Source organism: Passer montanus, unplaced genomic scaffold (assembly GCF_014805655.1).
Source record: "Passer montanus isolate IOZ18808 unplaced genomic scaffold, ASM1480565v1 scaffold18, whole genome shotgun sequence".
Taxonomy (NCBI): Eukaryota; Metazoa; Chordata; class Aves; order Passeriformes; family Passeridae; genus Passer; species Passer montanus.
The window spans coordinates 7,950,950-8,095,128 of NW_024365381.1; the positions used below are offsets into that span (position 1 = coordinate 7,950,950).

Here is a 144,179-nt window from a genome sequence, read left to right on the forward strand (position 1 = left end):
GATTATTTTTATCCTGTCATTTTCAGTGGGCTTAAATTGCTGAGATTTAAATCTATCTGAAGTATCCTTAGAGGATCCCTCCCTGTACGAGATGCAATCATCCAACTTCATCCTTTGCAATGACTGACTTCTCTACTGACTGCAGCACTTAGCACATTTTCTCAGTGTCTGCTGGCCAGTGTTCTGATTACCTGTTTGCATCAGGATATGCCCTAGACTTTGTTAATCCATGTTTACTATGCTAAGACTTTCCCAGCAGCTTAGTGCTAATGCAGCAGATTTTAAGGGTTTGCACAGTAGCAACTCTTTCAGTAGCCAGAGCCACCTCAAGGGTTTAATTAATTCAACAGGATTAAGTTTTTTCGTAATCTGTCCTGCCTCAATATCTGTAGTGTGAGTAATGTTGTGCAAATAATCTTCAAGTAATGTTGTACAAATAATCTTCATGTTGTGGTATGAAAATTATATTTGCATTCTGTTTTCTTAACAAAGACATTTTAGTTCAAGCTGTTCCTTTTCACAGCCATTACAACCCCCCACCCACTGCTTTATTTCCCTGATAAGACCAGTCAGTCTGATTCGTCTGGATGGAATCTCCATGGATATAGGAACACTTCTTTGAAACCAAGTTCATTCAAGGTTGCAGACTAGTTTCCTTTCATTGTCTTCTGAGACTCCTGGCTCTGCTCCTGCACTCTGCTCCAAACCAGATGCTGGCAGCTCTGATGACATGCAACGGTCACAAGATTTGAGAAGCTTTGGGAAATGTGGTTGATGTTCTGGCAGGCAAGACAAGACCTGTGTTGTTTGAGCACTGAAGTGTTTTGTGCCCCTGTACTGTCAGAAGTCAGGCTGAATAAGGCAGGTCATTGAGATCTCAGCAGCCAAAGATATCAACAGTCATGAAAGGACTTTCTTGGTTAATTTCTTCAAAAACTACTATTTCAATTTCCACACCTGAAGTAGTGAGGAAGGGAAACTGACAGAAATGGTTTACCCCTGAATGGAAGGAGTGAGCTTGAAGTGGATTGTCCACTTTTTCTGTTCCTGGCAGACAAAGGGGCAGTCAGTCACTGACCTGCAAACAGCTGCTTCCAGAGAGGAATTTCTTCAAGGCTGATGCCAGGCCTTGGCTGAAGAATGGCATGTTAGCTGCAAAACCACGAGCTTAATACCAAAAGCTGCTTTCACATTTCAGCATACTAAGTGCCACAGACTGTTAGGCCACACAATTGCAAGATAAATATTGTGCTGCAAATGAGGACGGTGAATGTCTTGCAGCAGGTCATGTAAGCTCTAGCCAGTTTGTCAGAGACTGTGCCATCTGAGAAGAAACATGCCAGTATATTTTAGGCACACCTATTGCCAGTATTTTTAACCCTATTCAAGTGTTCAAGTACTCAGAAGCACAGGCCAGACCCTTCTGTTGCTGTTGACATCTCAGTTTCACCAAAGCAGTGCTGGGGTGCCAGCTTTCACAAGGCTGGAGCCCACACACTGCCACCAATCTGTAGTGTCAGCACGGATGAGCCACCTGCTTTCTGTCATAAAACTAGGAATACTTACACCTAGCTGGTGTAATGTGTGAAACCTGGTCACACATTGCAACATGCCACAGCTCAGAAAAAGATTTTTATGAAAACTTCTGGAATCTCCAAGTACAGACTTGCAGAGCGCTTGTTGCCAGGATCATTCAACATAATTTGGCTTCATTCTCAGAGTGGTACTAGACCTGGGCCCAAAGTGATGGCCCAAGGGGAAGCTATGCTCTTTTCTACCCCTTTTTCAAAATAACATGGATCTTTTCTCCAGACAGTGGTCATTTAATAGCCCAACAGATTTTCCCATTCTCCTCCATCCCAGTTTTATTGTTTAAATAAATAAATAAATATTTATTCAAATATCATTGCATCTTTTGGAAGCAATTTTTTTTTTAAATAAATTTTTTTGACAGTGCAAATGTCCTTTTTTAGGTGCAGGAAACTAAGGACAGGGCAGCTACTGTAAAAGAGGAAAGAGGGTTACCAAAGCAAGGGCAATGGATATTCAGACACAAACTTCAATATAAATTATCTGTTCAGGCCTCTAGTCATCCTCTCTGCTGTTTCAGCTTTCAAACAGATGAGTACTATGCTATATACTTCAAAACATGGCAGTGGGAATCAGTATACCATACCTTTGAAGAGGACAGTCCCATTTGCAGCAACACTAGTGACACAGCTGAAAATCCAGAGGATTAAATACTGCTGTGGCTCCAAGTCCTACATTACTGACAATTCACATCAACCCCTCCAGGCTTCTCAGTGTCATGGCTTTCAACACAGGAGGCTTCAGCTCAATTCCAGCCCTCATTAACAACACAATTAAAGCTAAGTTGCACCAAGTGTCTCCTTTGAAGACAAACTCTGTCTAAGTATGAAGATAAATGGCATTAATTTACATGTCCCCTGTAAACTCCTTATTCAGCCTGCAGGAGAATGTAGATCTTGGTGTATGCTGGAAAGAAGTGTGGTAGCAGACATTAGCATCCCCTCTCCACATACAACGTGCTGCTATAATTTTTGTGTCCTACTGAACGTCAGGAATAAACCAGAAAGCTGTGCTGAACCCCAACCACCACATACAATACCTTCCTCAGGTAGGTTTGCTGGACCCAACCATCTACAATACCTTCCTCAGGACCCAGCTCTGCCCTGGGGAACAGGGGACAATGTTCCCTAGGAGCTCTTGGTGAATCTGCCCACAAATCCACCATTCCTGCAGTCGTTACTTCAACATAAAATCTGCCTTTGGGACTAGAGTCAGAGGTATGTGCTTATATCTATAAAACACTTACTTGAAACATGTCATGAAGCAGTAATGTTATTTTAATGTTGTTGCCTCTAACCCTGTGTTTCCTAAGAAAGCTGTGGGATGGCAGGAAATGCACCTGTAATATGAGATGGCTGGAAGGGAGTAGCTGCTTCTCTTTGCTGATTTCTGGACACATGTGTGTGTGTGTTACTTTATGACTCAATAAAAGTCCCACAGGAGCTGTCCTGAAGGCTGCTTTCTCTTGTATGTCCAATAGAAAGATGACCCCTGGAGGAATGTATGATGTCAGAAGATGGGGTATCAAAATCAGTCAGATGCTCAATATTGAGCATGGAACAGTAGATGAATTTTTCATGGATGGTTTAAGATACGGTGGTTGTTTGTACAGCTCTAGTTACTAATTCTGTGCTGGTTTTTAAGGAGTATTTTTAATAATATTGCTTCTAAAGATAGGGATGCCTGGGGATTTAAAGTGGTGATTAAGCTGTGAAAATTTCAACACTATTCAGCAAGAATGAAAAGGTTATGGGTCTGAGAATATACCTTTAAATGTAGCGTAACTTTCAATTAAATCCAATAATTTTGGATTCTCCTTATCATGTTTAACTAAATAGGATTAAACTATTTTACTATACAAATGAATAAAGTCTAGAGTTGTTATCACAAGAAGTTTTTAATATGATTTGTGACAAGCAATATCAAAGTTATCAACTCTCAAGCTTCATGTTCTGAAACCAGACAACTCTCAGCAACAAAAAAAAGTTGTGCACTGATAAACATAGGAGGCGTATTGTATTTTTTAATTAAATATGAAAACATGAGCTGTGTACATTATTTTTTTCCCTAGAAAACACAGCAATTTCAAAAGTTTATCATAAAATATTTTCATGAAATGAGTGAACCAGCAAACACATGCACTTGTGTGCCTTCCCCCCTCCCAAGATAAAAGTGATGAGAGAGACATACGTAAATGTAATAGTTAACAGAACAAGTGGAATTTTGTCATAGTTTGGTTCTTTTTGGAAAGGATGGAATGTAACATTGTGCTTGACTTCCTATGTCACAACAAAAAATATTTGGTGCAATATTTTAACATTTTCTTTTTAAGTTTCAATCTGGTGGAGAAAAATACCTTTTTCTATAATAAAATATGTCTGTTCTTCTTAAAACGTAACTTTTTTGCACAAAATAATTTTGTAAACTGTTATTTCAAGGGCAAGGTAGGCGGTCCCGTGTCAATGTCCTCCCCCCCACTTAAAAATGTGATCTGTTATCTGAAGCAAAACAGGAAAACACAAAAAAGAGCGGAGCAGAGGTTGCTTTGCAAAGAGAAGATAGGGTGTGTTGGACGGGGGAGAGGGGAGGGAGCGTGTGGTGCGACAGAAAAAAGTTAAAGGTCACTTTCGCCGTAGAGCGCTGTGGAGAAGGACATGTAGTCCAGGGCACCGGGTACAGCATCACGGCCATTGTAGGGTGCCATCCTAGCAATGCAATATTCAGCCTGGTCAGGAGGCAGCTCCCGCCGCAGCTCATCCACAGTGATGTAGTTCTGCAAAGAGGACAAAGGATAAGGCAGCCGTTACCTCTGGAAACTGGCTTTTCCCTGAGGGACAAACACCACCCTGTCACACCGGGGCAGCAGGCAACACTCGGGCTCCCAACAACCAGACCTGTGCTGTACACCCACACAGGGAGCTCTCTGCACTTACACCCTGGCAGGACATGCACTCCTTCCCTACTGTTTGGACAAGCAAATGGTTTTTACAACGAAGATTGGTTTTGTGTGAGAGATGCTGGTGCAGCTAAAGAAAGACCTGGAGCTAAGTCAGGCAAATTTATTAAGACTGTGCCTTCCTGTTGACAAAGGAGGTCCTGCTGAAAGTAAATGGGAGGAACCAGGAATTTAATTTGGATGCTGTTGCTCATCAGCAGGAGGTAACAGCTGCTTGTGCTCCTTGGCAGCTGCCATTCCCTCCCTCCAGAGAAAGGGAAGGGGCCAATCCCCACTAGTTCTTGCTAGTGCACCAATGCAAGCAGCAGACAAGCAAACACTCTGTATTGCTTCCACAGTTCCAGCAACAGTCCTTTCACTGCAGACACTTTCAATAAGCAAGCAAAACTTAGGTAAATTCAGCTTCTGGAGACTGAATGCTCTGAGCTGAGCTAGCTCGGCCTCTCTCCAGGCAGGAGGTAACAGTAGCTGCCTGTTTGCTAATCATAATCAGTATGTTGTCTTCAGCTAACTGACTCGTGGCCATTTGCAGTCTGTCTGAGCAATGGCTCAGGTTTCACACCATCCCTCTCTCTCCTGTGACTTATAATTCCTTTTTCCCTTTCACTTTAATGACTGGAGTATGAGGGACTTTTCTTCATAATGAACTATTAATTCATGTTACAGTCACCAGAATATGTCAAACACTGACAAGTATATGTAATATACTATACAAAGTAAAGAATTTAATAAGTAATACTGCATCTCCAAGTACCTATTTATTCAGTGGTTAGCTTATCTGAATAACATGAAATTTTCAAGCCTCTAAAGACAATAGAACTGGCTTTGGTCAGGGACATGTCTAAAGGACAGGCATCATGGGTTTCTAGATTATGATTAAAAATGTTTCTTAATGAAAAATGGAAACCACTACTGGATTGAAGGATAACTCACTACAATCTGAGAAACAGTACGCAACATTTCATGTGAGATAACTAAAATCATTAGCAAATAAAGAGATACATTAATATTACATGTACATATTACTTGTTCAGTTATGTAAAAGATTAGTGGGCATTGTTATATAAGAAAAATAAGATTACATTTTTTATCAGTTGCTTCCCCGATGATGTAAATTCCAAAAAATTAATACTTTTCATATCACCCTGAATTCACATCACCCTACATTGAAACAATTTCTATGTTTAAAAGATGTCCCCCCACAGATACAGCATACCCTCAATGAAAGTCTATTGATTGAATAGCCTCAATGAAAATCTATTGTGTAATAATTAATAGTGCCATGTAGATCTGAGAAAGATCATCTCAAGTTTACAGCTGTCAGTAATGAACAGTTTTCAAGCCTAATAAAAAAAATCTGTTGAACTTGTTAATTTTAAAATAACAAATTGCGACCAAGCTCTTAATTAAAATTTTGAAGCAAGAGTGGGCTGCAAAGTTCTGACTGACAGCTGAGCAAGACTTTTGAGTACCTTAGCAGGCTGCTCATTAACCCACACTTTAACCTTGCACTCCTCCAGCACTACAGAATGCTCCTGTGTAAACACCCTCCCATGGCAGAGTGCTTCCCTTGACACTTTCAGAGACAAGAGAAAAAAAGCAAGCAGAAGTTAAGCAGATACAGGAAAGCAAGGTGTCCTGACCTTATCTCCAGCCAGGATCTTGAAGGAAGCCATAACCTGGTCAGCAGTATCTGTATCTGCTGTCTCCCGGGACATGAAGTCGATGAAGGCCTGGAAGGTCACTACACCCAAACGGTTCGGGTCCACAATGCTCATGATGCGGGCAAACTCCGCCTCTCCCTGGAGAGCAAGAGAGTCCTGTCAGCCTGGGGACTTAGGCAGCACTGCTACCAAAGTGAGGAGAAACTGTTCAGCAGCTCATCTCACAGGCTAGAAAACAAAGCCAAATAGAAAACACCTCTGGGGGTTTTTTAAATCAGATGTTCTTTTTTTAGCTTGCTGTTGTGTACAAATGCTTCTCGCTCGTTTGTCCTCTGGAATAAAACATTGCCAGCTATGCCTGAGGATAACATCAGCTCTAAAACAACACTCCTACTGGGGAACAATACCAACTGACTTCAGAGGAAGACCCAAATTTCTCTATACATGTGCTAGATGTCTGTAGCAGTATTTGAACATCTACACTCCTCAAATCCTTTTACTTTCATTTACTTGAAAGAGAACTTCTACAGATTTTTTCAGCTAACAGAAGAGATGTCTCTGGGATATTTCATAGTATTGTACTCATCTTTAACAGGCAGGCTTTGCAAAGAAGGACTTGCGTATCTGGAGTGGCCCAGGGAAATGGTCTCTACAGGGAAGATCCTACACAGAAGTTTTACTACAGAAACCAAAACCTTGTAGTGTAGTTTTCTTCATTTCCTTCTGCATTTAAACCAAAGGTCATCTGTTCTCATCTCTGGGATTCCTTCCTCCCCAGGTAAGGAGGGAAGAGCAGAGCAGGGTCTTCTCCTGGGAACAGCTTCTCCTAACACATTTAGAACTGTATACCTTCAAGAGTAATTGATCAAATGTTACAGTCTTGGCACACTACACCAAAGAGTCTGTATTTATACTGGGCTGATGAGTGAGATGATTAAACACTGCTTTGCCTGATATCAGGAGCAAAGACATCCAGAGTGCAGATGAATATGCTTGTACTGTGCTCTTCTCCTGCCCTCTGATGAGCATCAGTCTTTGGTGGAGCTCTTCCTATTAGCAGTCATGCCTCTCAAGGTGCCACACATTACTGCTCTGAATATTCAGGTATTCTGGTGAGGAAAAGCTACGGGGAGAATGGCTGGAACTTGAGCTTACATGTACAGGAACAGGGATGTGAAACAAATGGCAGGAACAAGAGGAGCAACATTCTGAGTGTATTCAGAAGTGAGGTCACGTATACTTGCAAATGATTTCAACTGATATTCAGGGCTGGGGGAGGTTGTGCGTGCTACGCAGAGAGCAGGCACCAGTATGAGGAAGCTTACTGTTTCTTCCACTGGTAGCTACACAGTTTGATAAATACAATTTTTATGTGAAACATACAGGAATTAGACAATTATTTCCATTTTGTACCTTTGGCTAGAGCTGTGAGACAGGAGTTTTACATGTACAACTAAGACTAGATTTACCATTGCTGATACTTCTGGAAAATAAGGTTATATTTACCTTGATTCACTACATATTCTCCCTGTATTTTTGAAGGTGCCTACAGAATCACTTTGAATAGGAGTGACAGAGGGCTCTACATTACCATATTGTAACCCATGGAGATAAGGCAGGCTCGGAAATCTTCACAATCCATCATACCAGTCTTCTTCTACAGAGAATGACGCAAAGATGGAAAAAGCCAAAAGAGAAAAGGGAGACCAGTCCAGGGAGAAATGAACCCACAGGAGACATTACAAAGAATGAGTTTCAAGGAGGAGAGGATAGAAGGAGGATTTACAGGACAATAAAAAGTAACAGAGGAAAGGTAGTTTGTGAAACCATGAAGAAGCAAAGGTGGTTTTGGACACGTAATAGTTTATACACAAGAAACATTGGTGATGAAAAAGGGGCAAGAAGATATTAAGCAAGACAGATTGAGGAATGGACAATGAAAGGAGTTTTAAGTGACACAAAAGTAAAAAGAACAGTTTGGAGACATAAAAGGAATTCTCCCAACACAAAAAATTAAGGAATTAAAAAGAAACAGATAACGAAGTGCATTTAGAGAGGAAGTAGTATAGAAAAGTGATGTATATATAGTCAAACACAAGAACAACAACAACAACAACAGATGGATTAAGACAAACAAGAAAAGAAAGGGAAAAAACTGTTATTTTTTCACAGTTTAATATCTGGCTGCGTTCACCACTAGCTTTCAGTACCTGTGCATCGTTTCCAATATCGTAACCCAAGCTGATGAGACAGGCTTTGAATTCCTCAGGGCCAAGTGTGCCGGAGTGGTCCTGGTTATGCGGTGTGCCAGGCAGCAGGACATGCAGTGCCAGTGCGGTGACGGTGTGCGGCGGAGGGGAGGGACAACACAGGAGATCAAGGGAGTGAGAGGACAACCAACAGGTGCACCATGCAGTGGGTGAGGAGAGAGGAACGAGAAAAATCACATGCAGATACAAAGAGAGGGAAGAAAAATAAAAAGTGCACAACATTAGATATCACAATGACATTTCCGGATGTGCTAAAAATGCTCTTGGAACAGTTCCTTCTCAGAGAGCTCATCCCATGTTTAGAGCATTTGAATGACAAAAACAGCTGATGCTCAGAAGCCTCAAGATCTCAATCTCCCAAGTGAATTACTTGCATTACTGCTTGTTATCCGGTGTCAGAAGCCCTGTGTTTCACTAGTAACCCAGAGTGCAGGTAAGCAGGCAGAGGCAGTGGGAAGCATTGCCTTAATCTTATAGTCAAAAGTTCCACTAAAGGAGTAGGTGAGGGCAGGTATGTTTGGCAACACACCCAGGGAAGCTTAGCTGTCAGGGCATCCCAGGAACAGACAAAGACAACCAGCTGAAGCTCAGGGGAGCAGCATTACGGCTGTATATATGAGACCTGCACACAGGGTGGAGCTTTGACTGGCAAAGCTATTTCAAGTGCTGAGCTCTGCCAGCAGCACAGATGTACAGTGCAGCACAACACAGCTTGGCGGCTGCTCCTCCCTTTGCTCATTGCCCGCTCCCCCAGTGTTTGGATGTACCCCACAAATAACACACAAGCTACTACAGGAACTAAGAATCCCCATCCATCCTGCAGAATTTTAGCTCAAAACAGCCCCAAAGCACTGAAGAGCCCCTGCCTGCTGCCACCACCTCTGACCAGATCAAGGAAGCTACAGACAGGATGATGGGGCCAATTTCAAATGACTTTCTTCAAGAAAACCCAGGTTTTGAAGCCAGTGTTAAGCCTTCATAATCAAATAGTTGAAAGCGGGAAACCCCTGTTCTGTCTGCATTAACATTCAGACTGTTGTGAAGGAAGGGGCAAATGATAGGAAGGTCAAACTATAAAATCTACAGGGCTTCATGTGTCCCTCTCGTAAGAAAAGAACCCATGGTTTATTTTTCTTAGACAGCTAGAGAAGGGCTGAAATAGCCAGTGTTCAGCAATTTAAAAGCATTGCCAATCAATGAGGTCAGGCTGTCCTCAGATATAGCAGAGATGGTATAGAAGCGTGGAGAACAGATGGTCCCAAGAATTTTATAAACCAAATAATGATTTGCTCTCTGGAGAGGAATGGATAAAAGTCTAATTGCCTAAAAAAGCCTTCAAAAAAGCCTTCAAAAACCTCTCCATACTCCTTGCTTTACTGGGAAATTTTGCAGTTTCCTATGAACACATACCTCTCCCTAACAACCAGGCTAACAATCACTTGGCAGTCTTCACAGAAATGAGTGATCCACAGGAGTGGCATTTTTAAGAATGAAACATCTTCTGTGACCCCGCTTTATCACAGTGACTGCTTGTTTTTTATTGCACTGTGCATTCCACATGGAAGCGTGTAGCTGCAGTCAGCACTGACTTACCCTGTCAAAGTGGTTGAAAGAAGCCCGGAACTCATTCATCTGTTCCTGGCTGATTCCTTTGGCATCACGAGTCAGGATCTGGTTTTCCACTTCGTTGATGGTTCTAGCAATTGTTGTTAGTAACTGCTCCCAGCCCACACGGATATGCTAGTTAAAAGAGGTGAGGACAATATTGAAATTAAGAAATTGCTCTTCTGCTTCTGAGGCCAGTGGATCAGATGTGCTACTCATTGCAAATTAAATTATCCCAGTGTGCAAGGCAGTCCCTGGTGTCCATTTTCTCAGAAAAGATTCCTTCTAATCTGCAGGTGTTTAAAATCTGAATTTTGACTGAAAAAAACCCATACTGAAGAGGCCAATTTCTGGTATTTCTTTCTCTTTCTTAAGAAAAACTTGGTCCTATTGGCAAAATTCCTTAGCCTGACCAAAGCAATATATTGGAGGCTTTTAACACGAAGTTTTAACACAAATGAGAGGCAGTGCTTCTACAACTTACTTAAGCAGAAGACTCTCCTGACCAAGAAACTGAATAAAACACAGTGCTTGGAAGACACTGGTGCTCCCCTGCTTCTGCTGTTGCTTAACGGAAATGGCCAGAAACCAAACCAAAACCCAAGTTTCAAAGCCTGTCTGTGTTCAGCTGGACTAATGTTGAACACAGATTGCTCCCAAGAAACCTCACGTTATCAACACAAAGCCAGTCTCTGACTTTAAAAAAAACTTCTGTTGAACTTTTTTCTTCTGCCAGGTAGCGGCAGCTCAAAATCATCAGCATTTCCCTTTCTAATCCCAGCTAACACAATCAGGTGGCAGGAGAAACGAGACTCGTCAATTTTCCAAGCAACACTGTGGGACCTCATTCAGGTTGTTTCTGTTGACTATATTTGGAATGGGTTGGCATTGGAATGGGTTGGCATGAAGTACAGTAGGCAAAAATGAAATTCAGTAACATGTCATTGCATGCTTGGCCATATTATCAAGCTCTCCATTTTCCTGAGAACCACAGCACTTTGCCAGAGCTATATGTGGCTGACACTAACTGGCCACAGCAGATGAGGCTGTCTAGCTGCTGCCAGAACATTTACCTCCATGGTGTAGTTGGTGTGCTTGTTGTCAAAGATAAGGGCTTCCTGGATCAGCTGGTGGTCTCCTTCCAGCTGGTCAATCTTTGGTTTGTAATTCACAATGCTTTTCTCGTACTGCCGCAAGTGGTTCAGCTGGTCCTCCAGGGTCCCGTGCATCTCTATGGAAATGCGGCCAATCTCCTGCGTGTGCAAAGCCAAAGGAGTTAAGACTCCACTGAAAGGACAAGACCCAACATGCCTGACATTTATTGCAGCAGTTTCACTGTCACACAGCACGATGAGTAAAAAAAATAATCTCATGGAGCAGTTACTTCCCAAGAGCTGAGACAGTGTCAGCAAAAAATTTAGCACAGCACTGAACATTTTTCAAGTGAGGTGAATCACATATGATGTGTCTAATACAAGGATACAAAAGAAAAGGAAACTGCAGCCCATAAACCAGTAATCTACCAACCCAGATTTTTTTCTGGTGTACGGTCTGCCACTAAGTCAGTTCTTCATAGAGACATTTCTGTAATTGCTCTCCTCTTTCCAGCTCCTGCCATCAGTAATAGCTTTGTATTTTTATGTTTTATCAACTCCAATACTTTAACTCAAATCTAACCTAAAGAGAGATCTCCCTTAAAAATGTCTCCTCTGCAGAAGTTTGGTGTATTAATTGTATTTATTTAGTCACATGTACCAAGGCCATTGCTGTGCAAGCAACTACACAAACTGTCTCTGAACTAGGATTTTGAATTTGTTACCTATAAACACAAATCTTAAAATACCAGTGTTCCCCATCTTAAGTAATGCTTTTTTTTCTGGTACTAGAGTAAGAGGAAGAAAAGTACAAGTGCCTCAGTAACCAATATCAATCTTGGGATTCTTGATATTTTCTATGATGTTTCTCCTGCTGTAACTTAAAGGAAGAATGGCTGTGACAGTGGTCAGGAGAGATCAGGAATAAGAGTACCAGTCAAGATCACAGATGAAAACAGTGTTTCAAACATTGCAAAGCACTACCTCCATCTTGGTCTGGATCCAGGGTCCAATGACATTGGCCTGTGCACCAAACTGTTTACGAAGTCGTTCATTTTGCTGCTGGCGAGCGTGCTCTTCCATCAGGGCTTGATCCCTCCTGGGAACCAGCTGCCGCACCTACAACAAAGAGTAACTCAGTGAGCAGTTTAGACACACAAAGGCACATGTACAGGAAATGCAGAAGTTGCTACAAGGGAGGGAGGAGTGGGTGTTTGCACTGAATACAAGCTGTCATATGATTTAAGTCACAGTGGGCAAGCTCAAAGAATGTGAATCCTATCTGCTGCAGGATACACACAAACTCATGTCAGGCCATGGAAGACCAGAAGCAGCTTCCATTCATTATCTGGGTTTTTGGTGGCTCATGATAACTGAGTTGCAGGATTCTGTTCAGATCTCACGTGGGTGATTTTGTTCGGTAGTAAGAACCATAAGCACAACGGCTACAGACAGTAGCTGCTCTTTTAGAATTACAGCAGGGAAAGGCTACTTGGTGCAGACACAGAACATCCAAGGGGCTGAATGGTGACAAAGGATACTGATTCACACGCTATACTTACCTGCAGGTCAACTGAAGACTAAAACCCTCAAAGCTTTCAAATCTAGCAACTTTCATTTAAAATTAGCATGTAAAAGGGGGTTTGTGCCTTAGGCAATTGTACCAAGTATCTCTTCCACTTTCCAAGTACACGGCAATTGAGCCAAAACCAAATGACCAAACCCCACTAAACTCAGCAGTAAGCACGGGAGGGTAACTGCAGAGTAAATAACCAATTTCCTGGGCCCACAGTGGTTGAGCAGTGACCCTATCCCCCACTACCCTGCAAGGCTGGAAAGAACTCACTCACATGTTCCCATTTGCCATTGATCTCATGTGGGGTGATTGTAGTGTAAGGATTCGTTCCTGCCATGTTGACATGGTATGTCTGGACAATCTTTGAGACTTCATTGTGGATTCCCAGGATGGCTTGTCGCTCCTTGTCCGCATCTGGCAACGTGGCTTTGAACTGCTCATGAGCTGTGGTCAATCCCTGTGGAAGGAAGGCAGCAGCAAAGGAAAGGTAAGAACATTTCTCATTAAATAGCCTCTTTAGTGAATGTACTCCTGAAGTGACTGCAAAAGCTAACATACTCCCAGGACACAATGCAGGCTACCTTAATACACTTTTCAGGTTCTCTCAGTATCACTAAATGGGATGTTTTAAGTAGGTAAATGATGTGAAGTCTTGTTTTCCCTCTCTTTCTGCCCCATGTTGACCAGTGACAGAGATCACATACCAAAAAAAGGAATAATAGTGGCTATAATTTAGGGGGAACTATTTCTCCAACACTGCTCAGTGACTGCTTGTTAGCCTCTTTGGGGAAGATCTGACTACTAGAATTACTATTTAAAAAAAGTCTCACTAGTTTAAATGCTCTATATGCACTTCTCCCATTAGGTATGCACCATTTCTACACCCAAAGTAACTCCAGGTGAGTACAGATTCAATTTGATCAGACTCAGCTAGAACCAGGTGAAGGTCTTCCAGCCAACTGCAAACTTGCACAGGCATCACATGCTCCTGCTGCCTGAAAACAGCTCCTTCTCCCTGACCACAACAGGCCCTTCCTGCTCCCCGTCTCGCTGTGGTGCCCGGGCTGTGCTCCAAGGACTGATGGCTGGGGTGTGCTTGCTGGTCCTTTGCAGCCAGCTCACAAGCCAGCTGGTCCTGGCTCATCTCCCACTGCTTCTATGAGCCTTTAAGGTACTTCATCCCAGAAACCTAGAAGATCAAGTCTAGGGAAAGAGGCAGGAAAACGCATGGGAAACAGAGGTGTGTGCAGGGATCAGCAAGGGAACAGTGTGGACAGAAGAAGGAATGAAAGTAAACCAGGTGATTGACTGCTCTGTCTCACAACACACACTCTTAACTACTTTCTGTAAAATTCCTTCCTTACAGGGTGACTCATTGCTTTGCAGCTGCTGTAGTGGCCACAGAGATGTAACACAAGTCTGGGGGCTGGGAAAGACATTGCGAATAGTCACAAGGAGACATGGAGATGGTTAAGTGCTGTTTAGATTATTTTGCATTAAGAAAGACTTAATGAACCCCTTTGTTCAGGAGGGAAGGATGGAAGAAACAAGGAACTGTCACTCAGTGACTGTCACTACTGCACTGCAGTCCTGGCTGTGGTGCTCCCTACAGGCCTCCCATTTGCAGCCTCACTGATGGTCACACTCCTATCAGCCACTCTGGCAGACATGACTTGGATTCTTTTCACAAGCCCATCAAGCAGGTGAAATAGAAGTGCCCACTGCAATCTAGGAAAGAGTAATTCCTACTCTCTAAGGTCTGCAGATTACCTTATAAACCTCAAGCTTCTTCCCTAACACCCTTTCAGAATGGGAAAAACTGAGATGCTGTCTTTGTCGCCTTAGAGAAGGCAAGACAACTTTAAAATAGTAATTGAGCACCAAAGTGGACAATTCTGGTTTTTCTTGTGCTCAGCACCAAAAACCAGCTAGTAGCTCAACTGTCCTCATGGTACAACTTATCACATAAGACCAAATTACCTGGACATGACATTCCATGTGAGAACTGACCTGCAGACCCTGTAAGCAGCACTAAGCTTTGCTCATGTGGGTTAAGAAAAATTCCACAAGGTTCTGTCAGTTTTCAGGTTTCCATTAATATGGCTCTGGAGTTACTCTGAAAAATCTGTTGTCAGTTTTTTGTGTCCAGCTAGGATGATGTATGTATGCTTTATACCTATTCAGATCCAAGTTTTTGGAGAAAAATCAAGGAAAAACATACTCATTTTTGTTTCTCTTGATAAGGCTCACTCAGTAGGGCAGAAGCACCAAAATATAACCTATAAAATCACATCACTCTGAATTCATATAACTCAGGAGACTCCAAACCTCTCACTGTCCCCACCTAACTGGTGCAAATGACTGCTCTGTACCTGGATCTCCTCAATGGTGTGAACGATGAATGTGTCCTGCAGATCCTCCATGGCCCCTTCCATCCAGTTATTGAAGGGGGCAGCTCGTTTGGCATACTCCAGGTACAACTGGTCAATTGTTTCCAATAGTTTCTCTGTCCTCTGTGGATGCACAAAAAGAAATAGAAGAAAGAAAACCAGGAGAGATGGTTAGAGCAGAATAATCACATAGATACATGGGTTGTCTGAGCTGCTCCTTCCTTTCAGACCTTGGTGCTCCCAGCATGGCACATCAGTAACAATCTCAGCTGTTAAGAGATTACACACTGGAGAGATTTTTTCCTTCTAAGGGAAATAAAATAAATCCAAGGTCCTTTGAAATAAAACACAACAAGGCAAAATTTCAGGCAGAATGAGATTACAAGACACACTAAAAAGTAAAAATAAATCAATAGCCTGAGGAAACAAATGGCACCATAACTGAGCTGAAGAAAAGCAGCCCAAGTATACTGAAATGCAGCCCATGTTTAGAGTCCAGGATGTTCCAGGAGCTCACAAGTGAGCTGATATTGCTCCAGGTACAGCTGATATTGATCCAGGTACAGCCCACTGCAGCCTGGCCCCCATGAACGCAGTACCCAGAAGGCCCAGCTTGTGATGTGTCTCACCTCCAAGGCTTCTCTGCGCTTCTGGGTTAGGGCACCCAGATTATCCCACTGATCACAGATCTTCTGGCACCTGGCATTGACACTGGGAGAGTCGTAATAGTCCAGCTCACTATAAAGGGTGGGAAAAAAAAATGACAAGAAGTCAAATAATGACCCTCCACAAAAATAAGAGTAACATATTAGAAATCTTCAACAGTCTTGAAAACAGATTGAGGCAAAGAGATCATGGTCACTGCAAATAAAGCAAGTCAGGATGATACCAAGATCTACTTTAGGAGACACTGCATTATGTTGAACCAAACAGGACCACCCAAGGCCCCAACAAATCCTGAGGCTGGATACCTGTCAAGATCTACTTTAGGAGACACTGCATTACCATACCAGGTTGAACCAAACAGGACCACCCAAGGCCCCAACAAATCCTGAGGCTGGATACCTGATGGGAATAACTTGCCAAAGGGGGGAGGGAGCATAGACTTTTGCTCAAACTGGAAATAAGCAGATTATGATGAGAGCAATCTGCTCCTATATTCTGCTTAAGAACATTATGCAGTCTAACAAACTGTGACTTACACATCGGAATGGAAACAGAAGATTTTATTAGGAACACTAAGAAACTGCTTAAGATTGTCCTAAGAATTGCGTAGTACAGGTGGCAAGGAATAGCTAAATTACATAACCCAGTAAATTTATTTAGGACAATCCCAGAATAACTGTGTAGGTTTCTCTCCTATATGCCTGACAAGAAGTGCTTTGCTGACATGTCTATAGGCTGACATTCAAGGAACACAGGCTGGTAAAAGTATAACTGGGGAAAGGAGAACAAAGGGGCACACTAAAGCTTGCAGTCTTGCATTGCTTCATGCGCTGCACGCAGGCAAAGAGGGGGAAATCTGCAGGCAGAGGGAGACCAGCCAATCTGGGAAGTGTCAGCCTTGAAAGAAAAACCCAAAATAAATCACTGGGAATAAATCACTGAGTGACCCTGAGCCATCTGACGAGCAATTCTTTAATCTCTTACACCCCCCAGCCTTGTTTCTTCATGCCATTGTACTGCCCTCCTGGGGTGTGTGGGCACAGCTGTTGGTGGAGTCCTACAGTAAACTAGCCAGGTAACTGATGGGGGCTAAAAATAACTTCTTTGCTAGGCTTTTAATCCAGATCAGTTGCTTGATCTACTTTGCTGCAGAGCCAGCAGTGCAGATGAAAGAATTCCTTCTGAAAGCCTAACCTGTAACACACCTGTGCTGGACCACTGCAGTTAGGGAGGGCAATGTGCAATGTCCCCAAACATTCCTGCCATGGGCAGCTGCAATGGCTTCCTCCACCCGCTGCATCTCTCTCTAAGTGTGTCTCTGGGGGAGAAAAGAGCTCTACCATGGTTTTTCAGGGCATGGCCTCTTTGCTGAAATGGAAGATGACTTATAACAATAGCAGAGCCTGCTTTTCTTACACTTTAGAAGAAATAACCTCTCCCACAGCTTAGGCCTTAAGTCTTCCCTGTTGTTCTTAGGGCTGCAGCTGCTTTGGCTGACATGTAGTGTGTGCTTTCGAAGTGGCAGGTCAGACTGTGTGCTGGTCAGTGGCTGACTAAACAGACTCAGTTTTAATCTCACTGACATGGAGGATTGCCTTGAATCCTCCTCCTGTTCCAAGGTCAATCCTCCAGTGGAAAAGAGAGCAATTCTGTAAATCTCTGTTGTTAAAGAAGATAATGATCTTGATCCAATAATCCTAATTTTTTAGAGAAAAACAGCTCTTCAGCCCAAGAGGACTGATCTTGGCCCAGACATTAACTTCAGATAGGCCAGTGTGATATATAAGTCTTTTAAAAATAGGAAACAGAGTCAAAACCAAGTAGTTCAGACTGTTTGTTGCCAAGAAACATGCAGGGCTTCAAAACCTCCCTGTGCTGCAGCTGCTAGCTCTTTGCCTGCCTGCCATCTCTAGCAATCCTGATGAGCCCCCTATTTCTCCTGGTAACCTGTATTATTCAGGTTAATTTTTCCAGGAAAATGAGTGGAGGTGAAGGTTTCAAAGCTGGAGGGAAGCAGGGAAAGAGCTGATCTGCTGCAAGGATGCCCTGCAGCAAATGCTGAACAGAAATGCAGGGGAAAGAATGAGGCCACAATGGGCTCAAACAGCTTTCTCCTTGCTGGAATAAGGAGGATTTTTGGGTTTTTTTCGTAGAAGAGAGGAAACTGAGACCCTCCTATCCTCTCCCTCTTTCCTTCTGGTCCTGGAGAAGTATGACAGTATTACAAGTCTGAAATACAGCATGTGCCAGCAGCAGGTCAGTCTCTTTAGGAAAGGGCTCATGGCAGCATAATGAACTGGAAGAGGATGGAAACTTGGCTTAGGTGCGTAATTCTGCCTCCTCCTCAACAGCACCCACGGCTCATCCATTTTCTGGCCTGCTTTTCTGTGTGTCCAGATACTGGAGAGCAGTATCCTAGATACTGTTTGGAAACACTGGGAATTCCCAGCATTTTTGTACGGGGATGGATTTTTTGCTCTCCAGAGGGCAAAGCTGACTAAGCCTCCCTGGCCCCAAGGATGGGACGTGCGCTGGGTGCCGTACTTGAGCTCTTGTGCAATAGCAGCAATCTGCTCCACGCGGTCCTGGTGTGCAGCCAGGTCACTCTCAAAGGCCTCGTGTTTCTTCAGCAGGGCCTTGATCTCCGACAGGGTTGCAGTTTCGTAATCCTTCTGCTGCAGCATCGCTTCCTTACCTGGCGAGGGAGCCAAAGGACAGAAGAATGAAGGACAGGACCCAGGGTGGCCAAAGCCAGCTCTCGCCACCCAGGCACCCTGGAGGGCCCTCAAAAGGGCATCGCCTCACTCCAGCTGCCCTGCCCGAGGCTTGTCCCCGTGCCTGCTGGCCTAGAGAAGCACAGTGCTCGCTTTCAAACCACGAAGTGTGAGTTTGCCATTAATAACACAGAAGGGCACATAATGCAGCTTAAGCCAGCACTGTCACAGTTTACACTGGACTGGTCTCAGTACATGCAAAATGGGTTATGCTGATCCTGTAAAAGCCAATAGTAGCATTAACTGTAGAGGAACTTTGCTGTGTGGCTGGTCTCTTCCAGCCAAAGGTCTCACTTTGCCACAGTTAGGAAATGCCAATGTTGACTGCATGATGCAGAACCGAGATCAAGCTGGTTTCCATACACTGCTTTCTAATAAAATAAGAAATAAATCTAGCCTTCTCAAGAGGAAACTCTCATGGAAGGACCCATCTCCTCCTCCCTACATAACAGTCAGCACTGTGTCAGGAATAGGAAGCATGTAGGTTGGCATTACCATCTGTCCAGGACTCATGAATGGATGCCTTCTGCCGGAACTTCTCTGCCAGGTGATCCAGCCTCTCTAGCCTCCGGATCTCATTCAATAACCACTCCTCGTAGCCCTTCTCAGCCTGCTCTAGGCCACCCCAGGCATTGTTTATATCCTAGAGACAGAAACATGAGAAGGGAAGGGCAAGTTAGAAGCTGGAGGGAAGATGTTCACCAGCATTCGTCGCAGTGAGCTACATGGCTCCAGCTGATGGGAGAGAGTGAGCATGGGCTTTTCATCTCACAGGGCTTTGCAGACAAGTCAAGGAGACAAAGCGTCAGACTTAAGGCAAGCAGGACTAGAAGTCCAGGATATAACCATTTGCAGAAACAAGCCTCTCTAAACACTTCTGGAGTTTTACAGTTCCCCTACATCAGACTTTAATAAAACTCAACCATTTATGAACCAGAAAGAACAAAAGCCACCGAGACATCTCCTCATAAAGACATGCAACTTGTGAAGAGTCTCACAGTCTGATTTAGACACAGGGAAGCAACGATCACTTGATCCTCTCCTACCATGGCCTCCCTGATCTGTATTTTTCAGGTTTCCTCTCACGGAGTAGGTCACTATGAAGGTGGGCATTCTCTGCCCACCCATGGGCAGAAAGGGACTCTAGTTTTTTAGGCATGTTTGGGGTATATAGAAGCAGGCACCCCCACTCACCGAGACCATTTTCCCTTCGGAGGGCATGAAGGCTGGCCTATTGCTGAGCCGCAGCTTGGTCTGCAAGGTGTTAAAATTGATCTCAAGTTGGCACTTCTCTTGGACTTTGGGGGGCTTGTGCAGGCGGCGGTAGTCGCGGAAGTCCTCCAGTTTCTGCTGCATGGCTTGCATGGTGTTCTCTGGGGCACGGTTCTCCAGCCAGGGGATGGTGCGACGGATCCACTCCAGCAGCTGGAGAAGCAATGACAACAAGCCCTGAACTGAAAATTGTGCTGAAACTGCAGGTGTTGCTCTCATTTCATAAGGGACCATTTACTTTTATGTTTGCTGTCAGAAAGATTCTGCCACCACCAGCAGGGCTCATAAAGGAAACTTGGCCAGCTTTTTTGGAAGTTCTTTTTTTAAAATGAGCAGCTTATTCCCTACCACACTAAGTAGTATTGCTTGTTGCAGCAGTGCCAATCCAACATGCTTAAGGCACAGCTTTTGCACAAGCAGGACCAAAACTATATCCTTAGATTATGTTAAAGCCTTCAGAATTTTGCTGGACTGTTGCATAACTAAAAGATGCTATAAGTCATATTATCTCCATAAGAATCTGACAGGAGAAATCAAGTTCTTGCCTTCAGTTCAGCCTTACACTTTCCCTTACTCTAGCTTCCTCAAAGTCACTGTTGCTCTTTGAATATACCTCCATAACAAACCTATCTGGACACTTGGCAAAATGCTAATGCGATAGGCAGTCTACAGTGTGAGTGGAGTAGTGTCCTACTTTTCATATCAGGCTGAAACCAGGCTTATGGGTTATGTTTGCCCTTCTATTGTCCATCTTTTCCCTACTTACCTACCACAAACATACTCCAGTCCACATTTGGTCTCTTGTAGTTTCCCTGTTGTCAGTCTGTCAGCCTTCTCAGTTAACAAAAGCAGCCTCCAGCTTGCATCTGACACAGATTCTTTCCATTATCAGCAAATGCATATTTCTTTCCTCAAATATCTCTAACTTTTATTCTCTGTTCCAACTCCTGACTTCTACAGTATATTAACATACAAGCTGTATGGAAGATGTAATGACCTTGTATAGTCCTGACAAATGCAAGTTAAACCAACTTGATTTTTTCTTCCATTTTAGCATTTCTGGGTTGGCTCCCAATAAACTGAGATATTCAAAGCTTCTCTGTGGAAGCTTTCTGTTTTAAAGTAGATTGCTCTTGTCTTTAAGGTGACTTTGGTCTTTAATTTCAAGAGGAAAAACTAATTTTCCAGGGAAAATAGCAGTGGTTCAATAGCACTCCCCAAGATTACTTGTCAGTATTAAATGCACTTCTTTTCTGCATACCACCACTCAGAAAGCAACACCTACATCACTGGCCAGTTTTTCATAGTCTTCCATGAGCTGTTCATTTTCTTGGTTGACTGCCAGCACCTTGCAGATCCGATTTGCTGCTGTCTCCGCCTGACAAAGAGAAGAAAAATGGAAGAAGAGAAAAATGTGAAAAAAAAAACCCCAAATCAAAACTTGCGGCTTAGCTTCCTGCTACATACCTGCAGGTTAAAATCTCCTACCCTTGGCTCTCACAGCCTGTCTGCACTTTGAGACATCTGTCCTGACCTCTCTGCTTTCCATCTGGCCTTCTATAATGATTTGTTTTTTCCCCTTCTTCAGAGATTCTCAGCTGTACTGATTCTACTCTGTATGTTGTGGGACAACAAACGTTTCTATGCTTCTTCTGTAGCTGCTTCTGTAAGAGGGCCTTGTTGTTTGCTTCCTACCAGAGGGACCCTGGCTACCTCTTCACAAAGACAGGGAATTTCTCCTGCCACCTCCACTCCCCACACCAGCATTCTGGAACAGCAGCAACAGAGTGATGTCAAGCTGATGAGACTGTCTCCGTACTTTTAGTCCAAACTGGACTTATGGGAAAACTCCTAATTTTGTTTGGAAGATAAAATGGTAGATACTCCTCTCAAATTCTCCCCAGCAGAACTGTCTTCCAGTTTTCACTGTATTTCTGGCACTGATTACAGGGCCACCTCCTTGGTGAAACATACACCTACCATATATTCAGAGTCTTATGATCCAGCCAGAAGAGGGTTTCTTTTCCCCCCACTTTTCTGGGTGATCTTTCTGCTTCCTCTTCCAAAACAAGTCTCACAATAAAAAAATATCCTACTGTTACTATTTAGGTTTGGAATTTTTTTCTTTCTTTCTCTCCGTTGTGAGACCAAAACCTGGTTCTCTGCAGGGAGCTCAATGTGTCAGAACATGAATTTGGAAAGTAAGGATCAGAAAAATCCCAGCTATGAACTCAAGCAGTGTTTGGCATGGGGGACACACAAGCAGGCTGATTCTTGCACAGAATGTATCTGTGGGTTATCAGCTCCCTTTATCATTACCATGGTGTGTGCCATGCCACAAAGCCTGAGGAGATGCCCCTGTGATACATCAGGGGATTCCTCAGACCCCTCCTAGCACAGTGCAGCTGTGACCCTGGTGCTGAGGGAAACTGTTACAGGTACCCACAGGCCCCCTTGGCAGAGGCTGAGTGCAAATAAGGAGGAGAGGCCAACACCACAACAAACCAACTGTGAACGCTGTGTCCTGCCTCAAAACTACATTTAGAACTGATACCAAAATAAGTTTTGCTGAGTTTATAGCTGGTAAATTTCAACTTTTTTCTATTTTTAAAAGACCTTTTATTATCTGTTTATTCAATCTTCAAGGACATTTGAGAAAAAAACCTCTAATTTTTGCAGCTGATGTAAAGCAGCAAGAATAGCAATAAAGTCATAGGCTGCACAGTGATGTATGGACTGCTAAGGTCCCAGGGAGCACAGCAATCTTATTCATTTGTAGAATGAAATGAAGCTGTTAAAACATCTATTCAGTCATCTGCCCCTTCACTAAAGTGGACCAGCTATGAGATACACAGATTATCAGCTAATTTAAAACACATCAAAGAGACCTGTACAGGAAAAGGAGCAGTTTCACTTAAAAAGAAACCTGCAAAAAGTGCAAACAATGGTTACATTTAAGAAAGCTTGTACTTCGACCTATTTTTAACTAAAGTTTGTACTCTAATGGAGTGTTTTTTGATATTCAGAGAAAACTACAGACATGGGACCAAATATTATGTCAAAAAGACATTGCTAGAGCCCTGCCATGATATGCCTAGTGACTGCAGGGAACTGGCAGTACCTAATGTTTATCTCAATCACTCCAGGAGAGGTGCTCATTTAACTTTCTTATTTTTACACCCCATGTGCTCACTGCAGCAGCAGCCAGCTGTGCAGGCAGGATCCCCTTCCACTGAGGCATATTTACATGTATCTGATGATAGACTTTCTCCAGCTGCCCAAGTTTAAATATGTGTGTGTGTGTATGGGTGTTGAACAACTGTCCAAACAGAAAGACCCTAAGAATGTCAGCAGTTACGACATTATTTGTGTTATCCTAATGGCAGGAGTGTAGAGGCTTTTTTTCCCCTACCAGTACTTGCCTTCCAATGGTCCCTGCCTTGGAACTGCTACTGCTCCATGCAATAATGTGCTGCTGCTGCTGCAGCCACAGGAAAGGGTCTGTGGCCACAATCACCATTAATGTCACAAGGAACACGTTACACTGTGCTCTGAGCAAGGCAGGACAAAAGGATGCCAGAGCTTTCAGGCACCCTTCACAAATACCCTCCACACTACTGCTAATGAGCTGATCCATAGTGATGGCAACCTCAAAACTGAAGTGAAACACTTTTAGGTAAAAGAAGAGTGGTACAGCAAGATGTTTACATGAGGCCAAGGCAGCTCCCCCTACACCTTCATCAGTTCAGTGGAAAAAGCTATTTTGGCTTCCCCACACTGCTAAAGGCAATGATGCATTTAGGATGTTCATGCTAACTCCAAAAAAGCCAAGATGCCCACAAGGCACAGGGCTGCACTGAGAAGATGCAGAATCCTGGGCTCTGGAAGCTGCACACCTGTATTCTCAGAGAACCTGTGTGAGCTCATCAGCTTCAGTGCAGCACCATGCTGACACACTGCACTGCTTGCACTCAGAGTTTTGGGGAGGGCAAGCCCAGGACATTCTCCTTGATACCATGCTGCTGTGTCTATGCACACGCTGTCTGGGGGAATCAAAATGAAAAAAACTGAATGGCAGCAATTTATCTGCCTTTTGTCTTTTCTGTACTTCTCAACCATAACTTGAACTGCTGAGGACAAGTGTAGAGTTTGCAGTCTCTCTAGTTCATGGATCCAAGTGTTTCTGCTGAGGAGGATCATGAAGGAAGGCATTCCCACAGTGCACTATGTAGGGATGCCCGCCTGTTGCTCTCCTCTAGCCTCAGGGGAAGATGCCTGGCTGCTGCTGTCCTCTGCCCTCAGAGGACCACTCCAAAATACTATACACCAAACACAATCTCTTAATAAAACAGTAAAACATTAGTTAGAAATTGCCACAAGTTTACAAAATATTAAGCCAACCAGTAGTTGCATGCATTTAGTGTGAAAGTCAGAAGCGGTTAGAAAACAAGCAAACCAACCAAAGCAGTGTATCTACAAATATATATATATTTAAAAAACAGCATAGAGAAAAAGCAGCCATCTACATACACATGTCAGGCTGGGGACCCTGTACCTTCAAAGGCTCAGGATAAGAGAATGAAAGAAGCAGAAAGCGGCTCATGGGACTCTCCCTTCAGGCCTGGTGGCAGTAATGAAAAATCTGGATGAAAAATTGAGCGATATCACAGTAAGTCACCTAACCCTGCATGAAGTGGCAACACAGTAACATCTGGGCAGGGGCTTGTACTCAGCAAGGGTCTTGTACTTTGCATTTGCCTGCGGGTTTGAATCAGTGTCATTTAGCAGCTGGCTAATGCATGACTTGGGCAGCTCCAAAAAGGAGCTGTGCCCCTCCTGCCAGGGCACAGTTGAGTTGCTGGCCCATCAGGACTGCTAAAAAATGAAAAATGTATTAGATCTTCCTTGTAAGCCAGTTGGACTACATGGGATTGAAACTTTAATACTGAGACACTTAATCTGTAGTTTTTGCCCCAGCTACTTGGTTCAGGTCCTGAGGCAAGCAGAAGACTGTTTTCAATTATCCCAGCAGACTGAGCATCCACCTAAACTGCTGATCAGAGCATGGAACCTGCTGAGCAGGTTTCCAAATAATGGAATGGGTGCAGAGAGAAAAGGAAGAGATTGGCAAGTGGCATGGCTGTTTCTGCAGCAGGCTACAACCCTCCTCATACTGTGGTTTGATGTTTCCTGGAGTTGCTCAGGTTAAGCAGACTGCATGGAGCAGTCCCTCAGGGGCACCTGGCAAACAGCAGGCCTTATCATGAGGCTGGCATGATTTCTGAAACTACAGTCTTCCTGGGCAAGTATCAGCTGGCTGGAGCTTGCAGACTGGGCTTGAGTGTTTTGAACAAAAAAACCACAGGATCCTAGCGGAAAAGTCATGACTACACAAATTATGCCAAATGGGCAAGTCTACTGCACTGCCGTGGGACACATTCCCAGTTCCTTGGAAACAAGACAGTATCACGTAATTCATATGAAACTGGGCAAAGAACAAAAAGCTTGAACTAAAGAGCTGCTGCCTGGAAACTACTGCTTGCATTTGCCCTCTGAAAGGCAGCATCAGCATGGAAACTGAATCAATGCTGGGACCATCAGCACTGCTTTGCACAAGAGATGGAATCTTCCTGGAGTCAGATTAGCCCTCAAGCTGGGCAACACAAGCACTGTGTCTCAAATAGAAAAGGCCTGTCCATAACATGAAGAACATAGTCTTGGATTTTGGATTTTACTGGTCCAAAGCCTCCTACTTGAAATTAGCAGTAATCTTGTGGAAGGGCCACAGCCCAGGCAGGTAATGACATGGGAGAAAAGAATTGACCTTTTTCCTTTATACAAAGGATTGCTGGGAAATTGCTTGCCCACAAGTCATCTGCAACTATTTAGTTCCAAATATCCTGATGTCAGGCAAAGAGACTTTGGAGTAAAGAGGAAGCAGAGGAAGAAGGAAGGCCTGAAGTTATAGAAATGGGCAAGGCAGAGGAAAGCTAAATAAAACACATAGGTGGTTTGGGAAACAGAGGAGAATTACAAGGGAGAAACAAGGAATGGAAAAGCATGTGAGTTTGGGAAAGCTGAAGGCCTGGTATAACTGAACTTCATGGCTGAAGCACAAAAGTGCTATGTAACCAGCTCACGGATGATTCAGCCTAGGAAAAGACCACTGACCTAGTGGAGGCTGAGTGTGGAAGGCAGGATGGCAGCCCAAGAGGCTGTGATTTCCTGGAGTGGGAAGATTTGACTGTGGTACTTCTGGAGGTGCATTGCCTGGCCAGGACAATGCCCACTAGTTACTGAAAGGGTACTGCCTCTGTCAGAGCAGACATCCATTTATCTTCCAACGCCAGCTTTACCAAATGCTTTCTCCTCCGCTGTGCTGTGAGACCGGAGGGAAGGAGCAGCTCAAGTCTGTCCGAAAGGACATTTACATTACTTCTCCAGCAAGATTACAGATGGCATATCCAAATGCATCACTGGATGCATTGGCTTCCCTGCAAAGGCCCTGGGCGGACGGGGTGTGGCGTTCCTCACTGGAGAGGACAGGTGGGCAGGGCGGGGTGAAGGGAGGGGTTGTTAGCAGTAAAGTCTCACCTTCTGCGCCCCTGAGAAGGCGTGGTAGTAACATGAGACATAGGTCATTATGGCCTTCTCATCCGGCCTTAGCGTGCCTATAATATCTGTGCAGAGAAGGAAAAGAGGTTGAAAGGATAAAGTAAGAAGCAGCACATAGGATAAAACAAAACAATCATGGGTGGCGTGAGAGAGGGGGAGAAAACTTCCCATCATGCATTGCAGGACAGGCCAAACAGATTTCCATGCGGAGAGCTGGGAATTCGGATCAGAAAGTGGCTAGCAGTGTTGGCTTGTGGCTCAAAGCGGCACCCCTCCCTACCCCCCAATCCAGGGGGATCCTGAGATGAGGATGTGGGCTCTGCACCTTCACAGCTGCGGTCTGGGGGCCCGGCCCAAGGATGCAAACAAGTTTGGAGATCTGAACGCCCGCGCTCGAGGCCCTTCGTACGCCAAGGAGCTGGAGATCAGAGCCTTCCCACGCAGAGCGCTTCCTACACAGGATCTGCTCTGCTGCAACGTGCACTGCCTGTTCCTAAGGCACTCAAGTACAGGAGGCTGCTTGGTTTTGGCAAGAGATGTGTACAAGGTTTCACCCACAAAATGTTTTCCTGAAGTGACTCCATTACCAACAGGAAAATGGCTAAGCCAGAAGTAGTAAGGACTCAACTGCCTGGTTTCCAACACTGGATGAGAAAAGAGGGGAAAAAAAGGAAACAAACGAACAAAACCAGGCATCTCTGTCATAAGCAATGCTCTGTTTACAAAACCACCATGGATGTACTTGTTAGACATGCTTTGTAAGCCCCAGGTGAACTGGGACTGAATTGGTGGCACAGCTTGAGAAAGCAGCAAGTTCAGACCTTAAAGCAAGGGTGCTGGAACCTGCAGCATACATAAGGCAAAAGATAAAGCTTTGGCCATTCATTAAACCCTACATAAAACCCCAGTCAGCTCTGTTTCTCCATCTGTGGAAAGGACAAAAAAAAGAAAAATAAAAAAAAGGTGAATAGGTGCCTGTGTTATTTCCCATGGGGGCAGGCTGCAGTTTCCAGCTGGGCAGAGCATCTATGTGGTGGTCTTTACTTTTTGTAAGACCAATCATCCTAGCTCAGATTTACCAGGTTCAAGAAGTCCAGGTTCTTGGCCATCAGGACAGCAGTTCATAAGGCAAACGGAGAAGGCAGAGCTCCCCACTCCCTTAAATTTGCATGTGTGCCGAAGTGTGGCATACCTAAGTGCCACTGGAAGTACTGCTGACTAGAGGGAAATGGAATTCCTGGCTCCCTTGCCCCACGTATTATATTTGGGGCACCACTTTGAACCAACAGCCAACTCTACCAAGAACATAATAATAAAGATGCTCGTAGCTAGAGAGGAGAGAGAGAAAGAAAAAAAGGTTTGGACATTAGCAACGGCACCAGGTGTGCTCTGTGGAGGGAGCTTGGGATCCTGTGATACCTTCTGGGCTCCTGAGAAGGCGTGGTAGAAGCTAGAAACATAGGTCATGATGGCCTTCTCGTCAGGACGGGCAGTTCCAACAATGTCTGTCAAAAAAAACCTCACGTTAAGAGCATAATCAACTGATGGGAGGAAAGCAGAGGAGGGGTAGAACCACAAGTGTCCAGGAGCCTGCTGCAGTGTGCGTGTCACAGCGATTCCACAGGGCTCCCCAGCGCTCCCCAGAAGATGTGTGTGTCTCAGAACCCAGCATCACCCTTCTGGTTCCCTCCCTCATCATAAAATTCCCTCCAGAGTCTGGCCAGGCTAAGGCAGCCATATGTCAGCATGTCTTGTGTCACAGCACTTCACTGTCCTGAGAACATTACTGTGATTGGTGGATTGAATCAACCCAAACTGGCATCAGGCTGATGTGACTTTTATAGACATATTATACTGCCATTCCTCCATGCAGTTCTGTTCTTCTGGAAAGATACTTTCTCCCTTCTTTTCCATGTCTCCCTCCTCCATTTCAACACAATGATGGCTTGAATTTCAAAAGGCCCTTTCATTAGTTTCAGTGGAAACTCAACACCTCCAGAGATCAGAATTAATGGTGTGGAGGAATGCACATTAGCTTGACTCCATGAGGGAGGAGAGAGATCAGTAAAGAGCAATGAGAACTCCTGCCAGGGGCCCTCTTCATCACTGCTACTTTTGCCGAGATTTGAAGCTAGATCCGCTTATTTTGGAGGCGTTTGTATTTCCTACAGAATGGCAGGAAACATTTGAATTTACTCTGGAAAGCTCATGAGTTTTTTTTTAACCTTGGCATGATGGATGCAGGGAAAGCAAAACTCCTCTCTGGGGATGGGAAATACCACCTAGGAATATGAACATCCTAGTTACTGTAATACAGGTTCACTGGGTTTGGCTGTCCTATTCCCACCTTTCCTCTGCTCCTCTCACTCCTTTATTTAACAAAAATGTTTAACTGCTTCCCCTGTCCAACCCAAGTCTTTAATACAGCTTCTACCATTGAAGCCTGCTGACTTTAGGCAAAGAGCCAACAACCAGTGAACTATTTCAGGCTGTTGTTTGTACTCCAGAGTTACAGTCTTCAAAATCTGCTGCCAAGCTGGTCCTGACAAGGCTCTGAAAAGTAATCCTTGCTATCCCAGTGGCCCCAGGGATGCAGTCATAATCAGCAGCAAAAGCATCTCTGAACAACATGGAACTCTACCTTGGTCTCCAGACCCAGTCAGTGAAGGATCTTCATGCCAAACACTTCTGAGTAGTCAAGAAAAAGCAGTCTATAATAATAATAATACCATGCCCTCAAAAGGAAGAACACCAGCAATGTCAGAAAGACCACAGCAAAAAAACCCTGGAGCAAAAGGAACACAAGCCTACACCATCCACTAACTGAGTATTTGGCCTGATAATTGAAAGGGAACACTTCAGTCAGCAGATGACAGGTGTTACTCATCTCTGCCTTGTGTGTCGATCCCAAGCTAAAATCTCCACGCTAGACTCAAAAGACTGAAGGACAGAGGAGGAAGAGGGAAGCAGAATATGTGACTCATTATTCCATTTTAACTTCTTCCCTATACATTTACTACACAGTCACGCAGGGAACATTCAGAGGTTACTGGAATCTTGTACAAAAGGACTCCACCTAGAAGTGGAAAATTTCTTGAAAAAAAACCAAGTTAAAAGCTGTTGGAGTCTACTTTACCTTCTGCATCCAGCATCTTCGGAATATCCAGGTATTTCTCAGCCACATCAAAAGCTGTGTTTAGATTAGTGAGAGGATCATCCTGGGAAAGACATAGAGGAAGAGCATCAGCATCAATTTTTAACAAGGTACACAGCATTTCTCTCAGAAAGAGCTTTGGTTCAGGTAACTGTGCTTGCCAGACAAAATTGTGTGTGAAGCCTCATGCAGCAGGATGAAACAATTAGCTTCCTTTTGAAAGAAGAGCCTGGGGACTCTTGGTGTGATAATCAACATACAGTCTATGCACTTGCAACACAAAAAACAAAAAAAAATCAATAATGTGTTTTGTCTTGAACCTAGCTGTAAGTAATATTAGCTTCACATCATACTGATAGTAAACGACGAGACCACATCTCACATTCACATCTCATGCTTATATTAGGTTTGCAAGTTCCATTCTAAAGAACTGCAGAGCTGTGTATCTGTTAGAACATCTAAGCAGTACTAAAATAGTAACAACATCTGCAATGAGTGCTGTCCTTAGCTAGTGTACAGTTTGTTGAACACCAGTTGAGTGGGAGGAAGAGAAATGTTTCAACAAATCTCTACAAAATAAATACTTATAAAAGTACCCATTTTGCCTTGAGTATGGTTTTTCCTTTTTGTAATTTCCCTGGTACATTTCTATTCCTCTCTATATAAACTTTCTGTAGATTTTAAAGTGCCACACAAGAAAACATGAAAAACAAATGTCATTGAAAATGAAAGACTGAAAATTGTGTCCATTATTCAAACATAATAATCAGCAATAAGACACTTGCCAACCTGTGTAAGGTTCTCATACCAGCTTGCTCCAATATTCCTGTATAACCATGACACTTAATTACTCTGAATGATCAATCTACTTCATGGGTGACATTTACTTTATCAGTTTCTACTGTTGAGACATGTGGCTTCTACAGGATGAAAGGTTGTACATAAGCTGCTGGTGTTCAGCCATCTTGTTTGGGAGGGAGGAAAGATGGAGTGGTACTCCTCATATTGTCATTTGTGCCATTCACATTGAGACCCTCACAAAAAAACCAGGGAAAAGGTAGTAAAACTATTTCACCTTCTTTCTAGAGTGGCATCCATGTTCTGTTTATTTTCTATCTGAATCATGTGCCTTTGCTTATTGCACTGACTTAGAAGATGAAGCTGTGCCTCAACTCTAATCAACGGGCAGTTTCCTTTGAACCCACCCAGCAGGAAAGATGAAGCTAGGCAGGCTTGGGCAGACAGGGTAAGGGCATGAATAAAACTTCCTTTATGGCACTGGTCATTATGTACCCTCAGATTACAGCCTTCATGAGCTAGGAAACTAGCTGCTCTGAAAAGCAGTTTCCTGCAGCATTTCCCTAGGAATCAAGCATGTATTAGGCTGGCATCCAATATCAGCAATGTATTCCTCTGGGTGAATGTCTCTCTCAGACAGCAATGTTTCATTTATCAAAGTAAATCACACACAAAGGCCATGAAAACAGACAGTGAACTGTATTAAATCCACTGGAACAAGTCAATATTAAGCAAGGTAATGCTGCACAGGCATGCTGTGATGAAGCCAGCAGCTGTCAGGTACAGTACAACACAGTGTCAAATCCCTTTATTCCTATATAATACACCTTTAATGGTGACTACATCAGATATATCTACATCCACCTCTTCAGAGCTGAACAGGGGAGCAGGCAGTGGACTTTTACTATTCTCCAGCAACAAGGAACAATCCTATGCCATGGAATTAGAGGAACCATTTCAATTTCAACCTACTTATCTTCTGTGCCTGGTGAGGAGAAACCTCTATGAACCCACAGCACAACCAAAAGCCCTATCTGAGGAGGCGAGACTAGGTGGTATATAACCTGCTTTGTTCACTGAGTGTAGACATGGCCCTAGCTTCATTTCGGGAGAAAAAAAATAACAGATTTCCTTTCACTCAAGTGCAGGAGCATGCAGAAATACCAAGTGGCAGCTCCCTTGCCAGTCTTCCTCTAGTCCATGTGCCATTTTCTATTTCTGTAGAAATGTCACCACTGTGTAGCAAATTTGACCCCATGCTGACCGTGACCATCATGGTTATTAACACCCTGACAGAGTGTTTAGTATTAACACAAACTCCTCCTTAGCACAGACCCATCTGAACAAGCTGCATGAAGATCTGCCAGCCTCTCCTGGAGGAAAGGAGGAGCAAATCTCTCCCTGCAGATAGCTTTCCTATCAGTTTGCAAGTAACAACACCAGGAGCCCCGTTGCCAAAGGTTAAAAAGAAATTTTTGGCTGAGAGCTGGGAGAGGTTTCCTGATGGGAAAACTTACTGGGCTTGGGCAGTCCCAAAGGAAGGGCTGGAATTTTTAACATGTGGGAAACTGGAGACTCATCTAGATAAAGCCAGCATATTTCTACTTCAAATGCAAGAAAGATGTGTGATCACAATATCTCTTAGGGAATGAAACTAAAGATAGCACTACTGAAAGCAAGCTACTTAAGTCTAGCTTAGGGATGAGCAGAGAGCTACACTTGAGCAAGACTCAGTCTCCTGTAGGAAAACCTTCACCCCTCAAGAACAGTGGCGCAGCTCATCCCAACTATGATGCTTCTTTGTGCATGAGTTAGGGTTCCCCTGGGGCTTTTCCAAGACTATAATAGGGTCTCAAGCCCTATGAAATTCCTCCCAATTCCATCACTTTCAGTTCCATCCTACTGTACACCAGCTAATCATTATTTCAAATCATCTGTTTCATCTGATGCCTGTGAAAAGGGGCAATGTAACAAAGACTGGCCAAGCAGCTCCAAGCCTCACACAAGCACCATGGCTGCAGGCACACCTTAGGGACCCAAACACAGCAGATCAAACAAAAGACAAGTCACCTGTCCCCTGATTCCTTCCACAGCTGAAACACACATCCAGAAGAGCACTATCCCATATGAGGCTGTGGAGGTGTTTTGGTTGCAATTCCATTTACAGGAACATAACAACGGCAGAGGCATGAAAAGGAACAGTAACTTGCCAGACTCTAGCTGAGCTAGCCACAAGGAAATCTACAGCTTTACCATGGAGGAGGTATTTTGTTTTAGTGGCAGCAGACAGCAAACCTGCCCTGGACAGATGCCAACCTGGCCCATTCTCTGCTTTTGCTGACTAAAGATTATCATGGCTCTTCATCTTTCACCACAACCCTAATTCATGCAGGGACTCCTCTCTTCCTCCAGCTATTTCCAAGTCCTTGCAGCACACAAGGTTGCCAAGGCAATTATTGCAATGTAACATAAAAAACATCATCTATTAACTAGCAATCAGGAAAGGAGATGGAGGGGAAGGAAAATTCAGAGAGAGCAAGCACTTATTATATTTGCCAGAATTGAAGACATTAGGAAAGAAATCCAAAACTCATGTTTTCAGAAATATCTGCGTATAACACAGCAGTACACAGACCACAGCTCCATACATAGTGTGGTATATGAGGGGGTGTCAGAGCCAGCAGTCAATCACTGTCAATACTGACAAAAACATCTTAGATGTAGCTCCCAGCTGAGCTACAGTCAGGGTAAAAGGAGGAAGGGAAACCCCATGCTCTGCATACCTCTCACTTGCACACCACGAGCTGATCCCAAGACCTTATCTACAGTGAGCTGAGTGATAGCAGACACATCTGCACTGAATAGAAACTATCTAACCAATTAGCTGGGGTGTCAGGGAATCACCAACACCAAGCTGGACTTGTACCTGCCATCTGGAGGCCTGGACTATACAAATAACTTTAGCTAGGCAGAAAAGAATTGTGCTTGTCCCTAATACAGCTAGACTAGGAAAAATAGCTAGGAACAAACTCAATACAAAACAGTGCTGACAAAAGAAGTCGCTAAATTTTGGGAACATGTGTCTACTACACACTGGCTACCTTTTCCAAGTATACACTGTCAATACAGGTCTGTAGCCTAGACACAGCCTCTGTGACAGAGCAGAAAACCCAAGCTGCAGAAGAATGCTGCCCAAACAAGAAGTACAGTGCAGAATTCTGGGCAGTTTGGACTGATTTCACCTCTTTATCTCATAGATTTGTGTGTATGTGTATACACAGAAACACACACACAGCATTGCCAAAGGCACACACGACTGAGATGCCACTAATTGCCCCCTAGAGCTGGAAAAGAACTCGAGGTGGATCTCTAATCTACTATCCACTGCAATGACTGCTTCTCAGCAGCCTCCTCTGTGTTTACATATACCACAAATGGTTTCAAATATCTAGCATAAAAGAGGTTAACTTCCCTTCAGCACACATCAACTGCCACAGCTAAGGACTAGGTCCTTAAGTTCCTCCTAGCTATTTGCTCAAGACTTCAGCTGTTGTAGAGTTCTCTACATACATTTAGTTTCATCTCTTTAGAGTAACTGAGGCAGAACAACAATAAAAATGATACAGAGAGTATGAGAAGACTTCAGAAGGACAGAGGGAACCAGATGAAGGATGGGATCAAAAGCAAGCAGAGATCAAAAGATGCTGGTTCCATTTACCCTTACTCCAAATAGGAAAAATCCCCTCTCATGTTCATTGAATTTGGCTAGAACAATCACCCTGTATTTCACCCTAAAAAGTCTGCAGTCAATATCAACAAATAACTCACTTTCCTTCACTCTGTTTTTGCCTGGCTTTGGCCTAGGGCTTTGTTGATAACAGACTGCACTATAGCATTTACCTGCCTGGGTTTGTCAGGCACACATTGCTTAGCTGAGTTATTTTCCCAAGATGAGGCATGGAAAATGTTACTCTAGTAATTCCTTTTCTTCTTGCTGCTGTTTATGTAAACAGGTACAGTCTTCCCTCACTGTTTATTCACCATGTGCTGACTCCAGACACTAAAACTGATCAGAAAAACTGACTGCTCTGGAAGACAGTAAAGATCTAAAAGGTTATTGAAAAGCAGGTCAGACATTGTACAATTCATTGCCTCTGGGATTTGACTGCAGCTAATTTGATTAGGTCATTTGCATTTTGTCCGTTTGCATGGTGATCCAAGAGCCCAGGTCTGCTGGTGATGGGCTTCTATGTTTATTTCCCTGTCAAGAACACATGCACTTAAAACACACAGTCTAGAAGACCTGATGGACAAGCTTTTTGTGCTAGCCCCAGCAATGATACATAAATGGTAACATTTCATTATGCTCTTGGGCACAGACACAGTGAAACTGGATCTCAGCAGACTGCAGGAATGCTGGTAGGGTAAGAGCCCAGTTTGATCTTCTATGGCACTGCTGGGTCAAGACATTGGGAGCAGCACAAACCACTAAGTGGTCATAGTTATCATCCATTCAGCAATCTTGTCTCCAAACCACACAGGGAGTAAGATTTGGAGAAGCTTGGTAGCATGCTACCAAAACAAGTATTCAAGTAAAATTGAGTTTTATGACAAATGCTTTTTTGGCACCTGATACCTACATGCTAGGAGAAGCCCAGAAGCACTGCAGATGACTGAGTGCTAAGCTGGAAGCATGTGACAAGTGTCCAGTGAGGGCACACAAACCCCTCAATGAACATTTTGAACATCAGATAACTGGTTTCCATCCAGCTCTCCACAGAAATGTTAAGCCTGATTTGACTCACTAGTCTGTGACATTAGCACAGAACTATTCTCACATTTGGTGTTACTGAGTTTGCCAGCTTTTGCTCATCAGCTGAGATTGGGGCACGTGTGTCTCACACAAGGCAGTGTGAAAGCAGGGAAAGTCAAGCAGGAAGCTCATTAAGTTCATGCTTCACTAAGAAGCCTGAATGTACTGATTCACCCCTCCTTCCTTCCCCCCCAGTCCTGCAACTGCCAGCTTGTGCTGAAGTTCTTCAATTATGTTTATCAAGCTAATTCTTTTCCCTCTTTACTTCTAAGGTGCCAAGCATCTGGTCTGACAGACAAATGGATTTGTACCTTTCGTAGCTTCCCGTAGTCGATGAGCTCTGGACGGTGTCTATGAATTAAAGCACAGAAACCAAGGCCATCCTTCCAACTATGAGAGAAACACAAGAGAGAACAATGAACATTGTTCAGCCACGGAGACACACAGTGATGAGCATGAGGGGAGGCACCAAGGCAGTGAGACAACTAATTCTGGTTTAGTTCCCAACTAACAGTGCTTCTGTAAGTGCTGGGAATGAGAGGTATCTTGTACATGCACGAGACTGCAATAAAGATTCCTTTCAACCCCTACAAAAATCCACTATAATTAAGACTTGCCCATTGAGTTGGGACCTCGTTTGGCAGTTCTCTGTTGGCAGTTCTCTGTGCATGTCCTGTGCAGCACACGAGCTTGAGGTTGAAAAAAGGTGTAGACACAAGCCATAAAGGAAGAACAAGGACACTCCTTAGGGAAAAGGCAGATGTCCCCAGCTAGCTGCACTGCTGGCAGTTAAGCTTACAAGTGCTTTACATTATGTGGCTCATACAAGACTCCAAGACATGCTGGGAAAAACACTATTATGCAGAGTGGAACATCTGCCAGCTTGGAAATATGAAAAGCAGAGCAAGAGAACCTATTGTTCCTTCCCAGCTCTGCCATACTACAAAAGTTAGAAGGCAGTCCTTTTTTCACGGCTGCTAAAGCATTCTGAGTTTTCACAGAGCAAAAGCTCTCTTGCTTAGCCCATGCCACAAATGCTGCTCTTGGAGGACTTAATGCCCTGAAGAACTTTATGAGAGCAGCAACTGTAACCTGAATGAGGTACTTGCATCCTCTTAGAACCTCTGCCTTCATCTTCCTAGGCATCTCTCTGGACCACACTGTTACTTGTGTAAGGTGCACGTGCATTGCCTTGGAAGGTCTGTCAGGAATAGTGTTGAACATACTGAGAGACATAGGAAAATAACACAGATTGTAAAGCTCAGTTCTTGCCTGTAACTCACCTGATATGGAAGTTCTGGATGTTTACATTTTTGTAGGGGGCTGTCTTCCTCTGACACCATAACAAAAGTCCTTCTTTAGCAGATGTTTCTAGGGAAAGAAAGAAGGAAAATACATCAATTAACTCATTTTCTTAGAAAACAGGAGTCTCTGGAGCATGTGCTAGAAAGCCATCACCAAATCCTCTTTGGTAGAGACTGCACTAAATTATGTTTTATTTAACTTCACACGTCAGAGAATTTCTTGTTTGGAAAAGCCTACTAGCCTAGTTTTGTTACTATTATCTTCTTAATTAGGTTCAGTAATAAGGAGATAGCTTTTTGGAACTAGAGAGTCTTGCAGGACTCTTAAGTGATAAGTTTATTTTCAGGCTTAGTCATCCTTTTGAGCTACCCTTGAAATCTCTTGTAAGAGAAGCATCTGAAAAACTCATCTCAGTGTGCTTGAGCTTGGCCATAAATGCTCATGAGCTGTCAGGGCAACTTGGGAAAGGCAACTTCCAAGGAATCTTCAGTGACTCACTTAAGAGGACATTTTGGGCCATTTAAGTGGCAAAGCCATTTAGTTACTCCAGTTGTCCATTACTGAACAGTGGCAGAAAACAACTAAAATTTACCTTCAACTGAGATATCCTGAATGGCAAAACGAAGGATGATGGTCCAGATCATTCCAAGGGTCATTTTAACATTGCCATCCACGATTTCTATGGGGGGAAAAAAAAATAAAGAGAAGAAATAGACAAAGTTGCAACTGCAAATCCTTGTAAAACAGGAGCATTGGGGAACACTTCCTTTTGCAGATGGGAGAAATGGAACTCCTGCTAAAAACTGTTTTTCCCTGCCTTCCCAGATGCTCTGCTGATAGGTACAGTACCCCATAATCAGACTTTTGTAGTACAGTACTGAGAGCAAAACAGACACAGACGATCCCAAAGATTGGGAATAAGCACTAATTTAGATCAGTGTAATTCCCCACATGGACCTAAAAGCACCTTCCTCAGGTATAATTACTACTACTTAGAAGTCAGAGAAGCCAAAGAGAGAAAAGGGAAAGCCTTCCTTCTCTTATCCCATATCTACTCCCAGCCACCTACAGAACTGCCCCAGCATAAATACACCAGAAGAACCAGAGACAATTCCCAGAGCAGATGAGCTCTGACAGCTGGTTTTGTCCTGTGAACAAGATATCACCAAGAAAACCATACACCATAAACATTTTAATTTCAAACAAGCCTAAATACATCAGACTTCCAATACAGGACTTCTTTCAGTCATGTAAATGCCAAAAGACACAACAGAGTATTTCTCAAAGTCCATGCAGCCTGCTGGAAGAGGAAGCAAGGACTCATGCTGACCAGTCAGCACAGAACATAACATAAACCATGACTGTGAGCAGCCTGTGCTTTACTGCTCATTAGATTCCACAATATAAATCAGCAAGGGTCAACAACTTGGAGGTTTTACAAGGCAACTGCTTGCATATGTGAGGTATGATCTGTTTAGGATGAAGGATCAAGGTCCTAAGAACAACTGGTGCTTGGGGCAACGCTAACCCAGAAAGAAGCTTCCACCACGTATGGACTAGAGCCAAACACTCAGCAGATGGGTCTCAAGTACTGATCCTCATCATCTACAAAAATTCCACAGATATATATATATATATATAGACACACACACACACAGAGTTACAGAATTTACAGCCTTCACATTTTTGGATAGTGAAACCAGCTGAGCTGTTTTCTCCTACTCATTCTCTGACAGGTCTCTGTACGGCAGGATCTTTCACAAATAAATGACAAGTTACAAGAGTATTTTCAGTAAGAAAATGTTTGGAGGTAGAATAATTCCAGTCCCAAGAAGACTGTCAGAAACCATTTTTGTATTACTGTAGACACCTCCATACCACTTCTTTCATAAAGCTGCCCAGCAGGAATTGTGTTCCTGCCCAGCAGGAACTGTGAGGCAAGCACAATTTGCAGTATAGGCAATTGACACCTGTCTGGATAGCACCAGCAAAAGTAACAATATTTAAATCTTTCCTTTTAAGCTGTTAAAAAATGCTTTTCTTCTTATGAAAAAATTTCAAAATGTGAACCTCATTGTATTCAAAACCAACAGACCAGCAGCACACACCCCAAAACCAGATATTCAGAAATCGCGTCCAAATTCCTGAAAACTTGTGATTTTGAGATACATGTCATGCAACTTCCAGTGTAAATCAGAATTATAAGCTCTACTGTCTTTTGACATACATCTGAATTAGTGATTTACAGATGCAAAAGACAGAAAACAAGACATGCTACCTTGTTCTACTGCAGTAAAACTGTGTCTCTGCTCTTTTCTAAACTTCAGAGTACACGAAGATCTCTTACTTAATTCTTTGCCCAGAATTAAACAGTCAACAACTTTTCAGTTCAGTACAAAAAAACTACAGTTACTTTTGCTGGCATGAAAGAACTGTGTTTGTCTGTTGACGATTTTCACACAAATTAATTTTTTACAGACATTTTGAGGTCAGGGGGTTGTCTGCTAGGCTGATGCAAGAAAATGTCATGCAATGGCAAGTGTACTCAGTTCTGTACTTTCTGCATTCTTCATCCCTCCAATAAAGCAGTGCAATCAATTTAAAGGAGAAGCCTCACTATTTTTACAAATACCTGAGATACTGCAGCTAAAATATACAAGAATGAATCTGTATTTTCAGCTTATTTTGTTAACATGATTGATATTCACAGAGATCTCCAGAAATTAAAAAACTCAGTGCTTGTAAAACACCCAACAGTTGGCAGGACTCTTCTAGGATATATTTAAGACTTGAAACTAAATTGAGCTCTTTAATGGCCTTGATTAAAATCAGATGACAATACTTGAATGCTGAAAATGCTTCATGAATAGTAATAAATCAATCAGTGAGCTGAAACAGGTAATTAATATTACTGCTCCGTGGATTTAAATTGGAAATAAAGGTCCAGACACTTATGTAAAACCAACAGTGTAAAGTCGCTAACATCGCACAAGAACTCAGCAGTATGTTCTGGTCACATTCAAAAATTCTGGTTTTATGAAGTCAGCTGGTGGAATTAAGGTGGAAGCATCCCTTCTTTCCCAGTCCTCTTCACAGCACAACCCATTTAAAAAGAAAGATGTGCTCCCTGTTCCCATACCTGACTATTCTTTAGCAGTGACTAACATCGCACAAGAACTCAGCAGTTCTGGTTCTGGTCACATTCTAAAATTCTGGTTTTATGAAGTCAGCTGGTGGAATTAAGGTGGAAGCATCCCTTCTTTCCCAGTCCTCTTCACAGCACAACCCATTTAAAAAGAAAGATGTGCTCCCTGTTCCCATACCTGACTATTCTTTAGCAGTGCACCAAAACAAAGCTGTTGTGGAGGAAATCCAGAATATTTCTACTACTTCATCTCTACATGCCATTTTACTTTATACAGTACCACCATGTACCAAGCAGATACTGATGTCAGTGATTTTAGTGAGTGATCCATCCCAGGATACACATTCAACAAGCTACAGAATCCTCTGTCCTTTTTTTTTTTCGTTGTTGTTGTCGTTGCTCTTTGAAATAGACTTGACAAAATGGTTATTATTTATTAGAAGCAGGTAAGCATTTTTCACTTCTAGTGCTAAAAATCTTCTCCTGGAAACCTGGTTACAAATTGAACCAGCCTGATCAGAAGACTCTATGCTCTTTGGCCCTCACTCACTTGGTTTTCCATCCCATATTCCCTGCTGCCAATCCCCTTTTCCTTCAGAACTGACAACCCTGCATCTGCCAGTCTCCTTCTAGTAAAGTAGAACAGGCCAAGAAACAAAAGCAAAAAACATGCTTGCAAAACAGGTTTGCGTGAAGCTTTCTGCTTTCTGGTGATGAAGAAAAAGAAACTCCACAGGAATTGTTAAAAAGTTGAATGCAACACTACAAAGCCAGAAAAATCTAATGTTTAATTAAAGACAGTATGCTTGGTCCCTGCTGATATAAGGAAGACTCAGTAATGTGAGAGCAGTTCACGTATAAAAAGGCTTGTAATCAGACAGTATTTTCTAAAAGCCTGACTCTGCTTTCCAAGTGCTCTTTCTAGGCAGGGCCTCTGCAAGCACTGTGTGCACTTCACACCAGCAGCTGTTGAAGGAACAGCAGCAGTAAGCACATGTTATCAATGTGATTTACATTCAGCTTGAGGGTTGATCAATTGCTGGCTAAAGCTGGTGAAGCATCTGCATCCACTAGAAGGAAATTTGCACCAGTGAATATGCTTCCACACAGCTCCTATCATTGCACCAAGTAACAAGTAGGCAAGAACTACAGTACTGGTTGGTCACAGAGATGTGCCTTTTGAAATGCCACCACCTCTTTTAAATGCGTGAACTCATTTTGAAAAATGCAAGAATTATTAAGCTTCCTTTCCTGCCATGGATAGTTAGAATCAACAACACAGAAACTGTTATCCCCTCCTAGATACTTCTGAGCTGCCCATGAGACCAGAGCCTTTGGTTACCCCATGGAGAGAAGAAGCTGCAGGGCATGAACAACTGGCAGGACAGCATTATGGTCTGGGAATTGGAGACCTGGAACAACAATGGTGACAACATAAAGGCTGCTCTGCATTCTGTTTGTCAAACAAAAGCCGAATTCAGCACGACAACTACCCACGCCCCTGTCTTCAGAAAGCATCTGCTCCTGATGGTCCTGTCAGATTTAGGACAGATAGATGGCATTGTTAGTGAGGGTGTAACCCTCAAGTCCCTAACACAGGGGACAGGACATAGGGACAAATAAAATGCTATGCTTCACCCACTGACATAGGGAGACCCTATTTTCCCCTTTTTTAAAATAGTGAAATAAATGTATGCTTGCACTGCCTGGTGCTTCAGTAGGTGTTTTACTCAGATGGGACTTCTGCAATCATTGAAATCCCTAAGCTTTATTTCTCCTTTTACTTGTGCAGGTGAGAATAGGGGTCAGTTCATCCAAAGTTATCTGTTTAAGAAAACAGAAACTTTCTATGCAGATTTCAGGTAAAAATAAACCAGTCCCAGGGTGACATACTTGACCTATTGAGCCTGTTAAGTCCCAGGAGCATTTGACATGAATATGGAATCCATTACAGCAAAAGAAGGCTCTTGAGGTGTCAGATGACAGTGAGATTTAAAAGCAGATGAAAACCATTTGGCTAGAGTCTTCCTTGATCCAGATTTACACAGATCTGTTGAATGCCACAACATATTTTGATTTTATGGACTCTGGCTAACAAAATGTTTAGATTAAAACAAAGCAAAACAAAACCCCTCAAGAAACCAGGACATTGATGGCCAATATGTACAGAGAACTACAGCTGGACTGCAGACCCTTCACACAGGACCTTGCTGCCCAGCAGACACCCAGAGATGAAACAAGCCACCGAGGTAAGGAGTGTGCTCCCTCAGCCAGTACCACCACACTGCTGCTGCATGGTGGTTTCTTCTCTGGGAGAAAAGCTCCTTAGAAAACCTTCCATATCAGTCCAACCTGACCAAGGCATCTACAGCTCATTGTCTTGGTGCAGAATTATTACCAGCTCATTGGTTGTGACCTCTACCTTGCCACTGCATGATGCCTTTTAAAAGTCTCAAAGCAAGTCCCTAAAATTCATGCTTCACAAAGGTTCATAATCCCTGTCATAGACAGAACAAACTTCTGTGCTGTCCAAAGTAAATTCCATTTTTATAGCTGATGTGCAGTTTACTGCCCACCAAGCACCTGACAGACAGGCAGAAGTCCCTGCAGCAGGTTATGTTCCTTGGTGACAAGCAGAGTGGCTGGGCTTGGCATGTGTGCGCGGGCAGGCACTGGGGCAGGCACGTCCATGCTGTGACCACACTCACACAGCCTGAGCTGGCATCACAGCACAGGGCCAAAGCACTCTGTACAAAAATCAAAGCAAACCTTAGACTAAACTGCAGTGCTGTGCCACCTTTGGTAGTTTAAAGAAAGCCATATGTATTGTCCATGTAGCTGCACAGCCACCAGGACAAAGGAAACATTTGGCAGGGGAGTTCAAGATCACTATTATATGCATTGTCCATGTAGCTGCACAGGCACTAGGACAAAGGAAAGCCAGGAAACATTTGGCAGGGGAGTTCAAGATCACTATTCAGATTGATATGGATCATACTTCTGTCACAAAATGGCACTTCACAGCCTATTTCTGAACAGGGTAACTGCTTTGAGTCCATACTGAATAAGTGGGTCCTGGTGATCTTTGGTCACAGATCATTTGACTTGCAAATGACTTCTAAGTGCTGTGAGATGCAGTCACAGCTGACTCAGGAAGAGAGATAAAAAAATAAACCCCTCAGAAAAAGAGGAGAAGAAACTAGCACCAGAGAGAACAGAATCAGAAGGGAAAAAAAGGGGGAATTTAGGAAGAAAGATAGAGTTACCTATACTCTGGAAAATAGCAGAGATAAAAAAAAATAAATCCCTCAGAAGAAGAGGAGAAGAAACTAGCCCCAGAGAGAACAGAATCAGAAGAGAAAAAAAGGGGGAATTTAGGAAGAAAGAAAGATAGAGTTACCTATACTCTGGAAAAGAGGAGCTATCTTACGGTAGAACATCTCTAGGTCCAGATCCAGCTTCCAGTTTTCTGCTCAGAAAAGGGTCCTATACAGATATGACTATTGTATCAGACACTGGATGCATCAGTCTTTTTGTAAGGGCACAAAATGACCTTAGATGTGTATTTGTGTTCCATAAACAGTATTCATAGCCAACAATAGCCTCAACCACTGCTGAAAAAGCTGAGAAATTTGAAGGAAAGTTTTGCATGCAAAATATCAGTGTAATTCAGCTACTGACCTCTTGCATTTTGCTCTTCAATACCAAACACAGTGAAGAGGCATCTGCAATGTCCCTGACATAGTTCTAAGTTATTCCGAATTCTCCATGGAGCTAAAGCAGTATGCTGAGGTAAAGGTTTTGGTAAGGCAAATATAAGCACCTGCAGTGGCTGAGGTAATCTGCCTGATCTGACATGGAACAAATGAACCATAGGATGGGTACAGGTCTTGGAGATGCCCCAAGAGAATGCTTGAAAAATGCTTGCATGGGGACATCATGCCAAGGCTGCACTGACCTCATGAGCTGAGAACAGGCAGAGCTCAGCCCTGTAGCCCCAGGACTCTCCCAAAGAAGGAATACACATCCAGAACTGTATCATGGACTCATTTCCTGGCTGTGTCATGAGTTTCCCTAGAGAAACCAAGTATTTCCATCTGCAAGGTGGAGATAACAAACCTCCCTCATTTTCCATGGTCAAAGACAAACCTAGAAATATCTCAGAAGCAGAGTGTCTCCACAGCAACAATGACAACCTGAATCCATAGGAAGGACTTACAAACAGATCCAGAACAGAGAAAAGTGTTGCAAAAACCTGTAAGCCCTTCTGGGACTTGGGACTTTACATATCTGTAAAACACCCACTACGTCTGCTAAAAAGATAAAAATCCTACACACCTGCCTGCTTCCTGCATGATCTGCAAACTCTCGAGGGCATCCAGGTGCTGCCCACACTGGTCTCTACACAGTGATACAAGGCTTCCAGTCAGAGCATCCAGCTAGGCAGGGTGCACAACCAGAAGCCTGGAAGCCATGAAAATTTGGAACCTCTGGGGTCCCTGTCCTATGTTGGGGACTGCACTTGGTTTTGACCCATGCAATGCCTTCCAGCAATAGATCCTCTCCAGCAGCTCTGAAATAAGCTAAATATGAATAGCTGCTATGCTTCAATTCAGAGTTTTCTTCATTTGAGAAATATCTCAATTAATTTGTTTCTGCTATTGCTGAAAGTTTTCCTTAATTCACGAGAGCCATGAGAAAAGCAGGATGACATGACCAATAATCCCAAACGGAAATCATGTTTGGCAGCTTGGTGTGAAGGCAGGATTTAAATTCAGAGTAAAGGCCTACTATATCCCATTTTTAACTCAATTGTTTATTCTACAAGAACACAGTAGGGGCTAGGGAGGTGCAAAGGGAAATGACATGCTGCTATGAAAGAAAGGCAAGGGCTAAGCACAGCTTGGGCTCAGAAAAATCAGATGGTTCCTTTACCTTCTGCTCCAATGGATACTAGCTTGACTCCTTTGCTGGCAATGAAATCCAAGGCCTTGTTCACATTGGATATTTTGTGCACTCGCATTTTGCCTCTTTCAGGCTTCGCCAGACGTTCTCCTATTAAGAAAAGAGGCAAAAAAAAAATAGTATTTAAAAACAATTCTGAACCTGCTCATCCCTGGTGCATGTTTCCTGTGGTGTGGCTCCCACTGCTCGGCCTGGCAGAGAGATCTCCCTGCATCCTTTCAGGACAGCCACACTCTGGTTTAAGCACCCCCAGAAAGAATCAGACAGAAAAGTATCTTTTTAATGCACCACAGGTAAGTTGGTAACAGAGAACCTGTCCTTTTCAGAGGAGGCTTTCATCAGATAGGAAAAAAATCTGTTAAAACTCCACTGAGCTAGGCAGTAGAACCAACCTCCTCTAGCCACAGATAACGATGCCTGGAAAGAGCACAAACTTCCCTTCCCTCAACAAAGACAGGTGAGGAGCTGTCCTCCAGCATTTGCAAAACCCAACTTACGGGCAAATCTCTCCTTGGAACTACCTACAGTCAAGTATGAAGGTGATCTTGTACCTTGCTTTTTCTTTCCCCCTGCCAAGATTCAGACCTCCTACCTCTCTAGTCTCTCCACTGAATGGCCAAAACTGCCTGTAGCAAGAAATACAATTACTTCTGTGGCAAAGCGGCTTTATAATTGTAAGGACTGTCACATTAACTTCTTTCCATTAAGTCTGATGTATTTCTAACTCTACACTAGGTCTTTTACACAAGTGCATTTTAAATGTTTATACTGAGGCACAAACAAGGAAGCAGCCTAGCCCTGAGGAAAGAACAGGTCAATCTCTGATAGAAATCAGTCTTAGAATAACACCCAGCTCCTGACTGCAATAAAGCTGGTAGATTTGGAAAAGCACTTTCCAACCTTATTTATTTGAAAGAGGTACATTAAGTGCAGTGCTCTCCTTCTTGATAGGTTGTTGTAACTACAGTCTGCTTTTACTAATAATAACCCAAACACTCAGAGTAAGCAAATTAAAGCTTGGACAGGTGGACTTTCCAAAGAAACCTCTAAGAGAAATATAATTAGATGGGATTTCAGGAACCACCTGTATATGACAACATGAGAAGTGAAGAGAACATCCACTTCCAAATCAAAAGCTCCAGAATACAAAAACAATCTAAAGAAAACCCAAGCTGGTTTTGTACATTAAAAAGGTATAATTAAAAGGAGATCAAATGGGCAAGTCTAGGCAAATCACTTGACCTATTCAGTTCCAAAAGTCTCCTGCTATATCTTGAAGTGAATTTTTACATCAATGTAAGCTGACTCAAACCCTTTATTTGAGGTTTAAGTGTCAGAAAGAAAAGTACTTGGCTTGTTTCCTAACACAGGTGTGAGGAAAAGCTAAAACAGAGAAGAGAACAGTATCTCCACAACCATGCCCTCTAAAGGAAAAATGTCTGAAAATTACAATCCTTTAAGTGTTTCAGTGATTACTGTAAACCTAGTGCCATTACCTCTTACACTGAAGGATAAAACCAGATTCATTTTTAAAAGAAAACACTGATATCTGACAATTTAAGTAAAAGGATGCTTTATGGTACTGCCTCCTTCCTAGGATTAAAAGAAAAACCCAACTCTTTTGCTTTAATGGAACCTCAAGTACATGTCACAGTACACTGCTTTATTTTTCCATTTGGATAATGCTAGTCATTCTGAAGAAAAGTTGAAGCATTTTTATGACAGTTATTTGTGACAGTTTCACAGTGACATTTTAATGCGTAATTTTACAATAAGACTTAAGTCTTATGCAGCCAAATGTCAACAAATGGGTTGAGCCAGCTAAAACCCAGCCATTTCCTTCAGTTCAGTGTGACTGTAAACTAGCCTTGCAAAAAGAAAAATAAAGACAAGTGATTAGGTTTCGGCAGGAATAGCAAGCTGATCCAATTCACCTTGTGGCCGCATGAGCAATGCCAGTGCAGTGGAGAGCACCTGAACTGCTCTCCCTGGGGCTGGGGACAGCAGGACTGCTCCCCCTGGCAGCCATGAGATCCTCAAGTCACTAATGGTGATTGCAAACCTCTCTCAGATTCAAATCCTTTCTCTGTGAACTTTTTTAGCTTTCAAAATCCAGTGACTATTTCCTTCAGACACCATTAGAGACTTAGATTTCCAGAAAAAAGCATCATCTCTTTCCATGCCATACATTCTCCCTGGGGCTGGGGACAGCAGGACTGCTCCCCCTGGCAGCCATGAGATCCTCAAGTCACTAATGGTGATTGCAAACCTCTCTCAGATTCAAATCCTTTCTCTGTGAACTTTTTTTGTTTTCAAAATCCAATGACTATTTCCTTCAGACTCGGACTTCATTAGACTTAGATTTCCAGAAAAAAGCATCATCTCTTTCCATGCCATACATTATTAACAATGTGGACTGCTAAAAGGAAGCCTGCTAGAAATATATTCTACTTTGAGCTACTGGCATCACTGGCTTTTCTTCTCAGTACTTCTCCTAGCTGACAAAAGGAAAATGGTCCACTACTCGCTTCCATTCTCTGACTCTCATGTAGTAGCCCAAGGCTGTGCTGTAAAAGCCAAACGATGCAATGATGTGCTGCCATAGAAGTTGTTCCCTGCAAATTTGTTTAGGAAAAATTTCAATTAGTGAGTCTGTTTGAAGGGGGAAAAAAGCACCATACAACTTTATTTTAAAAGTACTAAATGTAAGTTCAAGCTTTTTCAGTCTTGTATTATTTTTAAAATGGCTTTATCAGGGGAAGGAAACATATATGGTGAAAAAATGAAAGTGTATCTTTAGGGGCAGTTTCTAAGGGGGGCTGCAGCTGTTACTTCCACCCACAGAGGCCAATCAGACAGGACCCACAATGAGGAAGTCCCAGGACAGTCCATGGAACTTCCCCTACTGTGCAGTGACTGGGGAACAAGGGGCTCTTGTGGGGCTGAAAAGGGACCTGTCAGCAGCACAGCTCACCACCAGAAGGTACCACACTGAGTAAAACTGAAGCACTCTCCTCTTGCAGACCATCACTGCTTCCCATACTTTGGGAAACAGCACTGGGTGGGAAAACTGCCTCCTACTTGCCCCAGATGCCTGGCACCAATGTGTTCCCAAGGACACATGTGAGGGTCTCCCTCCCTGAAACAGGTTTCCCACAGTCACAGCAGCAGTCCCTCTTCCACTGCAGGGTCTCAGGAAGCTTCCCTGGTGCAGACTCCATCCCTCCTGCCATGGCAGAGTGGCAGCAGCCCCCCTGCAGCAGGGGCAGAGGGAGGTAGTGCTCCCTCACCCCCACAGATCCCAGCCAGGGGGAGGAGGCACTCGGCTCCACACGGCTCTCAGCCAAGCTGACCCAGCACTCTCACGGCTGAAAGCTCTTATGGCCTCCTACTCTGGGTTAGAGGGGATCAGCCTGACACAGAGTTACCCTGCCCATGCCAAATTCCCATCAGCAGCTCTGCAGTCCCCCAAAACACATGAAGAGGAAGTGCGAGCCAGGAGCTGAAAGGAAGGCCAGAAGCTGGAACTGGAGGGCTAACAGCACCCAGAGACCCACCATTTTGGCAGACGATGAGTGGCCATGGCAAAAACATACACTGAGGCCTTGCACACATCAGGAGACTCCTGACCCTAATACACTGCTCCCCAAAGGGGCTGCTACTGCCCCACCTATGGACTGAAGGGGTTGCTAGAGGAGCTGGCAGCTGGAAGAAGTCTCTGTATGAGCAGTGAGGCTCACAATGGATAAGGGAACTGCAATGCTGGAAGTGAAATGAGGAAAACATGTGCTACGTTTCTCTTTTTTTGCCACTGTACTCAGAAGAGCTGCATTCCAGCTTCTGCGGCCTCTAGGGAAAGGATGCTCAGTCTTAAGTGTGTGAAGGACCAGGGCCCCTGGTGGGATGCAGTCCCCAGCTGTCCCCCACACCTGTGCCCACTGGCCACGCAGCAGCAGGCCGCAGGCACACAGCCATGCCATGCCCATGCCAGTGCAATCGGAAGCCACTGGCTTCTTCTCAGAGGTGGATCTGACAGGCCTTGCCAGTGGGATGACAGCAGAGGAAGAGTGGGAGATGATGCAAGGAAGTTAAGCAGCATGAGATACAAGATCCCTGCTTTAGCATCAAGCCTCATCGGCCTTCTCCTGCACATCCTTCTCTTCCCTATCCTCCAGTCCAGCTATCAGAAGCTAAGCCATCAAGGGTCCATCTGCCCCAGTGTTCAGGCTGCAGACCTGCCTCTCTGAGGGAACATACACAGAAAATACAGGACTCTGCCACCTCACTTCTTGCAAGCACTGCAGAAACAATGTGCACACTGCAAATTATTGATAGTGTTTCAAACTCGGAGCCCTCCAAACCACTGCCATGGGCAAACTCCCTGAGATTTAATTCTATATTCATAACTTCTTGAAAAACACTGACAATATACTGACAGAATCTTGACATAAAATGGAAAAGGGGAGGGTAAGGAAAGAAAAGCGACATAGGAAAGGCAGTCTAAGTGCTACTATCATGCCCATTTAATTGGAAAATATACCAAGGTCAGGAATTCACTGGATTGCTGTAACTGGCTCAAAAGCCTGTGATCTGGGGTGAACAATCCCAGTTTGATACAGTCTTGCCCTCCTTCAATCCCTCCTGCAACACTTTACTAAGGTATTTATTTCATGAGCACATCAAAAGGGATTAATGCTTACATGAAATAATCCCTGGGAGATATCTGTCTAGTAGTGGGACAATTGTGACACGGAATAAAAACAAATCTGACCTAACTTGTTCATGCCATTGCTTTTATTTCAGAGGGATTTTGATTTTCTTTGGGATTTGTTTTTTCCCCATGAAGGTTTGCGCATTGAGCCCAGATTGAAACTAGAATGGAAAAACTTGAGTCATGGCTGAAACTGAATGACACAGAAGATTTACTGGTTTGACTCCCTTCTTCCAGTAAATTCTATCATACTCCCACTGCCATGCGGCTCTGATATGATTTCCTAGTGCAGCATTCCCACACTTCCCAGAGCTGCTTCATCAGCCCTGCCAAGCAGTAAGAGCCACTGCCTGGACCTTCACAGGAGGCTGTGCATTCCTGACAGGCAGAGAAAAGCCAAGAAGCCAGAGCAGGAATGCAATAGGCAGCCTGCACAGGCCATGAACTCCGGAGTACATTCCAAAATGGCCAGTGCTGGAGACATATATTTGTTAGGGAGAAATTTGTTCCAAATCAGGAAGCAGCTGTTCTTCCATTCCAGCAAAAACTGCAGCATTACAGCCCTTGCAATGAGTACCCTGCACAGGCAGCACCACACAGAACCTCTCTCACCTGAAATGACTTCCAGAAGTAACATGAGTTTAAGACCATCCCTGAAATCTTCCTCTATGTTCTCAATCTGTGTCCCAGCCTTGCGGAGGTGAGAATTACACCATGCTGTAAATGTCTAAAACATAGAAAAGGAAAGGGGGGAAAAAAAAGAAAAAAAACAGTCAGTATTCTTCCCACGAACCAAATAACAGTTCCCAACCAAATCAGTGCAGTTAAGTACCATGACAAACACTCATTAAGTTATCATCTCTCCATCCAATGTCCCTGTGGAGCACAAGCATTTGCACCCAACTTACTACCCAAAGAAATTGCAGGATGTTTCTGTGGCAGAGGGAATCCGAGACAGTCATTTTACAGCTCCAGCACATCTGATGTTCTGGAGAGGTTTCCCATTTTCTGTTTGGCTTAGAATACCTTGAAAGTGATTTTTAAGCCTGCTAAGTGCTTAGATTCCTAAAGATTTCAAGTGGCATTAGATAGCACGTATTAATATGAAGGACAACAGAGAACAGCATTCCAGATGTTCTTGTCTCTAGAGAAGTGCTTGAGAAAAAAAACCCATTCTTCAACTGCCTCTGGTCTACTCCATCCCCAGCAACCCTTACACACTGAAGGAGAGCATGCTGAGCTCCTCAGGCAGGCACATAAATCACATCCCAGTAGTGTCTGTCCTGCTGCCACCATTCTCACTGACTAACTGCTAAGCAGACCTCCCTTTCCTGTGATCATCCCACCTTTCCTCCTACATCACATGGAGGAATAAATACTTTCTGAATGAGGATATCACCCATCTCAGCAGAAGTTCAGGTCCTAGAAAGGACAGAGGTAACCATCACTTAGTGACACTACTGTCTAGCACAGCCCCAAACTACTTGAGAGCCTCTGGCAGAAGCATCAGTGCAGCCATCTCAGAAGTAACATCACAGTCACTCTGTAATTAGTGATACCATGCACCACCACTGGAATAATAATCCAGGTCTGAAGTGCAGGACAGACTGAGACCCAAACTGCAATACAGCCAGTACTATGCAGGCTAAACAAAAGTTTTTTGAAAGCACCTTCTGACCTCAACTAGTCAAGAAGAGTCAAGACAGCAGCATCTCTCATGTGAGAGAAATTAATTTCACCACAACAGATGACAACACATTTTTTGTGGTTGCAATCTGTAAGCTCATGCTCTGAACAATGCGCATGTGGGGCACTGACAGGGGAGAGACCATCTCCTACAAGAGACGTGACAAGAGTTATCCCAAAAGAGTACCATGTGAACTAGTCTGAAAGAGTAAAGTTTGATGGTCAAAGCACAAGAAGCAAATACAAAACATCTCAGACACCTCAGTGTGGCACAGGCTTAGATAGGTGAATCAAAGAGCTGAATCTCATCTGAACTTGAAGAAGCTCTTTGACACAAAACTACTGTTTGAAGAGTAAATGGAAGCAACCAGGGGGACAAGTTTATTCAAGTGCTAATGAATGTGTTTCCCAGTGTTTGAACAGCAGACCAAGTAAACCCTTTCCTTTGTACAACCTGATAACCCCTCTATCACTCTCTAAATACAAGGCTGAGGTTACTCAAAAATGAATGTATCCAAAAGCTCAGTGTTACCACAAGGAAAGTCTTCCCTCCCTCTCCCAGATGTGGTCCTAGAGCCAATTCAACTCACTGACCCTGCAAAGAAAATTGTTTACTTTCTTAACATTGGTCTTCTGCTTGGTAGTGCATGGAGGCAGTTCAGCAGAATTTTAACAAGCCTCTAAAAAAAAAATATGGGCACACAAGGGCCAAGCAGGAGGGTGGAGTGGACCACAGCAGCCATGACATTTTAAGCTGCTGGGAACCACAGAACGAAGGACTCATTTAATACTGAATCACAGCATGGCAAAAATTTAGAAGTGCTTTACTACTTATACCATGCATGGGATTTCAAAAGAAAGATTACTCCAAATGACAATAGGATTGTTCTTCATTGTCTCAAAGCTGGGCTTTCACTACTAACCTGCTCTCATTTGAGTTTACCAGACCACAAATAGTGTGGCAGAATCTTTCCTTGGAAAAAGCATTGCTCAACAGCTGCCAAGCCTTCCACTGCTGTGCTCTGGCCTTATTCTCCATTGGGACTGTGGAATGGAGCAGGAAAACACAGCTGTAAATACTTTTATGGCAATGGCTCTTTGGACAGATGCATGCATTGTGAAAGTCTGGGATCTTTTTCTTCAAAATGGCCTGGTTTCCTTCCAGATTTGGAAGCTTGAAAAAAAAAAGAGTAAGTAATTAAGCACCTTTTATTGCTTTTTATTGTTAATCCCCCAAGGAAAAAAAAGAGGTGGTAGGGGTTTTTTTTGGAGTAAAAGTGGTTTTATTTGGAAAAGGGCCCTGTATCCTGAATACATCCTTTTGGTGCTATTTTCTTCATTCTACTGTTTGAGCTGTATTACAAGAAGAGAGGTTAATTTATTTGGCTCCCTTTTGTAGCCAGGCTACTTCACTCTTCCAGAAAGGGAAAACGAGAGCAGAGATGCTTTCAAATGCTACATCATCATCACATGTCAAAGTATGAGAGTAAGTTTTGTCAGAAAGGTTGGGGATGCCCATGAACCTCCTTCTCATATCTGGAAAGCAGACAAAGCAAAATACCTTGAGCTAGTGCCTGGACCTGGGTGACATTACGAAATTAATGTTGATTTGAGGAGGAGCCCTGAGATCTAACTCACACACCACAAGGCTGCACTTTTATTTCTTGTCTGACTTCTCTCAAGACATTTCAGTTTTGTGCTCCATCAGCTCAAAGCAGATCAGACATCTCTGCTTTAAATCACTGATAATTCCAAGAGAGCTCTACAGGGCAGCCCTCAGCACAGTTTGAGGGTGGAAGAGAGTCACCAGTTCCACACTTCCAAGAAACACAGACGAAGTTAAATGCAAACCACAGATCTTCTAAACTCTGCTTTATTAAAAAGCCTGGCAGGATAACTAGATCAGTGAGAGTATTTTTATTGCTGCAAGAATCATCTAGGGCTTGGTAGAAAACAAAGTCCCAGAGCCAGCATCAACTTCTCATCTGGAACCATCCCCATCTCATCATGGCCTAGAGAGGCTGAAGTGACACAATTCCACAGAACACAGCCATGAGTGGCAGAATGGACACTTCAGCTTCTCAAGTACACAGTCCATGAAGGGTGAATAGATGGAGCACACAGTTTCCATGAGAGAATTCCCAGATGTGCAGACATTTTCTCAAGGCATCTTCAGGTCCCAGAGGAATTCCAACAAGCATAATAGCATAAGCAGCACAATAGCATATGGGAACAGCAACAATCAGTATCCCAGTGTGGATGCATTAGGCCATTTTAAAAGAAAGCAGCATTATGAATGTGTTTAATAACTGTAGTAGGAGTCACAAACTGTATTCACCACAGATCAACCCAGAGCAAAATCTATCAAAACATAATCATCAGGTAATAGCTTTATGTTGCATTTACTGTACATACTGCAGAGGGGTAAAACACCCTCATAGTTCAAAGTAGTAAACTGGAAAGAGATTTCACAGGTAGGAGAAGCCTGGAGAAATGCATCAGAAAAGCAGAGGGAAGCAAAAGAAAGGAAAGCTGAAATTTTTGCTGTCCACTCAATCTTGCAATCCTGGCAGCCTTGTTTAGAGCCATTTTTACTGACTTGGCTTCATGCATCTGCATAGGATCCTTTTTGTTATTCTAGGAAACCTACTGAAACCTCCCACTCACCCCAGCCACCTTCTGGGCAACACAGCCGCTCCTCCCCACGCCTTGAGTCACAGCTACCAGTGGCAACTGGCTCGGTGGCAGCTAAGCCCTGCTGTGCTGCCTGGCACCAGCAAACAAGTTTTCAAAAGTGGAAAGGGCTGTCAAAAGCAGCCAGCCACCTTTCTGGTGCAGGCCTAGCCCTGGGAGCAGCCAGGTGAGGGAAAAAACCACAAAAAGCCACCACATCTGCATTTGCTCTGGTAAGGTGACTTGCACCCAGTTCAGAGGGCAAAAATACACTGCCAGGCAGGAAGCTACCTGGAAACAGCAGAGGTTCTTCCTTGCTGTTTGCAGACACAGAAGTCTGGAGATTATTCTTCTGCTTACTTCTAACTCCCTGTCCCAAAGACAAGAAAAGAAATAGTCTGTTAATCTTGAGGCTTATGAAAGTTTCAGAGCTGGAAAACTACTTAGTGTTAAATAATAGCACAGAAACCTCACACCATAAATTTTCTGTGGCAACTGCACAAGAGGTGCAAACAGAGCTGTGTTTCTTGGCCCTTGGACCTTTCCATATATTGTACTTGCAATTTTATTTTTGGACACAACAGATTGTCAGGATACCCCTGCAGGTCTGCCTCTTGTTCACTGTTCACTATGGTAGATGTCTGATGAAGGAGCACATGTGTTTGCATGCATATGGATGCATTTCCCATCACTGCTCTCTGTACTCCCTGCTCCTATCTAGCTATGATATGTAGTTTTTTGGGTTTTTTTTCTTTTTACAGCCCAGCCTAATCAGCAAGATCCTTGACATCAAAATCAACTCTTGCTATTTGGCTGCTGAGTCCTGCACAAAGAATAGCATATTGGTATTCTACCACAGTACAACCTGTCAGAAAATAAAACAATAACAAATGTTATTAAAAGCAAGCAAATATGATTAACTATTCTGCTGCCTCATCATATTTCCTGTTGGGGTATCCTCTGCAAGGCTACCTGCATACCTATTTTAGCAGTCATGCACACCCTTTTTCTTGACACAATGTGAAAAGTCCTTGCTTCTTCACTGTATTAACCCTTTCCCAGCCACAAGCTAGTTGAAACAACAGCCAGGTGATAGCCAGTCCTGCAAACAAAACTCTAATGAGGTACCATCTTCAGCTAGGTCCTTCCAGGCGTCTCCAGCCCTGTCAACTGCAAACCCACCCACACCACTTGTGCATACACACATGCACTCTCTGGTATTCTTTGACTTCCCCAATATTTGCTTTTGTTCCTGAAAGCCAATAACCTTTCCCCTCCACACTTATTTCCAATCTGAGTACCCTTCTGGTACCAAAGTGCCTCAGGCAGTAATCTTGAAGCCTAGGGAAGCAGGACATAAAAGTGAACATTTTAAAGAATGTTTCTGCCTCAAAAGCAGCAGTACCAATACCACTTGGAGCAAATCTAGAGAGCTCTTTGCTGAAAGAAGGCAGTCATAAGGTACTTTAGCTGCTGAGCAATTTTAGCAGTGTAAATGTCGAAGCTACCACAGCCACATAAATGACAGATACTAAAAAAAAATAAATAAATGGTCAGTTTAATCTCTTTGTGGCTGCAACATTCCAGCTTTATCTGACCTTTCCAGATGCTCTTTACTTCTCCCCTTGCTAAATCACCCTTCCACACAGCCCTGCTTTCCATGGGCAAATGTAAACTTTCTGGCACAGCCAAGAGACTGCCATATTTGTGTAACAGCCCTGGAGAAGCTGTAACTGAGCCAGAGCTCAGTTACCTCTCTTCTGTCAGGAGAAAGGTCTGCCTTAAGCAGAAGAATTCACTGGAGCACTGCCCCTCCAGACCACCACCACTGTGCTCAAAGATCAGCAGTGTTCACAGCCACCAAGGCAGCCCCATTCCTTGTGTTTACACTGGGGATGAATTTTAATCAAGTACTTCAACACAGCTCTGCTGTTGAGATTTGTCCACAAAGGTTTGGCTTCTGTTAAGAGGGGGATGGAGCTGCTAGCACACAAATCTCAGTCTAGTAGCACAGTTTGATGCTGTCTACACATGTGCTCTGCGAAGGGAGGTCTTGAGCGGGCTGAAAACTATGAGTGCTAGCCCAGGCTTTCTCCTGGTGTTGCAGGGGAAATGACAGCAGGACTCCCTTTCCAGTCACCAGAAAAGAAAGCAGGATGTTCAAACAACACTTCATACATGGCTGAAAAATAAAATCAATTTACCCAGCTGCAAGTGCTGCACTTCTGCTACTCCTGCAGTCAGCAGTGCCCCTGGGTTTCTGACTGCACAGCCAGGCTGCATTCCCTGCCTTGCCTGACACAAACCCTCTGTGGCTCCTGCTCACTGCAACACCACACATTCCTTACAGGACTGCTGGGACAAAGCAGCTAATTCTTGCAACAAATTTTACACCCAAATCCATGCTGAAAGGAATTTTATTTAAATTATCTGAAACAAGGACTGCAATCATTTAATGACATTTAATAGTTTATTATAGCAGGCAGAAAACTGCACATACAGCTTTTTTTAAGCAACAGGATTACTAATAAAGCAGTCCAGCTGCCCCATAATGGGATCCTTTTCACCTTGGTAGCCTGGAAGCTGAACATACTGGGTCAATTAAGGAGGCTGCTAGTCCACAGCCACCACAACTCTCTCTCTCTTGCTACTTGAACAGAGAGACAAGGCCATCATCAACTTACTAACTGGAAGGATTTGGTTGGGGAGGCCATGAAAAATAAAGCTCTACAATCCAGCTCCAGTTTCCCCTCATTCAGCAGTAACTCATTTACTAGCATTACCTCTCAGGGTCTCATGTGATTTTCCCTTCCTAATGCTACTGCTCTGAATCCTCCTTTCACATCTTAAAGCACTTGGAAGAAATGCTGGGGTCTCGTGGGTGGCTGCTTAACACTCTCCCCACACTCAACAGAGACTCAACTGACAGGCTTGGTTGCAGCTTCTTTTTCTGCAAAGTCTGTGATAAAAGCTGACAAGAATAGGCTCATTTAATTGGGCAGTAATTACAAAGTAATCCCAGATCCTGTCAGCACCCTGGCACTAGAAAGGCTATGGCTGGACATAACAGATCACACCAACAACCCCAGTGAAGAAAGCTGGGCATTAAAAAGGCTGTTCATGAGATACAATTGGCCCATTGAATATCTTCTCTGCCCATGTGCTACAAGTGACAGAAGCTTTATACACATACATATTATTGGTTTTTAATAGTGATGGAGGAAGTGCAGACCTTCTACAGCCCTACTTATGTATACTAAACCTCCTGGATTGCTCCTTGGTGTGCTTGGATGTCCCCTAGAATGCCCAGAAACACCCAAAAATGGTTGTCCTCTACCCTGAGGGGAGTCTACTACAGCCCTCCTTCTGTATACTACACCTCCTGGATTGCTTGGATGTCTGCTAGAATGCCCAGAAACACCCAAAAATGGTTGTCCTCTACCCTGAGGGGAGCCCTAGGAATTGCAAATCCTCTATACAAACCTCATCACAAGTATAAGGAGCCACCCAAAGTGCCTTTTATTGAACCTGAATTAGGAGAAAAGTCACCATTTGCCATACTCCCCAATCTCATCTTCTAACCTGAAATACCTTCAATACATATTGCTTCGCATTGGAAGCCACATTACAATTTTGAAAAGAAGAAAGGCATTTGATAAGCCCTTTTGGTATTTATGTTCCAAGCCCAGTCTCCAGGACACAAGGGTAGTTCAAAGAGCTTGGTTTGTGTTGACAAGCTACATTATCAGCAGCTGACCTCTAAAGAATTACAGGTATGATGCTCAATTTGATGAAGGCTGCACAATGAAGAGCTTTGCTTTCTAATAGAGTTGGCCTTTTAGAAGGGCTGAAGGAATTATATGGATATTCAGAAGGAACCATTAGACACAACCATCAGCACAGTTTCACCACCTCCACAGAAGGAGCTCAGTACTACTAGCATCAGTGCTAATGTGCTGTTCTGGCTTAATTGCAGCTGCTGAGTTCCAAGCTGAAAGACAAAATATAGCCCACACCACTTTCTCAAGTGCTATGCCCTGAAAACAGGAGGTATCATTAGTACCAGCATCTGCTCAAAGAACCAACATGTGGCTGCATAAAGATTTACTGAAGGTGAAAAGGCAAATTGTAAGTCTACATGCATTTATCAACCCCAGGGCACAGCCTCTGCAATTTGGAAACACTGAACTCGGTCACTTTCCAGCCACTTTCCAAACCCATCTCTGCAGCTCAGGATGAGAACAACAGTAAAGCAGCAAGAGCTCCATCCCCAAGTGTAACTGCATAAGCCAGCTTGGATCTCACTGGTAGTGCGAAGTTCTCCACAGAAGTCTCTCTGTCCAGAGGACCTAGGAGCTGCTGCATAGAGAAAATAAGCTCTTCTGACAGCCAATTCATCCTTTTGGACACTGACAATGAATCAGCAGCACATCACTTGCAAGAAGCACCAAGTAAATTCAGTGCAGGAGTTTTCATTTTTGCTCACTGGAATACAGTTCTCAGTGTTTTGCACAGTTTTTAATTCTCATATCCTAGAAGACAGGACAAAAAAATAAAAACCCAAAGTCTGTTCCACACTGGTTTCCCAGTGCATGGTGTTAACTGCTTTGGAGGCAGAACACGCCCTTTTATTAGCTAACAACAGGCTGAAGTGGCAAGGGCAGAAATCTCAATCCAGCACACTTCCTGTCCAACACAGGGTAAATATTTGTTCTCCTCCACATTTGTACCTCTGAAGCCTTTAACTCCACTTCTGCTACAAAGCTGCACCATTTCATGAAGAATCTGCTTCTGGTATTTGAAAGCTACTGACCATTAAATCAATGAGTTGATTGGTATTTCAGACCAGTAAAATAAAAACTCTTTTTACTCCTGAGTTACCAGAGAGCACTAATAGATAGGAAAACACAAGAAGCCTTTGAACATGCAAAAACAATGAAAAAAAACCCCAAAACTATACAAGGATATCAACTGGCTAGAAGAAAGGTCTTTTAGAGTTTATCACGAAGTTCAGACGAGTAAGACTCTTCATTACACTCCTCTCTCCTATGAAATCAGCTCATAAATGTCAACTTGCCTCCAAGCTCTCTCGTAACAAAAATTAAACAGAGCTTGTCTCTGCATTTTATATGCTGAATTTCCCACGTGCTTTATAGCTTTTCAAGATATACTGGAAAAAATCACTTTACCACACTAGGATGCAACTATTTATAGACTGAGAAGTGGCAACAAACCACTGAAAGCCAGACTGTTCGATTCCTGGAAGCTGAACTCCAACTGCTCAGCACAGGATAGCGCCAAGATACCAGGATGAAAACCTGAACAAGCAGCCTTATATTCCTGATGGCAGGCCTGCACTTTATATCTTTATAAAGTGCAGACCCAGTACTGATTTCATCATGAAGGTGAGGTGTCACCCACCTGGGCCCAGGAACAGGCTGGGGGGAGGACAGAGAACACCTGGCACTGTAACACAAAGCAGGACATGCAGCTCTGCTCCAGCTCTGGCCTATCTGAGAGCATGGTGCAAGACTTCTTTCAACTTGAAGCAGGTCAGGGAAGCACCTTCACTCTGGTGGATTCCACAGGCAGACACAAACACAACTGCTCCAATGAAGGCTTGTCCTGCTTCTGCCATGAAGGAATACATGTGGGGCCTGACAATTTATTCTAAGTCCAGAGAGCCAGCAGTGCAGGAGCTGATCTGGCTAAAAGCCCTTCTGCCGTGTAGGTTCAGAGACATCTGGGACTGCCCAGAGTTTCCTGGGAGGATTCACAGGTGGTGTTTTTTCTGTGGCCCTTCTTTGGCTGTTTACATTGCTGATGATGGGAAAGGGAGGAAGAGGAAGTTACAGCTTCATTTATCCAGGTTTTTTAAATACAGAGCTATGTAAACAGGTTGACTAATTGAAACAACTGAATGTATTGACCACTGTTCTGTATGGATGTTGCAAAACTAGCACAAAGCATTGGCAAAAAGTTTAGGGACTCTGCAGCTCTAGAACATAAAAAACTTGAAATAATCTGATTTTCTAAGGGATGATGGCAAATGTTTTGGATAAAAGAAATGATAGCTGCATTCAAACAAGAAAGAGCCTCCAAAACAGTGTTTGGCATGCAGCCTTAGAGCTCTCTGTCAAAGAGCAAGGAATCAGAAAGGATAGGCTACATGGCATAGATGTACTGTGTATTTGGCCTTCACTCCCATCACCAGTAACACCAACTCTTGGATAAAACATGCAAAAAAGAAGTAAGATTTTTGGATACATTTATCCCCTTAGCCATCATCACTGTCCCTGACACAATGTACTGTCAACATTCAGAGCTCTCAAAGTCATTTGCAACTGTGAAATGCGTAATTCCCAGCTCCAGAGAGGTCATTCCCAGCTCCAGAAGAGTGCCTTTTGAACAAGGTCTGCAATTGTTAAGGTCATTCACCTGAAATGGGATTTTTCAAAATTAAGAAAATTGCTCCTGGGTCAAGATGACTCTGATTCACATGCGCTACCAAAGAAGTAAGGGCTCTGAAGATGCACAGGGATCTTACTGTGCTAGGAACTACCACACACAGGGTGAAAAGCTGCTCTGTGCTCCAAAGCACTTCAACGTGAGACTTGAGATGAGGGTGGAAGTAGGCAGTGTTAGTCAGGGTGCTTGGCAGTGGTCTCAGCACACCCACAGCCTACCTCTTGTCATTTTCCATATCAAGATCATAGTAAACTAGAGACACTTGATCCACAAAGACTGATCCTATGTGAAGAAGGAACAAACAGTTCACAACCCCTACAAGCGACACAAAGGTGTCTGAACTGCAGCCTCCTATGTCTGAATGCCCCCACTCTCCAATGCTTGGAGCCACCAGGCTGCTCTCAATAGCTACATCCATGCCACAGTGCATTCTGCTCTGGTTTGGTCCGTGCTGCTGGTGCTGCCAGCCTAACCTAAGGGAAACAATCGAACTGTGCCAGTCTACAGCAGATCACACCTCAGCAAATGAGGCAGCACAAACAGGAGCAAGAAAGCAATTGGAAATGCAATGAGCAGACAGCTGGCATCAGGGGCTGATACAAGTGCAGGCTGACATCTCACAGCAGAGGTTGAAATAGGGCCTTAAAAGAAAGATAGGTACCTTATATTTAACAAGGTGAAGAAAGGGATGGTACTGAAGAGACATGAACTGAAGGGCATGTCTAAAAGTGATGGATGACAAAAATTACTGCTGCAGCTGTTTGGGTGAGTGTGATTGGATTGCTTCATGGAGGTTCGAAAAAAAAGAACTGCCGTTACTCAAACATGTGATAATTGAGAGTCTGTGTGAACGCTGCATGGAGATTCATCAGCCATTCTAGAATAAATAAAATGTCAGGTCAGAGCAGGGAATGTCACACCTATTGTTGGATAAAAGGATTTAACTGATCTGGGAAAAGGCAAGATACTGAATGTTTACATGAAGGCACTGTAAGAAAGTCTCACTGCTAACCCATGTGAGCAGTAAATGTCTTCTGAAGTGCAAAATACAGAACTGATCCTTGTGAACCCTGAAAAAGGACCACCTGAGCACACTTTCTTCCTCCCACCTCCACCCCTGCTACACAGAACAACACAGAGACTGAGAAGGTGGAACTGCTCCTCCATCTATCCCCAAGCAGATATGGTCCTTTCATTCACACAGAGAGCAGGAGTTATCACCTTTTACTGCTGTTCCTCTGTAAAGCCAGCACAGACAACTAGGATGGGACCGAGATCTCCACTTTCTCAGGAATGAAGAGGAGGTAAGTCTTTAGCAAGGCACAAGCTTTCCAGTGTGTCCATTCCGCGCCTAATTGAACCTGCAGGCCTTCAACAGTGCACAGACAAGCAGTGTCAGGATGATCAGATCCTCAGTGAATTACTGGGAGCTGACCACAGGAATTTCACCTCCCAGGCTTTAACTCTTAGGTGGCCTCACATATTTGCACAATTGTAGGCTCAACAGTTTTTTCACTTATAGTTTAAATGAAACCACTAGTAACAACAAAAAATTTATATAGATCAGCATCTCTGTGTCCTGTGGTTGTGGGAATGAGCATTTATTAAGGTAATGCCCATATTTAAAATTGAATTGCATTGCCACTTTCTTTTAAATGGATACCAGAAGTACGAGAGCTACTATGGGTGCTGGGATTATAAAGATGGTCTTTTCTGGAATCTTAAGACATATTCTGTGCTTAGGCATGAATGTGTCATCTAAGAGTAGAATACAACAGGATTTAAACTCTCTACAATAGCACTGAATAGCAAGCTATTTCTCAGTGAACATCACAGCCCAGGAGGGGTCTAATTAGTGAGCATCTCCCTGGGCCTCAAGGCATCTGCATGCCACTGCAAGCTTCCAGCACTGACTTACCACCACACACACTGCAAGTGATGGGATCTCCCATCTTCATGCAGTAAATATAGTCCTGACTGGTACTGAGGTGAGCTTTGAGTGACCTGTGCCAAGCCTGTGAGTACCCCTGGACAGCACAGTGAAAGCAGTGTAGAGCATCTAATGCAAGGCAGCAGAAACAGTGGCGGTAGTACAGCACGCCTTAGCAATGGCTATCTGACACAGGAGCTGTCACAGGGCACAGTCCCCCACAGAGATTAGGGCCCAGCAAACATGGGAACTGAGGCTGAGCAGTACAACAAAGCAAAGGGGAGTTCACATCTTCCCAGCATGTTGCATTCAGACCAGGATGTAGAGCTTAAAACAAAGTAAGAAAAAAGGACAGCTGAAGATTAAAAATTATGATAGGGCATAATTATAGCAGGAGTTATGTTCCAGACTGCTGTGGTTCAATGTTTCAGACATCCCAAGAGACCAGCAATTGCATTAAGAGAGATGGAGGCAATGCTGGCTCACTCAACATCACATCTGGCTGAGGACAGCACAGCGCTCTCCCGTGCGTCCTTCAATTTGCTGTCTTTGCTCCAGATTCACGCTCCTTGGCCCTGCCCACAGCCACCAAAAATTCAGGCTGGGAGCCTAGGGACAATATACTTAACTTTAAGGGGATGCAATCTTTAAAGAGTGTCTTGATCTCATCAGCAAAACCTTGTATTTTTATTTGTTTTTATATTAATTATATTGTCTTGAGACTGTTTATGTAGTTTATCAAAGCAAGAAACACTACCTAAATGAAGTCAGATGTGGGACTGATACCAAGGACTAAAACCAAAAGAGAAACATTCCAGTTTGTTGGGTATTTTTGTCGTCTTCTTTCTTTGATCTTTTTATTTAACTGGAACCATTAGCAAAGGCAGTTCCAGTTCTTAGTAGCACAGTAGCTCTGAGCTAACATCTATTAGTATTGTTTGCTATTTTAAAAGGTTGTGCTACAGGTTTATAGTCTGACTTTCCAAAACTTTTACGAAAAGGAAAAAAGGAAGCAAGATTTAAAGACACATGCACCAGGGATCTGCAGTACTTTGGGAGAGGGTGTTGAGCTTGTTAGAATAGCTGCCCTAGGTAAAGCCTGGGAAAGGCAGCAAACTTTCTGGATTTAATCCAAAGGCTACCAAGGAGAATGTTTCCACTGACTGCTGGGAGTTGGGTTTAGGCCCTGCACTGTGGGGGAGAGTGGCAGAATGACAGAAGTCTGATGACTCTAACCACGTCCAAAGGAGCCGTAAGGAGCTGCTGTATTATTTAAAAGCAGTTACATAGAACACTTTACCAGATATTATTGGGGAAAAATTGATCTCTTTTTAAACTTAGCAGCAAGATTTTCACCATCCTGATGACAGGAAAGCCTAAGGGAACATAGCAGGAAACACACTGCAGGAGGAACTGGGAGGAAAACACTGCTAACCAGCCAGTTCAGCCCATCAGGAAATGTTTACTCTTTTTTATTTTTCCATGTCAAAATGCTGGAGGCTTCAAACTATGCTCTGAGAGAAGAGAACAAAGGGACATAGGGGACACAAGTCTCAGCATCAATGTCCTGGCCAAACAGACATTGCCATTGACTGGTGAGGACTTGGGGACCAGCCCAGGACTGCCTTCTGTTAAAGTCATATTCTGCTCCACAGTCACCCTCTGAAAAGATGTGATAAGCTCAAATGTAACCTATATTACTAACACCACTCTGCTGTGTCTGGCTTGGGACACAGGCACACAGGGCAGCCAGGAAACCACATGAAATATTTGAATGAAGAAGGATTCAAATATTGAATCCTGAATCGGCTGAGCTGACTGTGATTTAAGCACTAGCCACAGACACAGTCAAAGTCAAATTCTTGCATTTTCTCATTTCTAGGAGATGAGGTCAGAGAGCTCACCACAAGAGAGGACATATAATGTAAAATGGATGGTGAGTGCCAGAACTATGCTGGGGGCTTTTTCTTCCTGTGCTCCACACATATCCAAAGCCTTTCCGTTTATAGGAAAGGCATTGGTATAAAAGGTGCATTCTACATCAGACCAGAGGAGGCATCATTCTGGGTATGAAAATGTTAACTCAGTTAAGGAATAGGAGGAAAATCTCCAATGTTTTCCCTCACTAAGAGGAGCATTCAGATGGACAGAGGACTGAAGGAGAAAAGAAGAATCATGTATTTTCACCAAGGAAAATGAATATACCTCTGAGTTTATGATGTGCTAGCAATTTCTAATAAAAAGCACTAGATAGCCTTTTTTTCCCCCCTTAAACCAGCTTTAGACTGGAAAAAAGAGGATTGGAATAATTCTTATTTGCCATGACAAATGTCCCAAGTTATGTGTATAAATGCAAATATCTTAGAAAAGAGCAAAGACAGAAGAAAAGTAAAATCCCAGCAGAACCAAAGTTAATTTTTTACAGGCAACTTTACATTATTTGTTAGCATTTCCCTTTTCTTACTGCAGCTCCATTTCAACCCTAATCATACTCCCATATACTTGCTTCCTAAATTGTGAGTGCTCCCAGTTGATGGCTGCAAATTCCCCATTTTCAGAAAAGCCAGTTGCAGGACAGCTCTGACAATTTGGCCTTTTTTCTGCTCTACATAAAAGGGTCTGTTTACAGCAAAGGTGTATATAATAAAAATAATTTGCTACAAGTTGCAGAATTTTGCTCTAGCAGTGGCACTGTGATATCTTTTGGGAACTTTAGTTCAAATGCCTTATGCTCCCCCTTTCTTGTGGAAAGAAAGTGGGAGTTCTGCAGGAACTTGTTTAAAGGCACTGTCCACAATAAGCTATGCAGTAGGATGGTACTTTGCAGAGGTCTAATGGGTGCACATAATGGGAGATGTAATTCCCCTTGGCAACCACCTCACAGATACAATTGAGGAATTGCTGATGGACCCCTTACATACCAGCATTCCCCAAAGCACTGTCAAGGCACAGGGCACACACACAGTGCTGCCACTTTTGCCACCAATCATGCAGTTCCTCAATGCAGTGACAGCAGGCTGTCTGTAAGAGGACAGTCACTGGGAAGTGAATGTGGCAGCTCAAAAGATGGGAGTTTGCTGAAAGAGGAGGGCTGAGAGGAAATGGTAAGGTTTAAATTTCAATTCACCTGTAGGGAGATGGATGATGAATAGTTGAGGTGACCAATGTGAATAGGGTCAGGCAAAAATTAATTATTATTTACCTCTGCTACTGTTTAAAGAGAAGAGGTGATGAAAATTGCAAGATGAAAACTGTTACTGACTTGTTCAGGAACAGGAGGACAAAAAAGGGGAGATGGGGGCTCTAGTTTTGTGTTTTCTTGCATGAGAGAAATTGCAAAACTAGCTGAGTGAAGAGGGTTGTGTTACAAGTGTTAATCTCAGTCTGGTAGTGGTGGCAACAGGCTTTGGTCCAGCAGCAGCTGGAGAGAATGACCATATGAAAAAATCTTTACTATACATGAATATAAATATAGAATTTTCCATTTCTCTTCCTTTTTCCTGGAAGCATATGGCATTTATTCCCAAAAGTTTCAAATAGCAGACACTGAAATGATCATTAGCTCTGTGAGCAAGGAATTATTTCTCCACCTAAAAAAAATTGTATTTTAGCCTTGAACATAATGAAATCCTGCAAGACGAGATATATTATCAGGTGATATGTAAATCAAATTAATTTTTAACCTCCCTGTCAAACAGAGCACAGGAGCTCACTGTGAGTCCAGCTGTACATTTACAGCATTCATGACCACAGGAGCAGTCAGTCCTTAGGGAGATACACTACAGGATGTGCAAGCTACTGGTGGAGGTGAGCATTTGCACAGGTTGCATCCACACGTCTCTGTAAAACTGTTCTGATGAGCAGCTCACCCCACTACTGCTACTGGTTCAGGTTTACTTTTGGCGCTGGGCTCTGCAGAAACTGCTCAGAAACCACAAACCACACTTTAATAAACAAAACACATACACACAAAACAGAAATTCCACCACAACTAAAACCCAGCCATCCTTCTGCTCTTTCCACCTCCCACACTGAGCTTCAAACTTGTATTTAAAAAAACCCAAAGTGACCAGCTCTGTTCAAAGCATTAGAACAGCTGGAACACAGACACATCAGCAGTTCTAGTCTTTGTACGCAGCCACTGGTAAAATGTCTGCATAAACTCGTTATAAGGGTTTCTGTATTTGCTTCCATTTCTAGGCTGAGCAGAATGGGAAGAAGCCACAATAAGAAGCAGTATTAGAGAACTCTAAAAGCTGGAGTGCTGTGCTCAGACCCCTCAACCCCCCAACAGGGCACCCCTCAGCTCTGCTCAACAGCTGAGATGGGATTAGTTAAAGAGGCCAGAGGGAGACATGGAGATGGCTGCAAGGCATACCCTCAGATCAGAGATCCCCAGAAACAAACAGTCTGAGCACCCCCCTTGTTATGCACTGGAGAGCTTCACTGTAAACACACCCTCTACTGAGGCAGAGAGCAGTAATACAAACCAGATGCTGTAGGGAATTTTTTCCCTCTTCGTCTGCACTAAATTTAAATACTGAGCTCTTCTTTTGCCAATTTATTCTTAAAGGGCCTGTATGCTACTCTTCATCTCTATCCCACTTGCTTGAATTTAACAGAGAATTCAGTAACACTCTGTGCACTTCAACCACCCTGAGAAACTCGTGTTCTTCACAAGGTCTTGAAAGCTGAGTCCTAGCTTTCCAGATACTTGGCCAGGACCCCTCACAGCTTCTCTACCCTCTAACCTGAGAACAAATGGAATCTTGCAGGTGAAATCATGGCCCTTAAAAAGCTTCCTCCTCCTTGACAAAAAATCTACTTCAGGTCTTTATCTTCTGAAGAGTGGTGTGGTGGATTCAACACAGGAGCTTAATTCTCACTTAGACAAAGTGTTTTTATTTGCTTTCAAAAACTGTGCCAGACCCGATGAACACCAAGAAAGCCCCACCAAGAAGCTAGTTTTACTATAGTGCCAAGGGCAATCCAAGGGCAATGCACCAGCCTTCTAGCCAGGTGACCAAAACCATACTTATCCAACCACAGGCCTTGCATCCGAGGCAAAGGACTGGAAATCCATTGCTTCAGAAACACTGTCTCACAGCAGGGAGGACAACACCCAAAGAGCAGTGCCCTGCAGGCAATGGGCTCCCCCCACACTACCCCCATGGCACTCCAGTGTCCCCACTACCACAGTACAGCTCAAGTGACTGCACCTGCCACAGGCACGAAGCCAGCACCACCTTCCTACTGAAGGCTTTTTAAGGGATCATGGCTAATCGTAAAAATGGAATCGAGGTGAAGAATCATGGAGCTGTGGCCCTGGCTCCTCTTCCCTTTGCTGGGCTATCAAAACCCACAGCTGCTTTGGTTATCAGGAGAGTTTTTTTTCCCAGGAAGCTGCCTTAGCCACTGACCACCTCTAAACATCGGCTGTCCTCAGCAACTCACAGAAATCACACGTAGTGAAACAGACAACATGTCATTCCTGAAAGATGCAAAATAATGCCAGTGCACATTTTCCTGCATTCTGTTGTGTTCAATTCCAATTGGTTTCAGCTCTTCTTGAAAAGTAATGCTTCATCCTCAAAGTAAAATATTAACTTATTTATTCTTTGATAACGAGCCTTCAGGAAGCAGCAGTACTAACGAATTCTGGCTCCCTACATTGCCCCAGTGTGCTGGTGTCCAGGTAAGGAACAAACCTAGGTGGCTCACTCCATCATGCCACACCTGTAGAAACAAGATGCAGCTTTCAGCTTTCCTCTTTGATGCCAAACTTTTCACTTCTTTTCTCCATTGACATAATTGACTTTTCACACAGAAACAGCCCTTCTGGAATATAAACTAGCTAAAGGAAAATGGAAGCGTAAAGTGGCCAGTCTCCATTGTGGGGAAAACTACGTAGAGGGTTACACAAAATCTCATACAAGCACAAACATCACCTGATGTAATTACCAGTGACAGAGAAAAAGAAGATGATCAGTAAGGTGTAAACATATTTTGGTTTATAAATCCTAGCTGTGAAGAACTAGATTTAATCAAAGACAGGTGAGTAACAACAACAACAAAAGTCACGGGTGATAATTCCCCAAGGATTCAGCTGTATTGAAACTACACAAATATCTTACTGAATCCCAAATTAACTCAAAATAAACTGGGACAAAACAGGGAAGAGCCATAAACTCATCCCCTTAAGAAAGAGCACTGCCCCATATGTGAAACTGCAAGTACAGGTGAGGAGGGAACAGTATGAACAAGAATTATGGGCATCACAGTAAGAGCACTCTGCTCATGCTGAGCCTGCATGCAGAGCACAGTGAGGTCCTGAACCTGCACAACCAGACAGCAGGAACAAAACATTTTTGTAAGCAAACTCCTTAAATCATCTGAGGTGTCCAAGGTACTTCTGTTTTACAGTTCAGCAGGAAAGGGGAAGACAGAATTATGCAGCAATTGTTCCATATATTTATGTAGAGTTTGACTTAAGTGAAGGTCAGATCAATATTCTGTGGCTTACAGTCAGTTTGCTTAGGTCTTTTAAGGCAATACAAAGGAAATCTGTCCTTTCCTGCCCCTCCCCTGCCACTCTTGGAAAAGACATTGTCAAGGTACAGAAATAATTGTGGAAACCTAGACTCTCTGTGGACATTATGGTTGCATATTAACCACCAGTGACAATAGCAGCTCTGAGGGCAGCACAGGGAGGTGCCCTTCTCTCACACACAAAATTGAAACCATTCAAAGGCTGGGGTACTTTTTTACCTTGTGTACTTCAAGTTCTGAAATGGTCTTACAAAGATATAAATTTTGGGTTGATATCAGAACTGGGCTGTTTCATATAGTAGTGCCTCAGCATCCCCCACAAAGCAGGGCATCAAAACCAGTGTGAATCATCACAACACATTATTTGCCTAGACTGAGCATGCATGCTATCGTATCTCTTAACTCATACCCTTCCTCAGAGTTTTTTCTTCCTTTGTAGTAAGCTCTGATCTCATCTGAAATGTATGCTCTTTTAGCTGCAAGGTCCCCAACTGGCATATGCTGCCTTTGAAACTCTCAGATGTGGCTCCTGACCACAGGAAGCCATTTGCAGTCTGGCTTGCAGTCAAGAAGAACAAAGTACAAGGATGCCTGCTGCTTTATACTTGCAAATGGGTAGCTGGAACCACTACTTTTACCTAGGACAACAGGCACACCTTGTTTTCTGTGATGCACAGAATCACAAAACAGTTCCGGTTGCAGTGGACCTTTAATCTAGTCCACCCTCCCTGCAGTGAGCTGGGACATCCTCAGCTACATCAGGCTGCTCAGAGGCCCATCCAATCTGACTTTAAATGTTTCCAATTAACGTTTCTATCCAACACCTCTCTGAGCAGCCTGTTCCAGTGTTTTAGCACCTTTATTGTAAAAACCTTCTCTCTTATATCTAATTTAAACCAACCCTCTTGCCTGCACTGCAGAGGCCCTGGAAGCTACACAGGGTGCCTGCCTACACACCCCATTCACTTGTTAGACACCATTTGCTTTCCACCAGCTGTGCAGCCTTTGGAAAAGCAGGTGCACTCAAGTAGCACTTTTTTTAGAAGTCTTTTTTATTAATTGCAAGGAAAGGAGTCAGCAACAACAGCACAGGCTTCTCCAGTGTCTGCCAGCAGCACCTGCATCCTCCAGCAGCTTTGGAGAAACCCCAGGGCCTGTTTCACACTATGCTCATATGCATGGTGATGAAGGAGACACAGGAGGGATCAACTGCAGCACTACTTCTGTGACAGAGCAACACACACCCCTTACTCCAATGACTGAAACCCCACGGGTACAGCAGGGAATGAGGCTGGAGTTGCTCCCACTTCTGATGTGAAGGATAAACATGAGGTCTCTGCTCAGGGAAAGGCAAATTATTTACACAAGACATTTCATTTGAGAGTAGGATGAGGCAGCAGGGACTCTGCCTTTATTTGTAAGCTTGCAACAAAGAGTATTCCTGATAAGAGGACACAAAACCATATGGGGCAGACAGAATGATGTAACTGCAAGCCCACAGCACAGCAAGTGGCACACCAGTGCTCATACCAGATCTGCTGAGACTCATCACAGTGATGGGTCCTCTCTCCAAATCATCTCTGGTATCCTTCCATCACAAGGGACAGGACTTGCAGAAATATCCAGGCCTCAGGTAGGAAGCAAATTTCAGAAAAAGATAACACCTTCCTGAGAACAGTTTCCTGCACGGCCTGGTTCAAACATGGAAGTGTTCATATTGGAGAGCTCTTGCTTGAGCTGGGCTGTCACCCAAGAAAAACAGCAATTCTCCCTGCCACATGATACACATTTGAGACAGGCAAGGAGGAAAATGCAGCTACTGAGGAGAGCATGCTCTGGTTCCAACTGAGCACTGGCCTGTAAGGGCAATGGAAGTACTGTAAAACCTCACTGCAACAGCAGGATACTGGGAAAAACAAAACCTCTACTTCAAGACTGGGCAAGCAGTCGGGCAGATTACTACTAAGATGTACCTTGACTCTTCCTTACATAACTTTTTTTTTTTTTGCATAGAATTTAATAATCAAGTAAAAACTAGTCTGTAAAACATGTGCCAAGCACCCTCTCACATACAGCAGTAGAAAGGCTCCTGCACACTCTGAGGTGCATCACATGTGCCAGTTCAAGGTAGGTTTCTTTTGCCTTTAATCATTTCTCCCATGAATAAGTAACACCTAATGAAAGTGCTCTTACGCTGACAGCATTTGTATTCTGATACCCAACTGCTACTCATATGCCTCTCCTTAGACAGCCTCTTGTTAAGATTACAGCTGTAAGGGCAGCAGACATGTGAACACAGACTCTGCTTAACTTAAGTGCCCAAAGCAGCTGTTTAGCTTAGTACCGATTTCTTAATTCAGACTTTATGCCCAAAGACTGCCGAATTAGTCCCCATCATGGAGACTTTAAACACAGCATCCTCTACAATATGTGCACACCTATACATGACAAAACTAAGCCTACTTCATTGTAGATTCACACTCCAGCTCCACAGCCAGTACTACTGAACAAGGACTTCTGCAGACACCACTCAGGGTCACTCTCCATTTTGCCCTGTCTTGCTCTGTATTTAATAGTGGACACAACAGTACCTCATTCATACTCAAGCTCACACCACCATCAACCTTGGAATAATCCCACAGAAGGGAAATCTCAAATACAGTACTGGTCATGGTCCTCACAGTAAATCATGTATTTTAGGGGAAAAGGTGTGGTTTCATGATGAAGAATGACTAAGCCAACCAGATTTCTTCAGTTACCATGGTTGGATGGCCACTCAAATTCTTCTGCTACCAATCCTTGGGCAGCAGTGAAGTTACCATCATATCAAGCTCTTCAATCCTGCTTCCCTTTATTGGTAAACTGCATGCAAATATCTACTATACACAGAAAGCCAGGCTAGCAAGAGCATTGGCAGACCATGGGGATTAGACTGAACTTGCTTTGATGTCTATTCATAAACGCTCATATTCTTACATGTTTGTGTAAGAAAATGCCAAATCACTTAGTCACAGATAACACGTCAGAGTACAGCTCATCTCTCACAAAGACTGCCTTCCATACTCACCATTCCTAATTTTGCTGTTGCCTGACAATTTTCCTTTGCAACAGTTGCTAAGCAAAACATTTGCAGTTCAGCTTAGTATCACAACTGACACTTGATGACTGTCCTAATGGTTACACACAAAAATATGCATAGCTTTTCAGTCTGGTTCAAACCACTGACAAGAAATAGATAACTCAAATGGAGGACATGCAGTTCATGTGCAGTCCTGATTACTGCCATTATGTTTGCTGTCTGTTTTCTCAAATAAAGAATCTTCTGAGCAAGGCAAGGTACACACAGATAACAGACAGCATTGGAAGTTACCATGTGGAAGTCAAATTACCTTAGTACAAACAGTCAAGGAACATTTCCTGTCACTTGTTTCAGAAGACCTAAATATTATATTTCAGAAATGTCCATACAAGGTCTGTCCATATCTACTGAAAATAGGTATCTTGCTAGCACCCTAAGACACCTACACAAGTCTTCTAATTAGAGGAATTTGACAGTATTTCTGGAAGTTCAAGTAGCTTTCTCTTACAAGAGTGCAGTTAAGTGTAAGACCAAAATAAAAAAGATAATTCAAGACAGACTCAATGTGCTATATTTTTAATATATGTGGCTAAGAAACTGTACCATACATTAGCAGCCACAGTCAGCACTCAACAGAATAGAAAGCAGGAACTAATCTCCTTTCCTCCTGAAATACAAGGAGTAAAGAGTCACTGAGGTTGAGAAAAGAAAAGGAGGGTCCTTCTGACACTACTAGCAGACATATGGAGAGGTTTATTTCAAGATTGTGGTTAGATCAGAAAACCTCTCCTAATTCTCTTCAGCCCAAGAGTTTCCTAAGCAGGTAGACCCCAATAACAAACAGGACGGTCAAGAGAAATTATTTTTCCATTAGCACTGGATTCATCAAAAGAAAGTGGGGAAAAGGTAGATGTCTTCATCCTTCCTCTCCCACGTTTACTTTGTGTAAATGTTATCCATGGATACTGATGATGTGACTTTTCAGATAAGACAGAAAGAAGGGGGATGGAAAAAGACCTTTAGAAGCAAGGGAAAAAACAGACTTCTACAATCTGTCTTCAGAAATGGCTGCAATGCAGGTTGCTGCCAAGCACTGAAGCTTTAAGGAGGACAAATGACCTGCTACTACACCAGAGAACGGACAAGCCACATGTTGTGTATCAGCAGAGATGAGTTTGCTAGGATGGAGAAAAAGACAGAGAGAACTGCCTTGTGCAGAAGGAGTAATAGAAAGGTAAATCACAACCTGCCTTGGGCCCCATGGAAGTTTGCTACAGTAATGCCCATGCTGATAGCAAGAATAAGGTATAGACTGTGCTGTGAAATTACACCTTTCCTCTTATCCAAAACCACACCTCAAAAACTAATGTGAATTTTATACTTAGCTCGCCACCACCACAGCTTGTACTCAGCACTGAACAATACCCATCCAAACCCCTAAGACAAGGGGCACAGACTCATTTCCCTCATATCCCCTGTCACTGTCGAGCTGTGCTCTAATTTCAGACCAGGGTAAGGCAAGCACCTCTTCTGGTAGAGATCAGGTTGTTATCGTGTAAGTAAGTAATTTCTGGCAAAATTCTCCTGGCTTCAAGCTTAGATTAAGATAGTTCAGTCCAACCCAGCTTTTGTCATAAAATTGTTCATTTTCTGCTCTCCCCATAGCTCCCCTGGAAGGCTGCAAGGAGAATCATGTCTCTGCAAGAGAAATGGTGGCAGACTGCATAGCTTCAGAGGAATACAAACATGACACACATTGTTTCAGGGTCTTTGGTTAAGTGCTAATCATCTGGATTTGAATGCCAGTCCCGATTATGAGAAATATGTAGTAAACAGAATCACGCCATGTGATATGCAGGCTTAACCCTCTTCCTGCTGGCAGCTGCACGTCAGCACAAAGCTGCAGTGGGAACAGCAAAACAGTCTCCACAAACCTACCAGCCTTTTGTCCTCAGCTTGGCGCTTGCTGCTGTCTCCTCTGAAGAGCCACACCCACACAACAGAAGGTCGCTGAAGGATGTGTGCAAGTTCGACCATAATCAGACCCCTGGACACGTGATGTTTGGTGATCTCCCCTGCTCTGACACAGGCACATGGCTGGGCAAGACTACGTGCAGCTTCACAGGGAAGGGGGTATGGGTAATTAAGATGCCACAGTGAGAGGCTCAAGCTGATCCTGTCTGCGGGCCAGGAAGAAACAATCCCACTCCCAACATGCTGAATAAGCCATGGGTGGGCTTGGAGGGCAAGGGTACGGCTGTCGCCAGCCTTTCCCCAGCAAGCAATCACAGGATTGCTACACACTGCAGTGGGTACTGGCCCTGGCCCAGGGACACCAGCGCTGGCACACCAGCACCCGGCACAGGCAGCGCTGCTCCCGCGCCAGCTGCGCCACACCTCACACAGCCACGGCCACACCTCACACAGCCACGGCCACACCGCCCTGCACCGGCACCACCACAGGCTGCGAAGAGTGAGGGACCTGAAACAGCAGGCTAGAAAATTCTAAGGAAAGAATTTCAGTCCTCTGCTCCCGTGGCATTCTCTTTCCTTCCATGGGATCACATATGCTATCATCAAGGCACGCAGGACCTAACCTTTGCAAGACTCATAGTTCCTCTTATGTACTCAGATGGCCTTGTGCATGTAAGTGAAGTATCTTCTTCCTGCAGAAATCAGACAACCCAACTCAGAAAGTAGAGTTTTCACAGATTAAATTTAACTTGACAAAACTTAACAAGCCTAGCTACACTTATTAGTGGCCCAGGACCTCCTCACATCCTACCTCCTACATCCTATGCAGCATACTGGCATTGCCAGAGGAAGTTAGTCATTTCCACATTAGACAGCCTCCCATGCCATGAGCCAGCCAGCTCATTTCTGCACACAGGTAAGGTATTGTTAAGTGAATTAGAATTTATTTCTTCCCTTCTCAGCTGCCAAAAGTGCTAAACCACTTGCATTGCTTAGCAGGCTACTCCAGCACTTTTTTCCCCCTGATTTCCTGACGCTTAAGAACCCAACCCTGATAATTTAGAGCCTGTCTCCAGCTCTCTGTGTGGTTTCTCTGTATTTAGGACTGCCGTAGGCTGAGGTCTACCCAGGAAAACTCAGAACAGAGCCCTGACATGCTCATGCTGTTGACTTTGAACCACATTTGAAGCAACAGCTAGGAGAACAATAGATGTTCATATGAACAGTGACAGGGTAGCAAAAGCAGATCAGATCAGAGCCCTATGCATTTGACATGGGATAAAGAGCCAGGCACCCATCAGTGGAGCCACAGCAGCAAAGCATCTCCCTGCTGACAGGGAATTCCCTGTAGCAGCAACCAGCCCTGTTGTATTAATCCAAGAGGGAAGCACCAGCTCCCAGGCATGAGGGGCCAACCCATAGTACAACCCTGTGTTCCCCGAGCTCCCTACAGCAATCTGGCCCCTCTTCAAAGACAGGGGATCAGACTACTGGTACCTGCTCATGGAAGAAGTCTGGTATCCTGCAAAGCAGCATGGCAAAGTCTTCAGGTTTTGAGCTTTCAGTCTTGGAGGGCTAGAAGACTGCACTTGCTCAGCAGCTTTGTTGCCTCAAAGCCTCAGCAACTGGGTTCATGAGAGCTGCACTGAGCTCTGGCAATCTCTGCAGGGCCTAACAGGAGGCAGTTACTGTTCCTGCACAGGCAACAGCAGCAGCTTCTTTCCCAGCTCAGCAGCTGCTGTGCAGCAGTTCTTTGACCAGACATCAAGCACTCACTTCCAGAAGGCAGGAGACTGCACTGGACTTGAAAGCGAGACAGATGCCAAATCCCAGTCCAGGGCCAATGCTTGGGGAATCAGGCAATGTGATGTTCAGAACACAGATGTGTCAGTATTTATTTCCACATGAAAAACAGTCCAAATTGTTTTTTTTCTTAAGACTCTTTCCAGCTCTTTCCCATTCTCCTGCTGCTCCTCCACTGTGGAGAGCTATCAAATTTAACTCTTTTTCTTCTCATTGTTTTGGTAAATTAATTTAAACACAAATTAAGATTTTTCATCTGGCTCACAGTTCATGTCCACAAGTAGTAAACGTGGGAGCAATGTAGAGGCTGTGACTTGCAAGGCAGGGAACAAACAGCTATTTCTCAGGCATCTGTGGCTAGTTCAGCCCACTTGCTCTATCAATCAGTAAGCACAGTCTCACTGCTTCCAACATCAACTTTTGTCAGGCAGATTTCCATTCCCTACTTCAAAACCTTTCCTATCTCAGATATTTGCATGGCTAGAGGTGGGCAAGTTTTAAGCTGCATTCCTACCTATGGAGATTTGGCAGACACTTCATTCTTTTCACATGCAAACTAGAACTATCACCTGGACCAAGCTGCAAAAATTCAAGGAATTTGGGCAGGGCTTAAAATGAAGTGGGAAAGCATTGCTGTGCTTTCCAACACAGCAAAAGATATTCAGAAGCCTGGAACAAAGCACAGACCTCTAGCTCTTTTGGCTGCCAGGAGCCAGGTCCCCTCTCCATTTGCTGCAGCTCCAAAGGGATTGTTTTGGTGGCTGACATTGACCACTTTACTTGACAAGCCACCATTGAAGTGGGCAGCCTCACTCTGCACTTACCCTTCACTTCCCCCACCCTGCTACCTCCTTCTCTTTACCTTAGGCTCAGCAGTGATCAACTCTGATCTGGCTCAAAGCTCACTTTTCCACAGCACATTCAGGCACTGATGCATCCAGCTGAGAAAAAGTGACAGACAAGCACAGTCTGACTGAACTAAAGACTCTGAAACTGCATCTGGAGTTAGTCTTGTCCCAAGTAAATGGAGGAAGGGAGAACATTCAGCACTTGCATATGCCAAAGTTAAATAAATTAGGTGTGAAACAAGATTTTGGCGGGTATTTGGAATCATCGGGAACTGTAAATTTGAATATACTTTATGTCACCCTCTGGCAAATTCTCTAGAATTCACTTTACAGACAGCAGTTACACAATACATTTATTCACTCCTTTTGTAAGGCTGCAGAAGTAGCAAAGTTTACAAGCCAAAAAGCAGATAAGCACTATATAAACTACATTAAGAGCTCTGGAGTGCATTATCCTGAATATTCATATGTGAAATATTCTGACCACTAATATCTTCCTGGAAAGCAAAGCAGGCAGCAAATTGGGGGGGTGTAAATTAGATCCCAGTTAGCTTGATAGAAACAAGCATGTCTAGTCAGTATTTTTATTTTATTCTCTTCTACTAAGACCAGAAGGGTGGTGGCTGTTCTGGGCATTGCAGTTTCATGACAAATAAGCATCCCTAAAAAACTGTGTTAAGGGTTCACATGAGAAGAGGTCATAGGAGAAGATGACCTACCAGTTCACCACACAGGAAGGTCAGAGTGCAACAAAAACCCAAGTGAGCTCTGCACATGCCTCACTCTCCATGACAGCATGAGGACAATACTCATTCCCAGAGGCACTCTTACCCAAAGGACACCTCTTACTGTGGACTTGTGCACTGTGTACAGCACTGATGAAGGAAGAGCTTTGCTCTCTACCTAGAGAGCTGCTCCTTTGGATGGGCTGTGCACCCTGAACACACACCTTCAATTCCCACAGCCTGACTGTGCCCAGTACAAACACTCCTGTACCTCAAGCCTCCCTGCTGCTGCTCCACTCAGAAGCAGAGCAATGCTTGCTCAGGGGCTGCTGGAGCCCACTCCCACTGGGGGGGCTTCCAAATAACCTCCAAAGGACTGCGACACCACCAAAACAGTCTCTAGATCAAAGAGATACAGGTAATTAATACAACCTTACTAACAAAAAGTTTCAAAAGCTCTCTCCAGCAGCACATCATTTTGTTAATGTATCAGACCATGAAAGCCAGCAACTCACCTAAGCAGAACAGCAATCTTCAATCCAAAGCACGTGAGATCACTGAACACAGTGGCAGAATAAGATGGGAACACATTTCCCTTCCCAGCGCCTGTTAACGAAGGTGAGGCAAGAAAAGAAAGGAAGAAGAGGAGGAGGTAGAATATGGGATAGGGATATACAGGTAGAAAAAGATATCAAGGAGTACTATAAGATTGCTTTAAAACCAAAGCAAAATTTAACAAAAAATAGTATGCTGTGATTTTATTCTCTGGTTACACCCACGTCAGAAACACACTACCAAATATTGCTGTACTATGCTAGAAGAGTTGAAAGAGTGTGAAAAAAGGGATACGTAATTGCAAATTTGTAGTGATGTAGTGAAAGCAAATATCTGAAGCTAAACATCACAGACATACAGAAGAACCCCTTTGAAGTGGCCCATTACTAAGCTTGATCCTGAAGAGACACTTGGGAGCACTTAATCAGGGTGTGCTGACAGTAGCTGCAGCAGCGCCTAAAACCAAGTCAAACACATGGTGATAGTGCAGAAGAACCTGGAAGTGAAAATTTCTTGGAATCAACTGCATTACACCAAGCGGGATGTACTCAGCACAAGTAGTTTTAAAGTAACATGTAAAAGCAATACAAACTAAGAGAAATCTAAAATCAGCTGCCATCTTTTCAGTACTTGTCGCCTTGCATCACCTGGGAACCACGGCCACAGATCAGAGTTCTGTGGTGCAGGCAGGTGTACAAACACAGCAGAAACACGGTCCCTTTCCCCAGTTATCCTGCATGCTACCAGCCCAGCAAGAGTGCAGGAAGATGCAGGGAGCTGCACAGGCAGCGCACAAGCCAACAATCAGACTCTGCTCAGGCCAGCAGGCAGAGATCTTGGCACATCTCTGGCCACTGGCACTCTAGCATTTCCTCCCCAGCTTACTGACCACTGTGCCCTGTATGGCAACAAGGACATTTTCAACCTTTCACACAGCTCTGGGACAAGTATAGGGCAGCAGCAGTGGAGGATGACAACATGCACAGGGTCCTAAGGTGTAAGACCATCTCCTCCGTCCTAGGCTAAATCCAGAGCACATGGAAGAAATGCATTCTCATCAGAAGTTCTTTTTCTCCATTTGACCTGCCACGGGCCATGGTGCAGACCTGCCTCTATTGCCCAGCACCACATAGGAATAAAGCCTGGAGACTGCACAATAATTTCTCGAGAGCAAAGTGAAAACCCTCCAGTGGGAGTGGATTTTGGGTGGATCCGTTTGGTGTAATTTCGGAGAGGTTTTTTGAGGGTGGCAGTAGTAATCATGTTTATTTGAATTGGGTTTTGCTGGTGGTGGTGTTTTTTTTAAAAACCTCCTCCTTAGGCCAGAAAGCTTTTTAATTTTTCTGACTCCATCACAGGCCAAATATTGCCAAAAAAATACCTCCCTCAGCTGCCGAGTACAGCATGCCTGCCAGCTGGACAGCAAGGTATTTTACCACTACATGGAAGTACAGCCTTTGCTCGCTGTACTTCCATGTAGTCACCCACCCTCACTCCTCCTCATCCAGCAGGGCTCCCCATTGCAAAAGCTGCCCACACTTGATCCTCACCATGGCCCTCCTCCTCCTCAAGAAGGAAGAGCTCAAGTTGCAGCAGACTTCATCTCAGGAGGTAAACATGAGGAAAGGTAACAAAGGCCAGTGACAAGCACGCTGACACTGCCCTCCTGTCAGGGGATACAGGGGAGAGCAGGCGGGGCTCTCAGGAAAGCTGTCTCATTGCTCCCAAGAGAAGTGGCTGAAGAATGCAGCAAGGCATGTGTCTGCCTGGAAACTCTGCAGGAATGAATCTGCAGGGCCAGAAGCTGAAGTCCCTTGGCCTTGCCCATGAATTTAGTGCTTTGGCAGGTGGAGGGAGAGCACAGGCACTGCACATTGGGACAAGAGGGTATCCTGACAGCAAGCAGACACTGAGCCTGCTGTGACAGTGATTTTCTACCCTGTATAAACCAAACATTAAATGCTAACACATCACTCCTTCAATGCCACCAGCTGCCCTGAGAGTTCCACCCAAGGCCGCCATCTTCTGCTGCAGCTTGCAAAAAGAAGGTTCCTTTTCGGCAGCAGATCACCACCCACAGCTAGGCACACCTCACATCCATGGGGCTCTGAGGCATCCCCCTGCTGTGGAAAAGCCACATGACAACCACTGGGGCTTGGCACAAGAGGCAGTGGCAGCTGTGCCAAGCTTGCCCTGTGTCCCCTGCACCCCTCTGAGCCATCAGCAGCAACTACCTCTCACAGGACTGCAGGCAGAAGTTGTTCCAAGCTCTGCAATCACAGGATATTCTGCTTCAAGTGCTTTAATTACTGTAAGCAGTTCACTAATTACAGTAGTAATGATTGGATTATGGCCAGTTAACAGCTTTAAAGAAATAAGCCATTATAGAAGGGGGAGAGAAATACTCCTTTGGGTTTAGGATAGAAAGAGATTTCAGCAGCCCACCCTGCAGGAGGCTCTTAGTAACTGACTGGGTCAGACTACTTGCAACAAACTGCAACAGCAAGGAGCTGCGTCAAGTGTCACTAAATGGGATGTTGGCACATGAAAATTATCAGGGCTGGAGGAGGTGTGTTTGCAGGAACAGAAGGTCTTCTGTTAATGTGTTGACCCCACATGCTCCAACACCTCTCCATGACTGGGCCCAAAAGACAGGATGCAGGCAGGTGTGTGTGCTGCATGCTACATTACTGACACCATACCATATCATGCCTGAGATGCTTTATTTCATCATGCAAGTCATGAATACTGGCCTTTTAGAATGTTTTAAGAGAGACCTGCTAGCTTGAACCAAACAGCTAAAGGCAACCACTCACACTACCAAAAGCCAAAGGCACTCACCAAAAAGAACAGAAATTTCCTTTCATTAGCAATTGTTGCCAGCATTGGGAGGACCAGAAATTCATACAAGTAATAGGCAGGGAGGCTCCTTCCACATACACCTCCTCACTATTTCCCAGAGTCTGACTATAGAGCAGCCTGCAGAAAAGCAACTGGACTAATGGATCCCTGCAAGAAGTCCTACCCCAAAGGAGATACTGCAACAAGGGGAACTACCAGCTCTGGAAGATGAAGATTTTTGTGGCCATCCCTTTGAAGACTCGCAGATATGAGGTAGGCAAGATTACCAGATACACAGCCTCCCCAACCTGAAAGGCACCTTCCACAAAACAGGAAAGCAAGATCCTACTTGACAGAAGAAATCCCCAGTGTGTTGAAACTACAATAAAGGCAACAATACTCATCCACAGACGACTATCCTGATGGCACTGCCAGCCAGCAGTATGCCATGGCCCTGTGGGTCAGGTAGCTCTGCCTAACCAAGACAAGCCAAGCCTTTGCACCACCACCAGCCACTTTCACATGTCCACTCGCCCTAGGAAAAGCAGGTCTCTACACCTCTTGTCTGCCCTCACCCACAACAGCCAGCCCTCCATGGTAACACCACCGTTGTATCCCCTGCACAAGCTCTTCAGTTATTCCCCTTGTCTCCCCTCAGAAGTATCTCGTTTTGCTTGGTTTCCTTGTTCTCTTTTCCCTTCAGAGGTCTTCAGATGAGGACTGGCAGAAACTGAGCTTGGTATCGCTGGCTGGAGGGCGAGGATTTCTGGCAAGAGAAAACCAGTAGATCTGGGCATCTTGCCCAGAGTGAGTTCACACTTGGCTCACCACAGCTGGAAATAGTCTCATCTCTGGCCAGAGTTCCCCAACGGCCCAACAAAACCCTTGGGAAACAGCAAGTTTCCACACGCTGACCATTTTGAAACAGACAAACAGCGGTGCTCATGACTGCGCTGCACCCAGCCAGGCTGCTCCGCACAGTGCCACTCCCAAGGGTGCCTGACGAGCAAGCTCTGATGGAGCACAGGCTCTCTGGCTTTGTGTGCAGAACCAGGTGGGGCTAAGACCAACGCTTCCTCTGGAGATGCTCCTCTTGTACAGCAATACTGCGAGCAGGGCTAGAGGGAAGGCAGAGGCTAGCCTGGCATAGATACGGTCTAAACAGCTTTAAACAGCCTCCTTTTTTGGCACTGTCTACCAGTTAAGAAATTTGCTTGGTTTTTTTTCAATCACGGAGTCACTTTTTACAGTTTTCTTGGGGATAACACATTTAAGTACCAGAACTAACTTGCCATGTACTGAAGGGTAGATTTAAATAAAGTGAGTGAGGGGGATTACAGGTAAGTAAGTACTTCAGTAGCAAGACAAACTTGGCTGCTGTAGAGCCAAGGAATCTGGCCAGGAAACAGGGCTCTAGGATGTACACATAATTTTCCATGATGAAGAAAAGAGCACTCAGCTGGGATGCAGAGACCATACATGGTTCTCTCACTCTCTCGCATCTCTCGGAGGCCTTTACAGGCCAGCTCCTGCAGGGAAGATGTAACAGCACAACTTCCATTTACAGCAGCAGCAAAGTTCAAATGCTTAGCATCATATGAGTGAGGAGTAGCAAGTGCCCTGGCTGCCTCATCCAAAGGACATGGAAAGCAGAAGTCCTTCCTCTACTGCCAACTGGCCTTGGTTCAGCACCTCTGTAGGACATGAGGGTCATCCTCAGCGTTATAAAAGGAAACATCAGTATTCTGTGTGAAATTTCTCCAGCCATCCAGCACTGTGTTCATGGAAGGAGCAGAGCAAACCAGCTGCCCATTCACACTATGCTGTGTGCCACATACAAGATTTCACAAGGGTCCCTCTGAAAAATGAGGGCCATGCATAAGACACATGAACAGAGCTCACTTGTGCTATCCTGAAGGGCAGACCCCACACTGCAGCAGTGCAATCACTGCCAAGTCGGGTAGACTGACAAAGAAGCAATCAGCTGATCATCAAGTCATCCCTTCCTTCCTACTGACCACATAAGCTATCTAGGAGGATATGGAAAAAGTTGCTGCTTAAGAAGTCCACCCTGCAGTCTCACATGCCTATGAACTATCCACACTGGTGCTGCCAGTAGCCCTGGATTGCTGGTATTCAGAGACCTACTTGAAATCACTCCAATCTGACTGACAGACAGGTGATACAGAGACACACAGTGGTGTTCACTGTAGTGAGTGTAGCCAAGACACGGTCTTTCCACTTGCCAACACTTCCCATCTTGGCTCTAATACCATAGAAAAATGACAGGTTTGCTGTCATTTCTCACATCACAGGGTTGAACACACTTCCAGTCCACACAGATAGAATGAGAACTCAAAGACTTATCTGGATGAAAGACCAAAATTCCCTCTGTTTATGCAGCCATTCCCCAGCCCTACGGGAGCTCCCTGCCAACAGGAGCTGTTTCAGATCACTGAGGGTTGAGAATGCCTCTGCAGAGTCTCACTCATGTTGTAGCGCTTCAAAGCAGCCATGGATTTGGAAGCAGCAAAAGAGAGGACAATTTCAGGCAAAAGCATGAAGACAGCAAGCTGCAGTACGTATGAGAGTTGGCTTTCAAAGGCCTGACCAGCCCTTACCAGCAAGATACACTCCTTGCCAGCTGAATGGCAAAGACACAACAACAGTAAACCAACATGGGGGAAAAATGGTTCTGCTCTACTGCCTAGTAGGGAGACAAGAGGTTAAACTGGCACCAGGCCATACCACATCCTATGACCAAATTCTGCTCTCATACAGTAGGGGAATGAGTGCAGGGAAGGCAATAGCAGGAAGGGAACTGGAAGTAATTTAATTAAACATATTCTTAATTAATTTTTTAATTAATCATATTAATGCTAGTGCCTTTGTTCACCTAAGCATTTCTTTGATTGGCCCAAAAAGTCCCCAGCTCTGTCTCAGGGATCTGAGTGACTATTGGGAACCCGTACGACAGTCTCTTGCACCGAGGTCAAAAAGAAGCGGTGGGTGGTTCCACACACTTTAATAGAAGGCTCTTCTGGCATGACTAACACCAGACAGACAGTACTGCTGCTGACAAGTCTATCCCACCACTCTTCACCAACTCATCCCCACAGATGCAATCTCTGAGTAACAATGCTTCAGCCCCAAAATCCCAGATTTAGAGTAAATCCCACACCTCTATGAAGAAAAGTTGACTACCCTTCTTGCTGACGTTATGTTTTTCCCACCTTGGCAGTTGTCATACCTGCTTTTCCCCCCTTGAGGCACAGTTCACATATTGCTTTGATGGGATAACAGGGTTTTACACTGCTATAGAAGATTTGTAGAAGTCATGCTAAGCACATTCCTTATGATAACCATCATGCTTCCAACAGTCACACATGGCAAGAAATCAGTTTTATATTCTCATACAGAAGAAGAGTAAACTCTTGCACAGTCTTCCATCCTCCTCAAACACCATTTCTCAGACTGTACAAAATACCTCTAAAAATCACAGCAATCCATCCAGCAAGCCCCTGGGGCTGACACACCACATTCAAGTGAGACTAGTCCATTGTATGTCGTATTTTTGCAGCTTCCCAATGTTTCCCCAGACAGTTCTCCAGCCTCTTTTCTACACTGACTGCTTTCTGCACCTCATTGTCAGAAAGAGCACAGCCATTCTCCAACAGCATAAGTGCACCCTAGAGAACAGCCTAAGTGTCAGGCACAACAGTGATAATCCACAGCCAGATGGAAAATGCTCTCAGTCCTTCACCAGCACAGCCGTGCAAGTTTTCACCATCTCTGTCACTGCTGTTTGTGCCAACCTTAAGAACTCCAGGTCAATGTTTTTAGTGGATTCCAGTGAGTAACCACAGAAAAGCACACAGGCTCACAAACTGGCCGGGGAGGCCAAATGAACCCTGATCCTCCTCCTGACAGTGCATGAGAGCTGCACCTCTCCCACAGCACACATGGAAAGAGTGAAGTGCCTGCAGCAGGAGCAAGGGGGGCTCAGGGACCTCAGGGCTAGGAAGAATATTCACTGGGTCGCTACTGTAACATATGGTTTCTAGAAGTGTGATTCCGGTGCTCAGGAACACTTTTACCCAACAGATTTACTGTCCCACGTTCTCACCTACCACCCAGTTATACCTGAATTATACAGACAACACTATCTCACACAAAAGCATGTGCTTCCCAGGGGACAAGAGGGACAAGTTCTTGCCTGAGGGGACAAGAGGGGACAAGTTCTTGCCCACACACAATAAAACTGGTTTCCAAGCGGCTTCTTCTTAAGGATGCCCTAAGTAGCATGTCACATGCCCCAAGCTACAAGCACTGCAAGCGGTCAGGGTAGAAAACAATGTTATCCTCTCTAGCCTCTGCACTCAATGCACTGAAAAAATGTCATTACTAAATCACATGCACAAGAATTTAAACTGGTTGCCTGAAGCAGTCAGCAAGAAATTCCCCAGACAGACACACTTTACATCACTGGGCTGGTAGCTGGATGCCTTTGAGGTGTTTCAGCCTTCCCTGGAGGACTGGAAGGATAAATTCAGTACAGATTGATGAGTACCATGTTTTCATAAACTGATCCTTGGGATCTGTTACAGACTCCCCCTGAGAGAATCTCCAGTCTCCATCTTAACCCATGCCTGCTTTCTCCTTAGACTGCCCCCTTACACAGAATTCTGAATAGGAGGGTAAGTCACAGCAAAACACACATGCCTCATTCATCATCCACCATGAGGTTACAATGAATAATAATATTCTTGTTAAAAAAACCAAACACGCACATCCTGACAAAACCTGACCACAGAAAGTATGAGGCAGCTCCCACACTCAAGGACAAATAACTGATCTACAAAGCCAGATATTTCCAGAGTTCCCTACAGCAACTTCTACGTTTAATGTTTTGAAAAGCAAGTATCTGGCAACAAGATACCTATGTTAAACAACAAAAGCTTGATCTGAAAGATAGGATATATCTGGTGACCTATATTGCCTGCCTGCAAAAGAGCAGCTGAGTAAGCATCCTTACAAATTTGACCATTCTGCTTCAGTATCAGTGCTGGTCAGCGTGAATTAAAGCACGCAGGACACTCAGGTGCATCAGGGCCACCTTCCCTGCAGCACTCCCCACTGCAAAGACCATGCAAGGATTATCCCTTGCTATGGCCCACAGGGTGCTATGCAGTGTCACAGCAGGAACAAAGCAACCCAGTGCAGTGCATTCATCAGCAATGCACATTTATTTACTTTATGGCTGAATCTATGATGGGACTGAAAGAAACTTCAGCAAACTTCAGTTTAGGAGTGGTATCACACCTTTCTGCGGGTCCACAGCAGCTACCACAACAGTAGCTTTCCGGAAGTTTCGATACCTTTCTCAAAATAGACCATATCTGGCAAAGAGGACATAACCCAAGTGAAAAGGAAACTATGATTGTGGCTTTTACATTTTGTCAGAGATAATAGTCACACTCATACCACCTAACTGGAGCATGCTTACCAGCAGGCTTGGAGGTGGGGTGTTTCCATCATGGCCCTATTTAATGGGTACTTTCTATCATTAGCAACTTTCTGTCGTTAACAACCCCACCTCTGAGAGGTGATTACAACAGCAAAATTCAAATCATAAGAGCAGTAAGGCCTGCAGGGCACAGACACAGTAGGGCCATGAGACTCATGCCTTTTTTTACCTTTGCATTTATGTGTATCTTTACATGCAGAGCATGGCACAGAATAGTGAGAGAGATTTAAGAAGACTTAGGTTTCTAACAGGAAATTTCTGTAAATTCATGAACAACTGCACTTAGAAAGCACTTCTCTGGCACAGAAAAGGTGCCACTAAAGTCTGTGCTATCACTGCTTCTTCAGCACCACAAATCTGACCAGTCCAGTTCTCTAAGCCAGAGATATCATTTACTGCCACACTGTCAGAGATGCCAACGTGGCAAGGCAGAGCAAGAGTGGATAAAGCACATGGCACATTAATTTCATCAATTTAATATTTTTCATAATTTTTGATTTTTTAAAAATAAAGATAAGCATTATCATCATTCCTCATAGCATTAAAGTTGCATATGGCTATCTTCTACACACTGCAAATGAACACTGCTTCCTAAGAAAGCAGTTGGCATTTAAAGTTTCCCTGCCAGCTCTACAGCTGAGACAAGTTGCTTCAGGCAAGATTTTGAAATAAACCTGAAGGAGCTGTACCTTGAGCAACGAGCTCATTGAAAGAGATGGTCCACATGAGAGCCTGCTGTAGGCAGGACCTGAAGGCTGACCCCTACCAGCACCCCCAAACAAACCCAGCTTCACCCAGAGTTACTCCTGACACTAAGGAGACAGTGGCTGGAGATGTTCCTTCTCACCATCACCCTTCACCTCATCTGTGAAGATGATCCAGGAATGCTGAACACCACCTGGCCCACCTAGTCCCTCACACCAAACCCACCAGGAAAAGCCTGAATGCTACAGCTGGTACCTTGTCATCAGGAGGTAGAAATGTCCTTGTGGGCACAAGTGACAATCTCTTGGCCACTAAAACCCACATATGTACTTCTTACTAAGCAACCTTGTCTGTCTTGACAGCTAGGTGAGTCCACTGCAATGGCTTTCAGCAAATTTTGCCTTGCAAATCTGGGAAATTCCAGATCAACCCTGTTATGCCTTAGGTACTGCTACTTTGAGGCTTGACTCCAGACAGGAAAGAAGAGAAGGCAGAGAGAAAAAAAGGCTGTTACAAGAAACTGCTGAGATGAGTTCAACAGTTCAAACTACTGAGATGTAGTTCAAAGAGAAAGTATTTTAATTCCCAGAACAGACCCCTACTCCTGTACAAAAGATTGTGCAGAGGCTTGTATCAGGTAAAAAAGTAGCTGAATTTGTTCTGCACAATTTTTTTTTCTGCTTAAGAATAGCAATGCTGTGATGAGCTCTTTAAAACCTCTTAGAGAGTCACTTCTGATAGACATGAAAAATTGGCTTCACGTGGAAAGCTGCTTTCCTCCCAGGAACTGTCACTTTATCCCTACATTGTAAAACAGCAGCTTCCCAGGAAAGGGCAGGTAGGCAGGTGTGAAACCAGTGCTTCTCCTCTGTATCACATTCAAGAGGCCAACTTTCATCCTCCAAATATGAAATTTATTCTGCAGTTTGCCTATTTACCCATTTCAAAGCAGCATTCCAGACAGCAAAGGCTGTAATATCTGTCTCAGCACAGGTAGGAAACCTGCAAACCCACTCCCAAAAGCTCAGCAAACTTGTCCTTATAATGCTCCTGTAGAAGATATCACTAAAATTCAGTAATCCTCCCACTTTTGATGTCTGCTGTGAGTTCTGCTGAGCCCGTGCATCCAGGAGAAGGGGAGCTGGACTTAATTCACGTTTGAGTAACATTACTAGACTGCTCGCTTCCCAAGTCTCAATGAGTCCCAGCTGCACAAAACCTGGCAGGACAGCAATGTGGCACAGCTATGCACAGCCTACAGGGCCTTACTGAGCCAGGACACCAGGGGCTGGGTTGGAAATAGCTGGCAAGACACAGACACTTCTTGCATAGACATTTGCTCGCTGCATTACTGGCTGTGCCACCACTTTAGACATGCTGTCCTTGCTCCCAGAGAGGGCCCAAGAAGCAAAGTTTCAAGTCTGCCTCACCAGCTGGCCTCAGCGTTATAAAGAATAATGATGATAATTCAATAGCACTTAATTGAGACTTAGGTGAAGAAAAACCTAAAATATATGAGTCAACAAGACTGAGCCTGAAAAGAATCTACAGGAATATTTGGTAGGCATCAATCTCTCCTATTTCTCTCAGTAAGCTACTAACTAACATGTACTGTACTGAACATTCAACCTTAATTACTGCAGCGATTTCATTTCACAGGTAAGAAGGACTGACAGTTTTACTACACCACACTTTTTGCTTGGTGGATACTGTTGCCTTCTTACATCTGAAGGAAACAAGCCCCAAGACCCCAACAGGGCTTTTGGTCACATTCAGACCCCCAGAAATCCCTCAATCTATGCACAGCCTGCCCTGGCTGGGGTCCAATCACCAACTCCTCCGAGGGGATATTAGCCTGATGGGCTGCAAAGTGGGAAGGGCCATCACTCCCAGACCTGATCCTCCTGACTACAGGGTGGGGGGGTCGCCACAAAACTTTGAGCTTGCACCCACTGCAGAAGGGAGAAAGAGAAATAATAAAGTGATCCCACCACCAGGGACAGACATTTAACTATATAGAGGCCTCCAGTCCAGCAAGCTGGAGAGTGACTCCCACCACGTCAAATTCAACTGGCAGCTACTGACCAGCACAAGAAGTTGGCTTTCATTACTTAAAACTCCCTCTTGGCTTCTTCCCTCTGCACAAGTAACCCATGCTAACAGAACAGCTCTCTGTCACCCTCTTGTGATAGGACCAAGAGGACTTAAAATCTCCTGGAAGGAGGTAATACTAAAAGAACATGACATTTACAGCATGTAAAACAACCTTGGGTTTAATACTTTTGAGTCCAAAGGTTCCACTCCTGCTTCTCACAACCAAACCAGTGTCCCCCTACATATAAAATATTTTACCTCACCCGGCACCATAAAAGGCAAAAAACCCTACAGCCTAACAATCATTTCCCTTCACGGCAGTCAGCAAGGCTGGCGATCTTGCTCTGGGCCCCAGTAGCTGTTTCTAGATGGGTTGGCCAGATACAGACACAGGACTGGAAACAGAGATTGCAGCCAGGCAGATCTTTTGAAAAGGAAGAAACTTCCCTCCTCAAAGGAGCAGAGCTCTGACTTCCAATAAGCCATCCACCACTCACAGTCGAGACCAAGACTGCATTCCTCGCTTTTCCTTTGCTGAAATATAACCTCCCACACCATCAACTCCTTCTCCAGTAAATGCTCTTATTTATATACTTTAGTTCTCAGGCTGTCTACTCTCAGCGCTCAAGTCCCTGAGCAAGGAAACCACTGACAGCAGCTCTATAGCTACCACGTTCAATTAACTCAGAGGAAAAACTTCTCAGTGGCACCATTTCAGACAGCTCTGAACAGGAAAACCTGAACACCTTTGATCTGGAAGTAGAGGAGGGGAAGAGGAGAAGGGTTAAAGAGGAATAATCATCTTCTCACTGTTGTGTACTCCTTCCCAACTGTTCCCAGCTTTCTACACCTCAGGCTACATTATATATGTTAATATATCATTTGTGCATAAAAAAGCACTATCATCCCCCGTCTCAGGGAAGGTCTGGGATTCTTCTGCCTGCTCACAGTAAGGGGAGAGCACGGCAGGATCCAAAACACGAGCCAGTGACTGGCTGGGAAGCCAGCGGGAGCCTGCTGCACCCCAAAGTGCCCCTGCCATGCCAGCATCAGTGCCGTTCCAAATTCTGCTTTACTGTTGTCTGATGGAGTGACTAAAACGGAAATGTTTCGGGGATTAGGATTCCTGAGTGATCTAATACAGGATGCTTTTGGTTTAAAGGAGGAGGGGAAAAAAAAATATAACTAGCTAGCAGCGAGGCTGGAGCTCCTCCTGAGCTCCCCTCCCCACCGCCACCCTTTCTGTTTAAAAAGGGGCCGAATGTTACCATTTTTGGACATGAGCTCCGCGCAAGCCCTGCCCTAAACCACACCATTCAAACAGCAGCCAGTTACCGTCCCGCCGCCGGCCGGCGGGGCCGGGGCGCGGGCGGGGGTGCGGGGGGATGCGGCGGGGCCCCGCCACCGCCGCCGGCCCCGCGGGATGCGTGCCAGGAGAGAGCACGGGGGTGCGCCCACCTTCCTCTGCTGCTTCTCCCAGGCTGGGTCGAGGAGCAGGTCCCGGTCCCAGTCCTCCTCCGGCTGCATGTAGTCATTGGTCTGCTGCGGGTCGTAGTGATCCATGGCTGCGGCCGCTGCTGCCGTCGCGTCGCGTCCCGCCGGTGCCGCTGCCCGCTCTGTCCGTCCCGGCCCCGCGGCCGCTCAGCCCGAGCGCGCGGCGGCGGCGCCCGCTCCCACCTCTCTGCCTCGGCCGCGCGCAGCGCCGCGGGGGCGGGACGCCCCGCCCACCGCCCGCCTCCGCGCCTCTCATTGGCCGCCATCCGCGCGGCCGAGCCCCGGCCCCCGAGGGCGAGCTCCTGTTTCATTGGTCCTTACAGGCGTCAATCACAAGATCCGTGTGCCGTGATAGGCGGTTTGCGGCAGTCCCGCCCCCCTCGCGGCCCGGGCCGGCCCCTCGCCGGCGTGGGGCTGGGGCCGCGGGCGGCTGTGCAGTGACATGCGATGAGGCTGATTGCCATGTCGGGCAGCTCCGCCAGGGCTCCGCGGCTGCCTGGGGCGCGGGAGCCTCTACTGGGGCATCCCCACCGGCGGATACGGGCAGCATTTTGTCACAGAATCCCAGAATACTCTTGAGCTGAAAGAGACCCACAAGGACCATCGAGTCCAGCTCCTGGCCCCACACGGGACACCCCAAGAGTGACACCCTGTGCCTGAGAGCATTGCCCAAACGCTGCTTGAGTGCTGTGACCACTGCCCTGGCGAGCCTGTTCCAGTGCCCAGTCACCTTCTGGGTGAAGAACCTTTTCCTGATATGTTATGAATAGAAAGTTATCTTTTTTTTTAGGTTGCAGAGTTAAAAACAAGTCAGACCAGTTGCTGTAAGTTAGTTTCACTGCTAAAGAGGAGTTCTTCAATTACCTGTTAATGGCCGGTGATTAACCATTGTCCCCCAGATGCTGGCCGCTTGCCAGGGAGGGACACCAGGACAAACCCTCCTGGTGTGAGGAGAATAGGAGTGACATCAGAGCCAGTATGCAGATGAGAAATGCACTGCACCCCGAATTTTTACAGTTTTCCCAGGAAAACCCCTAAAATTACGAGCCAACAAGTGACCTAAGTGATGTCTAAGGATGGGAGCGTAGTCCCGTACCTGCTTGGATCCTTTTTGCTTCTCACCCTAACCTGAAAAGATGTTGATTAAAGAGACGCCCCGGGGTGTTAGACAAAAAAGTAGGACTCTGCTACTCTCCCGTGAGGACGGAATCCCCAGCTCTGCCTGCAGACCAGCGGACAAAGCTGCATCACCCTCCTCCTCCGTGCCACGCCTGGGAGCAGCAGTGGCGTGGGCGCGACCCATCGATTTCTCCCCACCTGAGCTGATTCTTCTTAATAAAGGCATTAAAAAGGAGAAAGATCTCCTGCCCATTTATTTCATGATACACATCCTAAACTTTCCATGATACAACCTAAACTTTCCCTGATACAACTTCAGGTCCCTCAAACCCTGTCCGTGTGAGGCTCCTTTCGTGCGGCACAGCCCATGGTGGCGGCCCCGACGCGAGTGCTCAGCGACAGCCCCACGGCCCTGCTGCCCGACTCAGACACAGCCGGTGGGGCTGTGCACGGGTGCCCGCACCTAGGGCGCAAGAAGAAAGGGCTGTGCTGCCCTGTCCCTGGCCGGCAGGCGCTGGCCAAGGCTGGAGTGCTCCGGGCCGGGTGTGCGGCAGCCGCGGGGCACCAGCGCCGCGCCAGGGCCTCCCAGACGCACCTGCCGCTGTCTGCCCACAAATATCCTGTTTGGCAGGAAAACGCTGCACTAAAGTGCGCTTGGCTCATCGAGCAGCTTCCTAGAAGGGAAACACAACGCGTTAAGGAGTGTACCAACACGCAAATACTTGACATGGCTTCCGTCAGTTAAACAAGTAGAGGGGGAAAAGGACAGCAGCATTGTTTGTTCCCCCTGGTCATCTCGCTGAGAAGCACTGTGGCATCTCTCACAGAAGTGAGAGGAAGCCCAAGGAAACGCCCTTGCACAGCATCGTGCAGGGCAGAGCTTGTGTCCCAATTCCTCTGATACAGAGGAAGCAGAGAGTTTGGAGTCCAGGAATGTGGGAGAGGGGGTAGCTGAGAATGGAGTAGAAAGATGCTACAAAGCACCAAGTTCAATTGAGCTGAAATGTTCCACATCAAGCTAGATTTAGCCCTAAATCACACCAATGAGCTCCACTTGCAAAAAAAACGGGATTTTTTTCCCCAGCTTCTTAACAAACATTGGAGGTGAAATTGGATATATTCTTTACTTCTTGGCATAAATAACTGTGCAGTCTATAATGAACAGATGTATGGTATAATGGTACTCTGTACTGTACTCCGTCTTCATGTGTCATATGATGTTCCTTTATGTACACTTGCAGATATCAAAACCACAAATAAAATTATCAGAATTATAACGGTTCTGCACCATTCAGAGACTGGTATTCACTCTGCCATGCATCACTCAGATGAAGAAAGATAATTTAAATATGTAAGTGCAGTAACATTCATAATTTTGAAGAGGAAGGGCCAATTTTTATTTCTTACAACCATTTGATGAACCCCCAGTAACAGAAAATATGAACCAACAGCTACAGCCTAATCACAGACTGACAGAGAAACAACATGATGATAGAGAAACAACAAAGATGTCTAAACATTTTGTACCTTCTGGTTTTTATTATTTATGAAGATATTTTCCACCTAAGGAATCTGGAAGAGTATGGGAACTGGTAGAGATCTGGAGGAAAAAAAGGAGGAGGGAAACAAACACATTCCTTGAGAGAAGTCTTAAGCTTTGTATTTTAAGGCAGGGGGTCCTACTTGCTTCACCGCCCCTATATTTTAGGAGCCCATTATTGAAAGCCACTTTTCAGACCTTCACAAACGTGGTGAGAGGTCTCAACTACCTTTTAGCTAGTGGGCATTCCCAGGAAATGCTCAGCAGCATGGAGGTCCAAAACCTGAGACATACAGTAGGTTTCTGTGAGGCTGAATCTTCCAGATGCTGCCTCTTTGGTTACTTGGAGCTGAGTTGCAAAGCAACTGTGCCCATACTCACAAAGTTACTATTCTTACCTGTGTGAAACACACCCAGTGATCTCTTACAGAGACTCATGATACTAAAATAGAAAAATGTTTTTAGTTGCCAGTATCCTGTTCATGTACCTATTTCTTCTTGCACAGGGCAAAGGATGGATTAGACAATTTAATAGACAACATAAGTGCAATAAACTGTTATAAAATCAAGAACTACTGTGAGGTTTCTAGTGCCTCTCTCCTAATTGTCTCTGGCATTTGTATTTCTAACTTCATCATCCTTGCTTCTCAAAATTCTTTCTTGGATTTCTGAGAAGTACTTAGTTTTTCACTCCTAAGTCCATCCCAACTATTATCTTTTTACAAACTCCTTAACAAAAGGAAGTGAGTGTTCTTGGCCAGTTTTATGAACTTACGAGCAATAGCAAGGGGGGGAAAAAAAGACTGTTTCCAAACTTGGGATAGTTCCTGGATCCACTTGACCTCTGCCCTTGCAAAGAGTAGTACCAGCACCACGAAGGGGAAGAGACCAGCACCAGCCTGCAATGGGAGAGGGAAGTACAGCAGCAACAGGACCTACAGAGCCCAGTGCTACTGATGGGAGAGGTGCCTCTAACCCCAGCAGTACTCTGGGCTTCCTTGCTTCCTGTCATTACTCCTGGAGTTCTCCTCTCTGCACAAGACTGCTGCTGATTTCCCTGGGCATTATTCCAGCCCTGCTGGACCAAGTGGGTCTCCAGTAAAGTCTTTCAGATCCAATGAAGGGAGAGTGGGCTTTCTGCAGGGCAGGGGACAGAGTCACCATGAGAACAGTTGGACGTACATCCCACTTCTTCAGCCTGCAACAGATGAAAAGAGGAACAAGCCCAAAGGCATGAGGGTATTTCTGGTTACTGTTTTTGCTGCTCATTCTCTTTGTGCTTTGCATATTGGCTACAGGTCACGAGCTTCCCTGGGGACATATCTTGTTTTCTTGCCAAGAACATCCATAAGCTTCTGTAATGAGGCCCGGCAGGTGAGCTCAGTCACTGTACAACAGTGAACAAGGCTGTTGGAATGGCCCTTGACTTTTGTTTTGGGAAGTCTCACAGCCGAGTTTAGCACTTATATTCTGCAGATGCACAAAACCTTTGTTGCTCAGAGATTTGGCACTTAAATTTGATCTGTATGTTGGGCCGTCACAGTAGAGAATTCAACAAGTTATATTATTTTTCCTAATTTCTACGTCACCAGTTCAGGACAGACTACCAGTAGGAGCTCAGGCCCTGGGAAATGCAGGCATTAATTTGGTTGAGCTCAGTGGGGTATACCACGCTTCATGGAATCTAGGGAGAAAGGGGCTTGGGCCCAGGGATTGGGTAGAATTTACATTTTTAAGAAGTGTCATGGAATAACTGCCATGGTCATCCAGGGTAAGGTGGGGAAAAAAAGGAACAACCAAGGTAGAAATGGTGTGTTTTGACAAAAGAAAAAAGAGGCCCAAATGAAGCTCCTAAGTACAAAACATTTTCTGTCCTTCAGGGCCTCTTCACCCAAGTTGCATTTCCTCTTCTACCAGGACCCTAACATCCTAAGTCCTCTTTTCCTTTATTTCCCCACCGATCTTCCAAAACTGGCTCCCAGTCCTTCACCCTAAACTGTGGGATTGTGCAAGTACCTGAAGAGGATGTCATCTCCTCCTTCTGCTGAGGAGGTCAACCACACTTGTTCAGAATATGAGCTTTAAAACCAGTGACTTACAGAGCAGTCTTCATATATATTTGCTTATATAGTTTGATGTGGGCCGTTTTGTGAAAGTGTGGGTTTTTTTCCCCTGTAAAAATCCTGATTTTACTTTTCTAGCAGGGAATACCCTAGATTGCTCCCTTTGCTTTCACAGTGTCACTTAAACAACAATAGAATCGGGAATGACACCTCTAGTCCTATATTCCTGTTATCACATACCCCTATCTACTCTCATCATTCAAGGACTACTTGGCCAACATTGCCCATATAACACCCCACTTTATCCCTGAAGGGAAAGGTGTTTGCTGCTCAGAAATGCACAGGAACATCATGCAACCAAAGCAACTTGGGCAGCTGCTGAGCTCGTTCTGCAGAGGCACATAGGGAGTAAAACCATCCAGTGGCACTGACAGAGTCATGTTAGATGACCATGAAACGCATTGTACAGTGAAATGCCCACCTCATTGGGGTTACCATCCTTATTCTATGATATGGGCATAGAGACTTTCAGTCATCCAGGGTTAGTACTTCTCATGTTTTGCCTGCAAGTTGCCCTTTACTGAGGGGAAGGTCTTTGTGTAAGCTTTTTTTGCTCTTTTTTGTTTTCTGTGTCAGTCTTTAAAGGACATTCCATTTCACAGTGCTGATACAGTACCTCTGTCTGGCCCAAACAATAAAGAGTCTCAGGAACCAGAGAAGATAAAGACAATAACATTTTCCATGTTCCTACAGTGGTCTGTAGCTGTCTGCAGACCCCAGGCTCCCTCCATGGGACAGTTTTGCACAAAAGAAGCATTCCTGGGGGGAGATCTGCAGGATAGTGCCACAGAAATGCATCACCGGAGTTCTCAGAGGTCACACAGTCCCATCATCCCTGACAGGTTGCAGAGAACTGATGTAAGACCTGACCATGCATGAAGTTCACCTGCGCATAATTTCTGCTCCATGAATGATGCAGGCCTGGATAATCCTGTAGGGGAAACCATGGAGGGTGATGGATGGAAGACATTTGATACAATGCACACTGTGATACAAGCAGGCCAGGCGTGTACTGCAGTCTTTAATTCTTTGTGGAGAAATGCATGGTGTGAGAGTTGAGGCTATGTGGGTTACATATGTGGAGCAAACACAGAAGAGCACACCTCAACAGATCTGGAGCAGACTGTACTGTCAGCAGCCAGGGAATGCTGTGCAACTGCAGCAGCATGGCAAGGCATGAGTGCTATGCAGGCAGATGGTAATGCCAGAGCTGCAGCTCTCTCAGGCCTTTCCCCAGGAAATCCATGTCCAGAAGTGCATGTACAAAGCAGTGTCATTTGTAGAACACAAAAAGCAAACCTTCTGTCCCCCTCAGCAGTTGTAAGGCTGTGGATGGAGTCCTGTGTCTAGCTCTGAGGGCCAGTTTTTAAGACAGATACACATCAGTTGGAGAGAGTCCAAAGGAGAAGTAACAAGAAGGCTCAGAGGTCTAGAAAACCTGACCTTTGAAAGGAGACTGAAAGAAGCTGGCTTTGTTTAGTCTAGAGAAGAAAAAATTGAAGTGAGACACAGTACCAGTCCTCAAATATGTCAAAGCTTACTGCAAAGAGTAACACATTATGTCATTTGCCATGGCCACTGGCGAATCTGTGAACGGCCAGGATAACAAAGAGCTTCAGGAGGCCACCAAAGGAAGGTGCTGAATTTCCACTGCTGGAGATTTTAAGGAACAAGTAGGACAGTTATAAGAAAGGCTAAACTTTAGGGACAATCAACCTCACCATGAGCTTGGAAGGTGAACCCTCCAACTTGGTTTCATACTGTGCAATACCATCAGCTTCAGAGGTTAAGACAGTACCATGAAGCAACATGATTGTAAAGAGACTATGATTGAAGAAAAGTCTTCAGAGCTACAGGAAAATAAAAACGTAAAATCAGACATATGGAACCCGACCTAGATAGTCTCATCAGACACCCATGTGTAAAGCACATTGCAACACAACTGCTGCAGGATCTTGACTCAGCTGAGAGAGGTGAGTAAGGTGAAAGGGGCTGTGGGAAAAAATGTATAACAATGTTGTTCCATGAACAACAACTACTTTAAATCCATTTCCAGCTGCCTGATAAAGGAAGTGGCAGTTCTTTGTGTTACAGCTACCAGCAAAACTTATCATCACTTCAAATACTGACAGGAGATGCTTCACTCCTGGTTTTGGCTTTTAAGTGCACCTCTCATGGTCCCTCCATCTCCTCATGCTTGTAGCATCAATTGTTTGTTTCAATAGTGAGATGGGTCACAGTGTCATCAAACTGCAAACTATATTCATAATCCATGCTTGGGTATGGAGCCACAATGACGGATAGTTCATAAAGGCTAAGAAAATGCAGATCCATGTCACTCTAGAGAGGCCCACAGTGCACCAACAGGACATGAATGCTCCAAAATGCTCTAAACTAAAACTAAGGGCAGAGGAAGTTGGTTGATTCTTACCTGTTATCTGTGGTCTTCAGGATGCTAATCAAGACTCTCGTAGTATCATCTAGTGCTCCTAAGGCTGCCCTGGGAGATCTGGAAGAAACACCTGAGATTTTCAGTTTTTTCTGTACAATGCCAAGCCACCTGCCTCTACCAGCAACAGAGCTGGCACGGCTTAGCACAGCCTGGTGTGGAGGAAGAGCTCATTCCCTTTAGAAAAGTAGTTGTTACAGCTGAAAATCATACCAATAGCCTTCCAGGCATGTCAGCTTGTTCTCAGCACACAGTGGTCCAGCAGTGAGTGGGGAACATGATACTGAGTCAGTGAGGCTGAGATCCAGAGTCAAACTTTTCTCAGAATTGGAGCAGGACCCACACACTGAGCCTAAAGTCATTGCTCCATTAGCTTGCCTTCCCAAAATAGACTTCCTGCTTCCTGGAGCCTAAAGCTACCCTTTCATAGCTATGGGCTTTGCTTGAAGAAATCCCTTCACCCCACTTCTCTGGAGGGTTCAGGGAGCACCTGGGTGGTTGGCAGCCTGCCTGTCTGTGCAAAACAGGTTAAGCTTCTGTGCTCCTTAAACAAAAACTGCTCATAGAAGCAGCTATGGGTTATGCATGCCTTTGTACAGAAAATCATCTTGTGTTCATTATTCTTGTCTCCTCACTAGCTCACGGCTGTTTCTTCTCTGTACAGTGGGAGCAACTCTGCACAGCTACTGGAAATCAAACTGCACAGTGCAGTTACCTCTTGTATCAGAAAGCTTCTTATTTGGAAAGCTTCAGAGAACATCATACCTTTACATTTGCAGTGGCTCCACTTTGAGGAAGGTGACACTTGTGGAGCAGTATGCCCAGTGCTGTCAGACAAGTGAGGAGGATGCTGCTGGGCAGCACCAACAGCATACAGCAGGGGCAGCCACTCAGTAGGCAAACTAGGTGAGCTGCTTCCCCAGCTTCCTTTAATCTCTTCTCTCAGAGGAGGTTCCAAACCAGCTGTGCAAGCCCTGCACTCCCCTGTAGTGCTTTGACTCTCTGAGCCATGACTACCCACTTGTGCCTTCCCTGCAAGACTCTCATTAAATTAGCTTTGATAGACAGCAAGTAAAGAGGGATGTGAGAAATGCAGACAGTGGCACTTTCAGACCAAAGCAAGGAAGCTCTCGGGGCAGCCCAGCCACCACCTCATTCAGGCTGGGCTGCTGCCTGTGTGCATGTTCCATCTGTGCTCTCTGTGGCTGTAGCACAGTAGTCAGGGCCCGAGGTCATCTTTACCATTTAGAGTTTGTTCCATAAACAGGTCTTCTCCCATCCCTAGGGGCCCTTCCCAGGGCATCCTGCTCTCCATTTATATATTGTACTTTTAAATCCTTTTTTCCTGTGAGAAAGCCTAATCTATTTCTTCAATAGCAGAGAGGGAGATGAAGTAGCTGAGGAGTAATAAATAATATTGAGTGGCGGAGCAGACCTCACATGAAGCCTGAAGTCTACATGCCAAGACATCAATCTGTCATGTCTTTTGTTGGACCAACAAGTTAACCCCAGTGAATCGGTGCATGTTTCTTTCCCGCCTTTTAAAAAATTATTTATTTATTTAATAATTTTTGCAGGGCAGGCATCAAGCAAAGGCCTTCATTCTAGTTGTGCCCCTGTTCCAGGAAGGACGGATGCACTTCCATGTGGGATGTCTGGGAATCAAACTGTAGGCTTTCTACATGACAGCTTTAAGCAGAATTAGTATGGCTGCCGTCCAGCCCAGCAGTCGGTGACCCCGGATGAGTGATGCACACGAGCTGGATCCCGGCAGCCCTGGTGGATGGACGCCCCTCGGTCACTCTGTCTCTCCCCGGCCCCAGCGGTGGCTGGTGCTTGTGTAGGGACAAAAGCCGAGAGTCCCTGGTGGGCTGTGCCACTGCCCCCGCCAGGTTTTCGCACCCTGGGCTGTGCCTGGCCCCGCGGCCTCGGCCGGGAGCTTGAGGGTTTCCACAGCCATCTGCGGCCAGGCTGGCTCCCGCGGCCGGCTCGCCGCCCTGCACGAGAGGTGGAACCCGTGCAGCCTCGTGAGGAGCGGCAGCGGGGCCAGGCGGTCCCGCCGGGGCGCGGGCTCCCGGGGCAGCTCCTCTCCTCCCGCCGGGGTGCGGGCTCCCGGGGCAGCTCCTCCCGCGGCCGCCGCAGCGCCCGGCTCCGCCTCCCGCCACAGCGCCGGGCCTCGGGGCCTGAGCTGGGAAATGGAGGGGCGAGCTCCGGCCGTGTGCAGGAGGGAGAAACACCGAATGGGGAATTTGGGGCTGGGTTCACTGCTTCAGACGTGCGCTGTTTAAATGACTGTCTAGGTAAAGATGTGATGCCGTATATTGCTTTCCAGGACACAGGCAGAAAGCAGTGGTGCTCTCCTCTCTGGAAAGCAAAAGCTGCCCTCACAGCTTCCCTCGGTCGTCCCCTGCTGAAGAAGGAGAGTCACTTGTTAACATAAAAGAAGATGTGTTTTTTCCTTGTGTTCTGCCAACAGCAAACTCACCATCACTGTTCCTGTCCAAAAATACCCTGAACATCCCTATCCCATCCCCTTCACAGGGCAGTAGATGTGGTTTCAGCACTCTCAGCTGCTGGGAGGCACCTTCCACAGCAACAGCAGCCTGGCCTCTGACCCTATATATTTACTGAGAGCAGTGCTGTAGGAGAGCTTGACAGCTTTGGAGTGAGTGGGAGCCTCATCATAGGCAGAATGGTTCTGGCGTTGGGGCTGACACAGTGGGGCCTGCTCCCACTGGGAAGAGGTGGTTTCAGTCCCCGCGTGTGCCTAGTATGTCTCCTCTGACACTGAATCACTGGCCCCATCTCATCTGACCCACACAGGCCTTGGCTCAAAACACACTGGATGGCAAACACCTGCCTTTCTTCAATCTGCAAAGAAGAGTTGGAATCCATTTTCATGCAAATTCCCAGAGAAAGGCTAAAGACTGAAGTGTTATCTATCTCCCCATCCCAAGCAGCAATATGCTACCTCATGGCAGTGATATCTTCCAGAGGAATTAGCTTTACAGAGAGCAGTGGCAGCTGGCTGTCATTGCTGTCATTTGAAAGAACAGGGCCAGTCTCACCCACAGAAGCAGGCCTGTGGCTGTTGTGCATCCAGCATTTTTCCACTCAGTGAAGGCCATTTCCCCAGCTAAGATGCCTGTTACCATGGTCTCCTTCTCCATCTTAGTGTTATCTTTGGTTATATGCAGCCTGGTATATCTTGCTTATAGCCACAGGTCTGAGAAGCTGATCCCAAGCAGTCACCACTGCCTCAAAGCCATTGGATAAGAAGTTAAGGACATCCCCATCTGGGGAAAAGAGAGGTGATGAGAATGAGCCACAAGGTCAGTGTGCTGGACTCTTTCTCTTGATTACTTAATCTCTGACTTTTAAAAAAAAATTTCTTCATCTCACAGAGTGTTTTTTACTGCAGTAACTCCTGTGATATCTGAGGTTGCAGGTATTGGGAAATAGAGTTGTAGTCAGGGACAGCAGAAGACCTTCCACTCTTGGTGGCAGTGCCCAGACCATGGGGCAGAAATATCATCAAGGATTTTTCTCTTGCCATAATCACTATGTAGGTTATGCACATTGTACCTAACTGGTTATGGAGAAGCTGAGCTAATGAAGCTAATGAAGCATGAGCCTCAGAAAACTTCCTTGTACCATTGTGATAAAGGAACACAGGTGCTCTTTAATCTCTCTTGTAAGGTTGAGCTGAAAAAAATGCCTTTCAGATACTGCATCAGCCACGACTTTGAAAAGTAGTGGTGAAAATAAAAGCCTGGGAAGCAAAAGAAAGTGACCTGGTCTTACTATGAGACTTGGCAGCTCTGGGGCTGAGTTTTTGGCACTGTCCTGTTCCTCTGTTCACTGCAGTCTAGTAGACTAGAAATTTGAAATGCCAAGATATTGAGATCTTGTGAAATATCCTGGTTATGTCTTATGATGTCCCATTCCATATCCTTCACTTGTATTAGACAATTCTCAAGATAAGCCCCAGGCAAGAGCCCTATATTATAATCTTTCTTTATAGCAAAACCCACATAAAAGAAAAACTCTTGTGGCATACTCTACCTGTCTGTGTATAAAGGTGGTTTCCTCCTTTTACAATGGCAAGTATTTTCTGAAGGCAAAAATGGGAAAAAATAAGAGAGCTGCGAATTGTGTGAAATGAACCAACAATATTTGTATGGGAAACACAGTGAAATGTATTATTTTCCACTACAAATCATTATAACCACTGATATGCACAGAACTAATGGTCGTAACCATCTCAGGTACAGAGCCAGAAATATGCTCTATGAGAAACATTTCTAGTTCCCTGCTGATAGACCTCTAGCTACAGCTAATGAAGCATATTTTAATCCCTATTTCTTTCAAACCCAAGCTACATATGTGCACCTCAGGTACCTCAAGTGTGTGGTACCCTGAAGAATAATGGAAATCAAAACCAAAAAGGTGTGCATATTTGGCTAAGAACACAAGGGAACTTACATGCAAATTACACTTTTGCAAACCATTGCCAAGGCAGTGCCAAATTCAGCCCTAGCACTACACAAATATATATCAACTTGGTTGATGAGGGGGTTGCTTGAAAAGTTAGGGTTAACTCCTGTCCTGACAGCATCTTGTTGTAGTATCCTGTGACAGGACAGAAGACAAAATTTGGGAATAATTTTCATAGTATGCTTGCATAGACTCTGTTCCACATACTCATAATTTCTGGAACATACTGCTTTGGGGTTAATAATGTTTCTGGGATCTTTATTCAAGGATGGTTTTTTGCTAAGGCAAAGAAAGTAACCAAACATCCCCCTGAATCCCCCTGAATCCCTAAACCATCATTCTTTGAAGGACAGACAGTGTGACAAGCAAAAAGTACACAACTGATACAGTAGAAAATCAATATGAGTATTTCTTCATCACCTGACTCAAGTGAGGCTCCATTTTGGACTTTGAAAATACCCAGGTCTCCCTTGTGCTGAGTTCAGTTTAGCATCATAGCACTCCCTTCAATGAGAGGAAAGCAGAGAGTGTATGAGGCTAAGGTGATGGGAATTCCACTTTATAACATGCTCAAATAGTGTCTGTTAATAGAAAAGCTGAGCAGAGCTCACAGCATTGTGTCATCTCTGTGCCTGGGGCTTAGGCTGGGGCTGCAGAGCTGGAACAGGCTGTGTGGGTCTTGCTGAGAGACATAAATAGCTGCACTCCTTTCTGATTCTGTTTTAGTAAACCATTACATTAGCCACAAATTACATTGCCTTAGCTAAAAATAAATGTAAATATCAGGGTTTGTCTGCAGACATCTAGTCTCTTTGTGACTGGCACCTGAGATCCCTACACATGAGAAACAAAGTGCAGAGCACAAGGCTCCCTATTTTCTCCATGCTTTTGTGGTTTATAGTCTCTGGACATTTGTCAGCACTGTGCAATTGCTGAGTTTCCTGTCCAGGGCCAGTTTCCTTGTTTGCCCAGGACAAGAGGAGAAAAAATCCAACCCCTGGGGAGGGGGAGAAAAGGGAGAGAAATGGGGAGAAAAAGTCCAACCCCTCCTGCATGACCCCAACGGAGGAGAAGTGAGTCCCAGCCCAGCTGTGCAGATTTTTTTGGGGGGCATGACCAAGACTTAGGGCTCTGGTGCTTCTTTTGGAGCACAGCAATGGCACAACGTTTGCCAATGGCATCTGGTTTGGAGTGAATCCCTGACCCTTATTATTTTGCAGCATGACCCATCTCAGGGCAGTTGCATCCCAGCCCTTGGGCACTCTCTGGGAGTGACTCCCATTTGCATCACAGCTTTTGCACACAAGGGAGAAAACCACAACTATATACAACAATGGTGGTAATTATGGCAAGAACAATTAAAAAAGGAGGGAGAAAGAGGGTCTGGGCTCCATCCAAATTATGTATGCCCAATACCAAAACTAGCATTAGCTTGAATGGGACTGAGTGCTGGTTTCTTCCTGATTCCCAAATAAAGCTACAGAGGAGGCACACCTTGGATTTACAGCAATATTTTCTCTTGTACCTGTTCATCTCCTTTGTTCATTTATCTGTGACTTAACATTCATATTTCCAAAATCCAGCCCATCCAACAGGTTTCTGGGAGCATAGTCACAGTGTATTGCATGCATCTAAAACACCCTGAGAGAAAAAAAACAGCTCCAAGGGCTTTTAAAACATCAATTGACTTCAGTTCTGCTGGAGTGCTGGTGGAAGAAATTAGAGATGGGTGCAAATGGATGAAAAATTCCTGCCACTGTTCTCCAGTCTGGTTCAGCAGAAGTACCAGTCTCCTTGGGGCAAACTTATCCTTCCTGACAGCAGGTCCATTTCCCCTGGTCCCTGTCTGCACAAGCCAGACCTCCAGCCCTCCGTGGTCATTACTGGTCTGGGTGTTTCCCCTGAGCACAGCCCAGAGCTGCATGTGTGAGCACCCCTTGACATTGGTATCATCCTCTTCTGTTGGTGCATTCAGACCAGCCTGGTCCCAGTGTAGGTCTCTATTTTCAGATTAGCCTGGGATGGATGCTCTGAAGAAGGAACAGGACCAGTACTTGCCTTCCAGCTTCCCTCTAAGAATAGAAGCAGCATTCACTCTACATGTAGTCCCACTGAGAAAAATTCAAGGTTTGCATTTGGATATATAGCTACACACACATCTCTCACTCCTTCCAGCTCTGATAGAAGTCTTGGAAAGAGCTACCACTGCACTGTGTAGCTTTCAGGGAGGACATGCACATGCATGGACTGCCAGATAGGAGGCACTCCCTGAACCTCTAGGCCAGGGGGTTGGCTGCTGGGGAGCACCACACCAGGGGATACCCTGGGCTTGATGAAAAACAAAACCAGAAAACCACATTGAATCCTGGGCTTGTAATTCAAAATAGAATTAAGATCTTGAATCTCACTCTGATTTACTTTTTGTGGAAGTTCAAGTCAAATTTTTGTGCAGGCCAGTAGAAGTCCGTCATTCTTGAGCACAATCAGGAAATCCAGTTTGGAAGGGGCCCTGGGAGGACAGCAGGTCCAGCTGCCAGCTCAGAGCAGGGCCAGTTTTCATCAGGCTACTCAGGCCAAAAAAAGCAGGATTCCACTGACTCTCTTTTTCATCCTATCTGCTGGCTTGAGAGACTGGATTGTGTTTTTACCACATTTTAGTTACACTAGCAATAGAGAAACCACTGCAGCTCTGCCTAGCTGACGAGTCAGGTTCTGTTTTGCTTTTTGCCCTGGTTTATATGAAAATGGCAATTGGTAAGAGCCCAAACTGTCCTCAGCTCTACCAGAACAATGGCCATTGTCCTGGAAAAAAGTAAATCATGCTGATCCCCATTATGCTACTTCTAGTGCCACATTGTCTTTGATAAAAATAACCCAGGGCTATTCTTTAAAAAAACATGGTCTGAGCTTTTCATGAAGGATGAGGCTTCTCGATAAAAAGCCATGCCTGAATAGCATGGCTACACAGCCCCACAACTGCAGTACTGCTGGTGACCTCTTCCTGTGGTACCTGGGTTTTGCTTTGCAGATATCCTGGCCAAACAGGGAGTGTTGGGCTGTTGGGTCCATGCTTCTTGGGGACCAGGTGAGACTGTGGCCCTTCCCTCAGAGCCCTCTGGTTTCACCGGGAGTCCTATGCCTTGAAACTGCTTTTTCTGGGGTCCACGGGCTGGACAAGGGATGATTGATGTCTGGCTTTCCATCACACTGTGCTGAAAAGCAGCATTTCAGCCAAGCACTGAGACCAGGCAAAAGGAAACATGGGGAAGGAGAGGCTGTAGAGAGGTAAAACACAATGTAGGCAGGAACAGTGGCATGAGGGATGGAAGCAAGAGGGTTTTGATGGCAAGATGAACCAGGGAGCATGCAGAGAAACACTGCCTGAAGTGACGTGTCAAGAGAAGCTGAGGACCACACAGGCTCTTACAATGGGACAAGATGTTTCTAGCTAGGCTGTGGAAAGAGTGTGGAGGAAATAGATGGAATTTAACACCTGGCTTATATTCTATACCAAGAAATAACATTTTCCTCTTCGCTTTTAAAGACAAGCCATCTTAAAATGAGGTTTAAATGGCTGAAAAATCTCTTCCAGGCAAACTTTGTGGGTGTCGGGTAAGAGGCAAATGAACTGTTTTGATAGTACAGCATCTTCCCCCACTGTACTTTCAGAGGCATAGGGGGTGCTACTTTCAGAAAAAAATTGTATGAGGGAAATGACAACTGATAGATTGAAAGGCTTATCTCAAAATCCTCCCTCACTTTCTCCTAGTTCAATGTCAAAGATAGACATAAACAAGCCAAAACAGAGATGAGGTCAAAAATAGAGATGGCACACTTGAGGGTCCTAAGGACTCTGGATTTTTTTCATCTTGTCATTCAGCTGACAGATTCAGGCTTCCAGTCAATGATTTTTAAAATCGATATTGTATTCATGTCAGTGTAATCCTCCAAGGCACAAAATAGGACACAGGCAAGCAGGCAGATTTCCAAATGTCTGGCCTCTTTACATCATTTCCTTCTCGTAACTCATCCTGTGTATTGTACCTCTGACTTGACATCTCCAGCTTCCTTTAGATAAGAGAGAAATTCTTCTTGTGTCACGTGAACTTCTTCAGTTTTATCGCCAGTTTCTCAGATAAAGGGCTCACGTGAAGCAATCCTTGCCGAGCCCACATTCCTATCTTCTAACAGCAGAACATGGAGCTTTCCCACCTTATAAGGATGGTTTCCACTGCATGTTTGAAAGGTGCTGCAACTGCTTTAAAAGATTGCAGGGCCTGAGTATTACAGAAGAAAATGTACCTGGTACTTGCCTTTCTGGATTAGCCAGCATCCTGGCATTCCTGCAACGCTGTTCTGTGCTCAAGAGCAAAGACCATTTGGAAGGTCGCATTCCATACTTTTTTATAGACAGATTTTCATCCATCTCCCAGCACAAGCCAAGGCTGGCTGCATTTAATGGAATAAGTCAGAAAATTTCTTCATTGATTCAGGAATTCTTTCATAGATGGGAATTCCATTCCCCAAAGTCTGTTCTCCTCACTCCATGGTTGAACTCCAGGCTCTGAGTACATCTGCTACTGGTGCCTAAAAATCAAGCACTTTAATGTGCTTCCATGTAGAAGAGCCTCAAAGCATTTCCTTTTTACTACATGTGAAGAAAATTGGAATGTAAATATATTAACACAATAAGCACTGGCATTTAAAATGAAGCAGAGAAACCAGATGCTCTGTCTCTTTCATTATGCAAAGAAAGAAGGAAGTGTCCCAAGAAACACCAAATGGCACCTGTTGTATGGAGACCAGACTGCCTATTCAAACATTTATGCAATAAAATGGACACTTTAAGATTTACCAAATACACAAATTCAGCTTTTTAATTTTCTTTCATTTTTGTTTCCAGTTTTCAGGCTACAAGTCCTTGTTCCACTCATAGTAAAAAAAATATCTGTTTTGGAAGCCAAGGACTGGGGAGGAGGTGAGAGGCTCCCTCTTTGGCAGCTCATTTAAAATCCAGGCTGTGATGATGAGTGATGCACTACAGGCCATTTCATCACGGGCCATGCTGTTCTCACAAAGCTTCCTATTTATCACAAGCCTCCTTGCTCATGGAAAGGAAAGCTCAAGAGCAGAGCTGCACAGGGTGCCATGCTCCTCTTCGCTCCTGGGCAGACATGGGGCTGTGTAGGGCTGATCTGTAAGAGCTCAGCTGCTCTCTCCTTTCCTCCTCTCTGCATTTTCTTCTAGCTCCACTCATGTGAGATTTCTCAGTAGGACAGGTCAGGAGCAGTAGGACAGTCCTCAAGGGTTACACTGAGTGACAGGCAAGCAGAAAGGTCATCTCTGGGTGGGAGCAAGGGCAGGTCAGAGAAGTTGGAGGTCAGTGTCCAATTCCAACTGCTTCAGCCAAAACTGATGCCAGGAGAAGAGTAGGTTATTTTTAATTAAACTAACAACGGAGAAGGACCCATGATATTGTTCTTGAATAGAAACTATTTAGAGGAATAAATCATCACCATGGAAACGGGGAGCTTTGCCAGAGTAAGGCAGGAAACGAAGCACAGAGAGAAATACCCAAGGAATTTTCAGTCATGATAACTGCAGCAACTGCTCTTTTTGGGGTTGCACCTTTGGTCTAGGGGACCCCAAGTTGTCTTCCTAAGCTCATGGGGCACAGGGAAGTCAATCAACTTAGGAGCTTGTGGTGGGATGCAGCACCTATGCAAAGCTACCCACCAGCACCAGCACTATGTATGCCTGAGGTGGGACATGAAGAAGAACAAAGCCTGCAACAAGAGCCTGCAAAACATCTTTGGGATGTAAAATTAACTACACAGGGATTAAACCAAAATGAATCCAGAGAGCTTGAAGCCTTGAAATGTTATTAGCTTGTCTGTTTCTCTAAGTCCTCATTAGGTCCAAATGCCAGTTCTTTATCTTGAAGTCCCAAAAGGCAAGGACAAGAGCTTAGCTGAAAGGCAACACGGCCTTCATTACATTTAATAATTTGTTATGTCCCTCACACTCATGCTACCACTACAGAGAAAATATGGTCACCCCATTTTTGGCTGTTTGTGCTGTCAGAGAGGATGACTCCTGAGTATATCTTTTCACTCAATATGATTTTGTCTATTTTTGAGCCATTTCCATACTCAGGAGTCTAGCCTGGGCAGCTGTCGTCTCCTCCACTGCATTTGAAACTGAGCAGGATATATGGGCAGCTGCTTCACGTTCTTTGTTGTGTGCCTCTTCAATGCAATTCCAACCATGAGTGTGTAGGCAGAACCAAAGTTAAAGGCACAGAAAACCCAGAAAAAATATCCATTTGTATAAAACAATCTGGAGAAGTGACAGCATCAGAACTCCAGGCAACACTATCGTAGCCAGAAGGCTTAGGTAAGCCCAAAGGAGCAGCACCACCACCAGCTCAAGCAGAACAAGCAGCCCTCATTCTTGCTTGATTGCAAGTGCAATAACTGAGCCTCCTTGACACTTATCCTAATAGTTCATGTTGTGACAAGAAACTCCATCACTTGTGCATGAAAGCCAATATGCAGCAAGGGCACTGGCAACCTCAGAAGTGACCCCAGTTTAAGTGGCAGTCATCTGCCTGCAAGCCAGCCTGGAGGCTTGCTGCCATGAACAGGTGTCTGTAGGCTCTTCAAAATCCATCATGAGCAGCAGCTCTTGGGTGTGATGGAAGAATGTTCTCTGTGTACAACACATGGGATTTAATGCAGGTTCCAGATCCCAGGACAAGGCCTCGGTAACTTAGCCCTCCAGGTGGATTGAAGCAAAGCTGGGGAACCTGCTGTATCTGAGGAACAGAGGGTTTGTTATGTGCCTAAGCAGTGGGGAGTAGTGAGTTCAGTGTCCTCGTTGTGCATCTCCTCTCCTTGGATGCGAGCAGCACCTTGGATGGGAGCAGCCTGGAGACACATGGCACCGGAGCGCCTGCGCTGGGCCTCGGGCAGCGGGGCTGCGCCCCAGGCCAAGGCAGCAGCACACCAGACAGAGGCTAATATTACTCTTCCCAGAGGTTCAGTAGGTCACTGCTTCATCCTGTGAGCAACTCCAGATTTCAGGGCAGTGAGAGAATTGTTTACATTGGCTACTTGTATGAATGCTAAAAAAAAGGGGGTATTATGGGACTTCTGTTCTTTAATTCCAAAAAGAAATCAAACATGTCTAGACTGCTGTATGCATGTGGCTTTCCTCCAGGCTTCTCCCACCTGGAGCAATAAGCAGGCTGGAAATTCTCCATAAAAGAGTTTTCAACACCCATTTTAAAATGCTGTCACCCCAGGCATACTAACCGGTACTGACCAGTCAAATTCTATTAGGAGGCAACATCAGATAGAAAAAAAGTTTTCAGGCACAGGCCACAGAGATCCTCTGTGATTTCCTCACACCCTTTCAGCTGAGGGAGACTGTGGAACCAGCTGGCAGCTCGCCCCGGCCAGAGTCCAGGCAGCGCAGGGGGATGGATGTGCCTGCCTGCATTCCTGCAGCAAGGCTGTGGGAGCAGCAGCCTCACAGCCACCCCACGGGGCACTCACTGCCCTCCTGCAGCCACAGCTCCATCCCCAGGGACTCATCCCTGCACCAGACCCTGTGAAACAGGGCTGCAGTTTGGGTGTGGGTTTTTGTTATTGCTGTTACCTGGTGAATTTGAAATTGCTGCTGACAAGAGGTGTCCAAGCTGGTTAAGGAGAAAGACATTTTCCCTTTAGGCAGGAATCTGTCCAAGTTCAGACTTCATTGATACCAGCTCACTGAGGAGCCAGGATGGCAGAGGTGGGGGAGGACCAGCAGTCAGGGAATGGGTACTCAGTCCTTGCAGGTTATCTAGCCTATCTTCCTTGACAAGGCTGATGGCCAGGGAGGTGGGAGGGCTGTGGAAAATGATTAGCAGAAGGGACAAGGGAATTACCATGTTGATTGAAGCCTGACAAGTCTACCTTGTCTGGCAGCAGCCCCAGCACAGCAGCTCAGAGGGAAATGGAGAACTGTGTAGTCAGGCAGATGTGTAACCATCACATACTGTAAGTCACTCTTGTTCTTTTGTGAGGTTTCCTGAATCTCATAAACTCTCAAGCTACCATGACCCATGTTGTATTCAATCTTCTTGCCTAAGTTACCAGTCCCAGACTTTTCATTCTTTCCTCTCCTACTGAAGGCAAGATTCTTCTTAGCCCAGTGCTGTAGACGTTTGTCCAGCAGAGACTGAGGTCAGACACCAGAGTACCTACATAACAGTCAGAGGATGGGAGCAACCATAGCAGCTGGCTCGGGAATGCCCCAGGACTCCAATCCCTCCTTTTTCTTGGCAGATCTATGGAACTACCTTTAACTGTTTTCCCTGCATGACCTTCTTTACAAAGCTGTAACTCTTTGCCATCATCACCATTATCCAGACTTTCCACAGCTCCCAGGGACATGGATAGAGAGTTTTGCCGTGTGTGAAGAAGAGGCCCAGGGAAACAGGCAGTGTTTTTCACAGTCTCTAGTCCAAAAAGAGGTCCAGATTGTAATTTTCTGGACATGATGCAATAGATAAATATTTGAGAGAGATTTTGAGAGATCTGCTCCCACAATGATGAAGAGCTTCTGAACTCAGACAGCAAGTTTAGTCCCTGAATGAAATATTGCTTAGCACTGGTGGAATGTTACTACACAGCAGTGGGGTGTAAATAGACCTAGATCATCAGACAGGAATTTTTCTAAAGCTATAAAACTTGAAATAAACAGAGAACTGGGGGCAGGCTGGGTCAGATCCCCAGGGCTGCGGACTAGCAAGGAAGAGCCCCCTGCTTGGGAAGGGGGTGCTGAGCCTGTCTGCTGGCGATGTGCTCTGTCTGAGCACACATGGGGCTGGGGTCAGTCTGCACAGCTGAGGGTAACCAGCCCTGCAGGTAAGTTGGGCAGCCCCAGTCCTGCACATACTTTACAGACTTGCAGGGAGCTCTGCACAAGGAATAAAAGTAGAGATCTCTAGGAGATTTGATGCTTTTTGACTGGGTCCCTGCAGAGAGGTGAGGAGAGGAGCTTGGACTGTGACCGCATTTGTTGTCTGGATTCCACTTCCATGAGTGCAGACCTGCATTGCATCTCCACAAACCCACTTCTAAAGACACCAGGCCCAGCCCTCGGCCAGTGATGATTTGTTTCCTGAGAGTCTGTGTGCTCCAGCCTGAGTGCAGAGCCCTCTGCTCCCAGCTGCCTGTGGCAGATGGCAATGTGGCACACAGGCTGCAGAGTGCCCAGGGTGAAAGGGTCACACTTACTTGAATGCCAGTGCAGGTGCTGGGGACGGGAGCCCCAATCCTGCCTGCCCAAGGGACAGAGGGGACCATCACTGCTAATTCAGCACTGAGCACAGGATGTGCACCCACCCTGCTACCAACTCACCATGCTGGTGGTCCAGCCCTCTCCCCCTTCCTACAACCACAGCTGCATAAAAGCATGAGCAGCAGCTTCTCAGCAGGCCTCAGCAGGCCCCCCAATGGGGGAGTCAGGAACCATCCTCGCCAGCTACCTGTGACCACTGTGGTCCAAGACCTACCACGCTGCAGTTCCCTGATGCTCTGGGGCTACCACCTGTCCCGCAGGGCCAGTGTGGTACTAAACACCAGGGGAAGCTGGCCAGGGCAGGATGGAGAGATGGAAACACTTGTCCCAGTGCGATGCTCATACCTGAGTTTTCCCCCTTCTATGGCACCTCTGCTGGGATGGAGGCCACCCCAGTGTGGGATGTCTGACACAGGAGGAAGACAAGCGCAGCTGGGCCGTGCAGGAGCAGACGTTTCCCATCTGGCGCAGCCGGCAGCCCGGAGGCGGGGGGATAACACTGTGGTTACACAGATATGCTCTGTCCAAGCAGCGCTTCATACATAATTCAGGACGTATGTGATGACATGCTTTAAGCCCTGTAGAAGAATCCAAGATATGTGTGAGACTACCAAGCACTTGCTTTGATGAGTTATCCCAGCTGGCTGCCTTGGTGGCATCCTTGTGCTAAGAACTAGCCATATCCCCCTGTCCAGCATCACTCCTCTGCCACGGTGATTTTCCATGGTTAGGAGCAAGATGGATGGAACGAGGTAGGGAAATTATAATCATCAACATCCTCTAAAAATTATTTCTTTGAGAAGCTGAGTAATTTGATCAGATGCTTCTATCTTCTACCAACTGCCCAGGGCCAAGCACACTGCTTTCTTCACCAGCAGGACATTGTCTTGCTAATATTACAGGAGTTATAAAAGGATGAATGAGTGATACCTGTAATTTGATTCAATTTCCTGCATGGAAAAAGCATAATTAGATTTATTTAAGCAAAGAAGAACAACTGAGATATTATTCATCACAAAGCAGTCCACTGGAAACTCCTACAAAGCAAAAGAGAAAAAGCCAAGCCCCAGAGTCAACTCTCTGAGTTGAAATAATAACATTTCTCCAGGAACATTCATAGATCTTTCACTGATGCTAATTCAGCCTCTTCCTCTGTTTATGCAATGATGAATTCTCTGACTGAATAAATCAGCTCCCCCATCATACTTTTCATGAGAAGAGAACTTAATTCACTTTGTTGAAGGTAATCAAGAACCACCTTAAGCAAAACCCAAGTGTTTGGAGAAAAATCCTCAAGCTGCTGCTACTTTTCATAGATAACAAACCCAGTGAACAACAGCACGACTGTTTAGTGAATTAGTTTGTTAATTCTCAAAGAGCTCAAATGCCACCACATAAGTATATGAGAACAGACTGTGAAGCCAAAATATCTGTATATTCCATCCTTCTTTACTCTTGCCATACAGAACCAGATGCCCTCATGCTTATTTTCCAAAGAGCTGTTTGTGTTCATCATCTTGGAAACATTAACGATCGAGCTAACAAGAAATGGTCTCAGCACAGTGCTCCGAGCAGCTCCTCAGAGAAGGACACAATGATGTTATGATCAGAGCCCTGATGCTGGGCTCTCTCCCATCTCCTTGTCTGGTCATTTAGCACTGGTGAGGTTTTGCTGCTGCCCAGCAGGGTGCTGCTGGCATGGATGGCTCCAGCTGCCTGCTCAGCAGAGCAGGGCTGAGCAGCACAAGGAGTAGGGGAACAGTGGAGAGAAACTGCAAAGAGAAGAATCACAACCTGCCTTAGCAAAGCTAAGGGCTGAAAGGGGCTTTTGTCTTTGTACACAAGGCAAATATGGCTTTCACTTCAGTTAAAAAGCAGGAAACTGGACCAGTCAGCTGCAGTACTTTAGGAATGGCACCTGTGGGCTTAATGTAGCTTCTGAAGGATGCATGTAGAGTAGTTATCTGAAAAAAAAAAATCAAAATGGTTTTTCAGGGGTTTCTCAGCTTGCCTCTCCAGTACATCAGGTAGGTGCAGGTTTACCTCTGCAGAACATTATGCACTGCACCATTAACTTCCAGAAGGAAGTGAGGCTGTCCAGTACAAGATTACAGGGACAAATGTCTGCACTGCTCACGTGTCAGTGGAATACCTGCAGAAGTGTTGGCATCACACAGCCACCCAGGCACAGCGCTGTGGGAAAACTGCTCCCTCTGTGAGAAGCCCCAGCTCTGACTGGGACTGTGCTGCACCGATTAACAGATAGCAATGAAACACACTGAGAGTGGAAACTGCTTGGAGTCTGGTTTCACCTAATTATCCTAAAAGTGTTAGGAAAAGGTAGCATTGACTTGTCTTTTTTATATCCCTCAACCATACAAATCCTTGCTTTTCTGGCTGTTTTTTTCCCATACCCACGTGGCCCAGGTTTATCAGGGCCTGATCTGGGGCGTGATCTGGGGCAGGCTGCTTGGCTGCTGAGCCATGTTGTTCTCGCTGACTATCTTTTCTGCTTGTAATACAGGCTGCAAAGGACATAGTCACCCTTGTGCATGTTGCCCAGCCATTAATAAAGACATTGATAGATGTATCAGTACCCGTTTGAGGCCCTGCTGTCCAGTAAAAGTGTCACTAATGATTTGCTGCTTGGGGTTAATGTTGATTAATGATGAATGCACTGGATGTGGATCGCTCTGGTTTAATAGACAATGCTTGGGCCCTAGGACACTGACAACACCTCTCTAGTAGCCCAAGTATTGTTGCAACTTCTACATTTATCAGCTGAGCTTGAAAATATGCTTAGTCAACACAACCCATTTCCCACACCATTCCCTATCAGTTTGCACTATTTAATTAGCCATGATGATATTTTCTTGCTTCTCTTTTACCATTTGCCTCATGTCAAATCTTCCTTCTGCTGGCACTGAAAGCGAGCCAGTGGGACTGGAATTAGGTCATCCTGTTTCCATGGCTGCTTCTCAGACCCCCAGAGCTTTCCTGAGCAGCAAGGCTTGTTGATACCCCCCACACTATATTAGCAGTTCAGAGGTCTCTCTGGTGTGGTTAGCTGAAAACTCCCAAGTGCAAACTATCCATTGCTGTTGGTTTGAAGGAACAGGAGCCACAGCTGCTCACTGGCTTTCCTGGGGCAGGACAGCTCACCTCAGCGTCCTGCCCACCCTGTGCTACTGCAGACAAACTGTACTTTCAGCTCTTGGGAAAACAGCAGGTTCCTTCTGATCTGAATTTGACCAAATAGTCTTACTTGTCCTATACTCCTTTTTTTTTTTTTTTCTCCTTAGGATGTTTGTTTCCCTCATTGCTTGCCCATATTTCCTCATTTCTAATTCATATTTATTGCAGTGAACTTCCCCTTTTCACTGTTTGCTAATTGTAAATATGTACTTTATTAGTGCATTTACTGCCCCTGAACCCAAGTGCATTTGCAAATCAGCAGTACCCTGCTGTATTGCACTAAACAGTTATTTAGTTATTTGCACACAGTACCCAGCTGTCTCAGTGTGATATTTGGACTTTCCGGGCTAACATCCTAAAACCACTTTTAATCAGGGCTGGGTAGAAGGAAGCTACAGCTACCCAGGCAGCTCCATTATAGGCTGCTATCAGCAGCAGTGAAACGAGCTCTTCACATCCTGATATCACAAGCAAAGATGCCATAACAAGTGGAATTGGTGAGGGAGGGAACTGAAGTCCTGGTAACTCCCTGCCCCTCCTTTCCCAGTGAATCACTCCTCCATGGGGCAATGCTTTTGTAGAAGAGTTACCGGGTACTGTGGCCAGCAGGGTGAGGAAGGGGATTCTCCCCCCCTACCCTGCTCTGCTCTGGTGAGACCCCACCTGTAGTGTTGCATCCAGCTCCGGGGCTCTGAGCATCAGGACTCTTCCTGCTGGAGTGAGTCCAGAGGAGCGCCACGAGGATGATCAGAGGGATGGAGAACATCTCCTGTGGGGAAAGGCTGAAACTCTCAGAGCTGGGGTTGTTCAGTCTGGAGGTCTGAGGAGACCTCAGGGGGCTACAGGAAATGTGGAGAGGGACTTTTTATAAGGGTATGTACTGATAGGACAAGGGGTAATGCCTTTCAACTGAAGGAAGGTAGGTTTGGATTAGATATTAGGCAGAAATTCTTTACTGTGAAGGTAGTGAGGCACTGGAACAGGTGCCCAGAGAATTTGCAGATTCCCCATCCCAGGAGGTGTTCAGGGCCAGATTGGATAGGGGTTTGAGCAGCCTGGTCTGGTGGAAGGTGTCCCTGGCCATGGCAGGAGGGTTGGAATCAGATGATCTTTAAGGTTCCATCCAAAGCATGCTGTGATTCTAAGAGCTCCCTCACTAGCCACTGATGACAGGAGGAGTCACAGCACCCCTCTTTGAGCCTGGCTACCACCAAACACTGCAAATGCTCCTTTTGGGGCTTTCCTTTTGAGTCAGCAAGCACGAATGTGTCAGCTTTCCATGGGCTTTGGAAGTAGAACTGCTTCACATAGCAGCACAGGACTGCCTGCCTGTCCTGGAGGTTTCCCCTCTGCAGCAGCTTCATAGTAGTAGATCTCAGCTGCATATGCAACCATCAGCTTCCTTTTTACTCAGAGTTTGTAGTTTAGAATATTTGGGGATTTTTTTGGTTGGTTGGTTGGTTTGGTTTTTTGTTTCCCAGCTGTAGACAAATTAAATCCTTCCCTTTAGGCAGTATAATTGTATAGTATGATCAGCTGAGTATTTAATTTGGTTTAAACTTCAGAAATGTAATCAGCTAAGCAATACACTGACTTTAAGTTCTAAAATAATTTTCATCTGGCAAGAGTAAGATTAGAGTAGGCTTACCCTTGGGCTGGAAACAAACACTGGCTTTGGAGACGATAGCATAAAATTGGAGAAACATCAAAGATGTTTCAGGCCTAGCCATACGAGACCTCAAGATGTGTCACTCAGACTGAGACCTTCCCATGTTTTTGCAGATTTTCAACTTCAGAGCGTAGATTAATGAGCCATTTTTTCCTGCTGTCTGCTGCAATTTGTGTGTCTCTAGCAAGATGGTCTACTGTCCCAGCATGTTCATTAACTGCTGGGCAGATGGGTCACAAATTATCTGTACCTTTTGCATCTGTGTCATTAGTGGAGGTTATTAGCAGAGGGAAGGAGAAAGTTGGAAAACAGAGGGGAGATGAAAGGTGAAGAGCCCTTGAGCTGGATGACGAACTGCAAAAGTTTTGACTTTAAAAGTATGTGTAAGTAAATAAAAATCTCCATCTAAGGCTGCAAATTGCTTCAAGTGTTCCTCAGATAGATTATCATTCAGTCAGCCATTCAGGAATTCAAAACATTGCTACAGCCTTTCCCAGATCAAAAATAAATCTTCCACATCATCAGAAACATGTATGAGCTAAAAAAAGCTTATTTATGGAAAGACTAGAGATCTGCCCCGTCAGACAGACTGAAGCACCCTCAGTCCCTGAATTAAAGGAGATGCAGGACTTCTGCTGCTGTCATCCCTGCATGCAGATAAGTGCACTGCACTGCAGAGTTGGGGTGTGTGTGTAATACAAACTTTGGGAATAGGGGATTTATAACCAGCTTTAAACTTGTATATCCTTTCATTCAGACTGTTGGAGCTTAGACTATCTCTCCTTTCTCTCCCTCCAAAGCTTAGATATGTGGGAAGCACACTTTGTTCATGCTTTGCAGAAAATTGTATTCAAGGATATAATTCCAAGCCAGGAAATGCCAGGTCTGGCCATAATATACTGTAAGTGCCACTGAAGCAGAGCTATGAAGTTTCATTTTTTGCTTTCTAGCTATCCAACACTGGAAGTCTCTCCAGGTTCTAGATATGAGAAAAATGTACAAGACTCCTGCAGGAGACGTAGAAATCTCAGGAAGAGAAAGAGTAAGTCAGAGGAGGCTCATGTCTTGTACTCCTGTGTTCCTCCTGCAAGGATGCATTTATTTTCCTCATTTTAATAGGCTGCATAAAGATCATCCTGCAACGTAGCCCCAGACCTTCCCTCCAAGATCCAAAGGCAGACATCAACTAAGGTCTGTAGAGGAAAGCACTTTGGGTTTTCTTCAGCACATCCCAGGCAATACGAAGCTAAACCAGACAGCTGCAGATAAAACAAGACAGAATCAGCTGGTCAAAGCCTGGGGCAGCCTTGCTGCTGACAGCCACACTGGCTGCCCATGGAAGAGTGACCCCAACTGGGTAACAGCATGTGGCAGGCCTGTCAAGAGAGCTGCTGTGGCTTTCTGGCTTCTTCAGATCAGTGGGTTTGAGCTGTCAAGCTCAAGAGTGAGAAGTCAATTCTGTTAAACCTATTGCTGAGGCTTTTCGAAGTCACTCTTTGAAGCAGGCAATGAACTTCTATTCAAAATTTAATGGGTATGAGGGGCTTGTTTGTCTGTTTTTAAATACATTTCAACTCCTTTCCTATTTCCTGACAGAATTCAGTTCTGAAGCTCATGCTGATTTCTTTTCTGCCGCACAGCCACATTTTAAAGAGTTCAAAATGTATCTCATGAGTATTTAACCTTAAGTGCTGAATTAAAGCAAAGCTGTTTGAAAATATGCAAGAGGCTTTCCTTGAAGCAACTTTTGTTTCAGCCTTTGTTCTGGAAGCAGAACACTGACACATAAGGCCTTCCCAAAGATCATGTGGTTTGACCATTTAGGAGTGGCTAGAAGGTGGGCCCCGGAGGTACTTAGGAGCTGTTAACGCTGCTAATAAGAAGCTGTGGTTTGTGAAGTAAAATACAGTCCTGGGACTACATTACACCTGGAAACCTGCAACTCCCGTAGCATCCAAGCACAGAAGTGCTAGACACAGCCAGAGGCACCGTCCGGCTGCGATGGACCTGCTCCCCCTTCAAAAGTTCCAATACTGGCATTTTTTGCATGCTTGTAGGAGCATTTTTACTCATTTGTACCACATAGCTCCAAGCAGCCAGAGTGCAAACAGCAGCTTCAGCAAAGGCACAACTCTGATCAGCTCTGGAAGCTGTAACAGTGCCAACCTACATCTGCAAAGCAATGCCAGAGCTGCTAATGAGACCATGCAAGACTAGAACTTAATGGGAAAATATCCCTGAGACAGAGAAGCTGAGCTTGCCAGCCATATCCCAGAACAAACAGCTCACTGACTTGGCCAGTCAACTCAGGAGGTAGGTATTATGTGTCTACAACAAAATAATAATATAAAAAAAATCATACCCACACCACCCAATTTGGAAAGGTTCATTCTCCCACATTCAAGACAATGGTACAGAGCTGTGTCAGCATCTCCGTCTGCTCTCTGGAACAAAGATCACACAAGGTGGAGAAGGGAGAAAAGGTCCTCCAGCATTTTCTCACCAAACCATAAACCAGCAGGGCTGGGCTAGAGGCTCTGCTCCAGGTATTTGTGTGTTGGAACTCAGGAACTGTGGAAGGAACTGCTTCTATTTCCTTTTCTCTTTGCATTACAGACAAAAGAGGAACAAACCCCATCCTGAATAATGCAGTAGGCTGATGCACTGGATGCTCAAGTGAAAGGTAGGAAGCCCAAGTTCAAGTACTTGACTTCAATCAGGCAAAGTAGAAACATCAAATTAAAATTATTTCCTCTGATCACAGAAAACACTGACATCTGGGATTTATCTGCTTTTAATCTACACAACCACTGAAGAAAACTTTGGCAAACTTGGAGCGTCCCATAACCAGTGGGATGCTGGTTTGGGTTTTTTACTGAGAGGGGGGTGGTGGTGGTGGGGTTTTTTTTCTCTCCTTTTTTCCCCTTCAAGAATTGCCATTTTCTCAGATGTTTGAAACAGAGTTCTTGCTCATAAGAGTAGAGCATTAGCTGGGCTAATTAGTGCATCCTGACACAGCTGCAGGAGTGTGCTGATGTGTTTTATAAATTATGTATGTGCTAGGATTAGTTTATTGAAGAATTCCTGAAGAACCGTGTGCTTGTGCACATAGTAATTCAGCTGTTGAAACCACTTGCATTTCTCTGGTACTCTCAAGATCCTGCAGCACAGCCCTGAGCTTCCCAGGTCTGACAAAGACACACAGATAATCTGAGTGGCTGAAAAGAAGAGAAAGCCTCAGGTGGACAGGGTACCTCTGCCAGTACCAGTGCCTGTAAAAAGGAGATGAAAATTCACTAATAAAGAGCATTTTAACTCAATGGGGTAATAACAATCTGGTCCTGCTCTCTTCCACAAACAGCAACATAAATTAACTGCAAAGGAAAGCAGCCCAAGACTTCAGTAATATCAGCCTGTGATGGCCACAGTGAGCAAGACACCTCTATGTGTTCATGAGGATGTGACAATGCACGCAAGTACTAGACCTCAGAAGTGGACCTAACCACATTTATCTGCTATATATGTTTGAGGAACAGTAATTTCCCAGTTACCAAGTGACATAGGTTATAAGCAGAGATTAGGATCAGGTTTCAGTCACTTACTCTATTATGAAAATTAGCAGGAAAAATCCACTGCAAATTTTGGAAGAAAGGTTCTGAAATAAGTTGTCCTTCCCATTTGTTACTCCAGCTGAGACAGGCTGGATTTCAGAATTTTCTGCAAGCAACTGGTAAAAACCTGTGCTCTTGCCTTCTCGAGGCAGCCGTGTCTTTCTGTTCATGCCTAGTCTGTGAGAGCTGCTTCTAAAGAGCAAAGTGTCATCTCCATTGAGCCACTCACCTTGGAGAAGACTCACCAGCTTTGGTAAAATGTTCACTGGAGAGCTGGAAAAACCTCAGATGAACTTTGGTTGATAGATCTCATGTCCTCCTGCATCTCTACAAGCAGCTAGTACCCCAGGCCAGACAAGCCTCATGCTTGCTCTTCAGAGGAAGAGTCAGCTTTGACTCTATCTTTACACAGAGAAAGCTGAAATAAGCAAATACAGTCTGTGACCTTGTAGAAATATAAGAAAACTTCATTAAAAATCAGTATTTCTCTGTCTAACATATTCTGGGGAGATGTAAGGGAGGGTTTTTCTTCTCCACTGATAAGATTCTCTGGACATGAACTGTACAAGGTGGCCTAGCAAATTTCCTGCCATAACAAGCTGCATGGTAAGCAAATAGTGACTAACAGGGCAGTTCAATATTTACACAACCTTTTAGGTTTTAAGTGCATGGCAGATTATTAGTAAAGGTAAAATCTCTTCCGATAAATTAGTAAGATTTTCCACCCAACAGTTTACTCTTTCCCCAGAAGTAGGGAGTGACAATTCCAAGCACACAGCAGAGCTCAGATGGAAACTGTGGGCACACAGCAGGACGAGCAACCCAGTGTGGGGGTGGAGAGCAAATACACAGGATCAATGACAGAGTGAAGCAACCTGCACAGAGCACCTTTTCTCAGTGTTGGCTACCTGAAAGGGACATGCTGCTGCCTCCTGGCTTGCTTTTTTGGGGCTCTTTACCACATAATGCAGCTGCCTAATGCTGATAACATTAGTTATGTGAGGAGGTGAATGCACTGCTTCAGAAGCTGCAGTTCTTGTGTGCACTGAAATTGCCTGTGAGCAAAAGGCTAAGACTGCAGCTTGTCTTCCTCCTCCTGCCTGACAGAAACTAGAAATAACAAGAATACAGACAGCATGGGAGGTTTTCTTTGGGGAAACCACAGCAATCCTTTAAGCCCAGAGCCCAGAGTACAGGAGCAGGGAGGTTGGATTAGATGACCAGTGGTCTCTTCCAACCTTACCCATTCTGTGATTCGGTAACACCAATTCTGGGAGCTTTTATTCTGCTTTTTAGAACAAACAAAAGAAACAGAAAGTGAGACCACCAGGCATTTGGGAAATCCCAGCAAAAGATGACCATGTCAAAGAAGAGTAGAGATGCTCACTCACTAGAAGTGAGGGATGAGAAAATTTTCCAATAAAGTTTTGACTCGGCAACCTCAAGATCTTGGCTAAACCTCAGAATTTACAGTTTGATGTTTATACAACTAATGAAAACACCCCTATAGTGATCTTGATTGCAGGGATGTACAGTATAGTAAGTACAGAACAATTTTTTCAATAAGATAACAATGTATCAGAGCTTGCTCTTAATGCCACCGTTGCCTGTGTTTGCAAACATCCCTTTGCCTTTCTCACCTAGAAAAGCAGAGCCAGTGTGGGCAGACAGCCTATGACAGACTACTTACAGTAGTTGTAAGACAATGTTTCAGGTCGTGTTCTTCACTCTCCCTCCCACACCTATCCCTCACAGCATCCCTTCCAAAGTGCTCCTTCACTGTTTTAACAGGGCTTTTTCCTACTTTCCTAAGGTACCTAAGAGAGTTGTGGATATGAAATAATTATTCTGAGGCCACTGCTCTACAGCAATGTACTGCTAGAGTTGTATTGAAAGCAAAAATTTCCAATTCCTTAAAATAAACTAACCCTTCCTCAGTAATGGGCTTGAAAGCCTTTGAAAATGACTGGGGTTCAAAGAAGCCTCTTTTTCTGTTGCACATAGATGTAGATTTTGTATCCTTTATAGATGGTTTGTTTTCCCTTCACACAGTGACTCCTCTTACCTTGTTGCTAGGGAAGCAAGAGCAATTCCACCAATTCTAGCATGCCAGAACTTAGATGACTCACCAGATACTCCACTCACAGTGTCCTGGCAAGAAACAACTCTGTCCACCACAGAGTACTCCAGTTCTTGGCAGCAAAAGCTGTGCTCTTGTGCAAGTTCTGACTGCCAGACTTCAACACCCAGGCTCCCCACATTTGGGGACAGTTCCCTGACGCTCTCCCTTCTATGCAGAACTCTGCTGAATACATCTACCCATCTCCAATTTCAAATATTAGCAGCACAGTGGTGGAAAACCAACCCTGATCTGCAATCCCAACCTGGTTTGGGCTGCAAAAACTGCTAAAAAAGCATTTTCCAGACTTTACCAAATGTTGCTGTTAACATGAATCAGTTACATTATCCATACTTCAGTTATTTGCTGTTTGGCCTACTGCTTCCCAAAAGTAAGAACATGGGGGAAGGGTGGACACAGTCAAGATATATCCCAACACCCAGAACCATATTCTTAATAATAATAATAATAATAATAATAATAATAATAATAATAGTAATGAGGAAAAATAATCTCTATGTGTTAAGATCACAGAAAGGCATGTTTCAATGCCTGATTTTTAAAAACCCTTGTCTAGAATGAGGTCTACAGCATAATACCTGCCTCTTGCCAACAGTCATACTTCTATATAGTGATGACACTGTGTTATTCAGCTCTTTTCTTTAAAAAAGCCCACAAAATTGAATGTCACCATGGGAACAGTCTAAAGTTGGTTTTGGAAAGAAGCTCATTTCCTATAGCTTTTCTGTTGGCATAAAAATAATGTCACTGTACTGTATCAGAAGTGAGTGCTTTATGAAGAATCATCTCTGAAGATACCATCCAGTTCTGAAAATATCCTCCCTAATGGTTGCATTTCTTTACTTTCTGAAGCAGAATAAACGGCCCAGAAACACTTCTTCCCTGTTTTCCTCAATAAGAAACACACCCTAATTGTGTGATCTACCAGCAGTGTGATCTAATTCCACCATTCTTCAGCCTGCAATATGTAGTGTCAGTATGGAAAACTTCCTCTTCAGAAGAACAATTAAACTTTAAAGGAGTTATCCTGGTTGGCTGGCTGAACAAATGACACATGTTCACACAAGAATTATTCAGTCAACCATCTTAATAAGGATTTACTTTAAACAGAACCTTGTATGGGTACACTAGACTCAGTCTCATTAAGGAGCAAGTTGGATTTTTATACAGCATGAACCACTGGCAATCTAAAACAGACCCACTGAAGAATGGAATGGAGAATCAAACGCAATGTTTCAGACCCAAGCTCTATGTGCCTTTAATACTTTCTTTTTCCTTTTCTTTCTGAGAGAGTGCACACTACGACAGACATTTGCATTTATCATGTTTTTAACTTCTTTTCTAAAGATGAACTCTCTGAATCTGCATCTTCCAACTCCGCTCTGTGTCTTTTCAGTCCTCCAAGAGATTGAGTGCTCTCACTGCCCGCGGCATGCAGGTCAGCAGTATCCTCTCTTGTGCTCACATTGTAGCTGTTGGAGTCCATTTCAGACAGGCAGCAGTCTCTGTGCAAGGTCACACCCACCTGTACAAGGTTGCCATTATCAGCATTTGAGTGCACCTGTAGTCCTTGCGTCACAGCCTCCTGCTCTCCAAAACTCTGTCCATTGTTGAAGCAGGAAGGGTGAAGATGCAAGTGGCCATTATTGTGGCTAACGCAGGAGGGGTCGAAGCTCCTCTCCTCACTGCCATCAGTCTGGTTTCTGGAGCAGTGACCTGACATGCTACAGATGGCAACAGCGGAGAACGGAGGGACCACTGAGTGATGGCTTGGTGCTGGTTGACAGTTCTGGCTATTTTTCTGTTCCACAAGTCCTGTGGTCTGAATGCAAGGTTCTTCTGTACAGCTATTTAGCCCTTTGCAGTTAGCTTTACCATTGAGCTTTTTAGTCTCAAAAGAATGCTCTACACCTCCACTGCTCGTGTCTTCTGATGTGTTTTCTTGACCCTCCGTCCGCCGCTGATTGTCACAGTCATGAGCTTGACCATTACTAGAATTTTCTATCACACCACATTCTTTTAAATTTTCTCTGTTGTGATTTTCAGCAGAAAGAGCTGAGGAACCCTGAGGAACTACTGAACTTAAGTTCCTAGCATCTTCCTTAGTTAGTGAGCATGTTGCACTGTGCCTTCCACTGGTTCCTGGTTTCCCTTCATCATTTTCTCCATCTCCTCTGGAGGATTCACCATCTTTACTAGCTGAATATGATATGTAAGAATAATGGAGCCATTTGTAAGCTTTGTAAATCTTCCTCTCCACTGATTCACTGTCTGAACAAGGGGATGTCCTTTCTTTAAGAACTTCTTTGTTGGCTGAACTCCTTTCTGGTGAAGAAGCTGGAGAGGAAGAAAGATCATCTACTTTGATCTGGGGGTAATCATATATGTCCTCACCTATGTAAGGGGTTACACTCTCTGTGTTAGTGCTAGTCCTTTCCTCCTTTTGCACCTTCTGTCTGCGCCTCAGTGCGTTGCGTTGCCTCATCGATGTGCGTCTTTCATTCAGCTCCTCTTCATCTTCTGTACTGCTGCTGCTGCTGGAACTGCTGGATTCATTCTCCTCAGGACTTGGAGATGGTGGCCGTGGGAAAAGGTCTGTATCTAATTCTGCCTCACAGGTATTGTCATCAGAGTCAGACTCATTGGAAAGAGCCAGGAGACGTTTGTCCTGATACTTTCTCAGTGCAGAGAGCCTCTGCTGACGGGAAGCCGCATCTTCTCTGGCTGAGGGGGATGCAGTTGATCTTAAGGCCCTTAAGTTATAGGCAGTTTCTTCAGACTCTTCAGCCCCGTGTGGTGGGGAGTGATGCAGAGAGGTGGAGGACTCCGACTCGCTGTAAGCGGAGCGTTCACTCACTCCTGCGTGGAGCTGCAGGATTGTGCTCTCACTGAGGTCACTGTCTGAATCAGAACTCCAGCCCTCGATCTCCCGGCGCACCAGAGAGTCAAAAAAGGCCATCATCCGTGGATCTTCCTGGACTGATTGGTTGGCATAATCATGGGACAAACCACTACCACTGTTCAGCACAAGACTGATGTACTCTTCATGAGTGTAGAGGCAACGTGAATCATCCTCAATTCTACCATCCAGGTCCCCTGTGCAGTCAGGCTGCTTGTAAGGACTCCAGATCTGTAACAGAAAATTAGAAAAAACCAAACATATACATTTGAATTCATAAACTGTTATAAGCATTTGAAATAGAACAGTAGCTCAAATACACAGAATAGCTGCAGGTTGCAGATTGTTTTTATTAATTTTTACCCCTCAGTACCATACTTAAAAGTATTACAGAGCTGTGGGATTTTTTCATCCCCTTCACAAATATGTTTTTTCTGCATTTACTTCACCCATACAGAATATAAAAGCTCTCACACTGCAAATTATCCATCATTTTGGTAATTCATTGTGTGATAATTTCTCCCAAATTGCAGGGCTCTATTTTTATGTAATAAGGAATGCTTACTCACTAACAGTAAGAATAGTTTGTTGCCTACAATACAGTCTTAGCACTAATGAAAGCACTTGTTTCCCAGGAAACTAGAGTTGCTGGTGCTAGTGGTGTAGAGTAACATTTCATCCAGCTACGTAGTCAATCCCACCTGATCAGCAGGCAGGGAGTGGAATGCATGGAGGTGAAAAGTAGAGCTGCACTACTCTCTTCAGGAAACAATTACAAAGAAGAGAAATATTCCAACATCCTCTGAAGACACAGCAGCAATTTTAATAGGTGAAGTTGAAGAGTTTTACTGAAAGCTACTTTTGAAGTGTACTGATTTCACCAACAGCAACAGTCTTGACTATGCTGTCCATCTATCCTTCAGCCAATTTCCCTGGTATGGAGAGGAAAAGGGGAGGAAAAAAGCTCCAAAAGAAGATCCCCCAATATCCCTAAGAAACTGGTAATCCATAGCAAACACAATTTTTGGATATCCTCACCCGTCTCAGATTTACTCACAGATTTGAGTATGTGATTATGTGATTGTGTTTATGACATTGTGTATGGCAATGTGATTTTGACATTGTGTGGACAACCACTATCACTTTGGATCAATGGTTAATGGAATGAACAATGCCTTACTGTAAGCAGAGCCAGTATGTATCCTATCTACAACAATGCCTTAATGTTCTGCTTAGAAAAGATCTGATCTCAGCTATGCTTTGGTTTTATCATGCTAACAAGCTCAGGGGAAAAAATTCTATGCCAGCTCTCTATACCAGGTTGGACTTTTGGGGTCGTCTTTGGGGAAAAAATCTAACAATTTTCCCAACAGAAATTAATTAAGTTTTGTTGCAAACAGACAAAACTGCTAACAAAAAGTGTTTGCATGTATAAATGATATAATCAGCACTCATCTTACAGAGTGATGATTATTTGTTAGCCTAATTAACACATGCAACATAACCTGATACTACCATGACAAGCAACATTAGAAAAGCCCACAAGAATGCCAATTACTCTGTATTCACCGACATTTTCAACAGCGTACAAAAAAACCTTACACCTTTAATAATTGAAGCAAAATTAAATAAATTGCCTTGCAACTACTTGTTTTGTCCAGAACAGCTGGGTTTAAGATGAACAAATAAACTTTAAAATCTCCCAAATTTGAAAGCTTTTACTTTGCATTCTCTGTAATTTATGGTTAACAGAGCTTCCACATATGATCTGGCTAGATAGATAAAAGAAACACTATTCAAAAATTAAAGTGCTGCAGTTATACTTTCTTCTGCAGACAGTGATCAAGCTGCCTTTCAGAGCAAAGGGAAAGGAACTTTATATTGTGTTACATCAGGCTGTTTCTAGGAAGATCTCAACATCAAGGTGTATCTGTTATTGGTACTTAATTGCTTTTTTTATTATTTGCAATACTTCACCAAATTCCCAGTGCAGTCCTTTAATATGACACTTGAAACCAGAATGAAGACAGTTCTCTGTTGCTTGGTTCCAGCACTGCACTTACCAGACAGCCAAAAGGACAAGCATCATGTTTGGATGAAGCTAACAAAACCCAATTGAAGCCTACTATGTACAGAATTTCAGCAACCAAACTTAACCTTTTTGAACTGTTCAAGAGAACAGAAAGAATCACTCTCCATTCTCAATTTCCCAGGCACCACTTCCTAAAGACAACATAGGAAACAGTTTTATCTCAATGAATCCACGAGAGATATTATTGATTGGTGGATACATCACGTTTTTTTAATAGAAAAATAGAACTCTACTTGCTTAGACAGGCCGGCTGGCATGCCCCTTTCTCAAATAATCTTAGCAGTGTTAGGCTGATCACTAGGTTTTATAAAGCCTTTTTCAGTTTTTAAGCAAGAGAATTGGAAAATGCTTAGATCTAATATGAACTAATATAAGTGGAGGAGAGGTAGTCGGCTCTGAAGTCCCTCTGAGAAAGGTCTGTTTGCAATGAAATTAATCTAAAAAGGTATGTAAAGTGTGCACAGAGATATTCTACATCCTTTGTAGCACTACCACATCTTTCTGCTCTCTCACAAGCATCAGCAAAAACAGAGCAGTATAAAATGTTGAAAAAATAGCTACAGAATGTCCACAGTGAGGCTTTTCCCTTCCAAGAGAGATTTGTTCACAGAGAAGTAAGTAATAAAGAAAAGTCAAGGGAATTCAGGATGAATACCTTGTTTGTATGGGACCAGTTGTCTTTGGAGAATGATATCCCTGAATTTTAGATATTTTGTTATGAGGGAGTGCGAAGGCCTGCCAGAGTCACAGAAAGAAATCGGACTAAGATTCTATCAGTGGCAGAACAGGGAAGTCTTTAAAACTGGTATCAACTGATCCAGTGGCACCTGAAATGGGCTTCTTTGTAAATGGAATGCCTTTGCCTGTTTCTCATCCTCTGACTGATGCCATGTTGAGGAATAATGTGATCAAACTGGAGAAAATAAGTTGGCAAATCAGCCCACTGAAGTAACAATATATCAAGTTCTTTCTCTGTCAGAAGATTAAGGAGATGAATATTACTCACTGATGACCTGAGTACAGATATAAAAATAGGAACAATAACAGAAAATGGGAATACAAAACTGCTTCTCTAGTTCAGTAGATATCTATTCACAGCATCTTTGAATTGCTTGTATTCCAGGGTGGCAAACCCCCAAATTTTAAAACAAGAAAGTAGTTATGCCTGTAGCGTGAGAATAATTAAAACCACTTATATGAGATTATCTGATTAGGCAGAGGCAGATAGTCACAATGACATTAATCTGTCACCATAGCAACGTGTGCAAATAGACTTTGTTATCTCCGACACACTTATGATTTTTAAACAAATGGGACCCACAACAGTTGTTCTCTGTTACACAATATTCCATTTTCAATACAAATCAGAATTTTTTTTCCTGAAAATTGTTATGTATTTCATCTATTTTTGTCTTTCCTGTAACTGTCTCCTAACTGTCTCCATGGCCCTCCTCTAAGCCCAACACATCAGAGGGAATGCCACATTTATTTCTTCTGCAATGTAATCTGTTTTCCTGCCAGCACATCCCAATGCCTTGCACACTTAACTGAGGGGAAAGTGGTATTTTTCTGTTTAATATTGCTTTAGCCCTTGTGGTGAGTGCTTGATGCAAGTGATTATTTTAGTTTGCAGCTGCACTTTATCATACAATTTTACTGAAGTTCAGTAAATGAAAGACAATGAACAATTCATTTGGGTTGATGTGTCCACCACACATTGTCTGGAGTTGAGGCTCTGAATGTCTTCTGTTAATGAGATTGTTGGGTCTTATTTTTGGTCCTAGCAGAAATCAAACCCTCAACCAACAAATTACTGAACTGTATTCTTGAGGATGCTTTACATCAAAATAAAACTAAAGTAAAAAAAAAACCATAACCACAAACATCAGAATAATTCTTGTGAATACTACTCTTTTCTGTGGGGTTGGGCCGGAGATGAATTTGTATCTCATTTGCATTAAAATAGCAAATGTGTTGGCAGAAGCTCATGGAACTATTGAATGGCTTGATGGTGCTGCTATCAGTTCCTCCCTTCTTGAAGTACTAAATTTAGGCCAGCTACTCTAAAAATTAAGAGCTCAGACAAGCAACTACCTGCATCCACATTTTTAACACATCACCATGTCTCTACAATCGTTTCTACAATTGCAACCAACCATAGTGAAGTTATCTTCTGTGATGTAATTCCAGAAAGGTTTTTTTTGAGGGATAATAAAAAGAGGGACACCTTTTAAGAAAGCAATTAAAACAAATAAACAAAAAGGAATAAAATTAGAAAACATAAAAAATTTAATTATTATTTTTATTTATTGTTCCTTCTCCGGTCATCTCAATTTTTCTGAGCAAGCACATCAAGCACTTATCTAGGGGAAAGAAAGACAGCCATGCAAAGGAAAGGCTTGTGTTTCCAGCTGTTTTTAATGCAATAAATGGCCCCTCAGAACTGCTGGTGTTGTTTTTCTTGTTTTGCCCTCCTGCTAGTGGCAGTTACTAGTCTCCAACTTATCCACAGGAGTTGCTGGGATGAAGAAGAAACCACCTTTGCACAGTCACCTGCAAACTGCTGTGCACTGAAGCAGCACCCTTAGAGAGTGAAGTCACTTTTAGAGAGTGAAGACATGAGCACTGAAACAACCCCAGCCCCAAACAAGGCACATTACAAGCTGAGACAAAAGGACACACAACAAAAGGGTAAGAAGTTCTGGCTGGCCAGTAAACTTAATACATTAAATACCTTTGCCTTAATTTGTTTCTAGCTTGAAATGTCTGGGGAATTCAGTTCCTTCAGAGCAGCTGCACAAGTCCTACTGCACACACAGTGACACAACAGGAGTTCTCTTCTAAGGAAGCGCTCAAGCAGAGGTGTCTTTGAAAAAGTTACACAACCTGTGACTGCAGCCTTAATCAAACTAACCTTTTAATCACTAGGCAAAAAAAAAGCCCTGCCAAAACCCTAGCAGAAGTACATAAAAGCAACACAGGGGATGTTTATACCAATGCTAATCCAACAGTCTAAGCACACTCATGCAAGAAGGATTCATAGGGTGAAGGGTCAGCAGATCCAGAATCCAAAAGGGAAAATCCAGGCTGCATGAATCAAGTTCCCAAAGCAAAAAAAAAAAAAAAAAAAAAAAGCCTCTGGCAAAACTGTTGTTAAACAGTGGCAGTTTGACTGCTTGGAAATTGAAAAATCAGTGAGCTGCTAAGACTGTTCAATGCACTTTTGTTCAAAGCCTGTATTTAATATATTTGTGATCAAACCTGTCAAGCAGACAGCACAGATGAAGAGAAAAGAACTAAAGTACTGGGGGAAGACAGGAGAGAAGGAAAGCTGAACTACAGTCAGAACCCAAATGCTGACAGTAGCTGCAATGCAAGCAATGCAGCAGGGCACTGAGCCATGGTCCCAGGATTTTGGGTCAGTTCTGGTCCATGAGTTGTACATCACTAAAACACTCCTTTGCAGGACAAGTTCATGCTGTCAGCTTGTACCTGGCAAAAGCATTTACAGTATTCTAACACCACTATTTACAGCCATATGCAGGTAAGATTTTCATGAAGACATTCAACAAATAGGATCAACAGCAGGTTTTTTTATTCTATTTCAAAATTAAATAGTTGTGGCTTTTTCTACCCTGTTGATAGACCTAAATTGTAGCAAAATATCTATGGCAGCAGCATGCAAATTACATTAGTGTAGCATAATCCTCTGCCTTCCCACCCCTCAAATAACAAAATTGGTTTTGCCTTGCTCCCACAATATTGACTGTCTTTCCTTAAGGAAAGAAAATTTCAGAACCTAACAAAGGTTCTTGTCTCTTTCAGTTCCACAGAGAAAGGTAAAAAACTTCCTAAAAGTACTGTACATTGTTAAAGGATTCAGAAAGACATTGTGCAAGGTATTAAGAGTTCTTCTTCTGGAAGTCACAGAAGAGGTACATTGAATTGATTCAATGCACAAACACGTACAAAGGACATAGAAGGCCTTCTGAGGCATTATTCAGCCAGGTCAGTCTAGGCTAAGGTTCATCTCTTTGGAGATATTTTTATTAAACTTTAGACCACAGTAGTACAAGTTGTAGGAGATCACATTAGAAGTGTAACCAAACTCACCTGAGCGAACGAGACAAAACATTTTATAAAACAATAAGAGAAGACAGAGGGGGTGTGGACCAGAATGATGCTGAGCAAAACAAAGCATTTCTTCCTGAAAGATTGAAAGAACACATTTTCTGATAACTAATCTTACCTTTATAATCTTTTCAACACCAGAAGAACAGATCATGTAGGTGTGAGGATTAAACCGCACTTGGTTTACAATTGACCGATGACCTTTCAGTACCATGAAAGCACCATTGACAACCCTGCCGATGCCACCTAGGGGAAAACAAGCACACGTGGACATGAGTAATTAAATCTTCATATTACTTTCAGTCATAGTCGTTTAAAGTCCTATTATATTTGACAATTCGTTTCAGCTTTATCTTGCAGTATTTTAAGGCCTGTGCTGGCTGCAGAATTCCAATGTTATGAGCAATGCCCCTATGAGAAGCTGCAAGTTTGATGAAAAGCATCCTTCCTGCAAATTAGGACTTAGAGGCTTGCTTTGATTCATCTAAACAAACAATGAAGGTTTTTGACCTAATATGACAAATATGTGAATGAGAACAACATACATAATGAAATCACCAGGGAAACCTAAGGCATGACACAGACAGTTTGTAAATCTGAAGCAGAGACAAATAAAGAGGTTGGCTTTTAACAGCAATACTATTTTTCAAATTTATTTTTTAAATCAGCAATTTATTGCTGCTACAGTTGAGTCTAGTCTGATGAATAGGAAGGACCTGAAATAACACATCTGAACAGTGGGTTATATCATTCTTTGTCACAAGGCAGTGAATTAGCCAAAGAGGAATGCTTTTGTGCTAATGGTAAAACTCAGAACAGAAGCCAATTAACTTTTCTGCTTGGTCATTGACTCTTACTATGTCTATACACCAAAGCAAGAAACAGTCACACAGTATTTTTTTTAATGTTCATAGACTAACACAGTTAAAACTACAAATTTGTTAGACAGCACAACTGTGTATTTGAATAAACAAGTGTCCATCAACATGCAATATCTGTCCATCAACATGCTATGACTTAATATTTTCAGTGAAAGAAAACAAAACTTTTAAATGCCAGAAAGTAAAAACTGACAATCACTTCAGATGAGAATCAACTTGCTATTTAAAACTTAATGTGTTGTAAGTACAACTTACAGAAAACTAAAATAATTTCACTAGCTTCTGTGCTGCTTGCAGTGATATTTACACTAAACAAACTTTATGTTCCTCTTGTTAAAAATGTTTGCTATCTTTCTTTGACCCCAACAGGAGCTATTTCAGCTGAAACAGTTGCTGGTTTAAGCCCTGTGTTGAACAACTTGTGTTCTAAAACAGTCAGAGTTCTCCTATAATTCACACTTCCTAAAGAAAAAACTTGTGTTACCACTGAAGTGTAGCAAGATAGATGGGTCAAGGAAAAAAATTAAAAAGAAAAAACCATTCTCATATCACCTTCCAATTGTTAGGTTACACAAGTGGTGAAAACAACTGCAGCTAATGACCTTGTGTACAGCTCCTCTCCTCTGAGAAAGTGTTCTATCCCTTTCACTCACTATAGCTGCACTCAAAGAACTGACTGATGTTTAACAATGGTGAAAACAACTGCAGCTAATGACCCCTCTCCTCTTAGAAAGTGTTCTATCCCTTTCACTCACTATAGCTGCACTCAAAGAACTGACTGATGTTTAACATGGAGAACAAACCATGAGAAGGATCTAGAAACAAGGTGTCATCTAAGCCCTAAAAATCCAGAGACTGATATTTTACTGCTTCTGGAAAGTGTTCTGCTTTGCACAATTTTTGCACACCAAACTGCTGTCTCATGGCACCTTGGGATAGAGAAATAAAGCACCCAAGAAAGGGGAAAGTGATGGCAAGTAACTCCAGGGACCAAAATGCATGGCTCACTGCACTGAAACTGCACCGAGACTGAGTTACCTGCATCAAGTTCTCCTATTTGGGTACATTTGTATTTTCTTTAAAGATTCAGGGATTTGTTCTGCCTTCAGCCACTGGAGCAAGATTTCACCACTGTCAGCAAATTTGATTAAGAAGTAACTGATTGGAGAGCAAGTTCATTAAATGCCAAATTAAGCTCTTTTGATTTTCTTTTCAATTTATTGAGAATCCTCAAGTCCTTTCACTCTGCTGCTCCTTCTAGACACTTATGGCTGATGGTAAATTGCCCTACTCCCACAGCATTCCTTCCAGCCAAATCAGAGCTGTCAGTCCAATTGTATCTATCAAGCCAACAGCAGATGGTTACATCAAGACCAGTTCTCAACACATCTTGTCTTAGCAGACAAATATTCCAAGAAAGAGGGCCTTGGGAATGAAGAGAGAGTTCACTTAGGAAATGTTTCCAAGCCTGTAAGTAATGTCTAAAACAAGTTTTAACTATCCATGGACTGTAGCTGCATGAATTCTGTACAAAACAAGAAACATGCCCTATAAGTCACTAACTAAAGAGTCAGAGGGACTATGAGCAAAGAAAGAATTATAATGGAGATGAAACAAATACCATATACCAGTATCTTGGGCTGTATTTCTAAGTCACTTGTTGGCCTTTTGTGCTACTGTTGGCAGTGTGAATTAACCCATGGTTATTTTCCTAGTAGAACAGTGAGAAGACTCATTTAATGCCAGAAGTGCCTTCTGGGACCTCCTGCACAAGAAATACCTGGAGGTGTTGAAATGGGTCCAGAGGAGGGCCACAAAAATGATCAGAGTGAAGGAACACCTCTCCTACAAGAACAGCTGAGAGATTGGGGTTGTTCAGTTGGGACAAAAGAAGACTCCAGGAGAACTTATTGCAGCCTTTCAATAAAGGGGACTTATAGGAAAGACAGACAATTTTTACGAAGGCCTGTAGTGACAGAAAAAGGGGCAACAGTTTTAAGCTGAAAGAGTGTAGGATTATATTGGATATAATGAAAGCATTTTGTCAAATGAGGCTGATGAGACACTGAAATAGGTTGCCCAGAGAAGTTGTGGTTGCCCCATCCCTGGAAGTGTTCAAGGCCAGGTTGGATGTGGCTTTCAGCAAGCTGGTCTCATGGAAGGTGTCCCTACCTTTGGACGCTTCCATCCCAACCCATTCTATGATTCTACGGTTTTATAATTCTGTGAAGGAACTCCAAAGCTTTCTGATTATTTTGAATAAAATAATAAAATTTTGAATAAAAGCTTCTGATAATATTGAAGTTCCCTGAACTCCTTTTAAGCAGCTATCAGTAAATTCAGAGAAGGCATAGTAATAGGGCATACTTCCCTCCTCTTAAAATGAAGGTGAACTTCCCCACAAGGCTCCTTAAAAAAACCTGCCCAGTTACATGAAATTGCCCCAGGAGAAGTACAAATCTTAGCAGTGAGCTTTTGCCAATGTTATGGGAGGTTTCAATAATTTAAACCAGAAAGTACTGACTCCAAAAATACTCTGATAATCTTTGTGTCAAATACAAGAGACTGCCCTAGAACCTCATTTTTGGACAATCCCTTGCTTGATGCAAGTTTAGTCTACCAACTCCTTTGTGTTTAAGCGACACCTTTAAGTAAGCTCTTAATGCAAAGTCTTCTACATCCTCATCTTGAAAGCAGTCCCTCTATTTTATACTAGCCCACCACAGTTGTCATCATATTAATGTGGTAGTTTTGCTTCAGAGGCATTCACCAAAACTACTGCAACTACTTTAGTATCTGCATGGCAGAAACCTGCCTGTGTCCAGACTTGTCTGGAATCCCCATGTCTCTCAGCAGAGGCTTAGCTGCAGCCATACAGCCTGTAGCCATCTCAGAGTGTGAGGTAAGTTTACTCATCTCTACTGGCAAAAAAAAAAGTGCATTTGTATATTAAGTGGAGGCTAGCCATAAACTGCTCAAATTCCTGATGATATCTTCATTTTTTCTATGTAATAAATTCCATTTCCTTTTGCTGTCTTCCCTTGAAATGGTATTTTTATTGTATTGTTTCAGCAGAATTGACTTCTGCTATCCTAAATCCACTCAAATTTTTCTTTTGAGGTTTGGGGTTTTTTTAGTGGAAGGGGATGTTATTTTTTTGCTTTTAAATTTAGTAGCATGCATGAGTTCTGCAACTCTTTAAGCATGGCAGCTTTTACATTCTTAGCTAGCTCCAACATGTATAGGCAGTGTTCATACAGAAGTCATTAGCTTACATATCTGTTATTAATAACATATAAAAAATAAATCCTACAGTCTTCAGAGGCTGACTATGCCAATTTTAGGAGGTTATAATTTTATAACCTCTAAGTACTGAAGGGAAGAGATGGATATGTTCTAGCTGATTTTGCAATACTACCCAAATTGCTCTGCTTTAAGACAGTCCTGAGTAGTGGTCTAGAGTTCTAGCTGTGCTGGTCAATGGGGGTTTTTTGGTCTGCTTTTATTTGATACTCAAAGTGAAATGTAAGAAAACCACTCTTAATTTATACCCTGCAAGTAAGTGTTCCAAAGAAGAGAAATAAAAAAAGCTCAAAAAGTCCTTTAAATAATATCCTACTGTGATATCTGATCAGCTTAAAGACATATAAAAGGCTAAATCTAATGTGCACATTTTAAAGCAGATTTCATGTACATGTTTGACAAGTATACATTTGCAATACAAGGCCACTCTACAGGCTCCTGTACAGAGGAAGGAATAATACAGTGTTTTGTAGCAGTTGATGTCTTCTGAGTGGCCAAAGTTATTTCTTCTTTGTTTGCTTTATAAATTTACGTGTTAGGCTAATGAACTACTTCTTAATTATGTGGGTTTGTAGGTACCTATGTGAATGATTTGACATTTGACATATTATAAACATGCTGAATAGTACATCCCAATAAGTTTTAAAAACTCTAGTAAATTGTGACGAAGGAGACTGGCAAATTTAGACATCAATCTGACTTCCCCTGCATGAGTTCTACAACAAGAAGCAATGTTTAGAAAAAGCCAGAATAAATTATTTGAAGGCTAAAGAAAAAGTGAAAGTGATAGATTACTGAGAAAAGTGTTCTAGTGCAGAAATCCTGTAGGAATGTAGAACAGTCTCCAAACTAAGGAAGCTGCATTGTTCCAAACATTAAAAAAAACCTGTTAAAATGCCAGAGAACTTGCTGGGATAAGGAACTATTCTCCCCTGGCTCTGTAACAGAGGAGTTAAATGACCTCATTCAGAAGCCTTTTCTATCTAGGACACTGGAAAAGAAATCCCACTGTTTGTTCATATAAGGTAGAAAGACATTCCACAGACTAAAGCATAACTTCATACAAGCCTTGTGAATTACTCAAAGTGCTGAAAACTCCTGAGAAGAACCAGATATTTGCAGCTGCTACCAGTGTACCATAGCATACCATTCCACTGCAGTACTTGGCACTACAGTGGTAGCTCATTTAAAGTTAATTTAGTTTTCATTAGTAATAATCCAGGGTACATTTAGACCGTGGGCCACTACTTTGCATTTGAATCCTATGAGATCATGATGTATTAACAAAGAGAGATACCATAGTTTGGAAAGCAAATGCACAGCACAATAAAAGCAAACATGCTTAGCATATAGGGCCTCTGCCTTCAGTGCAGCAGATTTTGTTTAGATACCTTAAAAGTCTCTCTGGTCACTCACACACCTGTATTTGTTTCATACAATGAATGCCAGTAGATGGTTTTGCTCCTCAGAGACCCACCTGCAGAAAAGCTAGATTTAACACAAGCACCTTCTCCCTGAGAGCACAGGGTCCTGCAGCATCCCTTCTTCTGGGATCAGGAATTGACTCCAGCTCTGGCAGCAGCCAGACTTACTAAAGGTTTCTCAGCAGCACAAGCAAAACTGACTTTGATCCCATCAAATATGGGGTGAGAACAGGAAGGGGTGGCCAAGATCCCTTCTCCTCCTAGCATGGTAAAAGGAGACCTCGAAGTACCCTCATAAGAAAGCAGCTTCAACTCCATATGCAGACTGCTTCCTTTGACACCTGTGAACACCCCTCCAGCTTCCAGGTGAGGTGAAAAGATCAGCATGGCCTTGCAGAGCTTAAGGGAAAGCACAGGGAGCAGTCAGCTGGTAGCAGCCTGTGCCCAGACAATGTGCTCTTCCAGGCAATCAACTGCTTTGCCTGGCCTATGCCTAGAACCAGTCCCACAGTGGTCTTGTATCTCTGTGAAGGTTCCAAAAGCCAAAAAGTAATATTTAAACATGAAAAGACATGCATAAAATTGTAGTGGTAGTGGCTATTTTTGGATGTGTATTTTCTCCCTCCTTTTGTTGCTTCTAAATATTTGCCATACACCTTATCTATCCCAACCCTCCCAGTGTTGTTATCACCAGTATAGCTGAACAACAACATGAAAGCTAGGACAAAATGACTATAGAAATAAACTTTAGCACACCCTTCCCACTCTTTTCCCCTTCCTGGTCTGCGAGACACTTCTTTTATGCTGTACTTAATGGCATAGGTTGCAACAGGTTTCACAATGTTATTGGAATCATGCAAATTGCCACCAACAACTATGCTTTCTGAACATAACAGATATAAACGTAAGTGAAATTATCTCACAACCAATAGCTGTCTGCTTGGGGGGTTTTTTTGTTTGCTTTTTTGTGGTTGGGTTTGGGTTTTATTTAATGGAAGTGTGAACTGCTTGGCTGTGCATTTCTTTTGCACTGGGGGCTGCAAACATTTTCAATACAACCAAGAGAAAGGAGCTTTGGTACAATTAGATGGCCAGTTGCTCGGGACTAAAGCTTCTCCAGCCTCTCCCCATGCTCAGTGTTATCTTCAGCTTTCTATTCCTGAATTAGACATTTAGTGTGCTAAGGCTGGTGAGGGAAACACTCCTGGATGCTGAATTTTCTTTCACTTGTCTACAGCACTAGAAAGCACCCAGCACTGCCTTGTTTTCTGATAGATGCCACTTGGCCAGTACATTCCACAGGTCCATGGTGTTATCACAATCCAAATGCCACAGAAACCAGTCCCAATTCCCCTGAATATAAAACCTTTTCTACAACCACCCAGCACTTACTCGCTGTGTTCATCAAACAACTGTTCCATAGCACAATTTGGTCAACACTGACTGACCTGAAGAAAAAGACAAACTACAGTCCTAAATGTAAAACAGTTTATATCCCAAGACCACACCTCAGAAATTTTTTTTTCTTTAAAAACCACAAACCTTCCAGAGCATGCTCCCCACTAGGTCAGATGGCTTCCCCCTGCCCCAACCAAGTGGTATGCATATATGCATATGTACCCATATATAAAATATCTCAAAAATAGCTAAAGACATTAAGAAACACTTAATAATTTTTATTCATCTTCATTTATCAGCCCAGAACTTTGAGAACTTAAACCACAAGCTGTCTCCAATGAGATAGCCATGTTCAAGTATTCTGAAAAGATCTGTTCCTGCATTCTTCAGGCCTGAAGAAGTGCCAGCATTTACAAAGACCAAGGAGGAGGAAAAAAAGGAAGAAAAATTGCATCAGTTCTACTGAAAATTTGTGCAATTAGTTTAGTAACTGGACCACAATGACTGGCCCTTTCTTGCTTGCAGTTACAGTCAAAGGCAGAATTAAAAAGAAGTTTTGAAATGCAGTTTGCTGTTCTGATTTAGTAAAGTTTTCCAGAACCTGGTGACAGCTTGCTCACATGAACTGAAGGATCCCCAGCTGTCTTCTCAATCACAAATAATACCATATCCCTCACACAGCAGCTTTGAGTAATATTTCAAAAGCAAGAATTGCATAGATGATTCAGAGTAGTGAGTGAGGAATGTAAATTCCATTTTGAAAACTTTTTGTCTACTAAACCCTCTATTACTCCACAAGGCATGTCAGGTTCTGTCTTGAACAGGGGTTCTTTACCAGCTAGTAGGCCATGTTTACTGCTGTTAGGTTTAATAATGTCTTAAGTGCTCATATGTTAATAGGCTTGCTGGACAAGTCATGTAGGACTGATGTCTCTTCTCACTTCCAGCTTGCACTGGAGTCGGGTAAAAGCTGTGGAAACTCAGGACTGCTTTTCTTCTGCCAAACTTATGTATTAACTTTGCTAGAAGCTGCCTCTGAAAAAACTCTGATACTTTCATGGATTACTTTAAAGAAGAAACTGGCTAACAAATTCATGAAACATTTGGCAATTACTTCTAAAGCACAGTGGATAGTACTTGGATGGAGATGAAAGTGGAAAAATGAGCAAACTATTCCATCTTTAAGAAACCACAAAAGGTGGTAAAAAAGCGACCAACCTTCTGGCATAGGAAATCCCAGGCTATTCAGAGTAATCTAAGACTATAGAGGGACACAGTCAGTAAAACTCTTCAACAGAATGGCTTCCTAAGCAATTTAGGAAATATCTTTTTTCACATACCTCCCTGCCCCAAAGGGGGAAAAAAATCCTGCCTAATTATTGGACCAAACAAAACCTCTTGCAGATTCCAGCTGATTATGGGAATGATTTAAAGCAACCTACTGGAAGGACATTTCTAAACTATGACTATCTGAAAAAAACCCAGCAGAACTTGTTCTATCCTCCTGGCAAAATACCAGTACAGGTAACCACATTTCTCCAACTTGAAATATGTTTGCAGCTGTCTGAGTGGTGTGTTCCTTCACACTTTTCTTCATCTTTTGTTCACTAGTGTTGCTAACCATGGGACAACCAGTACTTGGTGCACCTATAACAAAATCATTTCAGAGCTATTGTTAAGGATGCAGCTGTTTAAAAATATATAATCTTTAAAAAAACTTCCCTATTTTCAAATAACTGATACAATTTAAGGGAGTTGTATCATAAATATTTATAGCAACACAATGACTGAGTTCAACCGGAAGGCAGAAATCAGTTAGAGAGATATTTTTATTTAAAATACCAACCAACAGTACAGGACATTACATCAGCCTGTCTAGTTTGCACACTATTTTAAGTGAAAGACCACATTCCACTCTCTCAGATCACAAACCCAAAGGCACTCCTATTTTAGCTAGAACATAAGAACAAGGAGTTTTCCACTGAAGCAAAAGTTTTCCAAAGTCTTTACATCCCTATGGCAAGACTAATTCTCCAAGAAGAAGCACAGCTACATCTCTCTCTGGCAATTATTCTGAACAGCAGGATAAGATTTAAGAAAGGGCATTTCATCACATTCAAAATGGGCACAACCCTTCAAGGAGAGCTGAATGAAGAAAAGAAAAGCTTCAATAAGCCTATCACAGGTGATCTGGATGCCCAATCAGTTATTTGCCATAGAAGTGGACCTCTGGGTCTAACAAAACCAAGCTTGTGAGTTTGGCTAAAATATTTCAAAAAGAGAACTGCTCGAGTTATGAGACATTAAGACATACACATTCCTACTCCTGGATCTTCTGATTCGTTAAGCAACCACTGAGGGCAATTGATATTAAGTAATTAATTTTGTAACTGAAATGTTGCAAGTGTACTGACATCCTTCCTGAAGTTACAAGAACCAGAGACAAGAAACCTGACTAAAACAGATATGACATTGTTGTGTGGTAAATCAAACAAATTTACAATTTAATTTGTGATCAAAATGTATCACCTATTTGTAAATAGCAACTATTTTTGCAAGCATATATCTTTTTTACAGAGTAGCATCCTTAACAACTACTCTGAACCAGATTATTTTGCTTAATAATAATTTTGCTTACAGGTGCAACAAGTACTAGCTATCATCCTTGTGCAAAAGTCCCAGATAAAAAGTTTGTCACGTGCAGATGTCTAGGAAAAAAGTTTTCAAGAGCATCACAGCCATATGAACAGAAAATCTTAAATCCAGATTTTACAAAGGAAGTCAGGACAGTATGGTGATACATGCAGAAAATACAACTCTACAGTCCACACAATAAAACTTACAAACAAGTAACTAATATTAATGTATGTAATCTTTGCTTTAACTAAGGGGAAAAATCCATTAGTAGTAGTAAAGCAGTGTCAAATGTACAAGAAAATCACACAAATTAAAAAAATTAAAAAAGAAAAAAGCAGGGAGATATCCCTATAAACTCCATACAAAGATAGGCCAAGCTACTGGTATTTAGCAGGACCATCTTCAGGGCTTGTGGACTGCAACATGAAATGCTGGTTAACTAAGCAAAAACCCCAAAATTAGAATGTAATTTCCCTCAAAACCCTGCTATTAACCGAAGGCTATTCATCTTCTCAGCTGTGGATTATACAGCTGTTATTAACAACCTTTGAAAACGAAACGAACTATTTTCATTTTACCTCTAACATAGTTGTAATTTTCTCTCACTATTGCTAAAGTGTCTGATCCACAGGATAGCCCTCAGTTGTACTTAATATCACTAAAATGTACAGTTTAAAGAGGCAGAGCCACTAAAAATGAAAACACTAGTACAGTTTTGAAAGTCTTGACTCTTTCAATTAAAATTTAACACCCTTCTAGAAGTGCATGATCTGTTTTAACAGAAGACAGATGCTGATGCTGTATGGCTGAGAATGTCATATTGCCAAACCCCACACCTTAGTAGACCACATCAAATTATACACTGACCAACAGTGGCATTCACAATGGGATTGTTTCACTGCCCCCACACTGCTGCTTTTCTTCAACATCCCTCCCCTGTACTTCCATACAGAGCTGTGCTATGGCTGTTTGCTTACCATGTCTGCCCCAGCATGGAAATGGGTCAGAATTTAGTCAAAAGTGGACATTTCCACCAGCTGATAGTGCTCCTCCACCCAGAAAGTAAAAAAGCATAACTCCTCTGCACTGGAAATCAGTGGGAAGATTTTGGTATAAGAGGAATGAGAGGGGAAAAGAGGTCAATGCACTGGAGCTGTAAGGAACAGCCTGTGAACCCAGCACCATTTTATGCTTCAAGTTTTATTATGGGAGGAATGATCATTACATGAGAAGGGAAAAAAATAGAAAATCATTATGAGAAAACATTCAAATGGCATTGACCACTGTTATCCAGACATTGGATAAGGCATTTGTAAACTCTCCCTACCCAGCTTTCCTCAGAGTTGCTCTAGATTCACAATGTGAGAACAGCAATTTTTTTGAAATACCAGTTTAGTATTTGTCAGACACCTGCCCCCCCACTCTTCCTTCCCCATCTAAAACAGCATCAACACTTACCTGCTTCTGGATCTGGAGGAATCCTCCACATATACAAATTGAAGTCATCAGAGCCCGAAAGGATGTACTGTTAAGAATAAAAATAAAAGCAGTTTACAACAAAGTATCACCTGAATGATGCTATTTTACTATTGATCTACTTCCTCCAAACCAAAAACGAGAAAAAAGAATAATTTGCATAATTTTTTGCACCTCACTGATCAGTTTACATTTAAATGGGGATGAAGTACCAGAACAAAAGTGTTGCCTGCATAAATGGACCAAAATTGAAAAGCATACTTCATATATCTAATACTTACTGCCCAAAGTGTATGTTTGCTTTGCTAAACAAGGTTATGAATTTTGGTTGGCTTTAATATAAGCATATCTAGGTCTAGATCACACTCTCTATTTTTCAGCCTGCATCTCTGGTCTTTTTTTGATGTTGAAGCCTTTCATAGTTTTTTTATCATCTCCAGAACTACCAAGGAAAACTCCATCACATCCTAAGAAGAGAGCTGCCATGTTCATTACACACAAGCATGTCCATTACTCATTAAGCCAGACCTGTCTACCAAGACCATCAAAAGTCAGTCACTGAGAATAATCTTGAACACCAAACAAAAAACAAAGCTAAACATTCACTGTCAGCAAGTCTCAAGTGGTTTAAAGCCGTGCCCCTCCACCCCATTTATCACACTATTTGTTTTTTTCCTGGTCATAGTTACTCTGAAGAGATGGAAGGCTGCCCTTTTTCAGCAGTACACAAATGATAAACAATGCCTTTATTGTGTAGAACTTCAGGCAATATGCAATTTAAAGTAGCTTAATATACTACAAGCAGGCACTGGAATGACAGGTGACATTTGACGTGGCAAAAAGCTTACGCCTCTCAGCTCTGAGAGGCCACAAACTGTGCCTTGCCTCCAAATATTTATTCTCCCATAAATGGGAGAGAGTACAGTTTATTTCTCTCCCAAATTAGAGATTAAATGACACGTAGTGGAGGCAATGGCAGATTTCAATTCCAGTTATACTGGTGTAGACAGTGTAAATAAATCTCTCTCCCTCCACTAATGTTAGGCTGCAGTTTAATCAATGCAGCCAAGAAGCTGGGTTTTTAATTTTATTATTATTATTAGGTAAGGGGAAAGGGAGAAAAATAAAGAAATGGACCCAGTTTGTCCCTTTTCTAACCTTTGATGAGAGACAAATTATGTTTTGCTTGGCTCAGATATAACTGGTTTCTGCCTTTTATTCTCCAGGGAAACATAAAATCATCAGGCAAAGTAACACCAAGCAGTGAGGAGACAAGTTCTGGAATAACACAGGACTCAGAAGCAAATAAACAGAAAATATACACTTTCACAGAAAAAAATAGCTATCAATTTGCACATATTCTGTTTGCAATGCTAATTACATTAGTGCACTGTTTGGATGTTTCCTATCACAAAAATGCAATAACGAACCACTAAAATCCCTTCTCTGGTTCCCTGCTATCATAATCCAGCCATTCTTTTTTCCCTCATCTTTAAGAGTGCAGGATGTGAGTAAGCACTTATGAATGCAATTCTGCTTGTTTTCTGACAGGTAAGAAGCACTGATCAAACAAAAGCTCCTTTAAAAGCTTGTGCACACTAGTTCAGAATCACTCATAAACCCATACTTTCCAAGCCAGAAAGTTATTTCTACAAGCCAACATGTTCAAGTGCTTAGGCAATTTACCTTCCAAGCTGACCTGATGGTGCCAGGAATATGTGCTTCCCCTTTCATTTGACTGCTCATAAAATGTTAGCCCACAGCAGGCTGAGCTGCTGTGCCAAAACTCCAAGGATTAGGGCTTATATAGGAAACATCTCAGCAATTAGAAAGAAAGAACCTCTAATATGTTTTGTTAAAGAAATGCTACATGGAAAAAAAGTCTTACTTGTATAGAAATGTTGCCAGTTGTTACTATTTATTTCCAAAT

The 144,179-nt window shown here is 43.9% G+C and overlaps 2 protein-coding genes across 7 annotated transcripts in view; both read right to left on the reverse strand.

The window, feature by feature from the left end:
• Window positions 1-3,468: 3,468 nt before the first annotated feature.
• ACTN1 (actinin alpha 1) lies at window positions 3,469-90,525 on the reverse strand. 5 transcript variants are annotated; one of them, XM_039705109.1, is made up of 22 exons: window positions 90,279-90,524; window positions 49,976-50,090; window positions 44,623-44,742; window positions 37,135-37,221; window positions 36,521-36,608; window positions 35,549-35,627; window positions 29,609-29,690; window positions 27,892-27,977; window positions 21,143-21,235; window positions 19,780-20,010; window positions 19,081-19,228; window positions 18,356-18,506; window positions 15,775-15,883; window positions 15,128-15,268; window positions 13,030-13,212; window positions 12,164-12,298; window positions 11,159-11,338; window positions 10,074-10,220; window positions 8,421-8,501; window positions 7,802-7,867; window positions 6,190-6,348; window positions 3,469-4,363 (listed from the first exon to the last, which is right to left on the reverse strand). In XM_039705109.1, exons 1-22 carry the CDS (start codon window positions 90,381-90,383, stop codon window positions 4,205-4,207), a joined length of 2,745 nt encoding a protein of 914 aa, XP_039561043.1. In that variant the 5' UTR covers window positions 90,384-90,524; the 3' UTR covers window positions 3,469-4,204. The 5 variants fall into 5 exon arrangements, with proteins under 5 accessions (XP_039561043.1, XP_039561039.1, XP_039561038.1 ...); XM_039705105.1 differs by lacking the exons at window positions 7,802-7,867; window positions 27,892-27,977 and adding an exon at window positions 26,452-26,537; XM_039705104.1 differs by lacking the exon at window positions 7,802-7,867 and having other exon boundaries at window positions 90,279-90,523.
• A 32,555-nt stretch (window positions 90,526-123,080) lies between these two features.
• Window positions 123,081-144,179, reverse strand: part of DCAF5 (DDB1 and CUL4 associated factor 5) — a 67,907-nt gene continuing 46,808 nt past the window's right edge. For both annotated transcript variants that reach the window (XM_039705190.1, XM_039705191.1), the window contains exons 7-9: window positions 142,232-142,298; window positions 131,249-131,376; window positions 123,081-125,138 (exon numbers count right to left, since the gene is read on the reverse strand). In XM_039705190.1, the coding sequence (XP_039561124.1) occupies window positions 123,330-125,138; window positions 131,249-131,376; window positions 142,232-142,298 (2,004 nt within the window). In that variant the 3' untranslated portion in view covers window positions 123,081-123,329. The remainder of the gene's footprint in view (window positions 125,139-131,248; window positions 131,377-142,231; window positions 142,299-144,179) is intronic.

Excerpts from the sequence above, each read along its gene's own strand:
- ACTN1 (XM_039705109.1), bottom strand. The coding sequence starts at position 90,383 with ATGGATCACTACGACCCGCAGCAGACCAATGACTACATGCAGCCGGAG. Across the intron at positions 20,011-21,142 it reads ATGAAAAACTGGCCAGTGAT|CTGCTGGAGTGGATCCGTCG; the intron begins GTAGGTGTTGCT and ends TTGCTTCTCCAG. Across the intron at positions 15,884-18,355 it reads GCTATTGCACAAGAGCTCAA|TGAGCTGGACTATTACGACT; the intron begins GTACGGCACCCA and ends CACCCTTTATAG.